Here is a 144,179-nt window from a genome sequence, read left to right as displayed (position 1 = left end):
TACATCATTGCACTTTTCATCCTTATTTCTCCAGATATTGAAAGTCGGGCACACTTCAGGGTCAGAACAAATAATCTTATGATGCAGATGATCAATATTAGGGCAGAAAAGGACATGTTTATTTACAACAGATCTATCCTCCAAGGGGACCAAACACACCCAGCAATTTCTCTGAAATGTGTAATTAGAACTGCCCTGCCTACCTAATCAGTGACTTTGCAAAGTGTAATTCAAGCCATTTTGACTGCCAACTCCAGACAGGAGAGAGCTCACTCTCACAGGTTAAGGTCTCCACCACCCCACTTGCTTGCTTGCTCTCTCTCTCTCTCTCTCTCTCTCTCTCTCTGCGCCCTAGTCTCCCTCTCCCCCTCAGTCTCTCTCTTCTCTCCCCCCTCCCCACCCCACCGCCAATCTCTCCCGACTTTTTTTTATCTCCCACAGAAGGTGGTAAAAACAGAGAGACAGACTATTATCTGAATGGTGACAGATTAGGAAAAGGGAAGGTGCAACGAGACCTGGGTGTCATGGTACATCAGTTATTGAAGGTTAGCATGCAGGTACAGCAGGCGGTTAAGAAAGCAAATGGCATGTTGGCCTTCATAGCGAGGGGATTTGAATACAGGGGCAGGGAGGTGTTGCTACAGTTGTACAGGGCCTTGGTGAGGCCACACGTGGAGTATTGTGTACAGTTTTGGTCTCCTAACTTGAGGAAGGACATTCTTGCTATTGAGGGAGTGCAGCGAAGATTCACCAGACTGATTCCCGGGATGGCGGGACTGACCTATCAAGAAAGACTGGATCAACTGGGCTTGTATTCACTGGAGTTCAGAAGAATGAGAGGGGACCTCATAGAAACGTTTAAAATTCTGACGGGTTTAGACAGGTTAGATGCAGGAAGAATGTTCCCAATGTTGGGGAAGTCCAGAACCAGGGGTCACAGTCTGAGGATAAGGGGTAAGCCATTTAGGACCGAGATGAGGAGAAACTTCTTCACCCAGAGAGTGGTGAACCTGTGGAATTCTCTACCACAGAAAGTTGTTGAGGCCAATTCACTAAATATATTCAAAAGGGAGTTAGATGAAGTCCTTACTACTCGGGGGATCAAGGGTTATGGCGAGAAAGCAGGAAGGGGGTACTGAAGTTTCATGTTCAGCCATGAACTCATTGAATGGCGGTGCAGGCTAGAAGGGCTGAATGGCCTGCTCCTGCACCTATTTTCTATGTTTCTATATGTTTCTAAGGCCACCAAAATGTTTGTGTAGATAATCACAGCAATATTTTAGGCAAACATCCTGGAGATAATCCAAAAGCCCCAGAAGCAGCTCCAGCTCCAGGCTTGAGCAGCAGTGAGCTCCATGCTGTCAGTAGTTTGGCTCCACTTCTGGCTTTCTCATAATGTCACACTGCGCATGCGCAACCGAATCGAGCGCGCATGCGCAAAAAGGGGGTGAAGTCCAAGGCACGCATGCGCAGAAGTCACAAAAAAATTGTTGCAAATAATTATTCTGGCAAGATAATACAGAAGGAAGCGGTGACCAATACAAGGAGGTATTAAAAGGAAGTAGAGAGAGTGTGTTCAGAAAGACCAAGAGGTTTTGAAAGAAGTCAGTCAATAAAAAGGGAACAGCAAAGGGTTTTATATAAGCATTTATCAGCAAAAGGACAATTAAAGAAGGGTTGGGGTCATTTAGAGATGGGGGTGGCAATCTTGCACTTTAGAGTGAGAGATTGACAGATATTCAAGAAATATTTTGCATCAGTTTTTAAATAGGAGGAAAGTGAAAATTTTAAGAGAGTATCTTAGAAGGACACAAACGATCCAGTGCTGGAGAAAAATATTAAAAAGTTAATGGGATTAAAATGAGAAAAGAATACCGAAGGAAACTGAAGAGGTGACAATGGAGAAATGAACCTTAATTTTCCAAAAATCTTTGGAAACAAGAATTGTGACAAAGGACTGGAGGTTGGTAAACATTGCACCCTTTTTCAAGGATAGCTCCTTCCATCCTCTACCCCCTAAACTTGAAATCTCAACCACCCATAATCCCATCCTGCTCACTCATTACCTCTGTCCTCATTGACTATTTGCCTCCCAATGCATTCAATTTAAAATAGTCATCCTCAAATCCTTCCATGATTTCCCCCAGCCCAGCCCGTCTCTGTAACCTCCTCCACTCCATCCCATCCCAAACTCATCGGTCCTCCAACTTTGAAGTTTTGTACATCCCTCTATTTTTTTTTAAAAACAGACCCTTCGGCTATCTCAGCCCTACTCTCTGGAGGTCTCTCTATAAACCCACCTCTCCACTGCTCACTCGCCACCTTTAAAAAACCTTCACAATATCCATCTTTCTGACCAAGGTTTCAGTCATCTCTCTATGGTTGGTTGTGCATCCAAGCAAACAAACATTTATTTCTCCCTGCTTCCTTCCCCCACCTCAAAGTAATTTGCTCTAAAAGCATTGCATGATACAGCATGGAAAGGATGCTATTTGACCCATCATACTTGTGCCAGCTCTTTGGAAGAGCTATCCACCTAATTTCACTCCCCTGCTCTTTCCACACAGTCCTGTATTTTTTTCCCCCTTCAAATATTTGTCCAATTGTCTTTTGAATGTTACTATTGAATCTGCTTCCACCACACTTTCAGGCAGTGCATTCCAGATCACAACAATTCGTGTAAAAAAAACAATGTTTGCACATGTCACCGCTGGTTCATTTGCCAATCACCTTAAATCTGTGTCCTCTGGTTACTGGCCTTTCAGCCAGCAAACTCCTTATTTACTCTGAATAATTCATGAGTTTGAACACCTCTATCAAATTTCCATGTAATCTTCTCTGCTAAGGAGAACCCCAGCTTCTTCAGTCTCTCATCCCTAGTACCATTCCAGTAAATCTCCTGTGCCCTCTCCAAAGCCTTGAAATCTTCCTAAAATGTAGTGCCAGAATTAAACACAATACTCCAGCTGAGGCCTAACCAGTATTTTATAACGGTTTAACATAACTTCCTTGCTTTTGTACTCTACCCTACATTAAAACAGTGACTACACCTACATTACAACAGTGACTACACTCCAAAAGTACTTAATTGGCTGTAAAGCGCTTGGAGATGTCTGGTGGTTGTGAAAAGCGCGATATAAAATCCAAGTCTTTCTTTATGTCTCTATTAATGAAGCTTTCTTAACAGCCTTCTCAACTTGTCCTGCTACAAATCAAACATTTTTGTACATACATCCCAGGTTGCTATGTTCCTGAACCCCCTTTAAAATTGTGCCATTTAGTTCATGTTGCCTTTTCTGATCGAAATTTATCACTTTACAATTCTTTGCATCAAATTTGATCTGCCATGTGTATACTTCCCTCCAGTCTGAAAAACTCTGTCCCTTAGCCAATTTTGTATCACGCTGCCGCTGCCACGGCCCTTAACCCATGGGCTTTAATTTTGCCAACAAGTCTATTATGTGGTACTTTGTCAAATGCCTTTTGAAAGCCCATATACACATCAACCGCGTTATCCTCATCAACCGCGTTATCCTCATCAACCCTCTCCGTTATTTCAAAGAACTTGATCAAGTTAGTCAAACACGATTTGGATTTAACAAATCCGTGTTGGTTTTCATTTATTAGCCCATACTTTTTCAAATGCCAATGAATTCTGTCCCGGATTATCTCAAAGTTTCCCACCAAAAATCAGCAAAGTGGAAAATTGGCCCCCTAGAATGCATTCCAACAGGCAAGGTGACTTTTCTACTTTGAGGACTGCCAACCTTTTTAGTACCTTCATTTTATTTGTTCATCCTATCCAATATTGCTACTACAGTATGACGTCCGAAATCCGGAAACATCCGGACCGAGGTCGTTCCAGATTCCATGTATTTCGGAACATTTTTGCCTGGACCGAGGTAACCGGGGGCAGAGTGGGTCGGGCCACCGAGGAGGTAAGGGGGTGAGGTTGGGCCAGGGCGAGGTCGGGCCGCTGAGGGCTGGGGCGAAGTCAGACTGCCAAAGTAAGGGGGCGAGGGCGAGCCAGGGAGAGGTCAGGCCGCCGAGGTGGGGGGAGTCCAGATTTCAGAACATTTTCCGGTTTCCAGCCAACCCGTGGCGGGGTCGGCCTGGTGTCCGGAACATTCCGAATTTTGGAATCCAGATTTTAGACACTCAACTTGTACCTCCTCCTTTACTGCTACATTGGAGAAAAGGATGCTGCCAGTGAGGACTGATGCAAAATACTCATTTAGTACCTCAGCCATGGCCCCTACCTGCACAAGAATATCTCCTTTTTGGCGCTTAATCATTCCCACTTTTCCTTTGACCAACTTTTTGCTTCATTGTTGTCGATTAGTATAGTGGACAAATAAGTGGCAGATGCAGTTGAATCCCAAGAAATATGTGCAGTAATGCATTGAGAAAATAGAATTTTACCCTAAAACAGCAAGACTCTTAACAGAATGTAGAATCCAAAAAGGTCCAGGGCTGCAGAGACACTGATCTTTGACAGTGAGAGTACATCTAGTAAAGTCCATTAAATAGACATGAGATCCTGGATTTTATACATAGGAGCTTTCTTTACCTCCAGCTCCAAATCATTTACAGAAACTATAAACAGCAATGGCCACAGCAGATTCCTTCTGCATTCTGCTCATAAAATACCCCTCGCCACATCTCTATTCACAACTATCCTTTGCTTTTGCTAGCTGAGCCCATTTTCAATCTAACTCAGAAGCTTGCCTATTTTTCTATGGCTTTCTATCTTGTTGATGAATGTTGCATTGGACAATAGTGAAAGCCATATTGAAATCACATCCACAGAATTTCCCTCTTCAATAAGACCAAGCACTAACTCAAAGAACCTCAGTAAAGTTGCACAGCAAAACCCACTTAACCTAAAACATTGCTGACTCCTCATACAAAGGGACATAACCTTAAAATCATAACTAGGCCATTCAGGTGATAAATTAGGAAACATTTATTCATAAAGGATGGAACTTTCACCCACAAAAGGCAGTTGATGCTACTTCAATAAATAATTTTATTTGAAATTGATAGAATTTTGCTAGTCAAGGGTATTAAGGGACATGGAGCTAAGACAGGTGGATGGAATTAGGATACAGATCATGAACGCATTGAATGGCCGACTCCTGTTCTTACGTTCCATACCATACCTATCTAAGCATTTAATTATCCTTTCAGTGCTCCTTCAGAATCTGTTAGAGCATGGAAAAGTGAAATTAAGAATCTGTTCATTTTAAATATTTGCCAGTTCTGACAAAGGGTCATCGACCCAAAACGTTAACTCTGTTTTTCTCTCCACAAATGCTGCCTGACCCACTGAGATTTCCAGCATTTTCTGTTTTTATTTCAGATTCCAGCATCCGTAGTATTTTGCTTTTGTATTTAATTATCTCCCCTTTCAGGTTGTCTTCCAATACCACAACAGACATTAAACTCACTGGCTTGTAGTTTCCAAAGTCGTCTCCATGACCATTTTGAAAGATGGGGGTTCTGTTAGCTATTTTCCAATCCTCAGTCTTTATACACATTTCTAATGATAAACGTCCATCCAGGCCTGCTGCCTTACTTTCCGCAGTTACTGACTGACCACCTTATCCAACATTTCTATTTCCATTAATTCGTCCTCTGGCCCATTCTTGTGAAAATCCAGCTTCTGTGATAGGGAGCCTGCCCATTGTAATGTATTTGCTTCATGGGTTCTTTGCTTAAGAATTCATAGCAACACATTACTATTAAGAATCGTGGATGACCTAGACCCAACTGACTGGGGTTTTATACTGAGTCCTGTGAACATCAAGTGACTGGCTAAGCCACTCTCAATGCTCTCCTTCGCAAACGCACACAATAATAATTGTTTCAGCATATAATGGAATCGCTGCTTCCAATTAATGATGCTGTATGTAGATTCTAAAAATCATTTAACAAATCAATCCTATACTTGGTTTAGAATGTACTCTGCTCTTCCTACAACCTCATCACTAATCTGTACTCATTTTCAGTATTTTAAACCTACTCTGATTTATACTAGCTTCCCTTATGCTATACTACTCTTGCTTAAAATCAGTATAGGCAAAATTGAAGACTTTGTAGGAAGAGCAGAGTATGCTCTTTGTGGAAATCCACACCAACTACTGTACCTGTACTAGTAATTCAATCATCCCCACACAACTTATTTAGTGCTCAGTTTACACCCTGCTTTTCATTTGCAACAACAATCCAATACATCACCATGCCAGCTAGGGAAATTCTACAATGTCTACCAATTGAAATTTGCCAGAAGACAGAACCCCTCCCCCTCCCCCTCTGAAATGTCTTAAATAATCAATATTGGAATTGATGTCACCAGGCAACAAAAGACAGCTGAAACACATTTCAAAACAATTACAAATCAAAAATGCATGAGAAATCTTCTTTATATTGCATACAGTTAGTCCAGCAAGAAAGGTTTCCCAGTAACAATTTAAGATGTATGAAGACAGACATGATGGATCAAACCAACTACAGGAAGGAAAACCAGGAAACCAAATTAAAAGGAAGTAATTAATGAATTTGAGAGACGGGGCATCAAGAGTCTCTAAGGTTTTAATCAAAGATCTACCTGTTAGCCATTTCAGTAGCCAAGTGCCAGACTTCAAACAGAAACCCAATAACACTTCAAAAAACTGATTCAATGCTGAGATATTTTCAGCGATTTATTTTCATCCGTCCAAGTCAGTTTTGTATTGGCAAGATTCATCCAGGTTCAGAGAATACATTTTCCAGTGCTACCAAATTAAAATCAAACCCAGACAAGTTGCACCAACTAAACCTACAACCTAGGGTGTGTCACCTAGCAGTTGCGCAAATTAAACTCAGAACCATTTTCTCTAACACTACAGAACCTTGTATAATTTTATTAAAATTCTCCTTTCTCTTTTCTGACTGAGCAACACCTCCACATCCAGAAGGGAGGAGGTCTAGTCGCATTGATCAGAGATAATCTGCCTGCTGTGGCAAGAGATATCAGCATATCAGCAGCAGTTGAAGCTGTTTGGATTCAATTAGTCCAAACCAATGGACTAAACTGAATACTGGGATACGGCTACACAGATACTGAGCAGCAAATTGTTTTGTTTTGTAGTTGTTTAATGCCTCATCACATCTCACAAAACTTGCCTCAGGTACACAAGTCTCAGCCTAGATTATGTGCTCAAGTTCAACAATGGCGTTTGCACTCAGAACCAGACGACTCAGGAAAGAGGGAAGGAGAGCGCGAGGAAGGAACTTGCATTTATATATCTCCTTTCATGACCACAGGATGTCCCAATGTACTTCACAGCCAATTAAGTACTTTTATTTGAACTGTAGTCACTGTTGGAAAATCTCAGCAGCCAATTTGTACACAACAAGGTCCCACAAATAGCAATGAAAGAAAGACTTGCATTCATATAGCACCTTTCACGACCACCAGATGTCTCAAAGCATTTTACAGCCAATTAAGTACTTTTGGAGTGTAGTCACTGTTGTAATGTAGGAAACGTGGCAGCCAATTTGCACAAAAGCAAGCTCCCACAAAAAATATTGGCCACGACATCAGGGATAACTCCCCTGCTCTTCTTCGAAATAGTGCCATGGGATCTTTTACATCTACTCGAGAGCAATCGGGGCCTCGGTTTAACGTCTCATCTGAAAGACAATGAGGGATAAATATTGGACAGGACACCTAAAAAACTCTCCTACTCTTATTACTGCCATGGGATCTTTTACATTCACCTCGGAGGACAGGGCCACAATTTGACGTTGCATCCTCTGACAATATAGTGCAAAGGGAATGCTGTACTTAGTATCAGTTTAGATTTTCTTTTCAAATCTCTGGAGGGGGATTGAACAGTCAACCTTCTGACTCAGAGGCAAGGTTGACAGTTACCTTGTCTAAATGGCTATTATGCATTATAATGATCTCAACAGTGAATGCTGGCAGACTATTCAACTTAAATGGGGGGGTGGGGGGGAATCCCAATCTCTGCCCTTACCTTATTGAGCCACTCACCAACACAAACTGTTCCAGCAGGAGTCACTGCTAGTGATCAGGAATGGGAACCCTATCGGATTTATCTCCTTCCTAGCCCAGGGGTACCGAGGTCAAGTGTAGCCCTAGCTAACTCAGCACCCACCAACAATTGAGCCTGGGATTTTCCTAGTATCTATGGTGCAGCTACTCACTGTATAAATTTGCTGCACTATCAGGAACCTCTTATGTACATTCTTTAATCCAAAAGCTATACGCAACATTTTCCATCAGTGCAACATACTTTTAATGTCACATCAAAGCAGGATTAACAGTTATAACTGCCACAGTTCCATTATATTTGCCAGTGTGGAGAAGAGTTGACAGAAAAAAGGTCAGTTATTTCCGAACAAACATTTTCCAGAATTGAAGACCAGTGAGCAGACCTCCACACATGCACTTACGTCAGCATGTGCAGACCTCTGCTTTTCTGCCTATTACAGGTTGGTGTAGGTTGCAGTAAAATTCCTCATCAACTCACCGCTTCAAGAATACTACCACTATCATGCAATTTCCAGCAATACAGCCATCACTGGGCGCAGGGGAGAGGAAGGGAGGCGGAAAATGTCGCCTTCAGCCAATATAGCCGAGGAAAAAAAATAACCATGCAATGAATTCAAAACCGGTGAGAAAGGCACAGTTGGGGATTTATCATCAACTGCGCTTAAGAACATAAGAATTAGGAACAGGAGTAGGCCATCTAGCCCCTCGAGCCTGCTCCGCCATTCAATAAGATTATGGCTGATCTGGCCGTACACTCAGCTCCACTTACCCGCCCTCTCCCCGTAACCCTTAATTCCCTTATTGGTTAAAAATCTATTTATCTTTGACTTGAAAACATTCAATGAGCTAGCCTCAACTGCTTCCTTGGGCAGAGAATTCCACAGATTCACAACCCTCTGGGAGAAGAAATTCCTTCTCAACTCGGTTTTAAATTGGCTCCTCCGTATTTTGAGGCTGTGCCCCCTAGTTCTAGTCTCCCCGACCAGTGGAAACAACCTCGCTGCCTCTATCTTGTCTATCCCTTTCATGATTTTAAATTTTTCTATAAGATCACCCCTCATCCTTCTGAACTCCAAGGAGTAAAGACCCAGTCTACTCAATCTATCATCATAAGTTAACCCCCTCATTTCTGGAATCAGCCTAGTGAATCGTCTCTGTACCCCTTCCAAAGCTAGTATATCCTTCCTTAAGTAAGGTGACCAAAACTGCACGCAGTAAACCAGGTGCGGCCTTACCAATACCTTATACAGTTGCAGCAAGACCTCCCTGCTTTTTGTACTCCATCCCTCTCGCAATGAAGGCCAACATTCCATTCGCCTTCCTGATTACCTGCTGCACCTGCAAACTAACCTTTTGGGATTTCATGCACAAGGACCCCCAGGTCCCTCTGCACCACAGCATGTTGTCATTTCTCCCCATTCAAATAATATTCCCATTTACTGTTTTTTTTTTCCCCAAAGTGGATGACCTCACACTTTCCGACATTGTATTCCATCTGCCAAACCTTAGCCCATTCGCTTAACCTATCTAAATCTCTTTGCAGCCTCTCTGTGTCCTCTACACAACCCGCTTTCCCACTAATCTTTGTGTCATCTGCAAATTTTGTTGCACTACACTCTGTGCCCTCTTCCAGGTCATCTATGTATATTGTAAACAGTTGTGGTCCCAGCACTGATCCCTGTGGCACACCACTAACCACTGATTTTCAACCAGAAAAGGACCCATTTATCCCGACTCTCTGCTTTCTGTTCGCCAGCCAATTCTCTATCCATGCTAATACATTTCCTCCGACGCCACGTACCTCTATCTTCTGCAGTAACCTTTTGTGTGGCACCTTATCGAATGCCTTTTGGAAATCTAAATACACCACATCCATCGGTACACCTCTATCCACCATGCTCGTTATATCCTCAAAGAATTCCAGTAAGTTAGTTAAACATGATTTCCCCTTCATGAATCCATGCTGCGTCTGCTCGATTGCACTATTCCTATCTAGATGTCCCGCTATTTCTTCCTTAATGATAGTTTCAAGCATTTTCCCCACTACAGATGTTAAACTAACCGGCCTATAGTTACCTGCCTTTTGCCTGCCCCCTTTTTTTTTTTTAAAACAGAGGCGTTACATTAGCTGCTTTCCAATCCGCTGGCACCTCCCCAGAGTCCAGAGAATTTTGGTAGATTATAACGAATGCATCTGCTATAACTTCCGCCACCTCTTTTAATACCCTGGGATGCATTTCATCAGGACTTGTCAACCTTCTGTCCCATTAGCCTGTCCAGCACTACCCCCCCCCTAGTGATAGCGATTGTCTCAAGGCCCTCCCTTCCCACATTCCTGTGGCCTGCAAATTTTGGCATGGTTTTTGTGTCTTCCACTGTGAAGACGGAAGCAAAATAATTGTTTACGGTCTCAGCCATTTCCACATTTCCCATTATTAAATCTCCCTTTTCATCTTCTAAGGGACCAACATTTACTTTAGTCACTCTTTTCCGTTTTATATATCTGTAAAAGCTTTTACTATCTGTTTTTACGTTTTGCGCAAGTTTACCTTCGTAATCTATCTTCCCCTTCTTTATTGCTTTTTTAGTCATTCTTTGCTGTTGCTTAAAATTTTCCCAATCCCTAGTCTAACCTTGGCCACCCTGGAATTAAGGGTTACGGGGAGAGGGCGGGTAAGTGGAGCTGAGTCCACGACCAGATCAGCCATGATCTTATTGAATGGCGGAGCAGGCTCGAGGGGCTAGATGGCCTACTCCTGTGCCTAATTCTTATGTTCTTATGTTCACCTTATACGCATTGGTCTTTGATTTGATACGTTCCTTTATTTCCTTGGTTATCCACGGCTGGTTATCCCTTCTCTTGCCGCCCTTCTTTTTCACTGGAATATATTTTTGTTGCGCACTATGAAAGAGCTCCTTAAAAGTCCTCCACTGTTCCTCAATTGTGCCACTGTTTAGTCCTTGTTTCCAGACTACTTTATCCAACTCTGCCCTCATACCACTGTAGTCCCCTTTGTTTAAGCATAGTACACTCATTTCTGAAACAACTTCCTCATCCTTAATCTGTATTACAAATTCAACCATATTGTGATCACTCATTCCGAGAGGATCTTTTACGAGGAGATCGTTTATTTTTCCTGTCTCATTACACAGGACCAGATCTACGATGGCTTGCTCCCTTATAGGTTCTGTTACATACTGTTCTAAGAAACAATCCCGTATGCATTCTATGAATTCCTCCTCCAGGCTACCCCGTGTGATTTGATTTGACCAATCGATATGTAGGTTAAAATCCCCCATGACTACTGCCGTTCCTTTTTCACATGCCTCCATTATTCCCTTGATTACTGTCCGCCCCACCGTGAAGTTATTATTTGGGGGCCTATAAACTATGCCGACCAGTGACTTTTTCCCCTTACTATCTCTAATCTCCACCCACAATGATTCAACATTTTGTTCATTGGAGCCAATATCATCCCTCACAACTGCCCTGATATCATCCTTTATTAACAGAGCTACCCCACCTCCTTTCCCTTCTTGCCTATCTTTCTGAATCGTCAGTTAACCCTGTATGTTTAATTCCCAGTCTTGGCCACCCTGCAACCATGTTTCTGTAATGGCCACCAAATCATACCCATTTGTAATGATTTGTGCCGTCAACTTATTTACTTTATTTCGAATGCTGCGTGCATTTAGGTAGAGTGTTTTCATCCTAGTTTTTAAACCATGATTTTTAGTTTTGACCCTTCCTGCAGCCCTTTTATATTCAGTGGCCCTTTTTGTTTCTTGCCTTTGGTTTCTCTGCCCTCCACTTTTACTCATCTCTTTTCTGTCTTTTGTTTTTGTCTCCTTTTTGTTTCCCTCTGTCTCCCTGTATTGGTTCCCATCCCCCTGCCATATTAGTTTAACTCCTCCCCAACAGCACTAGCAAACACTCCCCCTAGGACATTGGTTCCAGTCCTGCCTAAGTGCAGACCGTCCAGTTTGTACTGCTCCCACCTCCCCCAGAACCTGTTCCAATGCCCCACGAATTTGAATCCCTCTCTGCTGCACCACTGCTCAAGCCATGTATTCATCTGTGCTATCCTGCGATTCCTACTCTGACTAGCACGTGGCACTGGTAGCAATCCCGAGATTGAGGGAGTGCAGCAAAGGTTCACCAGACTGATTCCCGGGATGGCGGGACTGACCTATCAAGAAAGACTGGATCAACTGGGCTAATATTCACTGGAGTTCAGAAGAATGAGAGGGGACCTCATAGAAACATTTAAAATTCTGACGGGGTTAGACAGGTTAGATGCAGGAAGAATGTTCCCAATGTTGGGGAAGTCCAGAACCAGAGGTCACAGTCTAAGGATAAGGGGTAAGCCATTTAGGACCGAGATGCGGAGGAACTTCTTCACCCAGAGAGTGGTGAACCTGTGGAATTCTCTACCACAGAAAGTTGTTGAGGCCAATTCACTAAATATATTCAAAAAGGAGTAAGATGAGGTCCTTACTACTAGGGGGATCAAGGGGTATGGCGAGAAAGCAGGAATGGGGTACTGAAGTTGAATGTTCAGCTATGAACTCATTGAATGGCGGTGCAGGCTAGAAGGGCCGAATGGCCTACTCCTGCACCTATTTTCTATGTTACTATGTTTCTATGTTTCTATTACTACTTTTGAAGTCCTACTTTTTAATTTAGCTCCTAGCTCCTTAAATTCGTCTCGTAGGACCTCATCCCTTTTTTTACCTATGTCATTGGTACCAATGTGCACCACGACAACTGGCTGTTCTCCCTCCCTTTTTAGAATGTCCTGCACTCGCTCGGAGACATCCTTGACCCTTGCACCAGGGAGGCAACATACCATCCTGGAGTCTCGGTTGCGGCCGCAGAAACGCCGATCTATTCCCCTTATGATTGAATCCCCTATCACTATCACTCTCCCACTCTTTTTCCTGCCCTCCTGTGCAACAGAGCCAGCCACGGTGCCATGAACTTGGCTGCTGCTGCCCTCCCCTGATGAGTCATCCTCCTCAACAGCAGTCAAAGCAGTGTATCGGTTTTGCAGGGGGATGACCAGATGGGACCCCTGCACTACCTTCTTTGTACTACTCTTCCTGCTGGTCTTCCATTCCCTAGCTGGCTGTGGATCCTTCTCATGCGGTAAGACCAACTCACTACACGTGCCATATATGTCATTCTCAGCATCGTGGATGCTCCAGAGTGAATCCACCCTCGGCTCCAATTCCGCAACGTGGTCCATCAGGAGATGGAGGCGGATACACTTCTCACACACATAGTCGTCAGGGACACCGGAAGTGTCCCTGAGTTCCCACATGGTACAGGAGGAGCATAACACGTGACCGAACTCTCCTGCCATGCCTTAACCCTTAGATACCCTTAAATTGGTAACAACAATGTTACAGTTTACTTACTGATATAAAAAATAAAAAGAAAAGCTACTCACCAATCACCAGCCAAATCACTTGATATTTTAAGCAATGGATTTCAAGTGTTCGGGTAAATGTTTTTCAAGATCACTCAATCTCAGAATCTTTTTTGACTACATATTTATTTTCCTCTTCTAACCAGCATTTCTATGAATAGTGAATGTAATCAGCTTCACACTGTTTTATAGATTAAAAAAAAGTGTTGGTTCTTTCTGCAGCTTCTTCGCTTTCAATCAAAAGGATTCTATGTTTCTATTATATTCAAAAGGAGTTAGATGAGGTCCTTACTACTAGGGGGATCAAGGGGTATGGCGAGAAAGCAGGAATGGGGTACTGAAGTTGAATGTTCAGCCATGAACTCATTGAATGGCGGTGCAGGCTAGAAGGGCCGAATGGCCTACTCCTGCACCTATTTTCTATGTTTCTATGTTTCTATGATTGAAATTCTAGTTGACTTCCTCCAGGTCAACTGGTCAATAATTACTAAGCCGCAATTGAGGACTTTCCACAGCACTCAACAAGCAAGGGTCCATAACTATAAAAAGGATTACATTAAGTCCATAAATGTTATGTAATTACCAAATCATTTGCACAGTAAAAAAAATTTTGGTGGCCCATTAACTCATATTACTGTAATACAAAATGAATCAATACTCCAATTGTACAAGAACAATTTGATAGTTGCTCAATTTCTACTAAATTAGGTCACGAGAGTCAGTCACATTTTTTTTTAAAAAGGCCTCTCTCCCTTTAATAAAAAGGGAGTTTTACAAACCGCACAGATTCAGCATCACAATTACTCCCATCCCCAAAGCTCCAGTTGTGCCATTTTATACACGAATGGCATTTTAGGGTAGGAACCTTTCTCATCTCTACATATACACATGATACAAGCATTTACTACCTCTAAATTACTGGAATCACATCAAAGTTCTTTTTACTGCTGGTCATGTCAAATTGAGATTTTGCCATTCATTTGGAGTCTGTCGGTAGGTTTTTGAAGGCAAGAGCACAATTTTTAAAAACTTGTCCCAGGACTGAGGCTTCTACAAGACAATGTATAATGAGCATTCAGCCGTTAACAATACAGTACTCGTCATACAAGACCAATTCCACACTACCATACCCTATGGACCCATGACTTGAGGCATCCACGGCAAAATACAATTTAAAAACACTGCTTATGTGCTGCTCTGTTCTCAGCTAGCAGGGTGAATTCTATGTTTGCAAGTGCCACTATGTGGGTTAGCCTCAGCCAAAATGCATTGAGAGACAAATCAGCAAGGCATCGTGCACTATTCTAGATGGACGCATAGAATGATTACTGCCTCAAATTTTATGGCATGATAGACTTGCTTTGGACCTTGTCACCCAAACAAAAGGGAGAATGTCAGTGGCCCTGAATTTGCGGTTGGAGGCTTCCTGCAGGGAAATGCCTCCGATCCGCAAATAAAATGCCCACGTATCTGGTGGTCCCGGAGGTAGGGAGATACCCGGTCTCGAGCCTCTCCGGGTACGCACGCGTGGAGGCCAACGTATCTCAGGAAGTGCAGATGGTTCGGCAGTGCCCCCGGGATCAAGTGGGCCGGCCCAACGACTGAAAGAGAATCCCCAACTCCCCACCCGTGGATGCCCTTTTGCCGGAGATGTGTACACGTCCGTAGGGGCCGCAAATTACGGGGCAGTATCTTTCCCAGAGGTTCAACAGTCAGGGGCCAAAGATGCTAGATTTTATAATTATATGGAAAACAAAAACATGCACATCCTGCTAAAAGCATGTTCCAGTTACCTTTTCCAGTTTCTCCTCTTGCAAACGCTGGCTGTGGTGTACCACCAGACTTCCCATTCTTCATCTGCCTGGAGCATGTTAGCAAGCCATTTACCCATACAAGGAGTAAGGAACATAAGAACAAATTTTCATCTTGACTTCACTCATATGGGCACCTTTCAGCAAATCCCAAGGCACTTTTGCACTAGCACGTTTAGTTTAGACCGTGGGTGAACAGTGCCATATGCAATCTGTGGTGCTGCGTAGCCTTAGTTCCTCATTGGTGGACTCTTTTAGCTGCAAATGAGATAGCAGCAGAGAAAGCAGACTGTTCCGAACCACTAAATTCACAAAATCCAGACAGGTGAACTGAGCAGAATCTGAAGTACATTAGCAAATACAGAATAAATCGCTTAGACTTCATGGGGCCATTGCCCCAGCTTCAAGTATACTGAACCCAAAGCACAACAAATGTAACCGTCCTGCATAAGTATCATATCCAATCATTATCAATAAAAATGAAATATGCTTAGTTCCCATCTCTAGGTTTTGGAATACAATAAAAACATATGAATAATCAGTCACAGAATTCAGTGTCACCGGCCTGGATTTCACAATGCTGCCCTTGATGGATCCAGTAATCAGTAACGTTCCTGCTGAACACATGCCGTGTTTCTTAATTAGAAACAAGGTCATCCACACAGATAAACAAGATTCCCTTATGTCCATGTGCTGTAACTAGTACAGCCAGTATAAATTTGGATCAGATTCCTGGAGGCAAGTTACACTTGCCTTTTGCAAACCAAGACTCAAAAATAAGGCTGCAGTCAGATAAAAACTGTACTTGCAAAGTAACAAGTGCACTTAACTGTCTTATACACAAGTTTTGGGACAATACACAAAGAACAAAAGCAAACACCTGCACAAATATCCTCCAAAGCAAAATGTAGTGAGTACATGTTGATATGGGAATGTATTCACTGACAAATTACAGCAGTTGAATCCTCTGGCACAGTTGCTAAATGTACATCTCTCTCAGTCATGGAGCAATATTAATTTCAGTCCCTGCAAGAAATCCACCACAAGTTTTGACAGTTGCACAATCTACTAATCTTGATGTAAAAAATAAATAGCTCAGAATAGGGCAGGACAGTGCGAACAGCAACTTAGAAACAGAGACAAATATGCAAGGTCTTTATTGCTGTCAGTGAGGTGGTGGCCGTGTAACTCAACTGTGAGAGGGGGTAAAGAATGGGCGAAAATGTACATCTCCCAAGTGGATACAAATATTTTGTTACGAGCTGGGATCTTTGTCTGAAGTGTGTAATTATATATAATTAACTCTCTACCACAGGGGAGTAGTTGAGGCAAATAGTATAGGTGCATTTAAGGGGAAGCTAGTGTTAGAAATCCTGGATGCCTAAAAATGTATAAAACTGTTACGAATGCTGTGTTTAAATCGTCGTTTTGAACTGCAGACGGAAAGTCTATTCGAATCAGAGAAATGGATGGTATAGTTCTTTGTACTACATACAATCTCCCTGTTGCTAAGTGATTATCTGCTGTTTTTAAGTTAAGGCTTGAATATGTTTATGTACAATGCGAAGGATAGGGTTTAAAGTTACCTTAACAAAATTGCTGCCGAAGAGAATGAATTGAAGTTGTCGGTGTTAACGTAAACATGTTGCTACATTGTAAAAGAGCAGTTTTCTGGTTTGGCTTTATGGGATCAAAGGAAACGAGAGGGACGAGAGAGATTTCCACAGGAAGAAACCCTGGCTTAGTGTAAACAGAGTGACATGTGGCCAAAATCGTAAGACACCTTTAAGGCGGGTTCTTGAAACGAGAATGTGTTCGGTCGGGGCCCTGCCGAGGACGTGTTCAGCCAGGCCGGTGAGGAGGCCCCGAAATAAGGGCAGCAGTGGCGAGACCCCGAGGTGAGGGCAGCGTCGGTAGGGTGAGGCCAGGCAGTGACGGGCACCCCCCCCCCCCCCCCCCCGAGGTCGCAGCGTCCGGATTCCGGACGACCCTGCCACCGATCGTCCGAGTCCAGATCATTCCAGAACTCCAGATTTTCAACGCTGCACCTGTATAACTAATGTGTTATATTCTGTCTTAAACTCTGATTAAACACAACTTGTCCACCAGATTGGCTTACAGTCGATCCTGATTAAGGCTATCTCTATTCACTTTAATAAACTGGCATATTTCAAAAACACTAGATAAGCATGAGGGAGAAGAAAATAGGGTTATGCTGAGATTTAGATGAGGAAGGATGGGAGGAGGCGCGAGAGCAACATAAATACCGGCATGGAATGGTCGGGCCAAATCGGTAGCTTCTGTGTTGTATATTCTGTATAACCATCAATGCCCATCATTCACTGACTTAATAGTTTTTTTTAAACGATTAATTTTATAGTCCATTTTACAGTTTGAATTATGACCATACGAATGTCTCAAGAAAACCATTTACAATCGGCTTCAGCAAATTCAAAACAAAAAAAGTCAAGTTGATCAGAATCAGTCCTTCACGGTCAAATAGCCTGCCAACAAAAATAGTTCATAGTTGAAGAATGGCCACTTTGCAAAGTAGTTGCTTGTGCACCTCGTCATATTCATGCCATCCGAGGGTCCTTTTCTATTGAGGGAGGAATGTCTTGATCCTGAGATCTGTTATTTTGGCAGACTGCACAGGTTGAAGTGGCTTCTAAAGGGCCAGAGTGCCCGGCAGATCTCAGTAAAATCGGGGGGGGGGGGGAGGGGGGGGCATTAAAGTCCTGCAGACCTCTGTCTGGGACCCCCCCCCCTCCCTCCATGTCTCACAGTTGTTAATGTTTGAAGTGCTGGGGGTGAGTAAGAGGGTTGTTAGAAGTTGTACAGGTGGTGTAAGGTTGCCAACTCTGGTTGAAGGCATTCCTGGAGGTTTGATCACGTGATGGTCAGACCAAGTGATATCAGTGCACATGATTCCTATAAAGTAAATCCAATAATATTTATAACAGTTAGGCCCCCTGCAATGTTCCTTTAATTTTTTTTTGGCGCCACATGGCCCCTTTAAGGCGAGGTGTGGGCCATTCAAAATACTACACTGAAAAGTCAGCTGCGCGGGTTCCCTGGAGTGTGGCCATGCAGCTTCAAGGGGACATTTGTCCCCTATAGTTAAGAATTTTTATTGTGGTTTTGCGCCAGCAGCTGCTGCGTGAGAAATTCCAAGAACCAGGAGGCCACATGAAAGCAGGTGAAGGGGGAAACCGAGAGCGGGGGGAAAGGGGAATCCAGTCTCGCCATCTCTCTCCTCTCCTCTGCTGGATAAATACATCTCCATTACACAAAAGCCATTTTTTCCCCACCCACTGCCACTTCGCACTTACTTAACTGTGTGCCTGGTGTTTTAAGTTGTAAATGGACCAAGTGCACTGAAGGCTGTCTGTAGTTCATAATTTACACATGTCCATGGTTTCAAAGATGTAATTTATATCTATTACAATTCAAGTTATTTGGAACTGTCAGCAAGTGTCTTTTTTTTTTTGCAGGTGTTACTACAAAAATTCTCAGTACAATCGAGTTCATTATCCATTGCAGCAGAGAAACCATTCTATCCCTGGGATAGAGCCGTGCAAGCACTCAATCCCAGAGATAGAGTGCTTTCTTTGTCATTATACATGTTGGGTAAAGAGCTCCCCATTCCACAAAAGCCATTCACAAAACCTGCTGCTGCCTCATACAGACCAGCATTCACTGACCTCTTGGGGGCAGAAAGGAAGCAAATTGCAAGGGGAAGCACCAATGATCCCAACTCAGTGAAAGGTCCAGATACAGCAGCCTTGCAACAGGCTGTGTCCAGTGTTTTAAGCTGCAAAAAAAAGGGCTTGGTGCATTGAAGAGTGCCTGCCCCTGGTTTCAAAGTGCCTCATACATTTTACCATGAAAGTTATTTGGATCTCTCAGTAAGTGCATTATTTTTTTTTTAAAAACAAGTGTGTTTATACAGGTTTCACCATACCATGAAATGCACAACATATTATGTAACAAGGTTAATAATCATGCTTGGATAGCCTTTTCTTAATGGGTTTAAACAGACTGCCTTTCTTAAAACTTGCCAGTCATGGTGGAGCTGTTTTAAGGCTGCCACGTCAAATTAGATCAGAGCAGAAATCTAGTCTTCTACCCAATCAGCTTCTTAATACAAGAAAAGGTACAGCAAACAAGCACATCCTGAGGTCAATTATGAGCCAATTGCTGTAACTGGGAAGTTAAAAAATACATTTATAAAAGGATGTAATTTGTTTATTGGTGGGTCCTCTAGCTGATAAGACATTAATATCCAGATTTCAAGCAACACTTACATTTGCTAAATTAAGCAATGTTCCACACATAGAAGCAAATTTAAGATCAGAGATTTCATGCAGAAACAAAAATTATACAAAATAGTTCTCTTTGAAAATACTGTTGTTTTTGCTAAAAATGGTAAACAACAAAAAAAAATTCTGCAGGAAAATGTCAGGGTTCTTCAAAACGCCAAACAGGTCTTTCTTTATGGATTCAAAATAGCAGAGATCTCGTGAGTGCATAATATGGTCATAATCCCTAAAGATCGGCACAAATACGAATAATTTCAATTGTGGCTTGTGCTCTGTAGAGTACTTCTTACGGTAATGTTACAAGAAATACCACTGGGATCAGGAGACAAGCCTAATTTATTGTTAACTACCACCAAGCATTTATTGTTAATTGCCGCAAAGTGAATAGAGATAGACACTATAAGCCACTGAAGCTAAGCAACACACGATTTAAATGATAATCATTAAATACTGTTCACAAATACTTTCAAAAGTAGGTACGTGATCCACTAAGCATACTTTTCCAACCTTTAGATTTTAAACTGGATGCATTAGTTAGAGACTAATCCCAATAGATTTCTGTACAGGGTTTTAACCTTTGCAGTGTTTGTTTATAGTCCTGTTTCTATATGCAATTCTCATCTGCTTTTACTTCCTAGTGCCACATTTTTGTCACACAATGTCAATTTTTCCTCCATTATAAATTCCTATATTCTTATTTACAATGAATTTTGCCGTGATTATGCAATCTGGCCGCTGGGTTCGCTACTGCAATATGAACATTACATTTGTCATAAGCTTCCTTTTTCGGTTTAATTTCAATCTTTCCATCTTCAGTCATCCAGGAGCTCTAGATTTGGATGCCCTTCAGTACCTGAATCATCATCTCTTTGAAGGCCTTCATTGTTCAATTACTGTTTTGCCTACCAATTCACCTGCTTTCAACTCACTGAAATTAGCCCTCCTCCAGTTAAGTATTTTTATGCTTGATTGTTCCTTATCCATATCTATTCGAAACCTGATAGTATTATGATCACTGTTTCCCAAATACTATCCCACTGAAACATGCTCCACTCCATTCCCCAGAACTTGATCCAGCACTGCTTCCTTCCTTGTTGGGCTGGAAACACACTGATCAAGAAAGTTACCTTGTACACATTTCAGGAATTCCTCCCCCTCTTTGCCCTTTTCACTGGTACTATCCCAGTCTATATTAGGACAACTGAAGTCCCCCATTATCACTTCTCTGCAGTTCTTGCATATTTCTGCAATTTGCTACACTATCTCCTTTCCCATTATTTGGTGACCTTTCACACCTAGTAGCACACATAGTTCTATTGTTCCTTAATTCCAACTAAATTGATTACCTTTGACCCTTCAACTATATCACCCTCTCCAGTGCTATAATAGTTTCTTTAATCAATACTGCCAAACCCCTCCTTTTCTTTATTTTTCCTGAATACACTGTAGCCAGGAATATTAAGTCCCCTTCTTTGAGTCAAGTCTCTATTATTGCCACTATATCATAGTCCTGTGTGGTGACTTGTACTTGCAGCTCAACAACCTTATTTAATCGTACTGCATGCATCCAAACCCATCATAGACAGCCTTGCATTTGCTCCCTGTCTGGTCCCTCTTATTTCTGAACTATTCTTTGTGCTATTAGTATCTCCCACATTAGTTTCTTACATTACAATAGTGTCACCACTTCAAAAAGTACTTCGTTGGCTGTAAAGCACTTTGGGATGTCCGGTGGGCGTGAAGGTTAGGGTGAAACAAGTGACAGCGAAGCAATAGGGAGGGGAGGATATCGGGGTTGGGTAGGAAGCTCAAAGGGGAAATGGCTGGGATAGCAATGGGAGTGATGCAGTTGTAGAAAGGAGAGGGGGAAGTGAGAAGGTAAAAAGATAGCGAAGGGAAGGGAAGCACATTTTCCCTGCAAACTTCCTCAAATGCAGTCTGCAGCCCTAAGTCAGGCCTTTCTCTGCAATGTCCCTCACCACCTTCTACTCAAAAAGGAGACAAAAAGAGAACATTAGAACTTGGAGAAGATACCAAAAAGAGAGAAGCAGAAAAGGGAGAGATATGCAAAGAGAAATTGCAATAGAGACAGCAGAATCAAGTAAGAATCAGGTATTCTTGCCATTAGCAAAGTGCCATTCAGGACAAGTGCCATTAAGTCAGTGTAAATCAGGTGCAGCACAGGCAAAAAATAGACTTGCATTTATAGATGTGTTTATTTGTACGAGCTGAATTGCAGCCGTTTCTCCGATTGGCTCGCCATTATCGCATGACCCGATTGCTGATTGGTCCCCTTGGAGGGGAAGCCACACCCTGAAGTTTCTCTGGAATGTGTAAATGGAACCGCCAAGCCTAACTTTGTACATTGTAACATGATCCATTTAGACTTCAGAAGCCAGAAAGGACACATCCCTTCCCTCCCCCAGCTGAAGTCCCTCTTTATATAGTTGTGTATAGTTATCAGAATCTGGAAGTAGATAAAAAAAAAGTAACCTTGGCCAAGATAAATTGCTCAGTGTAATTATTAGAAAGATATGGTATAATAAATAGTGTAGACGGGAGCATAAAATTACAAAGAGACATTGATAGAAACAGTGAGGGCGAAACTGTGGCAGATGGATTTCAATGCAGGCAAGTGTGAGGTCATCCATTTCGGACCAATAAGCAGACAGATTATTTAAAATGGTGAAAAGCTAGGAACAGTGGATGTGCAAAGAGATTTAGGTGTCCATGTACACAGATCACCAATATGTAGTAATCAAGTACAAAAAAATCAAAAAGGCTAATGAAATGTTAGTCCTTACAATCAGGAGGGCTAGAATATAATAACTTTTATTTATATAGCACCTTTAACGTAGTAAAATATCCCAAGGCACTTCACAGCAGAATTACAAGTCAAAACGGATAAATTTGACACCGAGCCAAGAAAGAAGAAATTAAGGCAAATGACCAAAAGCCTGTTTAAAGAGGTAAGTTTTAACGAACGTCTTAAAGGAGGAAAGAGGTAGAGAGGCGGAGAGGTTTAGGGAGGGAGTTCCAGAGCTTAGGGCCCAAACAGCTGAAGGCACAGCCACTGATGGTTGAGCAGTTATAATGAGGGATGTTCAAGAGGCCAGAATTTGAGGAGCGCAGACAGCTTGTGGGGTTATGAGGCTGAAAAAGATTACTGAGATAGGGAGGGGCAAGGCCATGGAGTGATTTGTAAACAAGGATGAGAATTTTGAAATCGAGGCGTTGTTTAACTGGGAGCCAATGTAGGTCAGTGAGCACAGGGGGTGATTGTGACTTGGTGCGAGTTAGTACAGGGGCTGCTGAGTTTTGGATGACCTCAAGTTTACGTAGTGTACAATATGGGAGGCCAGCCAGGAGTGAGTTGGAGTAGTCAAGTCTAGAGGCAACAAATGCATGAATGAGGGTTTCAGCAGCAGAAGAGCTGAGGCGGGACGGAGGCAGGCAATGTTACGGAGGTGATTTGATTGAAGGTTTTAGAATTTTGAAAGGAATTGTCGGGTAGAGAGAAACTTTTACTGCTGGTGGAGGAATCTAGGACAAGGGAACATAATCTTAAAATCAGAGCCAGGCCGTTCAGGAGAGAAGTTAGAAAACACTTGTGTGGAGGTTGAAGTGTGGAACTCTATTCCACAAAAAGGCAGTAGATGCTTAGCTCAAATGTAAAACATCTTAAATCTGAGATCGGTAAGATTTTTGCTAGACAACGGTATAAAAGGATATGGAGTCAAGACAGGTAGATGCAGTTGATGCAGATCAGCCATGATCTCATTGAATGGCGGAACAGGCCCGAAGGACTGACTGACCTACTCCTATATTACATGTCATACCTGGTTCTGATTAACTCAATACTTAACACCATAATACTAAGTAGATCATAGAAATTTACAGTATGGAAGGAGGCCATTTCGGACCATCATGTCTGTGCCAGCCAACAAGAGGCTATCCAGCCAAATCCCACTTTCCAGCTCTAGGTCCGTAGTCCTGCAGGTTACAGCACTTCAAGTGCACATACAAGTACTTTTTAAATGTGGTGAGGGTTTCTGCCTCTACCATCTTTTCAGGCCGTGAGTTCCAGACCATCACATCCTTCCTGTAACGCGGTGACCAGAACGGCACGTAGTACTCCATCCGTGGCCCATGTGTTTTATACAGTTCAAGCATAACCTCCCTGCTCTTGTATTCTATGCCTCAGCTAATAATGCAAGCATTCTGTATGTCTTATTAACCACCTTATCTACCTGGCCTGCTACCTTCAGGGATCTGTGGACCTGCACTCCAAGGTTTTTTTGTTCCACTACACTTCTCAGTATCCTCCCATTTAATGTGTATTCCCTTTCCTTGTTAGCCCTCCCCAAATGCATTACCTCACACTTCTCCGGATTGAATTCCATTTGCCACTGTTCTGCCCACATGACCAGTACATTGATATCTTTCTGCAGTCTATAGCTTTCTTCTTCATTATCAACCACACAGCCGATTTTAGTATCATCTGCAAACTTAATCATACCCCCTACATTCAAGTCTAAATCAGCCTTCCGGTCACAAAAACACCCATCAACCATTGCCCTCTGTTTCCTGCCTTTGAGCCAATTTTGGATCCAACTTGCCCTGGATCCATGGGCTTTTACTTTCATGACCAGTCTGCAGTGTGGGACCTTATCAAAAGCCTCGCTTTAATCCATGTACACCACATCAATCGAACCTGCTTGTTACCTCCTCAAAAAATTCAATCAAGTCAGTCAGACAGGACCATCCCTTAACAAATCCGTGCTAACTGCCCTTAATTAATCCGTGTCTTTCTAAATGAAGGTTTATCCTGTCCTTCTTTCCAACTATTTTCCCATCGCCAAGGTTAGGCTGACTAACGTGTAATTACTTGGTCTATTCCTTTCTCCCTTCTTAAACAAAGGTACCACATTAGCAGTCCTCTGCACCACAGCTGAAGCCAGAGAGGATTGGAAAATGAGAGTCAGAGTTTCTGCTATTTCCTCTTTTGCTTCGCTTAACAGCCTGAGATACATTTCATCCAGGCCTGGGGACATATGCACTTTCAAAGCTGCTAAACCCTTTAATACGTCTTCTTTCACGATGCTTATTTCATCTAATATTTCATATTCCTCCTCCCAAATAGCAATGTCTGCATCACCCCTCTCATGAAAACAGATGCAAAGTATTCATTAGGATCTGGATGAAGCTGGTAACATTCACTATCAACAGAACAAAGGGCTGGATGGTAAAATTTAAAAAAAAATTGTATAAAAATATGGAAACAGTGAACATTTTTGTTTTTCCAGTTTATACTTCAAAGCAGGCATGTGTTTTTTTTTTATTAACTGTGTTGGGATGGAGAGGGAAAGCACGTGCTTTTCTATTGATTTTTGCTCAGAATTCAAAATAAATAATTCCTTACATAGATCTTTCTTACATCTACAATATCAGCACTTGCTGTTTTTACAGCCCATGCAGTAGAGTGAAAAACCCCAAAATATATGAACTAATTTGATTGGGGATGAAAACATTGTAAATTATAGATTTCAAGACTTTTATCTGAGGCAAACAATCTTTTCTGAAGTAAGTTTTATAAATGTAGGTGACCGACGAGACTGGCTTACAGAAGAGCATTCTTTTTACCTTAAATACAACAAATTATATTTATATAGCACCTTTAATGAAGTAAAACATTCCAAGGCACTTCAAATGAGTGTTATCAACCACAATTCAACACTAAGCCACAGAAGGAGATATTGGTCAGAGATAGATTTTAAGGAATGTCTTAAAGGAAAAAGAGGGGGCAGAGGCAGCGGGGTTTAGGGAGGGAATTCCAGAGCTTAGGATCTCGACAGCTAAAGGCACAGCCGTCAATGGTGAGGCAAAAGAATTTGGGGATGCACAAGAGGCCAGAATGGGAGGAACGCAGAGTTCTCTGAGAGTTGTAGGGCTGGAGGAGGTTACAGAGATAGAGAGGGGTGAGCCCATGGAGGAATTTGAATACAAGGAAGAGAATTTTAAATTCAAGGCGTTGCTGGACCTGGAGCCAATACAGATCAGCAAGCACCTTTTGTTTTGGTTGTATCAAACCATAAACAACATGTAAAACATGACTTTTTGATCACTTGGTTACTTTTAAAACAATACACATTGCTAGATATCTTTTAATTTCTACAATATTTCAATCATAGCATTTTGCTCTTTGCACAGCATTAACACCATACCATCTTCTGCTGACACCCCTCCTCCATCAACCAGCTCCAGGTGGCTGCCCTTGCGTGATTCGATTCCTACCTCTGCAAACGCAGCCAGTGCATCAGCAACAACTGGTTCTCTTCCCATCCACTTAGTCACCTGTCCATCTATCCTCGGACCCATCCTCTTCCATATGCTGCCCACCCCTTGGTAGTATTATCCATCTTCATCAAGACTTGCTTCGACTCAGTGAGTTCTTAGGTGACTGAACAGTCTAATATGGGAATTACAGCCTCTGTCACAGGTTGAAGGAAAGGGTGGGTGGGAAGACTGGTTTGCCGTACGCTCCTTCCACTGCCTGTGCTTGCTTTCGGCGATGAGACTCGAGGTGCTCTGTGCCCTCCTGGATGCTCTTCCTCCACTTAGGGCGGTCTTTGGCCAGGGTCTCCCAGGTGTCAGTGGGGATGATGCATTTTATCAAGGAGGCTTTGAGGATGTCCTTGAAATGTTTCCTCTGCCTATCTGGGGCTCGCTTGTCGTGTAAGAGTTCAGAGTAGAGCGTTCGCTTTGGGAGTCATGTGTCGGGCATATGAATAATGTGGGCCGCCCAACAGAACTGGTCAAGTGTGGTCAGTGCTTCGATGATGGGGATGTTGGCCTGATCGAGGACGCTAACGTTGGTGCGTCTGTCCTCCTAGGAGATTTGCAGGATCTTGCGGAGACATCGTTGGTGGTATTTCTCCAGCGATTTGAGGTGTCTACTGTACATGGTCCACGTCTCTGAGCCAGACAGGAGGGTGGGTATCACGACAGCCCTGTCGACCATGAGCTTGGTGCCAGATTTGAGGGCCTGATCTTCGAATACTCTCTTCCTCAGGCAGACGAAGGCTGCGCTGGCACACTGGAGGCGTTGTTGAGCCTCATCGTTGATGTCTGCCCTTGCTGATAATAGGTTCCCGAGATATGGAAAGTGGTCCAGATGATCCACGGCGCGGCCCTGGACATCGATGACTGCGGGGGGCAGTGCTGTGTGGCGGGGTCAGGTTGGTGGAGGACCTTTGTCATCCGGATGTTTAGTGTAAGCTCATGCTTTCGTATGCCTCAGTAAAGATGTTGACTATGACTTGGAATTCAGTCTCTGAATGTGCGCTCGACGACAGAGGATGGGACAGTCTTGGATCTGGCCTGAAGACGGCGAAGGTTGAACAGGTTCCCAATGGTTCTATAGTTTAGTTCCACTCCAGCGGGGAGCTTATTGAGTGAGAGGTGGAGCATTGCAGCGAGGAAGATCGAGAAGAGGGTTGGCGCGATGATGCAGCCCTGCTTGACCCCGGTCTGGATATGGATTGGGTCTGTGATGGATCCGTTGGTCAGGATCACAGTTTGCATGTCGTCGTGGAGCAGGCAGAGGATGGTGACAAACTTTTGGGGGCAGCCGAAACGGAGGACGACGCTCCATAGTCCCTCGTGATCGACAGTGTCAAAGGCCTTTGTAAGGTCAAAGGCGGCCATGTAGAGGGGTTGGCGCTGTTCCCTGCATTTTTCTTGCAGTCGTCGCACCGTAAAGATCATGTCCGCTGTATCCCATAGTGGAGCCGCAATCAACTGCAAGCTGAAGATACCCAGCTCTACCCCACCACTGCTTCTCTCGACCAGCTGACTGCCTGTGTGCTGTCAGAATATCCACCATCAAGGTCTGGATGAGACACAACTTCCTCCAGCTCAACATCAAGAAAGTCAGCCATTGATCTGAGCCTATAATTTATAAGCAATTTACTAATGTGGAATTCACCCAAGGAATTCACAAGCGCAATTATCTTGATTACCGCAGAAAGTGCTCGAGCAATAGTCTTAAAAGGAACACAGCAAGTCAGCATCTAAACATTCACAACTGTGCTCCAAGATCCCAGACTACCCATGACAAATATCAATGGAAATATGCTATTTCAGAAAAAAAACTCACAGATCTCCAATCTGTGTGTTTGACAGATACTTCACCAGATTATACAAAAAGAAATGCAAATTGCTATTTCACCTATCAAATCCTGAACTTATCTTTCTCATTTCACTTCCTGCGTTTAAAAGTCATGCCTCAGTTTTTCTGCAGGGATCCAGATAAATTAGCACTAGTTCAAGATAATCCTCTTGTTGGAACAAAAAGAATAAATAACATGCAAGCCAGAACAAAGTGATTTACCTTTTAGGGCTATTGCACATAAGAATTTAAAAAAGAATGAAAAAAAGTTGCTGATATAAAAATGAGAATGAATTCTGAAATACCAAAATGTCAAAGCTAAACTGCAATGTTACTCATTTATGGCCGTCACGTAAAATTGGCCAGAATTACATAAATCAATTCCGAGAAGACAGATAAAAGTCTGAGAAGCACATGACAAAAATGCAAATTGACTTATTCAGTCACCATAAATAATGGCTGCAGTGATACCAGGCTTGGCTCAGTGTTGGAACTCACCCAAGTCAAAAGGTTTTGGGTTCAAGACCCACTCCAGGACTTGAGCACATAATCTTTACTAACACTGAGGGAGTGCTGTATTGTCAGAAGTGCTGGGAGTCCTTGGCCTAAGACCGCCCTAAGTGGAGAAAGTGCATCTGAGAGGGCGCTGAGCACCTCGAGTCTCAACGCCGAGAGCATGCAGAAATCAAGCACAGACAGAGGAACGAGCGTGTGGCAAACCAGTCCCTCCCACCCACCCCTTCCCTCAATTACTATCTGTCCCACCTGTGACAAAGTATGTGGCTCAGCCATCAAAGAACTCACTTCAGGAGTGGAAGCAAGTCTTCCTCGATTCCAAGGGACTGCCTATGATGATGATTTTACATAAGAACATAAGAATTAGGAACAGGAGTAGGCCATCTAGCCCCTCGAGCCTGCTCTGCCATTCAATAAGATCATAGCTCATCTAGCCGTGGACTCAGCTCCACTTACCCGCCCTCTCCCCGTAACGCTTAATTCTCTTATTGGTTAAAAAGATATTAAACTAACGTCCTGTCTGTCTTCTCAGGTGGCCATAAAGATCCCACGGCATTATTTGAAGAGCAGCTGGGGAGTTGCCAACATCGTTTAAAAAAAATAGTATAATCAAATAATTTATTTATCTCACTGCTGTTTGTGGGACCGTGGATAAATTTGCTGCCAATTTCTCCTACATTACAATAGTGACTATACTTCCAAACTGTTACTGGTTGCGGAACATTTTGGGATAGCCTTTCTTTTCCATATGTTAGGGACTTCTTGGCTGGGTGACAATAGGTAGATCTCCCATGGTGCTGCTCCCAGTAGGTCAGTAGATATACTGCTTTCTAAAAAGAACAAGATTATATCATGCGACACTTTACGTATCATTATGCTGCTAAGTGTAAATCTCTGCAATAATGGTAGTAGCAGGTCCTTTTAAAGCCACAAGGCGTTTTACCCAGATTAATTAGAGATCAGATGGGAAGTGAGATACAGACATTTGCATTTGTGACGATAACCCCTGAACGGCAAGGACACAAATGCGTAAGACAGAATATTGTTATACTGGGAGATCTCCTATGGTGTCACTCACGATAACTCAAAAAGGACATGCTGTTTGATGACAGAAGTGTTAGACCATGAAATTTTAATATTAATTCGCAGCAAGTTTTAATGTGCATTGTTCTGCATCTCTCAAACTATCCAAGAGTGAAATACACTTACACCTGGTTACTCTTAACAGTTGCTTGTAGTGGCAACGCACTTGCCAGCAATTTAATCCAAACTAATTTTAAAACAATGCCAGTGAGCTGTGCACTTGACAATCATACAACCAGCTGTTATAACAATCGGCTGGAAACTTACTTCAAATGTTAGGTGGGCCGAGAGACACAGAGCACAGGCATTTTAAAAACATGGTGCTAACTAAAATTGGGTTTATCTCTTCCTCTCGCCATCCATGGGTCACCTTCTTACAATACAGAAACAGGCTATTCATCCCAGACCATGTTGGTATTTACCCCAACATGGAGCAGCAGTTCTAGTCCTATGTGCCTGCTCTGTTCCCATATTCCTTCATTCCCCTTTCCATCAACCACCTAACTAACCTATTCTTGCATGCTGACATGGCCTCTGCTTCAATCATTTACTCCTGTAGTGCATTCCACAGCCTCACAACCTTCTATGTAATATGATATGGTTTTATGAAAGGGAAATCGTGTTTGGAGAGTTTTTTGAAGATGTAACTAGTAGGATGGATAAGGGAGAACCTGTGGAAGCAGTGTATTTGGGTTTTCAAAAAGCATTCCACACAAGAGGTTACTACACAAAATTACGACTCATGGAATTGGGGGTAATATATTGGCATGGATTGAAAATTGGTTAACGGACATAAAACAGAGAGTAGGAATAAACAGGACCTTTTCAGGTTGGCAGACTGTAACTAGCAGGGTACAGCAAGGATCAGTGCTTGGGCCTCAGTTATTTACAATCAATATTAATGACTTAGATGAAGGGACTGAGTGTGACATATTCAAGTTTGCTGATACAAAGTTAGGTGGGAAAGTAAGCTGTGAGAAGAACACAGACTACAGACAGATATAGACAGGTTGACTGAATGGGCAAGAAAATAGCAAATGGAAGGGGAAATGTGAAGTTTGCTAGGAACAATATTTTTTGAATGGCAAGAGACTAGGAAATGTTTGCATTCAGAGGGATCTCGGTGTCCTTGTACATGAATCACAGAAAGTTAACATGCATATATAGCAAGCAATTAGGAAAGCAAATGGTATGTTAGCTTTTGTTGCAAAGGGACTAGAGTACAAGAGTAAAGAAGTCTTATTAAAATTATACAGAGCATAGGCGAGGCCACCCACACCTGGAGTGCTATGTATAATTCTGATCTTCTTTCCTCAGGAAAGAGATACCTGCCTCAGAGGGAGTGCAACGAAGATTCACTAGACTGGTTCCTTGGGATGAGGGGATTGCCCCATGAAAAGAGATCGAGTACACTAGGCCTATATTCCCTTGAGTTTAGAAGAATGAGAGGTGATTTAATTGAAACATATAAAATTCTTAAGGGGCTTGACAGGATTAATGCTGAGAAGATGTTTCCCATGGTTGGAGAAATCTAGAACACAGAGTCACAGTCTCAAAATAAGGGGTCAGCCATTTAGGACAGAGATGAGCAGAAATGTCTTGAAAACGTTCTGAATATTTGGAATTCTCTACTCCAGAGAGCTGTGGATGCTCAGTCATTGAGTATATTCAGTATAGATGTTGATAATTTTTGGGGAACGAAAGGATTTAAGGGACATGGTGATAGTGCGGGAAGGTGGAGTTGAGGTAGAAGATCAGCCATGATCTTGCTGAATGGCAGAACAGTCTCGAAGGGCCAAATGGCCAACTCCAGCTCCTATTTCTTATGTTCTTATGCAAGTTTCTCCTGTTCTCTGTCCTAAATCTCTTGCATTTAATCTTCTATGTTCTCAGGTGTAAGACCACTGAATCATTTGAAATAGTCCAAACCTCACCCCATAATCTCCCTTGTTCTAATGAAAACATTACCAATTTTTCAAGTCTGTTTCTTCTTTTTTGTTCTCTCTCACTCACGTGGAGCCCAAACCCACACATCATACTCCAAATATTGATTCACCAATAGATATGCTTTTATGTTCTATATCACTTGCCATTCAACCCAGTATTCCATTACCCTTAAAAAAAAATGGTGTTACCCACTTAAAATGCTGCTTTTAATGTTTTGTGAACCTGAACCCCAAATCTCTCTGCTCTGCTACATAACCAGTTTCTCCCCCAGTACAATTAATACTTTTCTTAAAAAAGTAAAAATGTCAACTTCATATTTATTGACAAAGCATACTGACACTTTTTCCAAAAGCAAAATACTGTGGATACTGGAAATCTGAAATAGAAACAGAAAATGCTGGAAATATTCAGCAGGTCAGGCAGCGAGATAAACAGAGTTAATGTTTCAGGTCGATGACCTTTTGTCAGAACTGGAAAAAGTTAGAGGTGTTACAGATGTTAAGCTGGTGCAGAGGCGGGGAAAGGGGGGAGGGGAGGAAAGACACTTTCTGCCCATCTTATCAATATTAAAAATTGTACATCTGAGCACACTTACTGTCAACCTTTTTTTTCAATTCGTTCACTGAATGTGGGTGTCGCCGGCAAGGCCAATATTTATTGCCCATCCCTAGTTTCCCTCAAGAAGCTGTGATCCGCCTTATATAACTGAGTGGCTCGCTAGGCTATTTCAAAGCGCAGTTAAGAGTCATAGAAACATAGGAAATAGGTGCAGGAGCAGGCCATTCAGCCCTTCTAGCCTGCACCGCCATTCAATGAGTTCATGGCTGAACATGCAACTTCAGTACCCCCTTCCTGCTTTCTCGCCATACCCCTTGATCTTCATCTAACTCCCTTTTGATAGAAACATAGAAAATAGGTGCAGGAGTCAACCACATTGCTGTGGATCTGGATTCACATATAGGCCAGACCAGGTAAGGATGGCAGATTTCCTTCCCTAAAAAGGACATTCGTGAAGCAGATGGGTTTTTACAATGATCCGGTAGTTTCATAATCCCCACAACTGATGCTAGTTTAATTCCAGATGTATTTAATAAACTGAATTTAAATTCCCCAGCTGCCGTGGCGAGATTTGAACTCATTTCTCCAGATTATTAATCCAGGCATCTGGATTACTAGTCCAGTGACATAACCACTATGCTACCGTACCCGTATCAATTCTTGTGCCCAGATTTATAAGAGAAATTGCCCATGTACACCCATTATACTGCCATTACACTTGCAGTGTCACCACTGGCAGATTAATTACGTGACAAGTTTACATAGGCATTTTCAACAGATACATAAATACAAGGACAAAAGGAATAACTTTAAAATTGGTATTAAATTACATCTATTTGCCCTGATCCAATTATTTACCACCCGCAAACATTTAGTCTTGACTCCCTTAAAATCTCATTCCAGATCACAATCCAAATCATGAAGGTCACCCATTAGAGCTTGTGACACTACTCAAACACAAACTGGAGTTTTAATTTATGGAGAGGTATTAACTTATGGAGCAGTATTCATTTAGGTGCAATACTAAAAAATAAGTTACACTAGTGTTTTTTTTATTCAACATTCACACAATCCAATTTCATGTACAGCTCTGTTACAAATTTTCAAACAACAGTACTTGTTCTGCTATAGATAAGTGAAGAGAAAAAGATTATCAAAGACTAATGTAGGTCCGTTGCAGTCAGAATCAGGTGAATTCATAATGGGGAACAAGGAAATGGCAAACCAATTGAACAAATACTTTGATTCTGTCTTCACTTAGGAAGACACGAATAACCTCACGAAAATAATAGGGGACTGAGGGTCTAGCAAGAAGGAACTGAAGGAAATTCTCATTAGTCAGGAAATGGTGTTAGGAAATTGATGGGATTGAAGGCCAATAAATCCCCAGTGCCTGATACTCTGCATCCCAGAGTACTTAAGGAAGTGGCCTTAGAAATAGTGGATGCATTGGTGGTCATTTTCCAACATTCTATAGACTCTGGATCAGTTTCTATGGATTGGAGGGTAGCTAATGTAACCCCACTTTTTAAAAAAAGGAGAGAAAACACGGAATTATAGACTGGGTAGCCTGACATCAGTAGTGGGGAAAATGTTGGAATCAATTATTAAAGATGTAATAGCAGCACATTTGGAAAGCAGTGACAGGATCGGTCCAAGTCAGCATGGATTTATGAAAGGGAAATCATGCTTGACAAATCTACTAGAATTTTTTGAGAATGTAACTAGTGGAGTGGACAAGGGAGAACCAGTGGATGTGGTGTATTTGGAATTTCAAAAGGCTTTTGATGAGGTCCCACACAAGAGATTAGTGTGCAAAATTAAAGCACATGGTATTGGGGGTAATGTATTGGCGAGGATAGAGAGCTGGTTGGTAGACAGGCAGCAAAGAGTAGGAATAAACCGGTCCTTTTCAGAATGGCAGGCGGTGACTAGTGCTAGGACCACAGCTATTTACAATATACATTAATGATTTAGATGAAGGAATTGAATGTAATATCTCCAGGTTTGCAGATGACACTAAGCTGGGTGGCAGTGTGAGCTGTGAGGAGGACGCTAAGAGGCTGCAGGGTGACTGGGACAGGTTAGGTGAGTGGGCAAATGCATGGCAGATGCAATATAATGTAGATAAATGTGAGGTTATCCACTTTGGTGGCAAAAACAGGAAGGCAGATTATCTGAATGGTGACAGATTAGGAAAAGTGGAGGTGCAATGAGACCTGGATGTCATGGTACGTCAGTCATTGAAAGTTGGCATGCAGGTACAGCAGGCAATGAAGGCGGCAAATGGCACATTGGCCTTCAGAGCGAGAGGAATTGAGTATAGGAACAGGGAGGTCTTACTGCAGTTTTCAGAGCCGTGGTGAGGCCACACCTTCAATATTGTGTACAGTTTTGGTCTCCTAATCTTACTATTGAGGGAGTGCAGCGAAGGTTCCCCAGACTGATTCCCAGGATGGCAGGACTGAAGTATGAAGAAAGACTGGATCGACTAGGCTTATATTCACTGGAATTTAGATGAGGGGGGATCTCATAGAAACATAAAATTCTGACTGGATTGGACAGGTTAGATGCAGGAAAAATGTTCCCGATGTTGGGGAAGTCCAGAACCAGGGGTCACAGTCTAAGGATAAGGGGTAAGCCATTTAGGACCGAGGTGAGGAGAAACTTCTTCACTCAGAGAATTGTGAACCTGTGGAATTCTCTACCACAGAAAGTTGTTGAGGCCTGTTCATTAGATATATTCAAAAGGGAGTTAGATGTGGCCCTTACAGCTAAAGGGATCAAGGGATATGGAGATAAAGCAGGAATGGGGTACTCAAGTTGCATGATCAGCCATGATCATATTGAATGGTGATGCAGGCTCGAAGGGCTGAATGGCCTGCTCCTGCACCTATTTTGTATGTTTCTATAAAAGAATTAGAATACACGGAATGAAAATCAGTGGGTTTTTTAAATCAGGAAGTGAGGCTACAATACATGATGCAACGAACATTGATTATTACAACATTATAAATCTAGTATTAACTCGAGAATTAAATATGGAAGATTATCGAAACTGACTGGACCTCTCACTACCTGTGTGTATAAATTTCATATCCACCTCTTTCCATTCAGCGCGAATTTCTTCATACAACCAAAATAACTGAAATTCGCCATCAAGTGGGCCGACAGGCATATTAACAGTCCAACCAAATCAAACTTCTTGCTCAAATTTAAAAAGGGTGTATTCCTCTTTTAAATACAGTATTAATTAACATCCTGCAGCCCCCTCAGCTAAGGCTGAGCGCGATACAGACTTTAAAATAAAAGTCAAAAGATACAGGACGTTGTGTCTGAACTTTCCCTCAAAACGAAATAGTTGCAGCAGCAGCAAGTCTCAAAACAAAAACCCAGTGACTCACTTTCAGGGGCTCAGAAAGAGGAGCGAGCGAAGGGCGGCGGGGACCGGCGACACCAGCCGGGCTCAGGCTCGCTGAGTGCGGCACCAGCAGCGGCTGCTCTTCACCTCGCTCCCCGCCCACCCGAGGTTCTCGCACCACAAACAAAACCGGAGCCGCGGCTGCAGCAAAAGGGCCCCGGCAGACCCGGCTCAAGGCCCAGGGCCCCGACAGACCCGGCTCAAGGCCCAGGGTCCCGACAGACCCGGCTCAAGGCCCGGAGAGACCCGGGGCCGCCATGCCCCTCCGTGCTCTCCGCCAGTTTAAGCCCCACTTCGGGCCCCGCAGCTTCTCGCCGCGCGAATCACCACAACTCGCAGGCCTCGACATTTCCTAAACAGCCAGGCTGGACACACGACCCAGGCGGCGGCGGCTCCCCGCCACCGCGGCCCGGCACTCAACACTCACCTTCAGCCCGACTGGCGCGCACAGCTCCTCGGACCCGCAGCGCGGGACAGACCGAGAGACACCAACACCGCGCCGGCCGCCGCCCCGCCAGGGACCGATCCTCAAGCCGCGCCGACTCACTGCATCCATGACATGGTGTTCACACCATGTGTGCAGTTAAACCAGTGTGTGCACTATGTATATACAGTGTACACTATGTACACATACAGTGTGTATACATTATACACACTACACAGTGTGTGCACTATATATACAATGTCCACTACAGTGTGTGCACTATATACACACTGCACTATATATAGTGTATAGTATATATAGTGTGTGCACACTATATACACAGTGTGTGCACTATATACACTGCACTATATATAGTGTATACGATATATACAGTGTGCACTATATACAGTATGTACACTATACAGTGTGCACTATATATAGTATGCATTATATATACTGCACTAAAACCAATGTGTTCACTATGTACACAATACATGCAAGATATATACACAGTGTGCACTATATACACAATATGCGCACTAAAACAGTGTTCACTATAAATAGTGTGTGCACTATATATACAATGTGTGCACTAAATATACAGTGCACACTCTTTTTCTTAGGCAGTCCCCCAGAGTCGAGGATGACTTGCTTCCACACTAAAATGAATTCTAAGGTGCCTGATGAGACCAATGCGGAATCTACACTCTCTGTCACAGGTGGGGCAGACGGTGGTTGGAGGGACGCGTGGATGGGGTGTTTGATTTGTTGTACGCTCCTTCCGATTTTTGCACTTGGCTTCCGCATGCTCCCGGCGAAGAGACTCGAAGGGTTCGGTGTCTTCTAGGATGCTCCTCCTCCACTTTGAGCAGTCTTGGGCCAAGGATTCCCAAGAGTCGGCGGGGATGTTGCAATTTTTCAAGGATGCTTTGAGGGTGTCCTTGAAGCGTTTTCTCTGCCCTCCTGGGGCTTGCCTGCCGTGATGTAGCTCAGCGTAGAATGCTTGTTTCAGGAGTCTAGCATCGGGCATGCGGACAATTTGGCCCACCCACTGGAGCTGGTCGAGGGTGGCCAATGCCTCGATGCTGGGGATGTTGGCCTGCATGAGAACGCTGAAGTCAGTGTACCTAAGCTGCCAATTAATTTGCAGGATTTTGCGGAGGCAGCATTGGTGGTACCTCTCCATTGCTTTGAGGTGTCTCCTGTACATAGTCCATGTATCTGAAGCATATAGGAGGGCGGGTATCACTACTGCTCTATAGACCATGAGCTTGGTGCCGGGTTTGAGATCCTGGTCTTTGAACACTCTTTTCCTCAGGCGGCTGAAAGCTGCACTGGCACACTGAAGGCGGTGTTGGATTTCGTCATCAATGTCTGTCCTTGCTGATAGTCGGCTCCCAAGGTATGGGAAGTGGTCCACATTGTCCAAGGTCTCATAGTGGAGCTTGATAACCGGGGAGCAGTACTGTGTGGCGGGGTCAGGTTGGTAGAGGACCTTTGACTTACTGATGTTTAATATGAGGCCCAGACTCTCGTACGCTTCAGTGAAGGTGTCAACAATGGTTTGGAGTTCAGACTCTGAGTGTGCACAAACGCAAGCGTCATCTACATATTGTAATTCAACGACAGAGGTTGGAACAACCTTGGATCAGGACTGGAGGCGTCAGAGGTTGAACAATTTCCCGCTTGTCCTGTAAATTAACTCCACTCCTGCGGGGAGCTTGTTACGGGTGGGATGAAGCATTGCAGTGAGGAAGATTGAGAAGTGCGTTGGTGCGATGACACAGCCTTGCTTGACCCCGATCTGCACTTGTATTGGGTCTGTGTTGGATCCGTTGGTAAGAATCACGGCTTGCATGTCATCGTGAAGCAGGCATAGGATGATGACGAATTTTTGAGGACAGCCGAATTTGAGAAGGACACTCCATAATCCTTTGCAGTTGAGAAGAGTTGAAGGCCTTTGTGAGGTCAAAGAAAGCCATGTACAGAGGTTGATGCTGCTCCCTACATTTTTCTTGGATTTATCACTTGGTGAAGATCATGTCCATTGTACATATACAATGTGTACACTATATATACAATGCCTGCGCTATCATCATAGGTAGTCCGTCAAAATCGAGAAAGACTTGCTTCCACTCTAAAAGTGAGTTCTCAGGTGACTGTACAGTCCAATACGGGAATTACAGTCTCTGTCACAGGTGGGACAGACAATGGTTAAAGGAAGGTGTGGGTGGGAAGCCTGGTTTGCCACATGCTCCTTCCGCTGCCTGCGCTTGTTTTCTGCATACTCTCGGCGACGGGACCCGAGGTGCTCAACACCTTCCCAGATGCTCTTCCTCCTCTTTGGGCGGTCTTGGGCCAGGGATTCCCAAGTGCCGGTGTAGATGTTGCACTTTATCAAGGAGACTTTGAGGGTGCCCTTGTAATGTTTCCTCTGCCCACCTGGTTCACGATTGCCGTGTAGGAGTTCTGAGTAGAGTACTAGCTTTGGAAGTCTCGTGTCAGATATGCGGATGGTGTGGCCTGCCCAACGTAGCTAGTCAAGTGTGGTCAGTTCTTCGATGCTGGGGATGCTGTTCAATCTTCGTCGCCTCCAGGCTAGATCCAAAGTCATCCCATCCTCTGTCATCGAGCTACAGTACGCGGACAACGCTTACGTCTGCGCACATTCAGAGGCCAAACTCTAAGCCATCATCTACATCTTCACTGAGATGTACGAAAGCATGGGCCTTACACTAAACATCCGTAAGACAAAGGCCCTCCACCAACCTGACCCCGCCACACAGCACTGCCCCCCGGTCATCAAAATCCATGGCACAGCCTTGGACAACGTGGACCATTTTACCATTTTCCACATCTCGGGAGCCTAATAGCAGCAAGGGCAGACATTGATGACGAGGTCCAGCACTGCCTCCAGTGTACCAGTGCAGCCTTCGGTCGCCTGAGGAAGAGAGTGTTTGAAAACCGGGACCTCAAATCTGGCACCAAGCTTATGGTCTACAGGGCAATAGTGATACCCGCCCTCCTATATGCTCAGAGACATGGGGCTGAATTTTCCATTATTTTTGCATGCATACCGCCCACTTAATGTCCATTTTAATGCTGAAATGAGGTGTAATGCCCATACATCACCCATTTAGCCACAAAATGGAAACTGACGCCCATTTCTCGGAGACTTATCGGCGAGCATTACTTTCGCCATGTATGTGATGCCAAGACAAAATAATATCGCCCACCCACTTTTTTGGGGCGGAGTTATAAGAATGGGCGAACTCAACGCCCATAATATCATCCAGCGTTACTTTCGGCACATAATTAACACCGAGATTCAATAATACCGACTGCCCATTTTTTTTTGTCGTAAAGATCACATTTGCCGAAACTTATGCCCAGTATATTGCCCAGCGTCACTTTCAGCACCTCGCACACATCTCGCCCACAATCTCGCTCGCCAAAAAAAACGCTGAACTGTTCTGAACTAATCACAGCAGTCTGGACGCCATTTTATAAATCGCAGGCCGCTTCATTGAGAAGGCTGCTTCAACTTCAGGGGAGTTTGGATTTACTCTGGAGTTCTTCTCAGGTGATGTGACCATCTGAACAGACATCTTATCATACTGTGGACGATTGGGTTTTACTGTAGGTGTCTTAGTGGGGAAATTTATTGCTCGTCAACAATCGGCATTATAATTTTACTGGAATTGGGCCAGCCATTTCTCAGCCTGCAGTGATTACAACGCAGATGCTGCAGAGTGCAAATGTCACAATGTTGAATCCACAGCATTATCTGCCTGATCTAAGACGTGCCAGACTGATGAGGCGGTCCAAACCATACATCCCCTGCACTTACATGGAGAAGCGATCTTACTTTGACTTATTCGAGAACACCTGCCTTCGGAGACTGCGCTTCCACAAAGCGGTTATCAGTGAGATATACCACCTCATCAGGGCAGATCTGCAGCCTGCCAGCATCTTCAGGCATTTACTGTCCATCTACGTGTCGGGTTCCTTTCAAGCCTCCGCGCTCGACATTTGCCCTATGTCTCGACATTGCTGCAATAGACAGGTCACTGAAGCCCTGTACGTGCGCAGGATGAACTTTATCAGCTTCCCTATGACCATGGAGGCTCAGACTGACAGGGCTGGAGCATTCTACCGAATTGCTAAGTTCCCAAGGTGCAGGGAGCAATACACTGTATGCACATGGCCATGCGGGCACCTTCTCAGGACCCAGAGCTTTTTTGTAACCGAAAAGGATTCCACTCCCTGAAGGTCCAACTAATTCTCGACCACAACCAGATAATTATGGCAGTGAATGCCAAATTTCTGGGCAGCATTGATGAGGCTCACATCCTGTGTGAGAGCACTGTATCTGACATGTTTACCAGTCAGCCACAAGATCAATGCTGGATGCTTGGTGACAAACGATATGGCCTAGCCACCTGGCTGATGACCCCGCTGCGTGACACCCACACCGAAGCCGAGAAGCGATACAACGAGAGCCACAGAGCCACACGCAATGTGGTCCAGAAAACCATTGGTGTGCTTAAGCAGCGCTTTAGATACTTGGAGCACTCAGGAGGGGAGCTACAACACAGCCCTGAGCAAGTAGCTCAATTCATGGTCGTGTGCTCCATGATGCACAACCTGGCTTTCAGGAGGGGACAAGAATTATCAGAAGGGACTGATGGTCCACCTCAGGAGAGAGAGGAAGAGGAGGACGAGGGGCTGACTATGCAATATGCCCACGCCCCCCTCCAGACTGCAGGAAAGGGCCCGTGGTGGCTACATAGCTGCAAGGCTCTTAGTCAGCAGCTCATAAATGAGCAATTTGCCTGAGAGAACGTTGCTGTTATTGACAAAGCTGACACACTGCTGTGTGTGTGCAGCTCATACATCAATGGTGGACATCACCTTGGTGCCAGTTAAAGTTTAAGTTGATTGAAGTTAAGTTTTATTTAATCCTTTCATGTTAAGAAATCACCAGTGTGTAATGGTCCAGCTATCTGAGACAATGCGCAACAAGGTTATGTTGAATAAAAAACATTTAATACAACCATTGGTCTAAAATCATAAGTATCACGGGCAAAAACACCCCACCCCACCCCACTTTTTAGAACATTGACATAAGTCAAATGGTTAACATGTCCAGCAACACAGAATACAAATGCAAACCAACAGGGTGGCCCCCTCCCCCCATACTTTACAACAAATTGCATACACCGAGATGGAGATATAACACAGCCATCACCTGCAGACATGCACCTCACTTTCCTTCCTCCCGCCCCTTCTTCTCCCCACCTCTACCCCTTCCCTTCCTCGCTCCACACCGCCTGGCCGAGGCGCTACTCAGGCGGTGCCTCATTGGGGGGGATGAAGGCAGAGCCGGTGGTTGCACGGATACGGGAATGGGGTTACCGAGGTGGCAACATTCTCGGATCCAGAAGCAGGATCTTGCTCCTGCCTTTCATGTGTCGTTGGCACCGAGGGTGTGAAGCCTAGGGGTGGAGTGGCGCGCTCCGGGACCACTGGGAGGCCTGTGCCACGAGTGTTCCTGGCTATTGCCTCCAGGGCCTCCGCCATTCGCGGAACGTACTCCATCATGGTGCCGGAGATGCTGGCCAGCTGTCGGGATATGCCCCCCAATGCCTGGAGGATCTGGTCACCTATGTCTACAGTCCTCCTGGACAACTCTATCATGTCGCCCCTCTCATCTGGCGCTCGTGGAACAGACCTGCCGCGTCCGAGAAACCTCCGCGGGGACACCTGGGGTGCCCTGTGGTGAGGTGCTTGGGCCCGGTACCTCCAGAGTGGAGGTGGGAATGGCCGGAGGAGCAGTAGATGGCTTTGGGGTGGAATGCCTTCTGGAGCCTGGCGATGCAGGCTGCTCAAAGTCGGCGCTCTCATCCGTTGAGAATGGACCCAGCAGATTGACGGGCGAGAATCGGAGCTCCTCAGCACCAGATGGAGGATCGTCCCACAAGTCCGGCCCCGCACCCCCACCTTCTGGCCTCTGTGGTCTTGCCTCGGGACGCGCTGCTGGCTGAGCTGCAAAATACAAACGAGGTTATTAGAGGAGAAGTGGGTGCCAGGGTCACAAGGTCAGTCCAGCGCTACACACAGCATATGCGCGACAAAAGCACCACCATTATCAAAATCATCACACACATCACATTTCATGCCCGTCAACACATTCTACATTGCAATGATTCTCATGAGGTCAGCATTAGTTATAGGACACTTTTAGAAATCATCTATCATACATTATTGTTCGGACATGAATGGGTCTGTCATCTATTGATTTTACATCACGCAATGGTGTATACTTTACTCACGTGGCATCACTTCAGGGTCTACAGCTGCTTGCATGGCCACCCGGGGGTGCCTCCCCACTAGTGTGAGCACCCACCCCTCCATGTCATTGAGGTCGATGATGACTGGTGGCCCGCCACCTGTTCGCCTCTGCTATTCCTCGACAGCATCTTCTGTAAAAGGTAACAGTATGGCATGGCACAAGATCATTGCGTGATATCATTGCTAGGTACTGTCACAGAGACTGATACAACATCATCATCATCATAGGCAGTCCCTCGGAATTGAGGAAGACTTGCTTCCACTCTTAAAGTAAATTATTTGATGGCTGAACAGTCCAATACGAGAGCCACAGACCCTGTTACAGGTGGGACAGACATTCGTCGAGGGAAGGGGTCGGTGGGGCTGGTTTGTCGCGTGCTCCTTCCGCTGCCTACACTTGACCTCTTCATGCTCTTTGCATTGAGACTCGAAGAGCTCAACGCCCTCCCGGATGTACTTTCTCCACCTCAAGGGTCTCCCAGGTGTCAGTGGTGATGTCGCACTTTACCAGGGAAACTTTGAGGGTGTCCTTAGAATGTTTCCGCTGTCCTCCTTTGGCTCGTTTACCATGAAGGAGCTCCGCACAAAACATTTGCTTAGGGAGTCTCGTATCTGGCATGCGAACTATGTGGCCTGCCCAGCGAAGCTGATCAGTGCTTCAATACTGGGGATATTAGCTTGGATGAGGACACTGATGTTGGTGCGCCTGTCCTCCCGGATGATTTGCAGGATCTTGCGGAGATATTGTTGGTGATATATCTCCAGCGACTTGAGGTGCCTTCTATACATTGTCCATGCCTCAGATCCATACAGGAGGGTGGGTATTACTACAGTCCTGTAGACCATGAGCTTGGTGGTAGATTTGAGGGCCTGGACTTCAAACACTCTTTTCCTCAGACGGCCGAAGGCTGCACTGGCGCACTGGAGGCGATGCTGAATCTCCGCATCAATGATACTACACATAACCGACAGATTTAATCATGATTATTATGAAAATTATCATTCTTGACCTAAAGGCGTGCACCGTGACCGCAGGCTTTGAGTACAACATTCCCGGTGAAAGTGAAAGACCTCACATCCGATTATAGTCGCTCATGACTCTTACAAATCAAATTATTTAAATATATAAGTACATGTAAATAAATGTAATACTTACTCTTACAGATCCGACAAGGTAGTTCAACTGCTCGAGCTCCGCGTTTTGGAGCTGGAACAGCGGGTGGAGTCAATACGATGCATCCGCGAGGCTGAGAGCTACGTAGATAGCACATTTCAGGAGATGGTCACCCCGCAGCTTAAAGGCGTGCAGGTAGAGGGGAAGTGGGTGACCACCAGACGCAGTAAGTGTGCTAGGCAGGTAACGCAGGAGTCCCCCCGTGAGTCCATCTCGCTTTCAAACCGATATTCACTTCTGAGTATCGGTAAGGACGATGGTGCCTCTGAGGAGTGCAGCCAGAGCCAATTCCAACGCACCACGGGTGGCTCAGCTGTACAGGGGGAAGGGACGAAGAACAAAAGAGCCCTAGTGATAGGGGATTCTATAGTTAGGGGAACAGAGAGGTGTGTCTGCAGCCATAGACGCGACTCCTGAATGGTTTTGTGCCTCCCTGGTGTCAGCGTCAAGGATGTCACAGAGCGGACGCAGGGCATCCTGGGGGGGGGAGGGTAAATAGCTGGAGGTCGTGGTCCATATTGGGACCAACGACATAGGTAAAATGAGGGATGAGGTTCTACAGGAAGAATTCAGGGAGCTAGGAAGAAAATTAAAGGGTAGGACCTCAAAGGTAGTAATCTTTGGGTTACTACCAGTGCTATATGCTAATGAGTATAAGAATAGAAGGATAGAGAGGATGAACACGTAGCTGGAAAGTTGGTGTAGGAGGGAGGGCTTTAAATTCTTGAGGCATTGAGACCGCTTCTGGGGGAGATGGGACCTGTACAAACCGGACGGGTTGTACCTCAACAGCACCGGCACCAATATCCTCACGGGGAGTTTTGCTCGTGCTGTTGGGGAGAGTTTAAACTAGCTTGGCAGGGGGATGGGAAGCTGAGAACGAATTCAAAAAGGAAGGAAGTAAAGCAGAAGTTGGATAACAAGAATCTAGAAAGCGAATCTGTAAGACAGAGGAAACAGTAAGCAAGGAGGTTTTCCTGTGCTGAATGGTAGATACTTTAATGCAAGGAGTATAGCGAATAAGGCGGATGAGCTAAGAGCACAGGTAGACACTTGGGAGTATGACATTATAGCCATTACAGAAACATGGCTGAAAGAGGGACAGGTTTGGCAGATCAATATTCCTGGCTGCAGGATTTTTAGACAAGATAGAGAGAGGGGGTAAAAAGGGTGTGGAGGGGGTGGGGGGGTGTTGTGGTACTGATTAAAGGAACTATTACAGCGATGAGGAGGGATGATATGTTAGAGGGATCATCAAAGGAGGCCATATGGGTCGAATTGAAAAATAAAAAAGGGGCGATCACACTGCTGGGTGTGTATTATAGACCCCCAAACAGCGGGAGGGAGATAGAGAAGCAAATATGTAGGCAAATTGCTGTGAAGTCCAAAAACTATAGGATAGTAATAGTAGGGGATTTTAACTATCCAACTATTGATTGGGACAAATTTAGTGTGAAGGGTATAGAGGGTGCAGAATTCTTGAGATGCATTCAAAAGAACTTTTTTAGTTAGTATGTAGCAAGCCCAACACAAGAGGGGGCGGTCTTGGATTTAGTTTTGGAGAATGAAGCTGGGCAGGTTGAAGGGGTATTAGTGTGGGAGCACTTGGGTGCCAGTGACCATAATTCAGTGAGCTTCAAGTTGGTTATGGATAAGGACAAGAATAGGGGAATAAAAGTTCTGAATTGGGGAAAAGCTAATTTTGCTAAGTTAATGAGGGATTTGGCCATAGTGGACTGGAAACAGCTACTTGTGGGTAAATCAGTGTCAGAACAGTGGGAGGCATTCAAGGAGCAGATCAGGCCAAACATGTGCCCTTAAAGAAAAAGGCTGGGAAAAACAATTGTAGAGTCCCCTGGATGTCTAGGGGAGGATTTTTTAAAAAAGGAACGCTTATGTCATATACCAACGGCTAACTACTTTAGAATCTTTAGAGGAATATAGAAAGTTAAAAGGCAAAACTAAAAAGGTTATTCGGAATGCTAAGAGAGAGCATGAGAAATTCTTGGCCAGTAAAATTAAAGAAAACCTTAAGATGTTCTATAAATATATTAAGAGTAAGAGGGTAACTAAAGAAAGGGTAGGGCCTATTAGATACCATGAGAGTAATCTTTGTGTGGAGGTGGAAAATGTTGGTAGGGTTCTTAATGAATACTTTGTGTTATGTATTTATGTAAACCTCAGCAATATGTAAGGCTTGCCACCAGGGAGCACACCTGTGGGAGACCTAAGGGTCACCTGTTCACCCTGGGCATGCTGGTATAAAAGGTAATCTACCATGCTGCTTCCTCACTCTGGAGTCTGAATAAAGAGACCAAGGTCACAACAGTTTGAGCTTACGATACAGTCTTGTGGAGTTATTTTGAACATAACACTTTGCATCTGTTTTCACAAAGGAAGGGGGTAATGCAGATACTGCTGTCGAGGAGGAGTGTGATATTCTGGATGAAATAAATATAGTGAGAGAGGAAGTATTAAGGGGGTTAGCAGTTTTGAAAGTAAATACGTCCCCAGACCCGAATGAAATGCATCCCAGGCTGTTGAGCGAAGTAAAGGAGGAAATAGCAGAGGCCTTGACCATCATTTTCCAGTCCTCTTTGGATCTGAGCATGGTGCCAGAGGATTGGAGGACTGCTAATGTAGTACCCTTGTTTGAGAAGGGAAAAAGGGATAGGTCGAGTAATTACAGGCCTGTCAGCCTAACCTCAGTGGTGGGAAAATTATTGAAAAAAATCCTGAAAGACAGAATAAATCTGCGTTTGGAAAGGCAAAGATTAATTAGGGACAGTCAGCACGGATTTGTTAAGGGAAGATTGTGTTTGACTAACCTGATTGAATTTTTTGAGGAGGTAACTGTTGTGTATGGGGAAAGAGTCAGACTGAACACTGTGAGCTCAGGATTGGACCTTGGTTCCAGGGCAGTTCCTTATTGGCTCTCCTCACTCATGTGTCTGCTGGAGGGCCCAGCCATCCCTGATTAGGTCAATGGCTTTCCAATACACACCTTTAAGCTCTGTCCAGCCAAAAGACAATATACACATAGAACATGCTGGAAGTCTGTGAGCTTTCATTTTAAATCTTTCAAAACTGTATTTTTGTATCATCTAATTTTTTAACATTTATACAGACACAGAATCAATTTTATTATTACTGAATACTTGTATTCTTACAAACTCCCCACCTTGAGGGGGAAATAGCCTTATTGATTACTCATATGGTTAATCTCCTCAGGGCTCACATATGATAAACATTGAGAGGGTTCTGATAGCTCTGCTGTTTATGTGTTTCAAACTTAGAGAGAGAGAGAAAAGCACATTGATGATTGATGATGTTCGTGAGTCATGCCGCAGTTCCCGCTTCTCCATCTTCCCCCGGCTTCGGTCGTGGCCAGTGTCGTCCTGACAATTGTGAGGATCTGTAACATGGTTTGTGGGAAACAAGATCAGTGCAGTATTTACTCTTTGGCAGTTTTTAACTGATTAATGTGAAACCACTTCTTGTACTTAACGCCCTTTTTCCCCGGTAACCGAATCAAATAATCCGCGGGGTTCAATCGGTCTATAATTTTATGTGGTCCCCACCACCTGGGCTCAAAGGCAGCTTCTTTTTCCCATAATTTGGAATCATTACTGGGTCTCCCACCTGATATTCAAAGGGACGTACTTTCTTGTCAAAGTACCTTTTAATTTGTCTTCTTCACTTCCCCAATTTGGTGGTCACGAATCAATTGATCTGATCGGTGTAATCTACCACTTGTTCCAGCCACTTGGAATGACATGTTTTCATTGTCAGGGGACTCATCCCTGTTAGTGTTAGCTGGCCTGGTGTTCTCATGAGCCTCCCCATCATGGCCTGATATGGGGAGACCTCTGTTGTTCTATGAGGTGTGGACCTCATTGTCATTAAGTATATTGGCTGCATGCCAGCCCATTGAGTGGGGTGGTCTGCGCACAATTTTTTAAATATTAACTTGAGGGTCCTGTTCCCCCTTTCGACCCCTCCGGATGACTGGGGGCGATAAGCAATATGTAATTTGAGTTTTATCCCCAACATTTCCTGCAGGTGGGTAAAAATTTTACCGGTAAAATGTGAACCTTGATCACTGTCCACTTGTACAAAACACATACAAAATACATGATTCGATAGTGTTTTGGCTGCTGTGATTGCGGTGTTGGAGTAGCAGGGGAATGCTTCGATCCATTTAGTGAATTGATCCACCACCACTGGGGCATGCTGAAAATTGCCTTGCACCTGTGGAAGTGGCCCAATGAAGTCTATCTGGAGGTGAGTCCATAGCCCTTGAGGTGGAAGTGTGCTTTGAAGCAAGGCTTGGTTAGCGCATGCAGTCGGATTGTGTTGCAAGCACGGTAGGCATCGTGCCACGTATTGGTCGATTGTTTCCCTCATGAAAGGCCACCAAGCTGTGGATTCTACCTTATAGAAGGTTATCAGGGCCGAATAGTGCCCTGCTGTGGGGTGGGAGTGAAAGAGGGAGAGCAGTTCCTGACCCACCTCTGGTGGAACACACACCACTGGGCAGGCGTTTGACTTTCTTTTGAACATCACAACTGCTCATCTGAGTCAGGGACAGTGGCTAGTATGGTATTGGGAGCCCAGGCTGTTGGTTGAGGAAGGAGGCTGCCTTCCTCGTGCCAGGCGTTTACAACAGCATATGACCAGTATTGCTGCTGCAGGGATTTTAAATCTAGGTGATCTGTTGGGAGGCCTTGCTAACAGCATTGCAGGGCTCAACAACTATATCCTCTATCTCCCCATCAATCGCAGCATCCTTGGCTGCTCCGTCTGCTCTGGAACTTCCCTCACTATGTGGACCCCCTTTTCTATGGGCTGCCACCTTTCCTATGAAGCAGGGCTGGGATCGCTGTTTAAGGTATGACCAGAGCAGGCGTAACCAGGGCCCATGGACCAAGGCCTTACCGTCTATCGTACAATAGTAATTTTTGTGGTATAGGGGCAGGGAGAGCATGGTGTTTATAGCATAGGCACTATCGAACCAAATATTCACAGTCTATCTGAGGTTTCCTTTACAGCAGTTAGGCGTGCGGCGATTTCTGCATATTGTGAAGACTGTCTGTTGCATCTTCGCTGGATGGTTCTTTCTGGCAATACCACAGCATACCCGGTGTGAGGGCATCCTTCAATGTGATATGAGGACCCATTGATGTAGACATCTGGAGCACCCTGTATGGGCTCTTTCTGCACAGGATGGATCTCAAAGTTAATCAGGGGTAGCGGACATTCATGTGGGTCCCCCTCATAGATCAGAAATTGTGGCAGCAATGTGGTGGGTTTGGAAATTGTATCAATGTCTCTTTCCATAAATTCCAATGTCCATTTACTGAGGCGCTGCGAGGAAACTAGTGAATCTCCAGGTTTCATCAGTAGTTTCAGAGGTGTGTGTCCGCTGTGCAGGATTGTAGCCTGTAACCCAGTAATAAAGGTAAAGTGATGTACCGACCAGAAGACTGCCAGTAGGTGGCGCTCGCATGCGGTATACGTCTTTTCTGCCCCCAGCAGAATTCGAGACGCATATGCAATGGGCTGTAGTCGATCAGCTCGCATTTGGTACAGATCTGCAGTGAGGCTTTGCTCTGTGGTCCTGACCTCCAAATGGAAGGGCTGTGTGGGATCAGGAGAGATCAGACATGTGGCCTGCATCACTGCAGTTTTTAATTTATCCACGGACTGGGTGTGAGCATCAGTCCATGCTGGGCGTATGTCATCACCCTGCAGTTTTATTAAATCATACAGAGGCTTTACAAACTCTGCAAAGCCTGGGATAAAGTTCCTTTGGTACCCCACCAAACCCAAGAATGACCCGAGGGCTGTTTTGGAAGTGGGTAATGGCAGTCGCTGTATTATCTCCACCTTGTGAGAGTTGGGGGATGATCCCGCTAGAGAAATGGACAATCCTAGAAAGGTGACCCGTTCTTTTACTAATTGAGCCTTACGGGGATTCACCTTTAGTCCCGTCTGAGCCAACAATGTCAAAAGTTCGTGCAAAAGGGATAGATGTTCCTCCATGCTGTTGTTTGCGTATTGTAGCAAGCAGGTAGGGCGGGAAAAGTCTTTTAAAATTGCAGCCATTCTTTTGTGGAATATCGTGGTGGGATTGTGGAACCCCTGAGGCAGGCATGTCCAGGTATAGCTCTGGTCCTCAAATGTGAACGCAAATTTGTACTCGTCTTCCCTCTTAACAGGGATACTCCAGAATCCATTGGCGATGTCGGGGGTCGAGAAGTACTTGGAACCAGCAGGAATTTGAGATAATATGGTGGCAGTTTCTCTTACTACTGGTGAGCAGGCTGGTGTTACAGAATTTAACTTTCTGTAATCAATTGTCAGTCACCAGCTGCTATCAGGCTTTTTATCCGGTCATGTAGATGAATTGGTCATGAAAGTGCCTGTCCTAAGAACACCGTGCTCGACTAGGGATTTTATGGTGTCTCGGATGTAAGGGTGACTCGCCCTTGGGATGGGATATTGTTTCGTGAATGAGTGGGGGGGGGTCCCTCAATACATTCCTCGCCTGCCATTTTTCCACAGTCATGGCAAACACCACGAGGTGTTCCTGAATTCGTTTTGTCACAGCTTCATTTTTGCTCCCTGGAGCGTCGTACTCAGATGGCTTTTTAATAGCAGAAACCGAGTGAGCATCTGAAATTTCTATCACACCTACCTTATCTCTCAATCCCATCCAAACACAGTCCTGATTATAATCTACCGCCACGCCATACTGATCCAACACATCAGTCCCTAAAATGCCCCTTCCGTCGGGGGTGGTCATCGGCATCGGCGCTGGGACCTTACAGGTGAGGCCTCCCAACTGAAGTTCACTGACCTTTCCTGTATACGTGGTGGTTGTATCACCATTAAACCCTTTAAGGGTCATATAACCTTTGCCCACCGCTGCATGGCATTCAGGGTATGGGGTGTGGATGATAGTAATGGCTGAGCCAGTATCGATAAGCATAATCTGCTGCCTGCCCCTTTTAAGACAACAAGGACCACTGGTCTCCCACTACCAGCACATTGGAACCCCACTTCCGACCAATCTTTGGGGGCCGAACCCTGTCATAGGGCCGATCCTTGAATGGGTCTCTCTAATGAGTGTGCATTGTTGATTGTGTGCACCGGTAAATGATTGTGCATCCTCCCTGCGGAAATTTGGGTTTGTATGAAGGTTATCAATTGATCCAATCGTTGATCTGTCCCAGAGGGCTTGGATTCGTCCCTCAGGAGGTATCTATGCATTACTTCATGGTTCGGTGCTGGTCTGGGTCTGCTGCAGTCTTTTGCTAGGTGGCCTACCTTCTTACAATTAAAGCACTGTCCCTTAAAGGGGTAGTTTCAAAATCCCTCCACCAGTGACACTGATTTATTTTCAGTGGGTGGTGACTTCACCTTTAACTGGTCTTTTACCATCTCCCAGGCTATTTGAGTGTTGGTCTCTATGTCTGTCCACTGATTGGTGGGCCTCATGGCTATGCCCAGGTTGGTTTTAACTAAAGGGTAGAGTTGTGTCAGGAACATCGATTTAAATTGTTACTGATTCTTTTCTACTGTAGCATTTGCGGTTCCTGGTTCAGTGTATGTTGATAGATATCGTACAGGCGATTATTGAAGGCTCTAGGGGTCTCTTCTGAGCGCTGCTTGGTCTGATTGAGCAGAGCCACTAAGTTCAAGTTTTGGATCCCTAAATGGTTTAGGATCTCGGTCATGAGTGCATCAGCCACTGTGCCAGGCTGGAGGACTGCATCTGGCAGTGGAACAGGCCAAGAGGAGGACTTGTGTTAATTCTCTCTCTTTCAACTCGGGGTGACCCCTCCTGAAATTTGCCCACCTCCTATTAACTTCCAGTGGGTCGTCCCCATCATTAATGAGCCCCAACTCGTGGCTACACGCCGTGGCGTCAGCACCAGATATGGGCCGTGAGTCGGTATGGTTACTGGTGATGTGACCGTGCGCATTACGTCGTAAAGAAGTGGTTACTACGGCTACGATTGGCTCTTGGGTGTCTCCAAGGTATCCCATCCTACACCATCCTCCTGGGGATTATACTGACTGCCTTCCTCTTCCCAATCTGTCTCCCCCCACCCCCGTCACCTTCTGCTGTCTCTGTTATGGCTCCCCGTGTTACTGCGGATATCAGAGCCTGTTGCTCCCCTAACTTACTTTTTAGCTTTGCTATTTCTAGTTGGCACTGGAAGTGATCTGCCTCCCTATGTGGCTTCTTAATTACTTCCCTTAATGCTTTCCTAGCATCTTCTATCTCTTGCTGGAGCCTCAGGTTTTCCAATTTGTAAAGTCCTGTCCCCTCAGTGCAGATTCACACGAGGCATGTAGTGAAGTCAAGGTCACTCTGGACCTGCACCTTTATTTCACAGTTCTGGAATGCTGCACTTGCCTGAGACCTGTCCTTATATACCTGTCTCTTGCAAGTGCACCCCTGATGGTAAGGTATGCTGGTGGTTACAGGTCATATCTTATTACAGTCATGTAAAGCATGTTAGGATACTGTTATATATAATAATGTAAGATACATGACACAATTTATATTTTTTTAACTCTAATATGTTTTCATTTGCTTCAACTACGGCTGCAGTGGCATTTAAATTTGAGAGGCTTTGTTGTTGTATCAATGAAACTGCCTGTTTGGTCCCTCTTTCTAATTGCTTAATACTGTGGCTTAATTGACCAATTTCTTGTCGTAAATGCTGTATTTCTCCCTCTTTTAACTGCTTCACGAGTTGGAGGCCTTCTTCCTTTTTTGTTTTCTACCTTCAATCTCTCTTTCATTTAGTTGAATCTCTTTTACTTGCAATTCTTTTAAATCTTTTATCACTTTGGCCTCTTGCCTCATTAATTTCTGCTCTCTCCGGGCACAATAACATGCGCTGAATGCCACAAGACCGTTTGCCCGTTTTGGCCTTAGTTCTCCTTTATCTACTTTCTCCTGGATAAATGCCACCAGCTCCCCGAAGGACGCAGGTTGGCCCTTGCGGAAGTGCCGTGCCTGTGCCTGTAACTATTCTATGTCTTGTATCGTACCTTTTTGGACAACTTCTCCTGATAAACTAGCTCAACATTGTTGGCTTTCTGTTCATGACCGATCCCTTCATCCTGCATCTTCTGAATATAACTACTGGCGGGTTCCCACTTAAACAGTTGCAACTATCGAGATGACTGCTCCTAAAACATAACTTCTCCCGATCCGTTTAATCGTTTATAAGTTATGCTTCGCAACATAGCTTAGAATCGCAACTCCCGAAATTTCCAATTGTTCAAAAGAATCATCAAAAAACTGTCTCGCCAGATGCCCACATTCTCCACCAATTTGTAAGATTTCTAAATCTCTGGCATTAAATTGACAGTGAGACTGATTCTTTTAAAACAATTTGGAATAGTTTATTAAACACACACATGCACATCTATCAGCAGTCGTCAGTTACCCTACAGATCTACTTAGTTACAATGTTACAATAATGATTTATAAAAGGTATACGTCACTTTCCTCTGGCTGGCTGGCTGAACACACAGCCTGCTGTTTCGGCTGGTCTTCAGCGGGCGGTTTGCCGTGTGCTCAGGAGAGAAGGAGAGATAGAGCAGTCTGTGCTTGGGTTTTTATATCCCTGAAGTCCATTGTTCCTCTGAAAGCCTCAGGATTGGACCTTGGTTCCAGGGCAGTTCCTTATTGGTTCTCCTCACTCATGTGTCTGCTGGAGGGCCCAGCCATCCCTGATTAGGTCAATGGCTTTCCATACACATCTTTAAGCTCTGTCCAGCCAGAAGACAATATACACACAGAACATACTAGAAATCTGTGAGCTTCCATTTTGAATCTTTCAAAACTGTCTTTTCGTATAATCTCATTTTTTAACATTTATACATAAACAGAATCAATTTTATCATTACTAAACACTTGTATTCTTATAGTGAGCCATAGAGGAGGGCAGGTATCACTACTGCCCTATAAACAGTGTGTGCACTATCTATACACAGTGTGTACACTACATACACAGTGTGTGCACTATATACTCACAGTGTATATACTATATACACACAGTGCATGCACTAAACACAGTTTGTACCCTATGAGGTAGAAATTTGGTCACGTCTCATTTGGGGTGGTAACCCAGGTGGAGCGGTAATTTTAGTGCCTTGAAAAAGTTCGTAAAACGTGCCCTCATCAAACAGAATTTGGATTCAAATCCAAAAAAACAACAGTTGTCATTGGACCAAAAATTGGCTAATTTTCTAATTATGTATCATAATACTCCTCATACAACTACAGGTAGAACACCAGCAGAGTTGTTTCTCAAACGACAGCCACGAACCAGATTCTCATTGTTAAAACCAAACTTGGCACCATTCGTAGAAGAAACACAATTCAGACAGAAAGAGAATCATGATAGAGGTAGAGTAAAAGAGAGAAGTGTGAAATTAAACCAGAAGGTGAGAGTGAAGAACCATCACCATAAATGGGTAAAGTGGTTACCTGGAAGAGTGGTGAAAATATGTGGTCCTTGCACATATTTGGTCAAGATGTTTGATCATGGACAGGTTAGGTTTCTTCACATTGATCATATTTTACAAACAGACGTGAAAGTAATTGAAGGTGGGAATGATTCGATTATTTCCGACTCATCAGATACTTTTGATACCAATAGCTTATCCTGCATCCAATGTACTGGAAACAAATCCAAGAGGAAGTTAAAATTTAACTCTGAGTCTGAGTCAGGCAGACAAACAGTCTGAAGTTAGAGAGAGTTCAGATGGAAATCAAGGGCATCCCTTGGAGGAAAACTTTCCTCAGGATTAGCCTCGAATGAGTCTAAGTTCACACCATGTTTGGAAGATTCTATTCAAGAGCAAAGGTATCCTCTTTGAAACAGAAAACAAGTGGTTAAGCTTGATTTGTAAACATGGCAAAGTAAGTCCATATCTTTTGTTATCTATAACCATACAAGTTATGTGTGATGATTAGTTTGTTATGATTACTTCTTTATTAAGGAGGGAGAAGTGTAATTTATATAGTTCCATCTGGTGGACTACTGTGGCACTGCAGCTGTTATATCTTCAGTAACTCACAAACACACACACAGCCTTAAGATGGCAGAACACACTGGAACTCAGTCAGGAGACCGGTTCCCTTCTTTATTATAAACATCACTGGCTGCAGTGCCACAGGAGTTCACAGATGGAGCTATATATATTACAGCAGCCAGTGCTGTTCACAACAATAAGGAGGAAACAGGTCACCTGACTGGGTTCTTGATGTTAGCAGCCATCTTACAGCTTGTGTGTGTTTGTGAGTTGTACTGAAAATATAACACTTTCCTACTTTGTCATTGTGCAATATTCAGTTGATAACATTTATATTGATTACACATTAAACTAATTGTCTATCATAACTATTCCCTTTCACGCTCTGCAGCGGCTCCCCTCACATCCCAGCATAACTTCCCTGGAACTACAGCAACCCACGTTTCAGCCAGCAAGGTGACCAGCAGGAGCCAAACAATATGGACTGGCTGCAAGCCACAACAACCAGAGTATGGACAGGTGTGAACCGCACATACAGGACCTTTTCTCACCAATAGCTGCAGCCGGGAGACCAATCGCCCATTTCCAGGAGATTTCCAAGCAAAGCCCCAGGGTTGCCCAAAGTATCAAATTCAAAATCGTTGTCATCATTTACACATCCTTCTGTAACCTCATTCCACCATGCCTCACAATTTGCTCCAGGCCAATATGTCCCAGCTATCCTTGGAGAGGGAGCATGCTTGAGGTCTTCGATGACTGGTGGGAACTGCAGGGTATTAAATATATTGCAGACGCCAATGACAATATTGCAGTTTAATTGGTGGTCTTTTTTTCTGATGCTTATCAAGCATATTTTTTAATTGGATTTTTTGTTTATTATATTAATGGTGCCTTACAAGGGCACTTGCCATATTGATTTTATATTTCTGTTGGTGATACTGGGGCAACTTGGAGTCAATCCTAAAGGAAATAATATGTCCTTACTATACAATACAAATGCACACGAGGCCCATACTAGAGAGAAGGTCACTCTGTAACCTTTATCAGCCAGCACTGAAGTGGAGAAGATGGGTGGAACTTCCCCTTTTATACCTGAAAGTCCAGGTTAGGAGTGTCTCCCACAAGTTCACCCCCTAGTGGTCAGTGTTCTCACAGTGTACAACTTAGGTCAGTTTATACATGGATTACAATGACAGTTGAATACATGACATCACCTTCCCCCCAAAGGCTTATTGGGATCACAGGTTAAGTCTCTCTGGTGGTTTACGCTCCCTTGTAGAGCGCCTGAGTTGGGGCTCCGGTTGTTGGACGCTGGCATGAGTGTCTGCTGTTTGCGGTGCCTCAGGCCTGTCTGGCTGCCCACAGTGACTGGGCTCTCCTCGACTTGGTTCTGGTGTTCGGTCACCTGTGGTGGAGTGAACTCTACATTGTGTTCTTCCTCTGCTTCTTCTATGGGGTTGCTGAACCTCTTTTTTGTTTGATCCACGTGTTTGCGGCAGATTTGTCCATTGGTAAGTTTAACTACAAGAATCCTATTCCCCTCTTTGGCAATCACAGTGCCTGCGAGCCATTTGGGCCCTGCAGCGTAATTAAGGACAAAAACAGGGTAATTGACATCAATACATCGCACCCTCACATTCCTGTCATGGTAGTCACATTGTGACTGACGTCTGCTCTCAACAATTTCTTTCATGGTGGGGTGTATGAGGGATAACCTGATTTTGAGCGTCCTTTTCATTAGCAGCTCTGAGGGTGGAACCCCTGTGAGCGAGTGTGGTCGGGATCTATTAGTCAATAGGAGGTGTGATAAGTGGCTTTGTAGGGAATCCCCTTGAATTCTGAACATCCCCTGTTTGATTATCTGCACTGCTCGTTCCGCCTGGCTGTTTGAGGCCGGCTTGAACGGTGCCGTTCTGACAGGGTTGATACCATTTCCTGCCATGAAGTCCTGGAACTCAATGCTTGTAAAGCACGGGCCATTGTCGCTGACCAAGACGTCCGGTAGACCATGGGCGGCGAACATTGCCCGTAGACTTTCTACCGTGGCAGAGGATGTGCTTGAATTGAGAATGTCACACTCGATCCATTTGGAGTAGGCGTCTACTACAACCAAAAACATTTTCCCCATGAAAGGACCTAGTCATAGAAACATAGAAAATAGGTGCAGGAGTAGGCCATTCGGCCCTTCGAGCCTGCACCGCCATTCAATGAGTTCCTGGCTGAACATGCAACTTCAGTACCCCATTCCTGCTTTCTCGCCATACCCCTTGATCCCCCTAGTAGTAAAGACTACATCTAACTCCTTTTTGAATATATTTAGTGAATTGGCCTCAACAACTTTCTGTGGTAGATAATTCCACAGGTTCACCACTCTGTGGGTGAAGAAGTTTCTCCTCATCTCGGTCCTAAATAGCTTACCCCTTATCCTTAGACTGTGACCCCTGGTTCTGGACTTCCCCAACATTGGGAACGTTCTTCCTGCATCTAACCTGTCTAAACCCGTCAGAATTTTAAACGTTTCTATGAGGTCCCCTCTCATTCTTCTGAACTCCAGTGAATACAAGCCCAGTTGATCCAGTCTTTCTTGATATGTCAGTCCCGCCATCCCGGGAATCAGTCTGGTGAACCTTCGCTGCATTCCCTCAATAGCAAGAATGTCCTTCCTCAAGTTAGGAGACCAAAACTGTCCACAATACTCCAGGTGTGGCCTCACCAGGGCCCTGTACAACAGTAGTAACACCTCCCTGCCCCTGTACTCAAATCCTGCGAACACCTGCGAACACGGAGAGTTCCAGGTGTGCATCTATCCCTGGCCACCAAACGTGTGACCTGGCAATTGCCTTCATCATGACAATGCCCGGGTGCTCATTGTGGCGTTCTCGGATGAACGCCTCTCTGCCCATCTGGGGCATAACTACTCGGTTTCCCCATAGTAGGCAATCGGCATGAATCGAGAGTTCATCCTTGCGCCTGTGAAATGGTTTAAATTCCTCAGGGCATGCCCCGTATGTGGCTGCCCAGTCCCCATTCAGGACACATTTCTTGACTAAAGAAAGTAGCGGGTCTCTATTTGTCCAGACTTTGATCTGACAGGCTGTCACGAGTGAGCCTTCACTTTCGAAGGCTTCAACAGCCATGACCATCTCAGCAGCATGCTCTGTTGCCCCCTCGGTGATGGCTAGTGGGAGCCTGCTGAGTGCATCGGCGCAGTTTTCAGTGCCCGGTCTATGCCGAATTGTATAGTCATAGGCGGCTAACGTGAGTGCCCACCTCTGTATGCGGGCCGACGCATTAGTATTTATGGCCTTGTTGTCGGCCAAAAGGTACGTTAGGGGTTTGTGATCTGTCTACAGCTCAAATTTCCTGCCAAACAGGTACTGGTGCATTTTTTTTTACTGCATATACACATGCAAGCGCTTCCTTTTCTACCATCCCGTAGCCCCTTTCTGCCTGGGACAGACTTCTGGAGGCATAAGCTACCGGCTGTAACTGACCCTTGGCATTAACATGCTGCAACACACACCCGACCCCATAGGACGACGCATCGCATGTTAAAACAAGTTTCTTACATGGGTCATATAGTGTTAACAGATTGTTGGAGCATAACAAATTGCGTGCTCTATCAAAAGCCCTTTCCTGGCTGTCCCCCCAGACCCATTCGCGACCTTTGCGTAGGTGCACGTGTAGTGGCTATAACAGCATGCTCAATTTGGGAAGAAAGTTACCAAAATAGTTCAGGAGCCCCAGGAACGAACGCAGCTCCATCGTGTTACGGGGTCTGGGGGCTCTCTGGATCGCTTCCGTTTTGGACGCAGTAGGTCTGATCCCGTCTGCTGCTACCCTCATCCCCAAGAATTCTACCTCTGGAGCTAGGAAGACACACTTCGCTTTTTTTAGTTGCAGACCTACCCGGTCCAGTCTGCGTCGCATCTCCTCCAGGTTGTGGAGGTGTTCTTCAGTATCGCAACCCATGATGAGGATGTCGTCTTGAAAAACCACCGTCCTTGGAATCGACTTGAGGAGACATTCCATGTTTCGTTGAAAGATCGCGGCGGCCGAGCGAATCCCGAACGGACATCTGTTGTACTCATACAACCCCTTATGTGTCGTGATGGTGGTCAGCTTCTTCGACTCACTCGCCAGCTCCTGGGTCATGTAAGCTGAGGTCAGGTCCAATTTTGAAAAAAGTTTGCCACCGGATAACAGCGCAAAGAGGTCCTCCGCTCTCGGTAGCGGGTACTGGTCTTGGAGTGACACGCTATTGATGGTGGCCTTGTAATCACCACGTATCCTGACCGACCAATCCGCCTTGAGCACTGGCACAATCGGACTCTCCCAGTCACTGAATTCGACTGACGAGATGATGCCTTCCCTCAGCAAACGGTCCAATTCGCCCTCTATCTTTTCCCGCATCACGTACGGCACCGCTCTGGCCTTGTGGTGTACTGGCCTGGCGTTGGGGTTTATGTGAATCACTACTTTGGCCCCCATGAAAGTTCCAATGCCGGGTTGAAATAGTGACTCAAATTTGTCCAGGACCTGTGAGCATGATACTCGCTCCACAGAAGAGATTGCATTGACATCGCCCCATTTCCAGTTCATGACAGCAAGCCAACTCCTCCCCAGCAGTGAGGGACCGTCCCTCGGGACAATCCAGAGTGGCAACCTGTTCTCCGAATCTTTTTGGGTCATGACTACCGTGGCACTGCCTAGACCGGAATGATCTCCTTTGTATATGTCCATAGCAGTAGGTCAATCGGCAATAATTTTGGCCTCCTGGCCTTGGACGCCCACATCTTGTCGAACTGTTTGCTGCTCATCAGGGACTGGCTGGCCCCCGTGTCTCGCTCCATTGATACTGGGATGCCATTGAGGAGCACTTTCATCATTATCGGTGGCGTCTTGGTGTATGAACTGTATATGTGCTCCACATGAACTCGCTGAACTTCAGCTTCCAGCGATTTCCCACACTGTCCATTTGGCCTCATAGGGCTTACAACGGGCCCGTCCTCCTCATACATCAACCTGGCTGCAGGCTTCCTGCACATACGCACCAAGTGACCGCTGACGTTACAATTTCTGCAGGTATATTGCTGATACCTGCAAGCTCTGGCTATGTGTTTGCCTCCACACCTCCAACATGAGCCGTTGTTGGAAACAAAAGGTCCATTACCAGTCCATCGTCTCTGACTGTCTCTGTAACTGTCCTTAAGCGCACCATTGACAGGTGTTGATGGCCCCATTACTGGCCGCATTGTCCATTGCGATGGCATGAATCACCATTCAGCTAGCCATTGTCTCTGTTGAATTCCCCCTTTGGGTTTGACTACATGTTCGGGCATGTCCGATTTCCCCTGCCTGCCTGGAGAACTCTGTGCGCGTTAACAATGTTGACTCCCTGTCCATTTGCTGCATTTAAACCAAGATTTTTGTCAAACATCATTCTGGTCTCTTCCTCCCCTGAGATAAATATCTGGGCCATCAAAGCCGCTGTTTCCAGAGTCAAGTCTTTGGTCTCAATCAGTTTCCTGAAAACCCCAGCGTGCCCGATGCCCTCAATAAAAAAGTCTTGCAGCATCTCCGCTCTGCATGCATCTGGGAACTTACATAGGCTCACCAGTCGCCGGAGATCTGCTACGAAGTCTGGAACACTTTTCCCTTCTCGCCGCTGGTGCGTGTCAAACCGGTGTCTTGCCATGTGCATGCTGCTCGGCGGTTTAAAGTGTTCCCCGATCAACTTACTGAGCTCTTCAGAAGTCTTGTCCGCCGGCTTCTCTGGCATTAGAAGGTCCTTCATCAGGGAGTACGTCCTAGATCCACAAACCGTCAGGAGATGAGCCCTGCGTTTGTCGGCCGAATCCTGTCCCAGCCATTCCTTAGTGACGAAACTTTGCTGTCGTCTCTCAATAAAATCGACCCAATCATCACCAACACAGTGCCTCTTGTCTGTGGTGCTAGTGGCCATGCTCGCGTGGTTTAAATCCCAGTTTCTCCTCGTCAATAATATGTCCTTACTATACAGTACAAATGCACACGAGGCCCATACTAGAGAGAAGGTCACTCTGTGGCCAGTAACCTTTATTTGCCAGCACTGAAGTGATGAAGGTGGGTGGAGCTTCCCCTTTTATACCTGAAAGTCCAGGTTAGGAGTGTCTCCCACAAGTTCACCACCTAGTGGTCAGTGTTCTCACAGTGTACAACTTAGGTCAGCTTATACATGGATTACAATGACACTCCAGGCCAATATGTCCCAGCTATCCTTGGAGAGGGAGCATACTTGAGGTCTTCGATGACTGGTGGGAACTGCAGGGTATTAAATGTATTGCAGACGCCAATGACAATATTGCAATTTAATTGGTGGTCTTTTTTTCTGATGCTTATCAAGCAGATTTTTTAATTGGATTTTTTATTTATTAATGGTGCCTTACAAGGGCACTTGCCATATTGATTTTATGTTTCTGTTGGTGACACTGGGGCAACTTGGAGTCACTCCTAAAGGTCAAACAAAAAAAGCCTATGTCCCAGCTGACACTGTTTGACATTCGGACTCTCGTGTTCTGTGTATCCCCTTCACTATTGGTGGCGGAATCTTTAGCTCTACTCTACTCTTTCAAACTTGCTCCCTTTACTCTACAGCGTACTACTTCTCTCCTTACCTTCAAAAGCCTCCTTAAAACCTATCTTTCTGAACATTGTCATCTCTCCTAACTAACTGCTCCCCACTGTCTGTTTCCCCTTTGTGATTTGGCTTTGTACATTTTCTATGTAAAAGTCGCTATATCAGTGGAAAATGTTGCTTTCTGTGGATCTGTGATGATGAGCAGATGTGTCATCTGGAATTATTTTTAAATTGAAAACATTGCTTTCCTTCATCATTTGTACATTCTTTAATTAATTCAACATTTATATTCTCCGACCACACTGAAAGTAACTCCTCCATATTTTTCATTTCACTGATAAACTCTAATAAATAGTCGGGTATCATTTGGGATAATAGAGCTGACGGGCAGCATGAAATATTCAGTGTCCACTGGAAATCACTCCCCTTCTTCAAATGTACTGGTTTGATCTGAAGGAGATGGGAACTGATGTTCGGGGGCTGCAGTGCACTGGGGGACACATACAGCAAACGGAACACTTGTGGATAACCAGCATGGCGGCGGGCAGGTTGTGCAGAGGTCAGTTAATGACGTAATTTAAACTCATTCTGCTTCGCTTTTAGGTCTTTATGACGTGTGTTGAACAATTCTAATATTTACATAAATCGCTTGAGACAGGGTGGCGTTACATCACTGCCGCAGCGCACAGTGGGCCCGTGATCTCCATCCACCCGGGGCGGGGCCTTCATCCACCCGGGGGGCGGGGCCTCCATCCACCCGGGGGGGGCGGGGCCTCCTCAGCATCAGGACTTAACCCTGGGGTTTGTCAGTGGATAACTAACAGAGTTTGGACCATTACCTTTCAGTGTTCGCCCTGGCGGCGCTTCCAGTCGGGGAATTTCCTGCCTGTGACTCCTGGATAGGAGCAACCACTTTTATTTATACTGCGCCTTATCGTAGTAAATCATCCCAAGGTGCTTCACAGGAGCGTTATCAAACAAAATTTGACACCAAGGCACGTAAGGATATATAAGGGCAACGTTTCCCCTAAGGCTGCTCACAAGCTGGAAGAAATACCGCACAGCAAATTTAAAGGGACCGCACACGTAAATAAATTAGAGGGCACGCTGTATTGGGGCAAACAAAAGCTTGGTCAAAGGGATAGGTTTTAAGGAGCGTCTTAAAGGAGGAGGTGACGTTTAGGGAAAGAATTCCAGAGCTTAGGGCCCATGCAGCTGAAGGCACGGTCACCAATGGTAGAACCATTAAAATCAGGGATGCTGAAGTGGGCAGAATTAGAGGAGCGCCGATATTGCGGGCGGGGGTTGTCGAGCTGGAGGGGATTACGGATATAGGAAGGGGCAAGCCCATGGAGAGATTTGAAAACAAGGATGAGAATTTAAAAATCCAGAGTTACACCAATATTAATTAAGTTCTCTCCAGAAAGGAAATTCAGCCTTGTTTACAAGAATGAAAGACTAACAGTCCATATAAAGACACTGTTACATGGTTTTTGCAACACTCCAGTACCCTTAGAACATAAGAATTAGGAGCAGAAGTAGGAGTAGGCCATATGGCCCCTCGAGCTTGCTCGCCATTCAGTAAGATCAATCTGATCTTTGACCTCAACTCCACTTTCCTGTCCTATCCCCAAATCCCTTAATTCTTGAGTACAAAAATCTATCTCAGCCTTGAATATACTCAATGACTCAGCATCCAAAGCCCTTCGGTGCAGAGAATTCTAAAGATTCACAACCCTCTGAATGAAGAAATTCCTCCTCATCTCACTCTTAAAAGGTGGGCCCCTTATCCTGAGATCATGGCCCCCGCGTTCTAAACTCTCCAGCCAGGGGAAAGAAGCTCTCAGCATCTTATTCAGGTAGTAAGATTGTTATTCACAGTGTTGATGGGAGTCTTTTCCATCTGAGGTTTCCGTGGTGCCGGTTCACTATTTTGTTGGATATTTGCCATTGTCTTTTGTGGCTGTGCTTGGTCTATTGTGGATTGGCTGGGTAGTTTCAACTGGATTGCAGTGCGTGTATCCAGGCTCCCGGGTCTCTCCACAAATTATCCTCTTTTCCATAAATGTGTGTTGATCCTAAACACCTCCCATCTGCAGCTCTTGCACTGTAGGATCTGATATCCACTTGCTGTTGCATTTCTGCCATTCAGTTCTCTTTTCCTGTTGACTGTATTCTGAGACTTGTCTTGACACAGTATTTACAATCTATTTCAAGAGCTTTACAAAATTTCTGGGCTTCCAATCTGAAGTCATTTTCTCCTTTCTATTCTAAAGAAATGTGGCAATTCTTCCTGGCTACTTCTTTCAGTTGCTTTGCGAGCAATTCACTAGTTTTACATATGTTGACATAACCTTTAATGTCAGTTTTGGTTTGTTTAAAACTGTTTCCAACCATTGTTCTGTATCCTAATAACAAATCTCTCTCTGATTTTTTTATAGATCTCATTGATCTCATTAATGTTCAGAAGAGATCCTACATACAGTTGTTTCATTACGATTTTGGTGTTGCTTTTGAATATATTGTGTTCATTGGTTTCATCAACAATTTGGTGTTGAAAGACTGAGTTGCTCAGAACAGACTCCATATCAGTATTGTCTTCTGTCTCAAACTGAGGCGGTCATGCATTTTTATGAATCTCTTTATTAATAACACACGTTGCAATCTCATAATTGTCCCAAATTCTCTCAAAAGTGTTTCCAATTGCTGGCCAGATTACCAGACTCGTCTAGTTTTACTGGAAATGATACATTTTGAATAAGAGATTTGCAGAACTGAGCATTAGCTACCTTCCTAATAGTTAACGTTTGAATTTTCAGTTTTAAATCACATTTCAGCTGATAGTCATACAGAGAACAGAACAATACAATCAAGCAAAAACAGTATTTAATCAGTTTGAAGTGCTGAGTTTCAAGATTTCAGATTATGCTGACACGTGGAAGCTTGGTGTAATACCATTGAGTAATTCTCAAGTTCCCAGGACAGATATAGGTTCCAGTTGAGGCATCTGGATTAGTGACTTGGAGACCGTGAAAGAAAGTTTAACATTCCAGGATTGTTCACGTTCGTGAATCCTGTGAGAATTAAACTCAGAAGGTCTTGCCTTGTTAGGCTGTGGATTCTGCTCTTGGGCGAGAGAGGGAATCTGAAAGCTGACACTGGAGTCAGGCTTTGTAAAATCCTTAAGGAAAGACTTGCATTTATATAGCGCTTTTCACGACCTCAGGATGTTCAAAAGAAGACATTACCAGGAAGCAGAGTATGAGAACACTGGCTTCTATATCCAAGGTTTGATCCTTACCAAGATTGAGTTGCCTAGAGGCAATGAGATGCTGCTGAATCTCCACAGCTCCAGCTAGTGGAATCACTATTTGCTAGAGCATGGTCTGGTCTGTATCCACATTGTGGTCAAAGAAATGGTGGCATTGCAGTCACACATAGTGAGTTGTGCTGTTCACTGTGTCACCTATGAAAAGCTGTTCTCTGTCTAGTGAGAACTGGAGTACTTACTTATCCATTGGTCTATTCTAGACTATCTTCATTGAGGTGGGAGAGGTAAGTGGTGTCTGTTTGGGCTCAAGGTGGCTCCAAGATGATGTGCTTGATAATTGAAGTTTGGAACCAGGTCAACCTTTTGTGACAGACTTTTTCTATCTGTCATTTGCTAGCTAGCCCGGCAGATCTACAGAGCAAAGTTAATGATGACCAACCAACATGGCTTACTAATGAAACATGGAAGGGTATCTCTGTTACGGGGGTGCTGAGTTTCATCCCACTTGGCTCCAGATGACCATGCAAGCCAGTGTCCTAGTAAGTAGGGTTGTCCTGACTCAACAAACAGCAGAAATCTTGCCAGTATTCTGTGATGGTAGGCTGTATGGTTATAGCCTGTTAAAACAAAGCAGAGGCATTAATTCGGGGCAAAATGAATTGGCATTTGGAAAAATATGGGTTAATAAATTAAAGCCAGCATGGATTTGTTAAGGGTAAATCATGTTTGACGAATTTGTTTGAGTTTTTTGATTAAATAACAGAGAGGGTGGATGAGGGTAGTGACGTTGATGTTGGTCAGTATGGACTTTCAAAAGGCGTTTGATACAAAATACCACATAATAGACCTGTAGCAAAATTGAAGCCCATGGAATTAAAGGGGCAGTGCCAGCATGTATACAACATTTATTAAGGGACAGAAAGCAGAGTAGTGGTAAATGGTTGCTTTTGAGACTGGAGGGAAGTGTGCAGTGGTGTCCCCCAGGGGTCGGTGTTGGGAACACTGCTTTTTTTGATATCTACAACAACAACTTGTATTTATATAGCACCTTTCACATTGTGAAACGTCCCAAGGCACTTCACAGGAGCGTTCTAAAACAGAATTTGACACTGAGCCACATACGGAGATCTAAGGGCAGATAAACAAAAGCTTGATCAAAAAGGTAGGATTTAAGGAGCGTCTTAAAGGAGGAAAGAGTGGTAGAGAGGTTTAAGGAGGAAGTTCCAGAGCTTTAGGGCCTTGGAATGAAGGTACGACCACCAATGATTGAGCGATTAAAATCAGGGATGCTCAAAAGGCCACAATTCGAGGAGTGTAGATTTGTAGGGCTCGAGAAGATTAGAGATAGGGAGGGGCGAGACTATGGAGGGATTTGAAAACAAGAATGAGAATTTTAAAATCGAGGCATTGCTTAGCCGGGAGTAGTGTAGGTCAGCGAGCACAGGGGTGATAGACGAACGGGACTTGGTGTAAATTGAACATGGGCAGTCGAGTTTTGGATGACCTCTACTGAGGGTAGAACATTTGAGGCCAGCTAGGAGTGTGTTGGAATAGTCAAGTCTAGAGGTGACAAAGTCATGGACGAAGGTTTCAGCAGCAGATAAGCTGAGGCAGGGGCAGAGCCGGGCGGTGTTCCGGAGGTAGAAATAGGTGGTCTTAGTGATGGTGTGCATATGTAGTCAGAAGCTAATTTCTGGGTCAAATATGACACCAAAGTTGCTAACAGTCTGGTTCAGTCTCAGACAGTTGCCAGGGAGAGGGATGGAGTTGGTGGCTGGGGATCCGAGTTTGTGGTGGGGTCGAAAGACAATGGCTTCGGTCTTCCCAATATTTAGTTGGAGGAAATTTCAGCTCATCCAGTACTAGATGTCGGACAAGTAGATACAGTGGAGGGGTTGAGGGAGATGGTGGTGAGGTAGAGCTGGGTGTCGTCAGCTGACATTTGGAAACTGACGCTGTGTTTTCGGATGATGTCGTCAAGGGGTAGCATGTAGATGAGAAATAGGAGGGGCCAAGGATCGATCCTTGGGGGACGCCAGAGATAACGGACCAGGAAGAGAAGCCATTGTAGGTGATTCTCTGGCTATGATTAGATAGATAAGAATGGAACCAGGCGAGTGCAGTCCCACCCAGCTGGAAGATGGTGGAGAGGCATTAGAGGAGGATGATGCAGTTAACCGTGTGTACAAACGGGTCGAGAAGGTGAGGAGGGATAGTTTACCTTTATCACAGTCAAGTAGGATGCCATTTGTGACTTTGATAAGAGCCATTTAAGTACAGGGATGGAATCCTGATTGGAGGGATTCAAACATGGAGTTCTGGGAAAGATGGGTATGGATTTGGGAGGTGACAAGTAAAGGGAGATTGGCAACGGGGCAGTAGTTTGCAAGGATAGAGGGGTCAAGGATTGGCTTTTTTAGAGGGGTGATGACAGTAGATTTGAAGGAGATGGGTCTGTAATGAAGGTTAAGGGATAGATAGGTTGCTGAGAGACTTGAGTAATTCAGGATTCTTTGTTCCTGCAGACACTGCAAGCACAAAAGCTAGCCATTTTTTTTGTACACATAGACACTTTTTTTCCCACGAGTGACTTGCTTCCAAATGTGTGGCGTTTCTCAAGCAGCATACTTTTACACTGTGACACTTAGCAAGTCTGAATACGCTGGACAGCAATTGGTATATTTGTTGAGAAAAATTATTTTGTTTACTGCAAAATAGAGATGATTTTACTTTCAAGACTTTATTTCTTCAAATATTCGTGAAGTCATTTAAAATGTTCCTGCTATTTTTTTGTTCAATTTAGCACTTAGAAAAGTTTTAATGTATGAGTATCTAACTGCGGTAATATTATGGATGATTTTTATATTTTCTCTTTGTTTCAGTGTTTACTGGATGTAATACACACATATTAACGGGGGGTCAGAGCAATACTGGCATATCCGCCTTATTGAAGAAACACCTTCCGGTCAGGCAATTTGCTGCTCTGAAGTATGATTTTTCAGATTTGTTGAAATATTTTATTTTGTGTGGGATGAACATGTACTGAATGGTTTTAGATGTATACATTGAATTACTACTCTACATGAGAGCTTCATTAATCATTAATAAGTGGCACTAGCTTAGCACACTGATGGTCCTCAGACAGATTTGCTGAAAGTCTCTTGTATCTTTCCTGTCGGTAACAATCCTATTGTGCAGTGAGTCAAGGCAGTCTCAACCCAGTTCCTTATTATATATCATAGGCTCCCTCAAAATCGAGGAAGACTTGCTTCCACTCTAAAAGTGACTGTACAGTCCAATACGCGAATTACAGGCCCTGAAATTCTGGCCTTCGGGTCCATACGGAGTTTCTACGGATCCGGGAAGGCATCGGAAAAGCCGTTTTTCAGCGCACAATATGCCTGCGAAAACCGGCTTTTCCGATCTGTCAAGCTAGATCCTCTGCATCACGGGAGCGAGGACTTTTGCATGGGCAAGATTGCGGTATTTATCCATATCTTGCCCAGAAAATGTCTTCAAAACGCTTATGCCTGATAAAAGCAGGTTCATAGCCTACTTTTACAGGCGTAAGAGTTTTTAAACGCACAAAAACATTGTAAAATAACATTTTAAAAACACATTTTATTGTTAAAAACCCTCCCCACTACAGTAAGTTTATTTTAAACCAGAATTAAAAAAACTTTTTCTAAAGTTGGAAAAATATATATTTTTTTTAAATCCATAAATAATTTAAATTTAAATTAATAAAAATATGTTGTGCATTTTTTCTATCTTTTACTATTAGTTATGTGTGTTTTGGGGGCTGTTTCTCATTCATAATAATGGGAACTCTTACAGAGTTCCCATTATTATGAATGAGAATATACTATACCTGATTATCTGCCCAGAGCCATGTGACTCCAGCTCGAGGCCTGCGCACGTCCTGACATGCATGCGCTGCGATGCGCAGTCAGGGGAGGCCTCAGGACCGGGATCTCATGCGGGTGCAGCAGCTTCAGGTGGTGTGCTTTTTTCTTGAATCCGGTCGAATGCCCGCGGGAAGAAGAAACCGCAATTTCAGGGCCATTGTCTCTGTCACAGGTGGGGCAGACAGTCATTGAAGGAAAGGGTGGGTGGGTGGGGAGTCTGGTTTGCTGCACGCTCCTTACGCCGCCTGCGCTTATTTTCGGCATGCTCTTGGCGATGAGGGTGCTCAGCGCCCTCCCGGATGCTCTTCCTCCACTTAGGGCTGTCTTTGGCCAGGGATTCCGAGGTGTTGGTGGGGATGTTGCACTTTATTAAGGAGGCTTTGAGGGTATCCTTGAAATGTTTCCTCTGCCCACCTGGGGATCGCCTGCCATGTAGAAGTTCCGAGTAGAGCGCTTGCTTTGGGAGTCTTGTGTCGGGTATGCGGATAATGTGGCCTGCCCAACGGAGCTGGTCGTGTGTGGTCAGTGCTTCGATGCTGGGGATGTTGGCCTGACCGAGAACACTGACGTTGGTGCGTCTATCCTCCCACGGGATTTGCAGGATCTTGTGGAGACATCGTTGGTGGTATTTCACCAGCGATTTTAGGTGTCTACTGTACATGGTCCATGTCTCTGAACCGTACAGGAGGGCGGGTATCACTACAGCCCTGTAGACCATAAACTTGGTGACAGATTTAAGGGCCTGATATTCGAACACTCTCTTCCTCAGGAGACCGAAGACTGCGCTAGCGCACTGGAGGCAGTGTTGCACCTCATTGCCGATGTCAGCCCTAACTGATAGTAGGCTCCCGAGGTATGGAAAGTGGTCCACGCTGTCCAAGGCCGTGCTGAGGACCGGGGGCAGTGCTGTGTGGCGGGGTCAGGTTGGTGGAGAACCTTTGTCTTACGGATGTTTAGTGTAAGGCCCATGCTTTCGTACGCCACGGTGAAGATGTTGATGATGGCTTGGAGTTCAGCCTCTGAATTTGCGCAGGCACAAGCGTCATCCGCGTACTGTAGTTCGACGACAGAGGATGGGACGGTCTTGGATCTAGCTTGGAGGCGACGAAGGTTGAACAGGTTCCCACTGGTTCTACAGTTTACTTCCTCTCCAGCGGGGAGCTTGTTGAGCATGAGATGGAGTATTGCAGCGCGGAAGATCGAGAAGAAGGTTGATGCGATGACGCAGCCCTGCTTGACCCCGTCAGGACGTGGATTGGGTCTGTGGTGGATCCGTTGGTCAGGATCGCGGCTTGCATGTCGTCGTGGAGCAGGCGGAGGATGGCGACAAACTTTTGGGAGCAACCGAAACGGAGGTGGACGCTCCATAGTCCCACACAGTTAACAGTGTCAAAGGCCTTTGTGAGATCAAAGAAGTTCCTTATAAACTTTAGCCCACAGCTCAATCGCAAGTACAACTTGGTAATCTCAGAAATCACAGGATGGTTATAGGAACAGGATTGTCTTTTGAGGTGGTTGGGGCACAGTGCACTATCATTTGCTGCACTGTGTTTGATTGGTGATATTCGTCGTGTGCTAAAAGTGGAAGAATGCTCCATTTCCGAGCACTGATATCACTCGCCTTGATGAGCATAAAAACCTTACTAGAAAGTAGAAATTCATATGGTTCAAAAAATTACTTTTATTAAAAAAGTTACAAATAGCCAGTGGAATGTAATATGGAGTGATTACCATGATTCCAAATGCAACTTGTTCCAGGTCTCTACTTTGCAGTCAGTGGAGATGTTGAGCATTTAGCAAGCCTGTCATTGTATGTTAGTACCACATGAAGTCATGAGATGCTCCTAATTAGATATTGCAATTTGAATCAAATACAATTTTGAAAGCTGCGTTCGTGGACAGTACTGAGTCATCTGGTCTCTTGGATGAGACGTTAAACGGAGGCCCCGTCTGCTCTCTCAGGCGTTCGAGCCCAGCGAGGGGTGGCGCAGCATTTAATATCAGCGGGGTTGTGGTCCGTAGAAACGTAGAAAATAGGTGCAGGAGTAGGTCATTCGGCCCTTCGAGCCTGCACCACTATTCAATATGATCATGGCTGATCATGCAACTTCAGTACCCCATTCCTGCTTTCTCTCCATACCCCTTGATCCCTTTAGCCGTAAGGGCCACATCTAACTCCCTTTCCAATATATCGAATGAACTGGCCTCAACAAGTTTCTGTGGTAGAGAATTCCACAGGTTCACAATTCTCTGAGTGAAGAAGTTTCTTCTCATCTCAGTTCTAAATGGCTTACCCCTTAGATTGTGATCCCTGGTTCTGGACTTCCCCAAAATCGGGAACACTCTTCCTGCATCTAACCTGTCCAAATCTGTCAGAATTTTATATGTTTCTATGAGATCCTCTCTCATTCTTCTAAATTCCAGTGAATATAAGCCGAGTCGATCCAGTCTTCATATGTCAATCCTGCCATTCCGGGAATCAGTCTGGTGAACCTTCGCTGCACTCCCTCAATAGCAAGAATGTCCTTCCTCAGATTAGGAGACCAAAACTGTACAAATATTCAAGGTGTGGCCTCACCAAGGCCCTGTACAACTGCAGTAAGACCTCCCTGCTCCTATACTCAAATCCTCTCGCTCTGAAGGCCAGCATGCCATTTGCCGCCTTCTCCGTCTGCTGTACCTGCATGCCAACTTTCACTGACTGATGTACCATGACATCCAGGTCTCGTTGCACCTCCCCTTTTACGAATCTGTCACCATTCAGATAATGCCCTCCACTTTTCTTTATCTCCTTTCTACCTTTTGCTTCTGCCCCCATTTTACTTCCCTCTGTCTCCCTGCATAGATTCCCATCCCTCTGCCATATTAGTTTAAACCCTCCCCAACAGCACTAGCAAACACTCCCCCTAGGACATTGGTTCCAGTCCTGCCCAGGTGCAGCCTGTTCGGTTTGAACTGGTTCCACCTCCCCCAGAACTGGTTCCAGTGTCCCTCTTGCACCATTCCTCAAGCCATGTATTCCTCTTCGCTATCCTGCTGTTTCTACTCTGACTAGCACGTGGCACTGGTTGCAATCCTGAGATTACTACCTTTTTGAGGTCCTACTTTTTAATTTAACTCCTAGCTCCCTAAATTCAGCTTGTAGGACCTCATCCTGTTTTTTTACCGATATCATTGGTACCTATATGCACCACGACAGCTGGCTGTTCACCCTCCCCCTCCAGAATGCCCTACAGCCGCTCAGAGACATCCTTGACCCTTGCACCAGGGAGGCAACATACCATCCTGGAATCTTGATTGCGGCCGCAGAAACACCTATCTATTCCTCTTACAATAGAATCCCCTACCACTATAGCTCTCCCACTCATTTTCCTGCCCTCCTGTGCAGCAGAGCCACCCATGGTGCCATGAACTTGGCTGCTGCTGCCTTCCCCTGATGAGCCATCTCCCCCAACAGTATCCAAAGCGGTATATCTGTTTTGGAGGGAGATGACCCCAGGGGACCCCTGCACTATCTTCCTACTCCAGGAGCGACGCAGCATGTGACATCGGTGGGGGGGGTCGTACTATCTTCCTACTCCAGGAGCGACGCAGCATGTGACATCGGGGGGGGGGTCGTGGCTCAGTCGCGGTGCAGCATTTAACAGCGGTGGGGCCGTGGCCCAGGAGCGGCGCAGCATTTAACAGCAGCATGGTCGGGGCTCAGGGAGGCACAACAGAGCTTGGTTCATCTTCGTCAATCCTCGCCACTGGACCAAGACCTAGCTCTGTCAAGTCTGTGTGGTGGCTGGTGTGCAACGGTAAGCACATGTTTAAAAAAAATCCACGCACAGGCATCTTTCACCCTTTAAGATGTAACTCATTGTAACACTGTGAGCCCATGTTTTTTTGGTGTGAAGCGCATTATCCTCGTCACGAGGGACTGCCTATACTGTTAAAAGATCCCATGGCACTATTTCAAAGACAAGCAGTGGAGTTGTCCTCTGTGTCCTGGCCAATATTTATCCCTCAATCAACATCACTAAAACACATTATCAGGTCATTATCACAGTGCTGTTTGTGGGAGCTTGCTGTGTGAAAATTGGCTACCGCATTTGATACATTATAACATTGACTACACTTAAAAAAGTACCTTATTGGCTGTAAAGTGCTGTGGGACATCCGCTGGTCTTGAAAAGTGCTATATAAATGCAAGTAATTTTTTTTCTTTTTAAAGGTGACCAGCACAGAGCTCTGCTCACTGGTATCGAGGGCCAATGAAATTACTGATGTTAGAAAAGAGCCAGTAGGACTGGAAATTCTTTTCTAACATTATAAACTTAAAGCAGTCCACAGATTATATTTTTTAAGCACTATAATTTAAGTTCAAAAAGTTAGCATCACAAATAACACCGAACAATGTAAAGTAAAAGCAGGATTAACTACCTCTTCTAATGATCTCATATCTGACACAAAATGCTAAATTGACACAGATTCAGCTGAAGTTATACTGCTTGCATAGGAACAGGGGTAGGCCATTTAGCCCCTCAAGCCTGTTCAGTGAGATTGTGGCTGATCTGTAACCGAACTCCATATACCCGCTTTTGCCCCATATCTTTTAAAACCTTTTGTTAACAGAAATCGATCAATCTCAGATTTAAAATTAACAATTGACCTAGCATCAATTGCCATTTGTGGAAGAGAGTTCCAAACATCTACCACCCTTTGCATGTAGAAGTGTTTCCTAATTTCACTCCTGAAAGGCCTGACTCTTAATTTTTAGGCTATGTCCCCTAGTCCTTAGCATACCATTATGATGCAGAAATTGATTAGCTGTAACTTGAAATGTGTAAAATCATCTGCATGTTTCACTGTCAGTGGCTGTCTCCCATATTCTACCTTGCCCATGTGTATCATTTTTAATATTCTATGATATTAGAGCTTCACCTCTGCATATCTTCTCCACTCAAACTTTAAAAAATACAGAAATTCATTTAAATTCCAAATAATTATTTTAACTGCTTCATTTATTTACAACTCAATGGTTTTAATCTAGTTGTACATTTTAATTTACATATCTAATAGTTTGAAAAAATCTAGTTGTCTGACTGGATCTTTTGATCAAAAGTAAAATCCTTTGTTGTCAGTTGGTTTGATGAGTCATTCCTTTGGATAAACAGCACACTGCATGAGAAACCCTCAGTAACTTTTGTGAGATTTCCTTTTACTGTATAATTCCTGATTGGATCACTCATGAGTTGTGAAGACAGCTTAACTTGTGGAATTTAATTAAAAACACAAACTGATCCCTGTACAGTGTTCTGTATTTGCAATGCAAAACTGTTGGATAATTTTCCACTTTTTTTTAAAATGATAGAGCTTCCAAAAAAGAACAGAAAGAAAACGTGAAACCTAAAAGTGAGAGAAAGACAGACTTAAACAGACATAAACCATATGGTCTGACAGCTTGGGAACCAATCGATGATGTCTACCGGATCCAGTATTACCCAAAGACAGTGCATGACATTGAGACAGCAATTGACTTGCTGAAGAAGTTTCAGCAGTTAGACTTTACTTACCCCAAGCAGCCTGTTTACATTGATCTGCGGCTTGACATGAAGCTGGAAAAGAAGGTGAAGTTTGCAAGCCTGTGCTTTACATTCTTGACTACAAGCTTGGTGTTATAGAAAGCTTTAGAGCATTAAAGAAATAGTCCAAATCACTTGTTTTTAAAATAGTTTTTCGATAAGGAATTAATTAAGTTTCTTCAAATGTTTCTTCTCAGTATTTTTGGGTGCACCAAGTGTAGATTAAGCCTACTGCCATTATGTATGTTTCGCTGGAGTGATTGTACTCAGAACAAGTACCTGTTGAAGAATCAGTTCCTTCTATTTCCCAGACCATTCTATTAGAAACAAATAATCTGAAAAGCTCTTGCTGTTTATGTAGCCGATGGTACATTTTCTGAGAATCAGTGGGCTGAATCTTAACTCTAAAAAATGGGTGGGTCAGATGTTAAAAAGCCAAAAAAATCTTGGTTGCTATTAGATCAGCAAAAAGGTTTAATGGAAAAAAAGGATTGTAGAGAACTGTGGCAGTAATGGGAAGAGCTTTTTTAGTTATGTGAAGAGTCAGAGAACTATCAAAGACTTTATTGGGCCGCTGAAGGGGTTTAAGGACCGGTTACAAAGGACTCACCTAAGCATAGCGGAAATATTAAATTAGTACTTTGCATCAGTCTTCACCCTTGAAGATCATGCTTGGATATTAGAATTTAATAATACTAGTTTTGTTAGTAACATTGTTTTAGAAAAAATTAAGCATCTGAAAATAGATAGAGCAGCCGGGCCGGATGATATCCACCCGATAGTCCTCCGGGAGATGGGATATGTGCTGTGCGAGCCCCTGGCCTGTATTTTTAATAGCTCACTGCACTATGGAATTGTTCCTACAGATTGGAAGGAGGCTAATGTAGTCCCCATTTTAAAAAAAGGTGACAAGATAAACCCGGGTAACTATAGGCCCATCAGTTTAACATCAGTAACAGGTAAGATGCTTGAAGGAATCATAAGGGATGCAATATATGAATACTTGGATAGGGAGGGACATATTGGGGATACCCAACATAGCTTCATAAAAAAGAGGTCATGTCTCACAAATCTTAATTGTATTTTTTGAAAAAGTTGCAAAATTGGTGTTTGAGTTAAACCCAGTAAACATTGTTTACTTCGATTTCCAAAAAGCTTTTGACAAGATATCGCATAAGAGGCTTCTCTATAAGATCGGAGCCTCTGGTATTAGTGGAAATATATCGAGTTGGATTCAGAACTGGTTGGCAGGATGCAGGCAAAGAGTAGTTATAGATGGATTTGGATCTGTTTGGATTTGGTGATGTCCTGCAGGGATCAGTGTTGGGACCGTTGCTTTTTACTATTTTTATTAATGATCTGGATTTTGGGGTTGGGGACACAATTTGCAAATTTTTACCAAGATCTGTGCGAGTGTTAGAACTGTAGAAGATGCCCGTCTGCTTCAGGTAGATCTTAATGTGTTGTAAGATTGGGCTCAAGACTGGAAAATGATGTATAACTTAGATAAGTGCAGTGTTATGCATGTGGGCAGGGTAAATGCTCAACATTCATACACCCTCCAGGGAAAGGCATTAAAGATGGTGGAGATAGAAAGGAATTTGGGCATTCTGGTGCATACATCCTTAAATGTACATGAGCAATGACGTGCAGCGATAGCTAGAGCAAATAGGATGTTTGGGAGTATCCATAGGGCAATTGGGTATAAGATGAGGCGTACTGTTTTGTCCTTGTACAAGACCTTAGTCAGGCCGCACTTGGAATACTGTGTCCAGTTTTGGGGAAGTGGGGGGCGAATTGCCCCCTTTAAGGCTCTAATGGGGCGGTAAAGCCTTTCCGCCCGGGAGCAGGCGGCGGGGCCGCCCCATCTGGAATTGCCCCTGGGCCGGGAACAGGTTTCCATCGCGCCCCGTGTTCCCGCCCGGCACGCCGGGCCCTTACCGTCTGGTGGCGACCCCTTGCCACCCGGTGGGGGAAATTCCCACAAGGCAGGGAGCTGCCAGTGGCTGGGGGGGTAGGGCGCCCAGTGGGCTTCACTTTGGCCTCGCAGCGTCCCTCCCCTTTAAGTAAAGGGGAGTGACGTCGTGCTGATGTCATCATTGCACGCTGATATTGTCAGTGCGACAGTGATGGACACTGCCCCGCTCCCTTGCACGCCTCCCTCTACACTGCCTCAAACAGTGCCCAAAACGCTGGGAGGCGGTGTCAGAGTTTAAGAGCCCAATTTTCCAGCTCTTCCCTCTGACTCCTGCTGGGCATTAATTCAAAGTGTCCTCCCCAATTTGGCCACTTGGTCTCCTCACATGGTGGGTGATATTGAGGCTCTGGAAAGCGTGCTGCAGAGTCTAAAGCATCTTGATTATCAAGATAGACTAAAAGAGTTGAAACATAGAAACATAGAAAATAGGTGCAGGAGTGGGCCATTCGGCCCTTCGAGCCTGCACCGCCATTCAATAAGATCATGGCTGATCATTCCCTCAGTACCCCTTTCGTACTTTCTCTCCATACCCCTTCATTCCTTTAGCCGTAAGGGCCATATCTAACTCCCTCTTGAATATATCCAATGAATTGGCATCACCAGCTCTCTGCGGTAGGGAATTCCACAGGTTAACAACTCTCTGTGTGAAGAGGTTTCGACTCCTCTCAGTCCTAAATGGCCTACCCCTTATCCTGAGACTATGTCCCCTGGTTTTGGACTTCCCCAACATCGGGAACATTCTTCCTGCATCTAACCTGTCCAGTCCCGTCAGAATCTTATACGTTTCTATGAGATCCCCTCTCATCCTTCTAAACTCCAGTGAATAAAGGCCCAATTGATCAAGTCTCTCCTCAAATGACAGTCCAGCCATCCCTGGAATCAGTCTGGTGAACCTTCGCTGCACTCCCTCAATAGCAAGAACGTCCTTCCTCAGATTAGGAGACCAAAACTGAACACAATATTCCAGGTGAGGCCTCACTAAGGCCCTGTACAACTGCAGTAAGACCTCCCTGCTCCTATACTCAAATCCCAGAGCTATGAAGGCCAACATAACATTTGCCTTCTTCACCGCCTGCTGTACCTGCATGCCAACTTTCAATGACTGATGAACCATGACACCTAGGTCTCGTTGCACCTCCCCTTTTCCTAATCTGCCGCCATTCAGATAATATTCTGCCTTCGTGTTTTTGCCCCTAAAATGGATAACCTCACATTTATCCACATTATACTGCATCTACCATGCATTTACCCACTCACCTAACCTGTCCAAGTCACCCTGCAGTCTCTTAGCGTCTTCCTCACAGCTGACACCGCCACCCAGTTTAGTGTCATCTGCAAACTTGGAGATATTACACTCAATTCCTTCACCTAAATCGTTAATGTATATTGTAAAGAGTTGGGGTCCCAGCACTGAACTCTGCGGCACTTCACTAGTCACTGCCTGCCATTCTGAAAAGGACTCGTTTATCCCGACTCTCTGCTTCCTGTCTGCCAACCAGTTCTCTATCCACGTCAGTACATTACCCCCAATACCATGCACTTTGATTTTGCACACCAATCTCTTGTGCGGGACCTTGTCAAAAGCCTTTTGAAAGTCCAAATACACCACATCCATTGGTTCTCCCTTGTCCACTCTGCTAGTTACATCCTCAAAAAATTCCAGATGATTCGTCAAGCATGATTTCATTTTCATAAATCCATGCTGCCTTGGACCGATCCTGTCACTGCTTTCCAAATGCGCTGCTATTTCATCCTTAATGATCGATTCCAACATTTTCCCCACTACTGATGTCAGGCTAACCGTTTTCTCTCTCCTTTTTTAAAAAGTGGTGTTACATTAACTACCCTCCAGTCCATAGGAACTGATCCAGAGTCGATAGACTGTTGGAAAATGATCACCAATGCATCAACTATTTCTAGGGCCACTTCCTTAAGTACTCTGGGATGCAGACTATCAGGCCCCGGGGATTTATCGGCCTTCAATCCCATCAATTTCCCGAACACAATTTCCCGCCTAATAAGTATATCCTTCAGATCCTCCTTCTCACTAGACCCACTGTCCCCGAGTACATTCATAAGGTTATTTGTGTCTTCCTTCGTGAAGACAGAACCAAAGGATTTGTTCAATTGGAACTATATGGGCTGGATTTTCAGCTCTATTGTGCCCTGGCAGGGCGGTAAATGCTGTTTTTAGGCGTTAAGCTAGGAGTTCAGGTTTTAGCACCCGGTGGGTAAATTCAGCTCATGGTTTGCGGCGGCACACAAACTTAACACCCTGCCCTCTAGTTTCACTGAGATCATGACATCCATCGTTGTGCAACGCTCCGCTTGCGCCCCGGATACAAAATTCAGCCCTAACGCCTCATTTATTGCCCGCCCCCGTAAACATCTAAAAAATCAGGCATTCCCAGGGTGCAACAGGCAGTATTGGCAGCATTTTTAAATGGAGGGATGAGGATCCTACATCACAGGTCACATTGACTGCAAAGGATGCGCACATCCCGCTGCATGAAGCTCCAACTTGCAAACGGCAGTTTTACCTTCCATTACAATGCCCTTACAAAGTGAATGAGAAAATTTAATGGGAGCATTACTAGTTCGCCGCGTATCATGCTCATGCTATTGCTAGGTGGCGTCAAGCTCGAAGAAGGGCTCTTGGCCATCTTGGCCCACGGATGAAGAGAGGCCGAAGACATCTGGGAAGGCCCTTCGAGCCTGCACCGCCATTCAATAAGATCATGGCTGATCATTCAACCTCAGTACCCCTTTCCTGCTTTTTCTCCATACCCCTTGATCCCTTTGGCCATAAGGGCCATATCTAACTCCCTTTTGAATATATCTAACGAACTGGCCTCAACAACTTTCTGCAGTAGAGAATTCCACAGGTTAACCACTCTCTGAGTGAAGAAGTTTCTCCTCATCTCGGTCCTAAGTGGCTTACCCCTTATTCTTAGACTGTGACCCCTGGTTCTGGAACTCCCCAGCAATGGGAACATTCTTCCTGCCTCTAACCTGTCCAATCCTGTCAGAATTTTATATGTTTCAATGAGATCCCCTCTCATTCTTCTAAACTCCAGTGGATACAAGCCCAGTTGATCCAGTCTCTCCTCATATGTCAATCCTGCCATCCCAGGAATCAATCTGGTGAACCTTCGCTGTACTCCCTCAATAGCAAGAACATCCTTCCTTAGATTAACCTAAATTAAAAGGGCCTTACAGTTAAATTCCGCTCGACATTCGGGGAACCTGTTCTTCTGGATTTCCCGACCTCACAACAGCCCCACACAGAACTCGCCTCCAAGCTAAAAACCAGGCCCATGTCTCTAGTTCAGTTCCCATGTCGATCCAAATTTGCAGCCCTGTTACACTGAATGGATGAAATCTGTTGGTGTTGGGTCTGTTTCCCCATTTACTGACTCTGCTATCCAACAGATGATCGTGAGCCACATGTCAAAAGATGCTGAATTAAAAAAATAACACAGTAAAATAGATTCCCCACCTCTCCCGCCCCCCCCCCCCCCCAACATTTGCCATTTTGTGCATGCGCCATCTCTTTGTTTACAAATACAGGAGGCTGTCAATTGACTATAGATGGTAGTTGTTTTTTATGCTGGCAAATCAAAAGTAATTTGGTTCGAGTTTGAAGTTAACAGGTTTTTGGACTTTTTAAAAAAAACTTAGAAAACTGAAGAGAGAATTTTTTTTTCTCCATTATTGTACATCGCATCATTCCCCAGTCAAGAGCGTAGAAAGAATAGCTGCTCCCATGGCTCTGTCAAAGCTGCTCATGAGTCAGCTGCAAGTAGGGCTGAGAATGGGCTGTGGGGACTTGTTTTCTTTTGTTGTTCTTCTCGGTTGGGATGCACTGTGCTTGTATTTGGCACCTGCTTACAACATAGGTGTGATATTAGAAACTTTGACTGGTGGGGTATGCTGAAGCCAAAAAAGCAACAGCATCCCACCACCAACCTCGTTAAGTAACTTGGATACAAATGAAAATTGCACGGTTTGTGACTTGTGCTTTTTCTTGTATCACAGAAAAAAGTGGATCCATTCGTCAGCATTGTACACCTGCCTTATGGTTTTACGACAACCATCAACAGAGTGGTGGTATTCACAGAGGTGAGTAAGAAATATATATGCATTTATTTTTCCTGCTAGCTTCAGTAGCGCCTCATAATTGAGGATGAAGCAAATTCTTCTACTATTTCCCATAGATTAATTATAAATTGGGGTCAGTTGATAGACTGCCTAACATTGCAAAGGATAGGGAGGATGAAAGTGGACCTTTATGAGAGGGGGCTCGGGCTGTAGAAATCTGGACTGACTATATTTTCTGATTGATGAAGAGAGGGAGGCTGCCACACCCACAGTGGAAAATTAAACACAGCAGCTCTGATTTATTTTGTTATGCCTGTGCATAACTTGAGAAATTTGTTTTTTCTGACTGCCAAAAAAGATGCGATTTGACCAACCATCCTGTGAAAAATGTACAACTTTAATTGTCATGTTAATTTGCTATTGATTTTGTCACTTGTGAAGTATGAGATTTCTTTCACTTATGGAATAACTTCAAAGACAGTATAGTATCCTCCAATTAACATACATAAAAATTCCCTCAGTGACAAATATCGTTCTCTTTGCAGAATCCAGAAGAAGTTGTTGCTGCTCAAACGCACGGAGCAGATTGTGTGGGTGGAGCAGAGCTCATTCAAAAAGTATGTATTTGTGACGAAAATGATTTTTTTTTAACTGTATAATTGGAAATCTGTGCATCACTAAAAGTGTTCTTCTAAATATTATCATACTGAATTATTAATGGAGTTCGTTAAATGCTGTGAGTTTGTTTTCAAAATGCAATTTCACGGAATGAGCAGAGCCATCGTACCCTTTTTATAGCTTAAAGCACGGAACGCAGCCTGCTGCAAAGCTGCTGTGTCTGGAATTTTCACTGTCGGGCTCACTGGCGCTTTCCCTCGCAATTTGCTTCCTTTCTGCCCCCAAATTCTCTTGGGAATGTCACTTTCGTGAAGTCAGTGCCGCACGAGGATGCAGCGGGTTTTAAGAAAAAAACGGCTTTTGTGGAATGGGGAGCTCTCTATCCAGTATACATAGCGGCAGGGAAACCACTCTATCTCTGGGAATAAATGCTTGCATGGTTCTATCCCATGGATGGAGTGGTATCTCTGCCGCTATGGATGCTGCGTAAAAGAATTCCCCATTCGACACAAGCCGTTTCTTTCATAAGCCACTGCCGCCTCGTGCTTATCTGCCTGCACTGACATCACCAACCTCCTGAATCAAGGAAAGCGCTTGCGAATAGCGAGAGGGGCAGTCCTTTCCTGCCTCAACGCCGCGGTCCATGCATTCTTTCAGCGGCTGCTGGCAGCTCTTCTCCCCCTGACCCTGCCTTCGTCTTCTTTCCCTGGGCTTGATGGTTGAGCCGCTTCCTTGAGAAGCTTTGGCTTTGGAAGTGAAGGAGGATGGCTGTCCTGGGTCTCTTTGCTTCTCTACAGATTGACTGACAGGCCTGTGAGTTCCAGCTATCAGTCAGTCTTCCTGCAGAACCACTACTCAACCCAAAAACTGCAGGTTCGCGACTACACATAATGTGACCTGTTGTGTTTCCCTCCCAAATCTTTCTCAATCCGTTCTAAGACTTGCCCTTGGAAGCTTCAATATACCGGCACAACCAGTCATCATATTTCCTCCCTTTTTTGTCCTGTGACTGCCCGAATGCTGGTAAGTGGAACTGAAAAACACTGCTCATTACAGAAGTTACACTCTGCTCCAAGTGAGAGTGGTTTGAAACGAAACAGGAATTTAGACTGAAAATTTTTATGTGAACAGAGCTAAACGCTGGTGTGTGGAAGGAGAATCTTGGCATTGTTGCAGCTGATTAGGTGCTGATCAAAATCTCGGTTCTTCAAGGCTGTCGGGAAAAGTTTAACTGCATACAATTACCATTTTGAAAATAAGGACAGCTGATGCCAGTCCCTAGGGTATCTATAATTTACAGGTTACAGTGTACACCATAAATGTTAAATGTACATTTTTAATTATTACTTGCATCATCCAAGTTCCAATAATTGGAGCAGCTGATCCTCTATTGTCGCTCGCCATGCAGTACCTTGTCATCCGGTGCCCAATGTTGAAAATGATGGTCCTGGTGGATTGCAGGTCTCTGCTTATTTATTTTAATGCAAATGTCGGCTGTTTCAAGAAATTTATATTTGATAAATTTGGCAGGTTGAATTGCAAAATCAGCTTTTCTGCTACTTCTGAAACATTGCTGCTCTCAAGTCCCAGAACTGTAAGATATTGGAAATGTTCGATCCCCTTAACCAAAAATGTTCTTTTTTTTACAACAAAGCATGTTGTAAGATCAAAGCTCCAGCATGTAGTGTACTGAGTATGTTTTCCTTATCTCAATTTACACAAATTGAGATGAGGAAACCCTACAACTGAGGAGCACAACACAAATCCAGTACATCATTTTTGCCGAGGGTTTGTTTTTTGTTTTGTTTTTCTTCTTCCCCCAAAGTTTCTTCCTTCTCTTTTTATACACATGAATACATAATACTAAAACACAGTTTTGGATTGGGATGAATGTGAGCATTAAGGTGCAAGTAATTTCTAAATTATGCATGAACATAGCACAAGGAACATCTAATGCTATTAAGAAATGTTGAGTCACTGTCAACCTGGCTCAATTAGTATCACTCTCACCTTTGATTCAGAACATTGTTGGTTCAAGCTCCACTCTAGAATTTCAGCATATAATCTAGGCTCACACTTTAGTTGATGGTGTTGCATTGTCAGTTATGCCATATTTTAGATAAGATGTTAAACCAAGCCCTTTTTACCTGTTCAGGTAAGTAAAAAAGGATTTGATGGCATTATTCAAAGAAGAGCAGGGAGTTCCCCGGTGTTTTGGTTAGCAAGTAAGGGTGCAAGTAATTATTTGTCCTGCAAACATCAAAAACAGATTAGCCATTCCACCTCCAAAAATTAACTGGTTATTTCACTTTGTTTGCTGTCCGTGAAACCTTCCTTTACACAATTTGCCTAAATAACAAACAGTGTATGCACTTCAAAATAATTAATTGGCTATGAAATACTTTGAGAAGTCCTGAGGAGGTTGGTAGTGACGAAAGCCTGACACTAAATCGGCTCCAGCATGTCTAAACAAACAGGACTCATAAAAGGTCGTTTGAACACCTGCAGACTTAACTTGGATACGTTGTGAATACATTATAAAAGACCACACAGCAACGGGTAGATCACCATAGCAACAAAAACGAGTCCAGGCTGGCTGGTGATAATTTTGAACACCTGCTTAAGGTGACCTCTAGCGTTTGTGATTTGACAAAGAATTGGAAAGATTGGCTACGGAAAAAAAACCCACAGAAAAAACAAGTGTGTCAATCAATCGTGGGTGGTATTTGTTGGAACCAATTCTTGACAAGCCACTGTCTCAGTTGTGGTCTCAGGTTAAAAAGGGCTTTTAAAAAGCTAGAATTTTCAGAAGAGACACAGCTCCACCGCGACTGCTCTTCCCTTGCCTTTCAATTCCTGGCAGCACCACCCCACCTAGCATCTTTGAATTTGGGCCATCATCCCCCATTTGTCTCTCCAATCTTTTGTCTTCCAACCTATCGCAGACCTTCCCTTTTGCTCTTTCTTCCCCTCCCCCTTTCAGTGCTTGTTAAGAATGTGTTCTTTTCGAACACTCTCCAGTTCTGACGGAGGGTCATTGACCTGAAACGTTAACTCTGCTTCCTCTCCACAGATGCTGCCTAACCTGCTGAGATTTCCAGCATTTTCTGTTTTTATTCCAGATTCCAGCATTCACAGTATTTTGCTTTTCCACCTAGTAGCTTCTTGACTGCTTGTTACCAATCTTCCCGACAAGCTTGAGCCAAGATCGAGTATATGACTTTCATTATGGGGTTAGTCTAGGACACACATTTAGGCCTGGCTATTAACGGGGGCGGGTTATGCAGGTGGGGGGACGGCATTTCGGATGGGAAATCCAGAAGTCCGAGTCTTCCCGCATGCTGTGGAGTTTTAACTTCACAGTGTGCGTCTTCTGACCTTGACAGGTTCCCGGCCCGGAAGTTAGCCTGATTGACAGGTTTGGCTTCCAGTCGGATGGGGAGGACTCTGGAGCCGGCCACAGGAGCGGGTAGGTCCGATCCCAGGGGGTGGGGGTATGGTCCCCAATCCCTGGGTGGGGATTCAATCCCGGGGGTAAGGGTGGTTGTTGAGATCAGTTTGAGATTTTTAACATTTTAACATCTGACCAGACCCCAACTCCCCCATTTTTGGGTGTTAAAATTCACCCCCTTAATTTCTAAAGGATATGCATTTTGGAGGTATTGTATTGTTAAAGCAATTCTACTTTGTGCATATTGTTCAAATGCTAATGAAAATTTTCGAATATGTTAATAAATAATTGTTTTCTTCATAATGCTATGGTTTGTGCCTGAGGATTCTCTCGGGAAAAAAAAACAGTAACTTGAAAATAAAATAAAAGTATGTGGAGATGAAAAGGAAATTCCCCAAATTAAAGTGCAAAATGACTTTACCCATTTTTGCTCCTACAAGGTGATACGTTGCTATATATTTTTTTGATTTGTTCTGGGATGTGGGCGTCGCTGGCAAGGCCAACATTTATTACCCATACTTAATTGCCCTTGAGAAGGTGGTGGTGAGCCGTCGCCTTGAACTGCTGCGGTCCTTATGGTGAAAATACTCCCACAGTGCAGTTAGGGAGGGAGTTCTAAGATTTTGACCCATAGACGATGAAGCAACAGTGATATATTTCCAAGTCAGGATGGTGTGTAACTTGGAGGAGAACTCGCAGGTGATTGTGTTCCTTCCAATGCGCCTGCTGCCCTTGTCTTTCCACGTGTGTTTGGGTGATGCTGCTGAAGAAGCCTTGGCAAGTTGCAGCAGTGCATCTTATAGATGGTACACACTGCAACAGTCATGGTGCACGTGTCGGTGGTGGAGGGAGTGAATGTTTAAGATGGTGAATGAGGTGCCAATCAAGTGGGCTGCTTTGATCATGTCGAGCTTCTTGAGTGTTGTTGGAGCTGCACTCATCCAGGCAAGTGGAGAGTATTCCATCACACTCCTGACTTGTGCTTTGTAAATGGTGCAAAGCCTTTGGGGAGTCAAGAGGTGAGACACTTGCCGTAAAATACCCAGCCTCTGACCCGCTCTTCTTGCCACAGTATTTATGTGGCTGGTCCAGTGAAGTTTCTGGTCAAGGGTGACCCCTCAGGATATTGATAGTGGGGGATTCAGCAATTGTAATGCCGTTGAATATCGGGGGAGGTGGTTAGATTTTCATTTGTTGGAGATGGTCATTGCCTCGCACTTGTGTGGTGTGAATGTTACTTGCCATTTATCTTGCCCAAGTCTGAATGTCGTCCAGGTCTTGCTGTATGCGGGCATGGACTGCTTCATTTTCTGAGGAGTTGCGAATGGAATTGAACACTGCAACCATTAGCGAACATCCCCACTTCTGGCCTTATGATGGATGAAGCAGCTGAAGATTGGTGGGCCAAGGACACTGCCCTGAGGAACTCCTGCGGCGATATCCTGGGGGACACTGCCCTGAGGAACTCCTGCGGCGATATCCTGGGGCTGGGATGATTGACCTCCAACAACCACAACCATCTTCCTTTGTGCTAGGTATGTATCCAGCCAGTGGAGAGTTATCCCCCTGATTCCCATTGACTTCAGTTTTACTCGGACTCTTTGATGCCACACTCGATCAAATGATGCCTTGATATCAAGGGCAGTCAGTCTTGCTTCACCTCTGGAATTCAGCTCTTTGTCCATGTTTGAACAAATGCTGTAATGAGGTCTAGAGCCGAGTGGTCCTGCAGAACCCAACTGAGCATCAGTGAGCAGGCTATTGGTGAGTAAGTGCTGCTTGAAAGCACTGTTGACGACACCTTTCATCTTTGCTGATGATTGGGAGTAGTCTGATGGGGTGGTAATTGGCCAGATTGGATTTGTCTTACTTTTTATGGACAGGACATACCTGGGCAATTTTCCACATTGATAGATGCCAGTGTTGTAGCTATACTAGAACAGCTTGGCTAGAGGCGTGGCTAGTTCTGGAGCACAAGTCTTCAGCACGACAGCCGGGATGTTAACGGGGCCCATAGCCTTTGCCGTATCCAGTGAGTTTAACCGTTTCTTGAGATCATGTGGAGTGAATCGAATTGGCTGAAGGCCCACTTCTGTGATGGTGGGGACCTCAGGAGCAGGCCGATATGAATCATCCACTCGGCATTTCTGGCTACAGATGGTTGCAAACGCTTCAGCCTTGTCTTTTGCGCTTGTGTGCTGGGCTTCGCCATTAATTGAGGATGGGGTTGTTCATGGAGTCTCCTCCTCCCGTTAGTTGTTTCATTGTCTACCACCATTCGCAACTGGAGGTGGCAGGACTGCAGAGCTTTGATCTGATCCGTTGATTGTGGGATTGCTTAGCTCTGTTTACATAAGAACAGAAGAAATAGGAGCAGGAGTAAGCCATATGGCCCCTCAAGCCTTCTCCGCCATTTAATATGATCATGACTGATCCGATCATGGACTCGGGTCCACTTCCCTGCCCACTCCCCATAACCCTTTATTCCCTTTTGGTTACGAAACTGTCTATCTCTGTCTTAAATTTATTCAATGACCCAGCTTCCACAGCTCTCTGAGGCAGCGAATTCCATAAGTTTACAACCCTCCGAGAAGAAATTCCTCCTCATCTCATTTTTAAATGGCCCCTTATTCTAAGATTATGCCCCCTATTCTAGTCTCTCCTATCAGTGGAAACATCCTCTCTGCATCCACCTTGTCAAGCCCCCTCATAATCATATACATTTCGATAAGATCACCTCTCATTCTGCTGAATTCCAATGAGTAGAGACCCAACCTACTTAACCTTTCCTCATAAGTCAACCCCCTCATCTCCGGAATCAACCTTTACTGAACTGCCTCCATGTTTATAGCATGCTGCTTCCGCTGTTTAGCATGCATGTCGTCCTGTGTTACAGTTTCCCAGGTTGGTGCCTCATTTTTAGGTACGCTTGGTGCTGCTCCTGGCATGCTCTTTTGCATTATTCATTAACCCAGGGTTGGTCCCCTGGCTTGAAGGTAATGATAGAATGACGGATATGCCAGGCCATGAGGTTACAGAGGTTACAGATTGTGGTGGAATGTAATTCTGTTGCTGCTGATGGCCGACAGCGCCTCATGGATACCGAAGTTTTGAGCTGCTAGATCTGTTCTAAATCAATCCCATTGGGCACAGTGGTCATGCCACACAATACGATGGGGATTGTCTTCAGTGTGAAGACGGGACTTCGTCTCCACAAAGACTGCGGTGATCACTGTTACCAATGCTGTCGTGGACAGATGCATCTGCGACAGGTAGATTGGTGAGAACAAGGTCAAGTACTTTTTTCCCTCATGTTACTTCTCTCACCACCTCCTGCAGCCCAGTCTGGCAGCTATGTCCTTCAGGAGCTCAGTCAGTAGTAGTGCTTCTGCGCCACCCTTTGGATACATTCTGTGTCCTTGCTACCCTTAGTGCTTCTTCCAAGTGGTGTTCAACATGATTCATCAACTGAGGGAGGGCGGCAGGTGGTAATCAGCTGGAGGTTTCTTTGCCCATGCTTGACCATGAGACTTCATGGGGTCCGGAGTCAATGTTGAGGACCCCCAGGGCTACTCCTTCCCGACTGTATACCACTGTGCCGCCACCTTGGGTGGGTCTGTCCTGCTGGTGGGACAGGACATACCCGGTGATGGTGATGGAGGCGTCTGGAATATTGGCACAAAGGTATGATTCTGTGAGTATGACTATGTCAGGCTGTTGCTTGACTAGAAACATAGAAAATAGGTGCAGGAGTAGGCCATTCGGCCCTTTGAGCCTGCACCACCATTCAAAAAGATCATGGCTGAACATTCACCTTTCCTTTCGCCGTAAGGGCCATATCTAACTCTCTCTTGAATATATCCAATGAACTGGCATTTACAACTCTCTGCGGTAGGGAATTCCACAGGTTAACAACTCTCTGAGTGAAGAAGTTTCTCCTCATCTCAATTCTAAATGGCTTACCCCTTATCCTTAGACTATGTCCTCTGGTTCTGGACTTCCCCAACATCGGGAACATTCTTCCTGCATCTAACCTGTCCAGTCCCATCAGAATTTTATATGTTTCTGAGATCCCCTTTCATTCTTTTAAACTCCAGTGAATACAGGTCCAGTCGATCCAGTCTCTCCTCATATGTCAGTCCTGCCATCCCGGGAATCAGTCTGGTGAACCTTCGCTGTACTCCCTCAATAGCAAGAACGTCCTTCCTCAGATTAGGAGACCAAAACTGAACACAATATTCCAGGTGAGGCCTCACCAAGGCTCTGTACAACTGCAGTAAGACCTCCCTGCTTCTATACTCAAATCCCCTAGCTATGAAGGCCAACATACCATTTGCCTTCTTCACCGCCTACTGAACCTGCATGCCAGCTTTCAATGACTGATGTACTATGACACCCAGGTCTCGCTGCACATCCCCTTTTCCTAATGTGCCGCCATTCAGATAATATTCTGCCTTCCTGTTTTTGCCACCAAAGTGGATAACCTCACATTTATTCACATTATACTGCATCTACCATGCGTTTGCCCACTCACCTAACCAGTCCAAGTCACCCTGCAGCCTTTTAGCGTCCTCCTCACAGCTCACACTGCCACCCAGCTTAGTGTCATCTGCAAACTTGGAAATATTACACTCAATTCCCTCATCCAAATCATTAATGTACATTGTAAATAGCTGGGGTCCCAGCACTGAGCTCTGCGGTATCCCACTAGTCACTGCCTGCCATTCTGAAAAGGACCCGTTTATCCTGACTCTCTGCTTTCTGTCTGCCAACCAGTTCTCTATCCACGTCAGTATATTACCCCCAATACCATGTGCTTTAATTTTGCACACCAATCTCTTGTGTGGGATCTTGTCAAAAGCCTTTTGAAAGTCCAAATACACCACATCCACTGGTTCTCCCTTATCCACTCTACCAGTTACATCCTCAAAAAATTCTAGAAGATTTGTCAAGCATGATTTCCCTTTCATAAATCCATGCTGACTTGGACCGATCCCGTCACTGCTTTCCAAATGTGCTGCTATTTCATCTTTAATAATTGATTCCAACATTTTCCCCACTACTGATGTCAGGCTAACTGGTCTATAATTACCTGTTTTCTCTCTCCCTCCTTTCTTAAAAAGTGGTGCTACATTAGCTACCCTCCAATCCATAGGAACCGATCCAGAGTCAATAGATTGTTGGAAAATGATCACCAATGCATTCACTATTTCTAGGGCTACTTCCTTAAGTACTCTGGGATGCAGAGTATCAGGCCTCGGGGATTTATCGGCCTTCAATCCCATCAACTTCCCGCCTAATAAGGATTTCCTTCAGTTCCTCCTTCTCACTAGACCCTCGGTTCCCTAGTATTTCCGAAAGGTTATTTGTGTCTTCCTTTGTGAAGACAGAACCAAAGTATTTGTTTAACTGGTCCGCCATTTCTTTGTTCCCCATTATAAATTCACCTGAATCTGACTGCAAGGGACCTATGTTTGTTTTCACTAATCTTTTTCTCTTCACATATCTCTAGAAGCTTTTGCAGTCAGTTTTTATGTTCCCAATAAGCTTCCTCTCATACTCTATTTTCCCCCTCCTAATTAAACCATTTGCCCTCCTCTGCTGTATTACAAAATTCTCCCGGTCCTCAGGTTTGCTGCTTTTTCTGGCCAATTTATATGCCTCTTCCTTGGATTTAACACTATCCTTAATTTCCCTTGTTAGCCACGGTTGAGCCACCTGCCCCGTTTTCTTTTTACTCCAGACAGGGATGTACAATTGTTGAAGTTCATCCATGTGATCTTTAAATGTTTGCCATTGCCTATCCACCGTCACCCTTTTAAGTATCACTCACCAGTCTATTCTAGCCAATTCACGTCTCATACCATTGAAGTTACTTTTCCTTAAGTTCAGAACCCTAGTCTCTGAGTTAACTGTGTCACCCTCCATCTTAATAAAGAATTATGGTCACTCTTCCCCAAGGGGCCTCGCACAACAAGATTGCTAATTAGTCCTTTCTCATTACACGTCACCCAGTCTAGGATGGCCAGCCCTCTAGTTGGTTCCTCGACATATTGGTCTAAAAAACCATCCCTAATACACTCGAGGAAATCCTCCGCCACCGCATTGCTACCAGTTTGGTTAGCCCAATCAATATGTTGATTGTCTGTGGAAAAGCTCTCCCAATTTTGGCATAATCCCCAGATGATAGTGAGGAGGACTTTGCAGACTGGGCTGGGTGTGTCACTGTCGTATCCGAAGCTGGTGCCGAGGTCAATGCCAGGTGGTACGCCGGTTTTATTCTTACTATTGTTTCTTGTAGCGGTTTGTTACAACTGAGTGGCTTGCTAGGCCATTTCAGAGGGCAGTTAAGAGTCAACCACACAGCTATGGAGTCACATATAAGCCAGACTAAGTAAGGACTGCAGATTTCATTCCCGAAAGGACATTAGTGAACCAGATGGGTTTTTAACGACAATCCGGTCGTTTCACCATTACTGACATTTGCCTTTTATTCCAGATTTATTTAATTAACTGAATTTAAATTCCCCAGCTGCCATGGTAGGATTTGTACTCACATCTCCAGATTATTAGTCCAGGATTCTGGATCACTGGCCCCGCAATGTAACCACTATACTACCTTCCCCCTATATAATGCATGCTATATAATGCATGTTCTTTCTTTTGTATAAGGTGATCATGTTGCAGAATGAAATTGAAGAGACAGTAGAATTTAATACTATTCATTCTCTGATATATATATGCAAAAGTGAGCTGTACAAGGACATCAAACTAACTGTGTTTTGCACCAGAGAAAGTGTAATCTGGGTTTTTTTGCAACAGCGTATATCTACATTAAAAATTATGTTTTATAAAGAAGTTATAACAGTGTGGAGAGGGAAAGCAAGTACAAAAGTTTAAAGGGCCAGCTTTCTCTGGACGTGCATTCTGGGATATGAACAAGAAATAGGAGCAGGAGTAGGCCAACTGGCCCCTCGAGCCTGCTCCGCCATTTATTACGATCATGGCTGATCAGATCTTGGCCTCAACTCCACTTCCCTGCCCTCTCCCAATAACCTTTGACTCCCTTATCCTTCAAAAATCTGTCTATCTCCACCTCAAATATATTCAGTGACCCAGCCACCACAGCCCTCTGGGGTAGAGAATTCCAAAGATTCACGACCCTCTGAGAGAAGAAATTCTTCCTCATTTCCGTTTTAAATAGGCGACCCCTTATTCTGAGACTATGCCCCCTAGTTCTAGATTACCCCACGTGAGGAATCATCCTCTCTGCATCTACCCTGTCAAGCCCCCTCAGAATCTTAAATGTTTCAATAAGATCACCTCTCATTCTTCTAAACTCCAATGAGTATGGGCCAAACCTACTCAACCTTTCTTCATATGACAACCCCTTCATCTCCAGAATCAACCTAGTGAACCTTCTCTGAACTGGCTTCAATGCAAGTATATCCCTCCTTAGATACACTGTTTTGAGTGCTGTTGAGGGAGATGACTCATTAGGGGAGAGCAACAGCAGCCAAGTTCATGGCACCGTGGCTGGCTCTGTTGTACAGGAGGGCATAAAAAAGAGTGGGAGAGCGATAGTGATAGGGGATTCAATCATAAGGGGAATAGATAGGCGTTTCTGCGGCCGCAATCGAGAGTCCAGGATGGTATGTTGCCTCCCTGGTGCAAGGGTCAAGGATGTCTCCGAGCGAGTGCAGGACATTCTGAAAAGGGAGGGAGAACAGCCAGTTGTCGTGGTGCACATTGGTACCAACGGCATAGGTAAAAAAAGGGATAAGGTCCTACGAGACGAATTTAAGGAGCTAGGAGTTAAATTAAACAGTAGGACCTCAAAAGTAGTAATCTCGGGATTACTACCAGTGCCACGTGCTAGTCAGAGTAGGAATCGCAGGATAGCACAGATGAATACGTGGCTTGAGCAGTGGTGCAGCAGGGAGGGATTCAAATTCGTGGGGCATTGGAACAGGTTCTGGGGGAGGTGGGACCAGTACAAACCGGACGGTCTGCACTTGGGCAGGAACGGAACCAATGTCCTAGGGGGAGTGTTTGCTAATGCTGTTGGTGAGGAGTTAAACTAATATGGCAGGGGGATGGGAACCAATAAAGGGAGACAGAGGGAAACAAAAAGGAGACAAAAACAAAAGACAGAAAAGAGATGAGTAAAAGTGGAGGGCAGAGAAACCAAAGGCAAGAAACAAAAAGGACCACTGAATATAAAAGGGCTGCAGGAGGGGTCAAAACTAAAAATCATGGTTTAAAAACTAGGATGAAAACACTCTACCTAAATGCTCGCAGCATTAGAAATAAAGTAAATGAGTTGACGACACAAATCATTACAAATGGGTATGATTTGGTGGCCATTACAGAGACATGGTTGCAAGGTGGCCAGGACTGGGAATTAAACGTACAGGGGTATCTGACGATTCGGAAAGATAGGCAGGAAGGGAAGGGAGGTGGGGTAGCTCTGTTAATAAGGGATGATATCAGGGCAGTTGTGAGGGATGATATTGGCGCCAATGAACAAAATGTTGAATCATTGTGTGTGGAGATTAGAGATAGTAAGGGGAAAAAGTCACTGGTCGGCATAGTTTATAGGCCCCCAAATAATAACTTCATGGTGGGGCGGGCAATAATCAAGGGAATAATGGAGGCATGTGAAAAAGGAACGGCAGTCATTCTGGGGGATTTTAACCTACATATCGATTGGTCAATCAAATCGCAGGGGGTAGCCTGGAGGAGGAATTCATAGAATGCATACGGGATTGTTTCTTAGAACAGTATGTAACAGAGCCTACAAGGGAGCAAGCCATTTTGGATCTGGTCCTGTGTAACGAGACAGGAAAAATAAACGATCTCCTCGTAAAAGATCCTCTCGGAATGAGTGATCACAATATGGTTGAATTTGTAATACAGATTGAAGATGAGGAAGTTGTGTCAGAAACGAGAGTACTATGCTTAAACAAAGGGGACTACAGTGGGATGAGGGCAGAGTTGGCTAAAGTAGACTGGAAACAAGGACTAAACGGTGGCACAATTGAGGAACAGTGGAGGACTTTTAAGGAGCTCTTTCATAATGCGCAACAAACATATATTCCAGTGAAAAAGAAGGGCGGCAAGCAAAGAGATAACCAGCCGTGGATAACCAAGGAAATAAAGGAAAGTATCAAATCAAAGACCAATGCGTATAAGGTGGCCAAGGTTAGTGGGAAACTAGAGGATTGGGAAGATTTTAAGCAACAGCAAAGAATGACTAAAAAAGCAATAAAGAAAGGGAAGATAGATTCTGAAGGTAAACTTGCGCAAAACATAAAAACAGATAGTAAAAGCTTTTACAGATATATAAAACGGAAAAGAGTGACTAAAGTAAATGTTGGTCCCTTAGAAGATGAAAAGGGGGATTTAATAATGGGAAATGTGGAAATGGCTGAGACCTTAAACAATTATTTTGCTTCCGTCTTCACAGTGGAAGACACAAAAACCATGCCAGAAATTGCTGGTCATAGGAATGTGGGAAGGGAGGACCTTGAGATGATCAATATCACTAGGGAGGTAGTGCTGGACTGACTAATGGGATTGAAGGTAGACAAGTCCCCTGGTCCTGATGAAATGCATCCCAGGGTATTAAAAGAGATGGCGGAAGTTATAGCAGATGCATTCGTTATAATCTACCAAAATTCTCTGGACTCTGGGGAGGTACCAGCGGATTGGAGAGCAGCTAATGTAACGCCTCTGTTTAAAAAAGGGGGCAGGCAAAAGGCAGGTAACTATAGGCCGGTTAGTTTAACATCTGTAGTGGGTAAAATGCTTGAAACTATCATTAAGGAAGAAATAGCGGGACATCTGGATAGGAATAGTGCAATCAAGCAGACGCAGCATGGATTCATGAAAGGGAAATCATGTTTAACTAACTTACTGGAATTCTTTGAGGATATAACGAGCATGGTGGATAGAGGTGTACCGATGGATGTGGATTTAGATTTCCAAAACGCATTCGATAAGGTGCCACACAAAAGATTACTGCAGAAGATAAAGGTACGCAGAGTCAGAGGAAATGTATTAGCATGGATAGAGAATTGGCTGGCGAACAGAAAGCAGAGAGTCGGGATAAATGGGTTCTTTTCCGGTTGGAAGTTAGTGGTTAGTGGTGTGCCACAGGAATCAATGCTTGGGCCACAACTGTTTACAATATACATAGATGACCTAGAGGAGGGGACAGAGTGTAGTGCAACAAAATTTGCAGATGACACTAAGATTAGTGGGAAAGCAGGTTGTGTAGAGGACTCAGAGAGGCTACAAGGAGATTTGGATAGGTTAAGCGAATGGGCTAAGGTTTGGCAGATGGAATACAATGTCGGAAAGTATGAGGTCATCCACCTTGGAGAAAAAAAACAGTAAAAGGGAATATTATTTGAATGGGGAGAAATTACAATATGCTGTGGTGCAGAGGGACCTGGGGGTCCTTGTGCATGAATCTCAAAAGGTTAGTTTACAGGTGCAGCAGGTAATCAGGAAGGCAAATGGAATGTTGGCCTTCATTGCGAAAGGGATGGAGTACAAAAGCAGGGAGGTGTTGCTGCAACTGTAGAAGGTATTGGTAAGGCCGCACTTGGAGTACTGCGTGCAGTTTTGGTCACCTTACTTAAGGAAGGATATACTAGCTTTGGAGGGGGTACAGAGACGATTCACTCGGCTGATTCCGGAGATGAGGGGGTTACCTTATGATGATAGATTGAGTAGACTGGGTCTTTACTCATTGGAGTTCAGAAGGATGAGGGGTGATCTTATAGAAACATTTAAAATAATGAAAGGGATAGACAAGATAGAGACAGAGAGGTTGTTTCCACTGGTGGGGGAGACTAGAACTAGGGGGCACAGCCTCAAAATACGGAGGAGCCAATTTAAAACCGAGTTGAGAAAGAATTTCTTCTCCCAGAGGGTTGTGAATCTGTGGAATTCTCTGCCCAAGGTAGCAGTTGAGGCTGGCTCTTTGAATGTTTTCAAGTCAAAGATAGATAGATTTTTAAGCAATAAGGGAATTAAGGGTTACGGGGAGAGGGCGGGTAAGTGGAGCTGAGTCCACGACCAGATCAGCCATGATCTTATTGAATGGCAGAGCAGGCTCGAGGGGCTAGATGGCCTACTCCTGTTCCTAATTCTTATGTTCTTAAATAAGGAGACTAATACTGTATGCAGTACTCCAGGTGCGGTCTTACCAACTCCCTGTACAGTTGTAGCAGGACTTCCTTACTTTTATATTCCATCCCCCTTGCAATGAAGGCCAATATTCCATTTGATTTCCTAATTACTTGCTGAGAGAAGCAATCTGTCAATAGTGTGATGAGGTGAGACTGGGTGGTGACTTTGCTGGAAACACTTGCAGCCTCTGGAAAGTTAAATGTTTGCTGGGAATGCAGTCAGCAACCGCTTCTGCCTGAGGAAAGTGATCAACTGTGAGGTGGGAGCTTTTATAGTACATTTCATGCTGTCAATCGGATCACTGGGCACCCAACTTGCACTTCAAGCTGACAAATGTGGTCCCTGAGCTGCGTGAATCCTGTGGTCATGCAGGGAAAATTGAATGGTAAACCTAAAAATGGAGTGATTATGTGCACGAACATTTTTGTGTACTTCTGTGCATGCCGGCGTGGACTCCGACCTTGCGCATGCGCGCTCGCTCCACTCGCACATGCGCAATACGATATGAGGAAGCCGGAGGTGGGGCCTGCAGAACCACGTTACCGAGCTTGGAGCTTAGTCTAAGCCTGCTGCTGGGCCTTTGCGTTATCTATCGAAACTCAATAACTGTACTGAAGATACCTCCAGAGCTTTTGCCTGTAATATAGCTGTGATTATCTGGAGGAACATTTTTGCGACCTTCTGAGAGAGAGAGAGGGGAAATCGGAGGTGGGAGAGAGAGTGGTGGGGGCAGGGAAGAGACCGGGTCCGAGAGCGGGATCGGGAGACCGGGTCCGAGAGCGGGATCGGGAGACCGGGTCCGAGAGCGGGATCGGGAGACCGGGTCCGAGAGCGAGAGCGGGAGACCGGATCCAAGAGCGGGAGACCGGGTCCGAGAGCGGGATCGGGAGACCGGGTCCGAGAGCGGGATCGGGAGACCGGGTCCGAGAGCGGGATCGGGAGACCGGGTCCGAGAGCGGGAGACCAGGTCTGAGAGCGGGATCGGGAGTCCGGGAGCGGGATCGGGAAACCGGGTCCGAGAGCGGGAGCGGGAGACCGGGTCCGAGAGCGGAATCGGGAGACCGGGTCCGAGAGCGGGGTCGGGACACCGGGTCCGAGACCGGGTCCGAGAGCGGGATCGGGAGATTGGGTCCGAGAGCGGGAGAGCGGGAGACCGGGTCCGAGAGCGGGAGAGCGGGAGACCGGGTCCGAGAGCGGGATCGGGAGACCGGGTCCGAGAGCGGGATCGAGAGACCGGGTCCGAGAGCGGGATCGGGAGACCGGGTCCGAGAGCGGGATCGGGAGATGGGCAGAGAGGAGAGCGAGAGTGCGGGGGGAGAGAGACTGGAGCAGAGCGAGATCAACAGAGATAGACTGGGGGAGGGAGAAGCTGGGAGAAGGTGGAGAGAGGGGATCGGAGTGGAGAGAGAGGGAACTTGGGGAGAGGAGGTCAGTTCAGGAACTCGTGGGGAGGGGTGTAGAGAACACAGTGGGGATGGGGGAAGAATGTGATCCAGGTCTAGAGGTGGGGGCGGGGTGGGGCGGGCGGGCGGGGGGAGAGTTGAGAGCGAGAACGTGATCCAGATGGTAAGATGGATCATGTTTTTCCAAACCCACCCCCTTTACACCGCACCATGATCTCCCTCTCCCCCTACACTTGGTTGATTTCTCGGAAAGTTCGGCATGGCATTTGTGGCAAGTGACATCATTGTACTGGACGAAATCCGGAATTCACGACACTGTCACTATTCACCTTGTAACCAATAAACCTGTTAACAATCAGCGGTGCACACACACTGCCCCATCTAAGGCGGGAAGGGGGGTGGGGTAACGTCAGGAACTTGTTGGCGGGGGGGAAGATCATGAATCCATGGGCGGGGCGGGGGGAGACTTGGGCAGGGGGAGGTGATCAGGAACTAGGACGGGGGAGAAGGACAGGAACTAGATTGGGGAGAGGAGGTCTGGAATTTGAGTCGGGTGGGGGAGAAGGAGGATGTCAGAAACCTGTGGGGGTGGGAAGGGGGGGCGGTGCGGGGGAGTAGGTCAGGAACTTGGGCTTGGAGGGAAAGTCAGGCTTTTGGGCAGTGGGAGAGTGGCGCAGGAACTTGTTTGGGGGTTGGGAGAAGGTCTTAACCCGTGAGAGTGAGTCCTGTCTGTTCCAAGTGAGCTCTGTTCTGTCTGGAGTCGGTAGTCAGAATGGCTCGAATTACACTTTGCAAAGTCACTGATTACACAGGCAGGGCGATTCAAATTACACAATCCAGAGAAACTGCTGGGTGTGTCTTCTCCTCCAAGGGGACCAATCAGAGCTTTAGGTGTTGCAAACTAATGCTTTCACTAAGAAAGGAGCTTAAAGGTCTGTCAACAAGATGATAATGATTTGAATTTGGTTGTCCGCCTCTACCATTCGGGTCATTGCTATACCAGTAAACGCGTCCGAGGGAAGAACGGGTGGGGGCGGAATGACGGTGGGTTTCCGACCAGCTCCAACTTATTTCAAATTTCCCACACGACCAGCCGCTGATCACGTCTCTACGGACCCCAGAAAATTCCAGTCGATGCATTTAAGGGGCAGCAAGATCAGCATATGAGGGGAAAGGGAATAAAGGGTTATGCTAATAGAGTTACGTAAGGAAGGATGGGAAGAGGCTCAAATGGAGCATAAACATGGACTAGTTGGGCCGAATGTTTCTGTGCCAAATATTCCATGTAATTCTCCCATCGGAATGGATCTAAAGGTCAAGCAATTTACATAAGGAAGCTGAAAAGTGGATCAGTGCATTTTTAACTAAATCCCTGGATATAAGACCATCTTCAGTCTTGACTTTGAGGATGAAGATAAAGTTTGATGTGCCTAATTATGTTTTATTGAGAGTTTGAAGGACAGCCAAAAGTCCTTTATTATAGTTACATGTTATTAAACTAAACGTCCGTTAAATTAAAATGTTTCAAACGCTGCCACGTTACAATGTGTATATACTGTGTTGCTATTTTTATATAGTGAGTGACTAATGAGTTGGTTTATGTCAGATTGAAGTGTTAATTTTCACTAGATCGGTTTCATCAGTTGACAGTATTATTCCATGCATACAATATGTTTTATTCTCAGTTTTCAAGTTGAGTTTTTGAATATTATTTTGCTAAACTCATTTTGAAGATTTGAGATTTATTTTTTCCTTTTTTGGCAGAGTAAACACTGATTTATGAAAGGGAAATTGTCTTTGGCAAATCTGTTAAGAGTTTTTGAGGTTGTAACTAGCAGGGTAGATAAGGGGGAACCAGTGGATGTCGTGTATTTGGATTTTCAAAAAGGATTTGATAAGGTGCCACACAAGGGCTCATAGGATTGGGGGTAATATATTAGCATGGATTGAGGATTGGTTAATGGACAGAAAAGAGAGAGTAGGCAAGCTGTAACTAGCAAGGTACCACAGGATTAGTGCTTGGGCCTCAACTATTTACAATCTATATCAATGACTTAGATGAGGGGTCTGAGTGAAATGTATCCAAGTTTGCTGACGATACAAAGTTAGGTGGGAAAGTAAGTTGTGAGGAGGACACAAAGAGCCTGCAAAGGAATATAGACAGGTTAAACAAGTGGGCAAGAATGTGGCAAATGGAATATAATGTGGGGAAATGTGAAATTATTCACTTTGGTAGGAAAAATAGAAAAGCAGAATATTTTTTAAATGGTGAGAGATTGGGAAATGTTGGCATTCCGAAAGACCTGGGTGTCCTTGTACATGAATCACTAAAAATTAACATGCAGGTACAGCAAGCAATTAGGAAAGCAAATGGTATGTTCGGCTTTATTACAAAAGGAGTATAAGGGTAAAGAAGTCTTACTGCAATTGTACAGGGCTTTGGTGACACCACACTTGGCGGACTGTGCACAGTTTTGGTCTCCTTACCTAAAGAAGGATATACTTTTTTCGTTCACGGGATGCGGGCATCGCTGGCAAGGCCAGCATTTAGTGCCTAACCCTAACTGCTCTTGAGAACCACCTTCTTGAACCATTTGCCTTAGAGGGAGTGCAACAAAGGTTCTCTAGAGTAATTCCTGGGAAGAGAGGATTATCCTATGAGGAGAGATTAAGTAGACTCGGCCTATATGTACTAGAGTTTAGAAGAATGAGAGGTGATCTTATTGAAACATATAAAATTCTTAAGGGGCTTGACAGGGTAGAGGAGAAACTTCTTCACTCGGTGGGTTGTGAATCTGTGGAATTCTCTACCCCAGAGGGCTGTGCATGCTCAGTCATTGAGTATATTCAAGACAGAGATCGATAGATTTTTTTGGATATTGAGAGAAGCAAGGGCTATGGGGATAGTGCGAGAAGGTGGAGTTGAAGTAGAAGATCAGCCATGATCTTGTTGAATGGCGGAGCAGGTTCGAAGGGCCGAATGGCCTACTCCTGCTCCTATTTCTGATGTTCTAAGTAATTTATTGTGCATCATTGAAAGCTTACAAACACTTTGTTTAATTTTCAGATCTTGGATGATGAAATTCAGGCAGATTTCTATGTGTCTGTTCCTGACATGGTATCAAAACTGGTGCCTCTTAAGAACAAGCTAAGGAAAAAGTTTCCTAAAAGCAAACGGGGTAAGGAAATAATGGCCAGAGTTATATACTCATGTTTGAGGAGTAAGAAGTGAGAAAATGTAAACTCTCCAGTGGAATTATAATATGGATCTATCCATTATTAGTGTTTCCCTGCAGAAACCATAAAATACCAAGTAGATTACTGAATGATGCTTGAAGAGACAAATTAGGCTGCTTATTGCAACTAAGACCTAGTTTCAGCTTTCTTTCAGGTTTATAGTGTGAACATGCTCACCAAGCTGAGGGAATCCCTCATTTAAAATGCCTTAGGCGTGTTAGTAACTTTCATTGGCATTAACATGTTATTTAACATCAGGACTTTTAACATTCAAAATGCAATTACGTTGTGTGGCTACTGGTTTCAAGGTGCTGTATTTATTGTGATTTGTAATTAATAAGGTCGATCAGCTACCTTGATATTTTTCATATTCAAACATTTTTCAAAATATTTCTATTTAATTGTATACGAATTATTTTCTATATTTTTATAATGGCTGTTAAGGTTGAAACAAAATAACACACTTAATTCACGTTATAGAAACATAGAAAATAGGTGCAGGAGTAGGCCATTCGGCCCTTCTAGCCTGCACCGCCATTCAATGAGTTCATGGCTGAACATGCAACTTCAGTACCCCATTCCTGCTTTCTCACCATACCCCTTGATTCCCCTAGTAGTAAGGACTTCATCTAACTCCTTTTTGAATATATTTAGTGAATTGGCCTCAACAACTTTCTGTGGTAGAGAATTCCACAGGTTCACCACTCTCTGGGTGAAGAAATTCCTCCTCATCTCAGTCCTAAATGGCTTCCCCTTATCCTTAAACTGTGTCCCCTGGTTCTGGACTTCCCCAACATTGGGAAAATTCTTCCTGCATCTAACCTGTCTAACCCCGTCAGAATTTTAAACGTTTCTATGAGGTCCCCTCTCATTCTTCTGAACTCCAGTGAATACAAGCCCAGTTGATCCAGTCTTTCTTGATAGGTCAGTCCCGCCATCCCGGGAATCAGTCTGATGAACCTTCGCTGCACTCCCTCAATAGCAAGAATGTCCTTCCTCAAGTCAGGAGACCAAAACTGTACACAATACTCCAGGTGTGGCCTCACCAAGGCCCTGTACAATTGTAGCAACACCTCCCTGCTCCTGTACTCAAATCCCCTCACTATGAAGGCCAACATGCCATTTGCTTTCTTAACCGCCTGCTGTACCTGCATGCCAACCTTCAATGACTGATGTACCATGATACCCAGGTCTCTTTGCACCTCCCCTTTTCCTAATCTGTCACCATTCAGATAATAGTCTGTCTCTCTGTTTTTGCCACCAAAGTGGATAACCTCACATTTATCCACATTATACTTCATCTGCCATGCATTTGCCCACTCACCTAACCTATCCAAGTCGCTCTGCAGCCTCATAGCATCCTCCTCGCAGCTCACACTGCCACCCAACTTAGTGTCATCCGCAAATTTGGAGATACTACATTTAATCCCCTCGTCTAAATCATTAATGTACAGTGTAAACAGCTGGGGCCCCAGCACAGAACCTTGCGGTACCCAACTAGTCACTGCCTGCCATTCTGAAAAGTCCCCATTTACTCCTACTCTTTGCTTCCTGTCTGACAACCAGTTCTCAATCCATGTCAGCACACTACCCCCAATCCCATGTGCTTTAACTTTGCACATTAATCTCTTGTGTGGGACCTTGTCGAAAGCCTTCTGAAAGTCCAAATATACCACATCAACTGGTTCTCCCTTGTCCACTCTACTGGAAACATCCTCAAAAAATTCCAGAAGATTTGTCAAGCATGATTCCCCGTTCACAAATCCATGCTGACTTGAACCTATCATATTACCTCTTTCCAAATGCACTGCTATGACATCCTTAATAATTGATTCCATCATTTTACCCACTACCGATGTCAGGCTGACCGGTCTATAATCCCCTGTTTTCTCTCTCCCTCCTTTTTTAAAAAGTGGGGTTACATTGGCTACCCTCCACTCCATAGGAACTGATTCAGAGTCAATGGAATGTTGGAAAATGACTGTCAATGCATCCACTATTTCCAAGGTCACCTCCTTAAGTACTCTGGGATGCAGTCCATCAGGCCCTGGGGATTTATCGGCCTTCAATCCCATCAATTTCCCCAACACAATTTCCCGACTAATAAGGATTTCCCTCAGTTCCTCCTCCTTACTAGACCCTCCGACCACTTTTATATCCGGAAGGTTGTTTGTGTCCTCCTCAGTGAATACCGAACCAAAGTACTTGTTCAATTGGTCCGCCATTTCTTTGTTCCCCGTTATGACTTCCCCTGATTCTGACTGCAGGGGACCTACGTTTGTCTTTACTAACCTTTTTCTCTTTACATATCTATAGAAACTTTTGCAATCCGTCTTAATGTTCCCTGCAAGCTTCTTCTCTGTTAGAAAGTACAGTGGTGCAGTCATGCTGTTTTTAGGTAGCAAAATTATCAGGCTTGCACTAAATGTTTTAGACCCTGAATAGATCTGTGTTGGCAAAACAAACAAAACATATTTCCCCAATTTTCTACCATCTCCTGAAGGTGCCGACTCATAGAATTATGGCCTCACAAGTGCCATCCAACACCCCCCCCGCGCCCCACCAATATCTTCCTCAGATGCCATTTTTCATACATGAGCCTAGTCCATGAGCGTGGGTAGGCATTTTAACTCTTGGGGCCAAATCTGCCCTTTGCCAACATGGAGATGTGCACACTTTCCAGCAGGAACCGATGAATGACAATCATAATCAACAATACAACTTGCATTTGTATAGCACCTTTTTTTTAACATAGAGAATCGTCCCAAGGTGTTTCACAGTGGCGTAATAAATGAACGCTGACCAAAGAAGCAGCTATTAGGAGGGCTGACCAAAAGCTTGATCAAAGAGGTGGTTTTTAAGGAGGGCCTTAAAGGAGCAGAGGTTGGTAGAAGGGCTTAGACAGGGAATTGCAGAGTGAGGGTCGAGGCTGCTGAATACACAACTGCCAAGGATAGGGGGGAGGATGCACAAAGTCCAGTCAGCAGAGTGGAGAGTTCTGGAGGGGCTAGAGGATGTTGTAGAATTCGGGGAAGGCAATGTCATGAAGAAGTTTAAATGCTAGGTTGGGAGTTTTAAATTGGAGGTGTTGGGATCCGGAAGCCAATATAGGTCAGCAAGCACAGGAGTGATGTATGAGCAAGACTTAGTGCAGGATAGCATACGGGCAGCAGGGATTTGGATGAGCTGAAGTTTACAAAGGGTGGTGGATGGAAGGCTAGCTAGGAGATTGAATTATTGTAAAAATAGGAGTTTAGTACTCATTCACATTGTAGAAAATAGTTGAATTCTTTATCCCACATAACTATAGTCAAAGGAGCAATTCTGCCCATCGTGCTGTGCCACTCTGACAGAGCTGTCCCATTCCCTAGTTCTTTCCCTACAATCTATTCATTTTTCTCTTTTAAATATTTATTCAACTTATCTTTTAAAATGTATTATGGATTCTGCTTCCCCAACTATTTCTGGTAGGAAAATCCATGTCTGAATAAAACTTTGCATAAAAAGACTTCTTAACTTCTCCCTTGATTCTTTTGGTGCTGATCTAAAATTTATAGCCTCTAGTTATTGACCCACTAATCAGTGGAAATAGTCTTTCCCAGTTTACATAGAAACATATAAAATAGGTGCAGGAGTAGGCCATTTGGCCCTTCGAGCCTGCACCACCATTCAATAAGATCATGGCTGATCATTCCCTCAGTACCCCTTTCCAGCTTTCTCTCCATACCCCTTGATCCCTTTAGCCGTAAGGGCCATATCTAACTCCCTCTTGAATATATCCAATGAACTGGCATCAACAACTCTCTGCGGCAGGGAATTCCACAGGTTAACAACTCTCTGAGTGAAGAAGTTTCTCCTCATCTTGGTCCTAAATGGCCTACCCCTTATCCTAAGACTGTGTTGCCTGGTTCTGGACTTCCCCAACATTGGGAACATTCTAACCTGTCCCGTCCCATCAGAATCTTATATGTTTCGATGAGATCCCCTCTCATCCTTCTGAATTCCAATGTATAAAGGCCCAGTCAATCCAGTCTCTCCTCATATGTCAGTCCAGCCATCCCGGGAATCAGTCTGGTGAACCTTCGTTGCACTCTCTCAATAGCAAGAACGTCCTTCCTCAGATTAGGAGACCAAAACTGAACATAATATTCCAGGTGAGGCCTCACCAAGGCCCTGTACAACTGCAGTAAGACATCCCTGCTCCTATACTCAAATCCCCCAGCTATGAAGGCCAACATACCATTTGCCTTCTTCACTGCCTGCTGTACCTGCATGCCAACTTTCAATGACTGATGAACCATGACACCCAGGTCTCGTTGTACCTCCCCTGTTCCTAATCTGCCACCATAATTACTTTATCAAAATTTTGAACACCTTTATTAGATCTCCTCTTAACCATTTTTGTTCCAATTAAAAGAGCACTAGTTTTTCTTGTGTCTCCTCAATTAAAACTTCTTCACTCCAGGTGTCATCTTACAGAATCCTTTCTGTATCCTTCCTAAAGTAAGTTGCTCATAGGTGGACACAATATTCTAACTAGTCTAATCAATATAGATTTAGCATTAACTCTTTGTTCCTGTAATCTGTATGCCTGTTTATAAAACCTAGGATTCAAAATGCTTTTTTTACAGCTTAATAAACTTGTTCTCCCACTTTTAAAGATTTGTCTATATGAACTCCTAAGTCTCTGCTCCTCTACTCCTTTTCAAGTTTTACCATTTAATGTAAGTTCTCTGTATTGTTTATTTCAAAACATTAAATTTCAACTGACATCAATCTGCCCAATCTCCTAACTTGTCTGTATCCTCCTGGAGTCACTTACAGTCCTCTTCACAGTTAACCACGCTCACCATTTTTGTGTCATCTGAAATTTTTGATGCTTTGCCCTGATAGACAAGTTCAGATCATTTATTTATGTATATGGACATGTAATGGTTCCAATACTGACCCCTCAGGGACACCACTCTATACATCCCTCCAGTCCAAAAATTATCCATTCAGTACTACTTTGTTTTCTGCCCTTTAACCAACTTCTTAACCATGCTGCCACATTCCCTTTAATACCTTGACTTTATAAACAAGCCTCCTATGCAGCACCTTATTAAACACCTTTTTATGCTTTATGTCCAGGGGTACAGATGAAAATGTACCCCAATCTTTTGATAGGCGCCAACAATAGAAATCCTGGACGGTATATTACATTCTGTTGCTGTTGTACCTGATCTTTACCACTTGGTGGCGCTATAGCAAACTTTTATATTGAAATCAAATCTGACATGTATAAATTGGAGCAATGTTCCCTGTTAACTGATGTCCTTATGATTGTGATTTGTTATAATGATGTCAAATGCTCCTTTAGAGCTGTAAGTGGGAATTTGGTGGTGGTTATGGTAGTAATGGAAACAGATTAGATAGCCACCAGCCAGAACTCAGAGTGTGAGAATACATTACAGCATTCTAACTCTTAAATATTGTTTGCGTTTTATTAGATACAAGCTTTGCAATTTCTTCCCTAAATCTCTCCGCCTCTCTATCTCTTTGTCCACTTTTAAGACATTCCTTAAAACCTACCTCTTTGACCAAGCTTTTGGTCACCTGTTCTTTATCTAGCTCACTGTTATATTTTGTTTGATGAATTGGAAAAGCTCCAAAAAAGATGACAACACTAAGTTCGGTACACATATAACAACTTGCATGTATATAGCACCTTTAACATTGTAAAAGTCCCAAGGTGCTTCACATGAGCGATTATCAAACAAAATATGACAGTGAGCTAGATAAAGAACAGGTGACCAAAAGCTTGGTCAAAGAGGTAGGTTTTAAGGAATGTCTTAAAAGTGGACAAAGAGGTAGAGAGGCGGAGAGATTTAGGGAAGAAATTGCAAAGCTTGTATCTAATAAAACGCAAGCAATATTTAAGAGTTAGAATGCTGTAATGTATTCTCACACTCTGAGTTCTGGCTGGTGGCTATCTAATCTGTTTTAGTGTTGTTGATAGTATTCAGCTTGACATCCAAATTCTCCAGTGTGTTAAAGAGATGTTCGTTTTCAGTCCTGTACAGGATTTCATCCATTTTTGCTATGTTGCGTAACATTCATGTTTCAGCATAGTACCACCAAGTGGCTCAAATCAACTACAAGAGTATATTACTTTTTAATCAAAATTAGGTACAGCATCATCCATTGGCAAGAATCAAATGCTACATGATTGTAGGCAAACAGGAACATTTTCAATTGTTGGAAGGTTTTTTTTGTATGAAAAAGGACATTGAAAATAATATCTTAATTAGGTGCACTTTGAGACTGCAGAAAATCTGTAGCTTTTAGTGCAATTTGGTCCCAGACCAACAGCTTGACTCAGCTGTTCCTTTCTAAATCTAATTGTTTTTTGCTGTCTTTCAGTGCTTTTATTTATTTTGTTTAAAGAAATCCTACAGTAGTCCTTTCAAGTTAATGATGCAAATGATAGATTAAATTGAATAAACAAAACAATGTATTTTATTGCTGTGCTATTTGGCGTGATGTCTGCTTAAGCCAGTCGCCATGAAATTGTTTTCTTAAACAAAGTCCCTTAGTGGAACTCATTCTGAATCAGCAATTCAATTTGTGTAATTTTAAATGTTGAAATTTCCTGTAACATCACTACAGTTTAAAAAACTGTTTTCGCTGGGCGTATACATGGATCATTTGAAGCACATGTACTATTCCAGGAGTGAAAAAAAAGTCTCTATATCAGAAGTAATGCACTGACATTCAGTCCATAGTAGTACTGTGTGGTATAATAAGTTTCTCCCATTGCAGCAAGTTTGACCTGTTTGCAATTTAGTTATTTTTTTTACCCACCCGTGTTGATCAAATGTAATTGTGCCACTGATTCTCTGAATTCTTATTCTGTGTATTTTATAATTTTGCTTCCCAGGTTCTGTTGGGCCTAATATTCCAGAAATGATAAAATTATTTAAAACTGGCCATGAATACCTGGTGGAGCGTGACTGTTATGTTCTATCTAAAGTCGGGACGGTAAGTTCAATTAGAACACAAGGACTGTTTTTACACATGGCATTTAAAATTGCTGACTGCAAAACCAATTATTTTAGTTTGTGAAGAAAATGATAATGACAAATGTAAAGCCTTACATGGCCATCAAGCTTGAGTTAATCTGAACAGAACCAGTTGCACCATTTACAACTTGTATAGATGCTACTGTACAGTGTTGCTTTTTAAAATTTTGTACAAATATAGTCAACACTAGATACGTGCAGAATCTGATGAACAATCATCTTGGTCCAATATTGTCACATTGCATAGATTGTGTGATATAAATTAGATTTCGATTCCTCGATCTCGAGGGACTGCCTATGATGATGATTATGAAAATTGTAACTGCATTTTGCCAGAAAATAAATAAAGTGTGACAGATTCCAGCTAACCTGATTCAGCATTAGCCACAAGTATCTATTTTTGGATCACAACTTACTGTATCTTAGGTGTTTTGATTTACTGTACATTTTAGTTTCGCAGTTTATACCTGCAGGATTGTGGAACAGGAATAGTTGAACCAAATAATATACCAAATTTTGGACTTGCATGCAGACAAAAGTTGCACTTTCAGTTTACTGATCTAAAATTCATCTCTAGTAAATTAATGTTTGCTTATTTAACCTTTAGCAAATGCAATTAGATACATGCGCATATGTGATATGTGAAATTGCATCAGCCAAAGGTTAAATCTCCATGCTCTCAACACACACATTTTAGACCTAACTATTCTGACAGTTGACTTTAAAAAAAAATTATGTCCTGTTTCTTTGCATTCATGTGAAATAAGTAGTATCTCAAAGATTGACCATCTATTGTTTAATATGTGTAAAAAGCTCATATAGAGGGAAATAATCTTGTAACTGTAGTTAAAAGCAGATCTTGAGCACTAGTAATTATACAGAGAAATGTTATAGTATCTGAAAACTACGAGATTTATGTATTGAAGGAGCTGCTGTATGGTATGGGTAACTTTATAAATTATGCCTCTCAGTGTATAATTGGAAGAAAATGTAATCAAATACAGATACTTGGATAGGAGCAACACGTTTATTAAAAAGTTTCGCGCCCCATTTCCCTAAATTCTTTCATCATCTTTGCTTTCAAAAGTAGCTTAAAATTCCTTCTCTTCAATCATGGTTCCTCCCCCCTTAAATATTCTATTTTACCTTTTGCCCTCCTGTTGTTAGTCCACCTCCCTGTAATCATGCTTTGAGGCATATTTCTGTATGCGAGGAGTGCTGTAGAAATGCAACATGTTGACTGCAGTATTTTATATTATTGGCAGCAATTCGTCACATTGTTACATTAATGAATTTCAGCCTCCATGGTGATGGTAATTATACGTGTGCAATAGCACTGTAGCCTTCATGCAGTAAGACATTTTGGCAGAAATTTATAAAACTTAGTGCACTAATGAGTGAATTGGATACTATTTTATCATACTACTGTCAATTAGTGAACAGCAGACCTGGCTTATTGGATCCATTCAGTAAAGTTGATAATGTAGAATGCTGTAATTTAAGAGGTGGACTGCAGACCCTTTGGATGCGTCACAATGTGGGGTCCAAGTTTTCTCTAAAGGTTCTGATTGTGCTGCTGTTTGTTGTTTCTGTAGGACACTAGCAGTTGTACTGACTGCCGTTGTTTTTTTGCTGAAAAGAGAGAGTGAGGGCAAATGAAAAGGAAGAGGATTCCTGCTGTGCAATTGAATGTTGGGACATTGGTTCAGCTGATGTGGATATTTAGCTACCGCCCAGTATAATGATTTGGAATGCTTGGCTCCAGCAGTTGCCAGCCTGTTTCTGCTCGGTGACCAAAGTCTGTTGGCAGGAATAAACCTAAGTGACTGTTACCAATCTTTCAGCGTCAGCAATGGCTCAGACTCCATTTAAAGATCAGAGTATCTAGACATAATTCTAATTTTCTTCCAACAGACAAACGGTGTTGTCCACAGCACCACCCACTTAGTAATTGAGAACATCGTGGCCATAAACCAAACAAAATTTGAGGTCAATAAATTACAAGTGCCCTTACACATTAGAAACTTTATTTAAAGAAAGACCTGGGGCTTCACTGGGGGAAAATGAATTAAATAAAGATTGTGACTGCTCTAGAGAAAATTAAATGATGATCGGTGGGCAGGGGGAAGAAGCAGCACCGACAACTGGCTTTTCCTTCTGGTTACCATAGGACTATGGAGAATGGCAGCAGCAAGAAACAGGTTCACGGTACTGTATGACCAACCAAGCCAGCCGGCTGGCTGGTGAGCAGCCAGCAGCAGCAGGCAAACTGACCCACCAGCCAGGGCAGCCATTTAACAAATGCTGGGGGTAGAGTGGCACAGCACTGGTGGTGATACTGCCCTTAAACTGAAGGGGCTGGCAAGTGGAGCCAGTCACAGGAACAGAACTCGTGTTGCTTGGCAAAAACAGGAGCAAGGGAAGCATGAAAACTGAAGATTTTTGTGGTGAGAATTGGGGCAGGTATAATGGGAAGGACTTTTGCACTGCTATGGCGCCACCCTGTGGTGAATGTTCAGTGCTGCACCAAGAATTGACCAAACGGGTTTGAGTTCAGTTGATCGATGGTCATAGGTGGCAAAACATTATGCTCACAACTCCATGAACATGGTAATCCCATTAGATTGTTGCGACCACTCACTGTGTGCAATATATAATAGATGGAATCCTCTGATTTTATTGAGTCAGAAAATGCTTTTAAAGAAAGACTTGCACTTTTATAGCACCTTTCATGACTACTGGATGTCTCATAAGAATCATAAGAAATAGGAGCAGGAGTAGGCCATTTGACTCCTCGAGCCTGCTCCGCCATTCAATAAGATCATGGCTGATCTGATCATGGACTCAGCTCCACTTCCCTGCCCTTTATTACCTTCTCAAGTCTCAAAGCGTTTTACAGCCAATGAAGTACTTTTGGAGAGTAGTCACTGTTGTAATGTTATATAACAGTTTTAGAAGAAGTTTTAGTCTAATTCAGTATCATTGTGCAATATTCAGGTAACATTTTTATCTATTTCAATTTGTAGAAGAGCTGCAATTTAACTAATAATCCTTAAGTCATTAGGATATAGATTAGTTACTCAGTAGGTTTCACTCCAATGATAGAATAATGTGATTGTAAGATTTACCTACAGGCTTTTAACCTATTGTTTCAGAAATTATAATTTCTTTTGGATGTCTCACAATGTGAATATATATTTAAAAATCAACTGAACTCTGAACCACTTGCTAAGACTTGTGACAGCTGCTTCCTCTTGCAGTAACTGTAGCAACTGCAGCATTCGAATGGCAGGAAGTCCTGTCTGGTTACAGCAATGGGAAATGTGCTTTGAATGATCCAGTTATATGCAATCAGTTTCTTGCCTTGGTTCCATTTAAATGGAAGTCCCAGAAGCTTGACACAATGGAAAGGGGACTGATTTGTTTTGTTATATTTGGGACTGTAGTTTGGCTGATTGTGGGGTTGTACGTTGTCGTGTGCCTTTTACTCCTGTATTCAATTTGCTGCAATGCACAAAATGAGGATCGCCATATGGAAAACCAGCCTCTGCCACCTGAGGAGCTTTCAGAAAGTGTGTGATATGGACCATGGACAGATTATATGGAGCCCATGTTTTGAAATGTTCATTGGAAAAAGAGAGGCACAGTGAGCACTGTACTCCTTCAGTAGCATACTGAAGAAATACGTTTGAGCACTACTGCACCGTGTTTTCTATTCTGAATTGAAAAGATGAGCTTGAAAAGACTTACTCAATGTGGGATTGTTATAACTCCATATAACAAGGACGTCACTCATGAGCCCTAGACTTAGGAATGATTTGTATGATGAGCTGGGAATATATTTGGATATCGCTTGTGAACTTTTGGTGCCTGGAAAAGATTACATTAACTTTATGCAAGTTTATCTGGTAGATTTTCTGGTTACATTGTTGGATATTGATTTCTAAGTGTATTTTATTTTACAGTGAATTCAAATTCAATATAAGTATCTTGTATATTTAATTCTGAAATCTATAAACATATTTGGGAAGTGTGCAATAATTTACATAGTTACATTTTTAATTTTTTCACAAAAAGAAAAATCTTTCCTTCCTACCTTTCTGAGAATATGTCCAATGTGAGAATATGTCCAATGTGAGAATATGTCCAATGTAACAATAATGAGCAATTCGACAATTTTAAGCATCACAAAAAAAGGTTGGAAATCTGTTCAAGATTAAAATTGACAGTTACTAATTCATTTTCATGGTTAACTTTAATGGGTAACTTTAATTTTCTCAGTAAATAAGTTGGAGATTACATTATTTCCCTCTTTTATTTTTGGTCATGCACTTGTATGTTAAATGTTTATGTTTGACCTCCACAATATAGAATGAACTGAATTAATAGTCCAAATACAGAACTGATGAAATGATCTGTATCATTCCATATATTTAGATATGCAAGATACAGCCACATTTTTGAGAGCTGATTTATTTTTTTTTAAAGTGTACTTTTGGGATCTTAGTAAAATATAGCAATGAATTTAAATATTTCATTTATATTCAATATAGATTTGTCTTTATAAAGCTAAATGGTAGGGTGCATCAGCTTTAATTTATTTAATTTTAATTGTGGAATAAAAACATTGTGGCATGACTAAGCCACTGTGAAATAATGTAACCGAAGCATACTGTCATGAATTGAATCATTTAGGTGTATGACAGACATTGTATTGAAATGCGGTTACTTTGCATTGACCAGGTGCATTAAATGCTTGCTAAGAAAAGCCAACAAGAAATGTTTGTTGCAAAGTGTGAGGTGCAGTACATGTATATCTACCTGGTAAAACTGCTAGTTTCTTTGCAAAGTATAAACCCCATTGATTTTATCGATGCACTGGTTCGTGCTGCTCTTTGATTTTAACTTTTGTTTTGTCTTTCAATGAACATTGTCTTCATTGAATGTGTATTGAGATTTACTTTAAAGTGTGAAGCCTGGTAATCCTTACAGAAATTCAGTAAATTAGTTTAATTCGCATAAAAAGGAAGCTGCAAATACTGGAGACTGAAGTAAAAATAGCATTTGCTGGAAATACATGGCAGAAACGTTCCCATTAAGCTGCATGGCCGCGCAGCGATCTGGAAGTTCTGCGCAGGCCGCTCACCAGCTTTTATATGGGAGAAAACACGCATGCGCGAAAATTTGAATGGGCTGCGTAGCCAGTTAAAGTACCCGGGCAACAAAAAAATAAGAGGGAACATTGCACAGCAGGTCCATCGACATCTGTAAAGAGAGAAGACTGATGAACATTTTGGGTGTTAACCCTTTGTCATAAATGATGAAGGGACAAATGTTAATCCATCTTTTCTCTTTACGGGTCCTGATTGACTTACTGTGTTTACATAATTTTCTGTTTTTCCTTAGGTTAATTAGTATACTTTTCAGAAAGAAGGTAGAAAAAATGGTTAGCAGGGTTTGTGTAATGTTGCATTTTCGATAATATTAATAGTGAAAATCTCAGTGAGCTCACTACTAAATTGTTTCAGTCTACTTGCATATTTCTGTAATAGTCATGAATAACATTATGAATTGGTTTTGAAAATGTACTTCTCTGCAGATAATACAGAATAAAAGTCTGGTATTTATTTTGCTCGCTTTCAATCATTGCTATTGTGCTTAAAGTGACCATAATATATGCTTTAAGATGATAATTGAGAAGGACATAAGTATGATGAAAACCAGGGTAATTGATTGGAGAAAAGCAGATTTTGAGGGTCTGAGATTAAAACTTGGGAAAATAAAATGGGCAACAATATTGGCAAACAGCGATGTAGAACAGCCATGGGAAACATTTAAAATGGTGTTCAATAGAGTGCAGGAAAAATATATTCCGCTAAAAGGAAAGAACAAACTAAATACTAATGAGACTCCATGGATGAATAAAGCCATAAGGGAACAATTGAGGGTAAGGAAAGAGGCATACATTAAGTACATGGGCCCAAATTTCCCCAGCCGCTTAGAGCAGCGTATTTTGATGTGGTGCGCCGACTTCCTGGGGGAAAAAAGCAGCAAAAATCTACCTTTGAATTTGGCCGCTCCCTCGTCATGCGGATCCATCGACGTCGCGCAGCAGAGCCTGGGGGGCGGAGCTTCGGCTGCACTTGCTCAGTGCAGCCGGCAGCGGGGCATTGCTTGGGCCCAGCGTGTTGTGTAGTGCCGGCATGCACCGTTTGAGCATGCACAATGGGCGGTTCAGTTTGCGCGCATGCGCAGTGTAACAGGAAGCTTGGCAATTGGCCAATTAAAGGAGAGCATCCCCAGGATAATTGGTTATGGAGCATATATAAAGGTGAGGTCTGAATATTGATTTTTGTGTGGTTGAGGGAGTGGAAAGGAGTGCTGGATAGGTGTAAGAGAGGTGTGAATGTGATCTTTGAACATTACCTGCGTTTGAGTCCAATAGACAAATGGCGCAAGAGCGTGCAAGACAAACCAAGAATTTCCTTCATGAGGAGGTGAAGAAATTAGTGACTGTAATTGAGGAGAAATGGCTGGAGCTGGCTATTAGCAAGAGTGGTTCGTCAAAGGTCTCACCCAAGGAAATGAGAAAAAGATGGAACCTCGTTGCAGAAGAATTCTCCGCTGGGGTCAACACCTCAAGATCTAGAAGCCAGTGCAAGAAGAAATGGCAGGACGTTGGTTAAGTAGTAAGTGCAAGTAATATCTTCATCTTTAAATTGAATTGCAGTTGGAAAATGTGAGCATCTGTATGTGACCCACCCATCAGAAGCACACCATGTCTGACAATTAATATTTTCATCTTTGCAGAAGAAATTGGCCCACAACAAGAGGGAGAGAACTAGAACAAGAGGAGGTCCGCCAAATCTGCACCAACTGATACCCCTGGAACAGAGGGTTGCTTCCTTGCTGACTCGCACCAGCAGAAAAAGAATCAGCTCTGCACAAGCTGGATCCACACGTGAGGGTGAGTCATTAAAATGCATAGTTGCCCTTCATATCAACCTGCTGACTGGCCTGCTACGCGTCAGACTACTCATGCCACCCATCCTGCCCCCTCCTGTGCTGCTAACCATTTGACTGTTGTGTTGTCTTTTGCAGAAGAAGACGACACTCCTCAAGATCCAGAGGATCCAGATAGAAACATAGAAAATAGGTGCAGGAGTAGGCCATTCGGCCCTTCGAGCCTGCACCACCATTTGATAAGATCATGGCTAATCATTCCCTCAGTACCCCTTTCCTGCTTTCTCTCCATACCCCTTGATCCCCTTAGCCTTAAGGGCCATATCTAACTCCCTCTTGAATATATCCAATGAACTGGCATCAACAACTCTCTGCGACAGGGAATTCCACAGGTTAACAACTCTCTGAGTGAAGAAGTTTCTCCTCATCTCAGTCCTAAATGGCCTACCCCTTATCCTAAGACTGTGTCCCCTGGTTCTGGACTTCCCCAACATCGGGAACAATCTACCCGCATTTAACCTGTCCCATCCCATCAGAATCTTGTATGTTTCTATGAGATCCCCTCTCATCCTTCTAAACTCCAATGTATAAAGGCCCAGTTGATCCAGTCTCTCCTCATATGTCAGTCCAGCCATCCCGGGAATCAGTCTGGTGAACCTTCGCTGCACTCCCTCAATAGCAAGAATGTCCTTCCTCAGATTAGGAGACCAAAACTGAACACAATATTCCAGGTGAGGCCTCACCAAGGCCCTGTACAACTGCAGTAAGACCTCCATGCTCCGATACTCAAATCCCCTAGCTATGAAGGCCAACATACCATTTGCCTTCTTTACCGCCTGCTGTACCTGTATGCCAACTTTCAATGACTGATGAACCATGACACCCAGGTCTCGTTGCACCTCCCCTTTTCCTAATCTGCCACCATTCAGATAATATTCTGTCTTCGTGTTTTTGCTCCCAAAGTGGGTAATCTCACATTTATCCACATTATACTGCATCTGCCATGCATTTGCCCACTCACCCAACCTGTCTAAGTCACCCTGCAGCCTCTTCGCGTCCTCCTCACAGCTCACACCGCCATCCAGTTTAGTGTCATCTACAAACTTGGAGATATTACACTCAATTCCTTCATCCAAATCATTGATGTATATTGTAAAGAGCTGGGGTCCCAGCACTGAGTCCTGCGGCACTCCACTAGTCACTGCCTGCCATTCCAAAAAGGACCCGTTTATCCGGACTCTCTGCTTCATGTCTGCCAACCAGTTCTCTATCCATGTCAGTATATTACCCCCAATACCATGCGCTTTGATTTTACACGCCAATCTCTTGTGTGGGACCTTGTCAAAAGCCTTTTGAAAGTCCAAATACACCACATCCACTGGTTCTCTCATGTTCACTCTACTAGTTACATCCTCAAAAAAATTCCAGAAGATTTGTCGAGCATGATTTCCCCTTCATTAATCCATGCTGACTTGGACCGATCCTGTCACTGCTTTCCATATGCGCTGCTATTTCATCCTTAATAATTGATTCCAACATTTTCCCCACCACTGATGTCAGGCTAACCGGTCTATAATTACCCGCTTTCTCTCTCCCTCCCTTTTTAAAAAGTGGTGTTACATTAGCTACCCTCCAGTCCATAGGAACTGATCCATCGATAGATGTTGGAAAATGATCACCAATACATCCACTACTTCTAGGGCCACTTCCTTAAGTACTCTGGGATGCAGACTATCAGGCCCCAGGGATTTATCGGCCTTCAATCCCATCAATTTCCCACCTAATAAAGATATCCTTCAGTTCCTCCTTCTCACTCGACCCTTGGTCCCCTAGTACTTCCGGAAGATTATTTGTATCTTCCTTCGTGAAGACAGAACCAAAGTAATTGTTCAATTGGTCTGTCATTTCTTTGTTCCCCATTATAAATTCACCTGAATCCTACTGCAAGGGACCTATGTTTGTCTTCACTAATCTTTTTCTCTTCACATATGTATAGAAGCTTTTGCAGTCAGTTTTTATGTTCCCAGCAAGCTTCTTCTTGTACTCTATTTTCCCCCTCTTAATTAAACCCTTTGTCCTCCTCTGCTGAATTCTAAATTTCTCCCAGTCCTCAGGTTTGCTGCTGTTTCTGGCCAATTTATATGCCTCTTCCTTGGATTTAACACTATCTTTATTTTCCATTGTTAGCCACGGTTGAGCCACCTTCCCAGTTTTATTTTTACTCCAGACAGGGATGTACAATTGCTGAATTTCATCCATGAGATCTTTAAATGTTTGCCATTGCCTATCCACCGTCAACCCTTTAAGTATCATTTGTCAGCCTATTCTAACCAATTCACGCCTCATACCATCGAAGTTACCGTTCCTTAAGGTCAGGACTCTAGTTACTGAATTAACTGTGTCACTCTCCATCCTAATAAAGAATTCTATCATGTTATGGTCACTCTTCCCCAAGCGGTCTCGCACAACAAGATTGCTAATTAGTCCTTTCTCATTACACATCACCCAGTCTAGGATGGCCTGCTCCCTGGTTGGTTCCTCGACATATTGTTCTAGAAAACCATCCCTAATACACTCCAGAAAATCCTCTTCCACCGCATTGCTACCAGTTTGGTTAGCCCAATCAATATGTAGATTAAAGTCACCCATGATAACTGCTGTACCTTTATTGCATGCGTGAGCACCAGACCAAGGCGGGTGAGGGGAGTAGGGGTCCATGGAAATGTGTGCTCAGGAAAATGCTCACTGTGATATGGATCAGGACATATCACAGGGCATCACACTGCCAGACCCCTCCATTAACTCCTCGGCAGCCTTCCATGGGTTCACACCTTCCGAGGTCGCAGGCCCGAGTGACGGTCAGGAAATGCATCTTGGGACACGCAGTTCCCCACCGTCCCAGCTTGCGCCTCACACTGGAGGGGTGCCACTAGGCAGACGCATGGCGAGGGGAAGGAGAAGCCGACCAGTCTCTCCTGAGAGGCAGCCCTCAGCAGAGGTTAATCAGATTGTTTCATTGGGTGAGGAGACCAATGCCCTCACAAGATCACTCGTGGCGGCCGTCAGTGGGGTGCGTGATGAGGTCGCGACACTGTCAGGTGAAATCTCTGCATTAAGACGGGAAGTCAGGGTGGGCATTCTAGAGGGTGTGCAGATGATGGCAGATGCCATGAGGGAGCTGGCTTCTGCAATAAGGGCACAAAGGCCGGAGACTCAAATGCCACTCCCACTTCCCTCCACGCACCAGCCACCGGTCAGACCCAAGCCGGCCCCCCAACCCCACCCCACCACCATCACCGACCCTATGAGGAAGTGCACTTTTCCCGAGATGTGGGTGAGGGATGGGTGCAGACTTTCTTTGCTATTGTTGTTGTTGTTGTTATCGTTGAAGTGCACTGTAAAATTTACAATAAAAGATCTTTTGCATCAAAAGTGAATCATCCTCCATTATGACCATGCAACATTTAGGGTCAACTGTAAATAGTAAAAATCCCTCACCCCTAAAGTCATGGGTGCCTGCTGCTCCTAGCCCTGGCAGGAGGGCTAGCCGGTGTGTTATGCTGTCGGCAAGGTAGGACTGCTCTATTTTCTGTAGCTGATTTATCTTTCATTTATTTGTGATGATGTTGTGCAGGTCTTTGGAATCCTCTAACTCACCTTCCCCGCCCCTATCTCTGGCTACCTGCGCTGATTTCTTGAATGTCGGTAAGGATTTTCTGTGCCTACAAAAGTGGCCACATACACTGGCCTAAATTAGTTTGGAGTAACTTTCAGCTGGCCAAATTTGCTTCTTTGGCCAGAAGAGGTGTAAGTGGCTTGTCACGCCCCCTTTTGGAGAGAACAAACTAAACTGGAAAAAAACCGAACTGACTTACATTGGAGCAAGTTAAATGGGGAAATTTGCAATTTTTAAGTTACTCCAAAAAAAGCTACTCACTCCAAAAATAAACGGGGCAACTCTTGGGGAAATTTGGGCCCATAGAGAGCTTGATGAGAGAGAATACAAAATTAGGAGAGAAGCCAAAAAAGCAATTAAACAATTAGGAAAGCAAAGAGGAACTATGAAATTAAATTATCAAGAAACATAAAACAAAATAATATATTTTACAGGCACATCAATAAAAAAGGAAGGTTGGGATGGGAATAGGATCATTAAGGGATAGACAGGATAATAACCACAGATAACGATAGAGATGGCAGAAATATTAAATCATTATTTTGCTTCGGTATTTACCAGGGAGATAGAACAAGTGGACATGACATTGGGGATTGAGATTAGTAATGAGATAAGTGCATTTAAAATAAAAAAGGGGATATATTAAATAAACTAATCAAACTCGGGGGAGGATAAAACCCCTGGTCTGGATGGATTGCATCCACGTATTTTAAAAGAATCTAGTAGATAGCAGAGGCATTACTACACATATTTAACAATTCATTAGAAAAAGGTGTTGAGCCAGATGTCTGGCGGATAGCTAACGTAATATCCATATTTAAGAAGGCGAATAGAACATGCCCAGGTAATTATAGACCAGTCAGCTTAACATCGGTGGTAGGAAAAATAATGGAATCCCTACTAAAGAAGAAAATAGAATAACATCTAGAAACCAAAAATATAATAATGAATAGTCAGCATGGATTTCAAAAGGGAAAGTCTTGCTTGACCAACCTTATTAAATAGTTTGAAGAGGTAACAGAGAAAGTAGACAGCAATAATGCAGTAGATGGAATTTATCTAGATTTTCAAAAGGCCGTCAATAAGGTACCCCATAATAGACTGATGAACAAGGTCAGAGAATGTGGAGTCAGGGGACAAGTAGACTGGATAGTTAGCTGGCTTCAAGACAAAAAGCAGAGAGTAGGAGTAAAGGGTAGCTAGTCACAGTGGCAAAAGGTGGTGTCCCACAAGGATCAGTGCTGAGACCACTGCTGTTCAAAATTTACATTCACGATTTAGACTTTGAAATCAAAAACACAATTTCTAAATTTACAGGTGACACCAAATTTGAGGGGGGGAGAGGGGAATTAGTTGATACCGAGGAGGATTGCAACAAATTACAGGAGGATATTAATAAACTTGCAGAATGGGCATATAATTGGTAGATAAAGTTCAACACAGATAAATGTGAGGTGTTACATTTTGGTAGGAAGAATAATGAGGTCACTTATTACTTGGAGGGTGAGAGTCTAGGTGGGTTAGAGGAAAAAAGGAATCTTGGGAGTGCAAATACACAAATCACTAAAAGTTGAGACACAGGTTAGCAACGCCATAAAAAAGCAAACCAAGCACTAGGGTTTATTTCTATAGGTATAGAATTGAAAAGTAGGGAATTATGCTTATCGTAGCTTATTTAGACCACACTTGGAGTACGGTGTACAGTTCTGGTCGCCATATTGTAGGATTTCTAAATCTCTGGCATTAAATTGACAGCAAGACCAATTCTTTTAAAACAATTTTGAATAAGTTTATTAAACATACACACATGCACGTAACCTATCAGACAAACAGCAGTCAAAGAATATCCTACTGATCTACTTAGTTACAACAGATATAATTATGTTACAATAATGAGTTACAGATTTATAAAGACGTATACAGTACTTTCCTCTGGCAAAGCACACGGCGTTGTTCATTGCTTCTGGTTCTGTGGAGGGAGGTTTCCTGCTTTGCCATGTGCTGAGAAGAAAAAAGAGAACTAGCAAGCTTTTGGCTTGACTTTTTATTCTCATATGGTTCATTGTCTTTTAGAAAGCCCCAGGATTGGGTCTTGGTTCTTAGGGCAGTTCCTTATTGGCTTTCCTCACACATGTGTATGTCTGGAGGACCGGTGCCATTCCTTGATTAGGTTAATTGCTATTAATTTCGATGGGTTTCAAAGCCATGCTTCCTTTGTCCCTTAAGCTCTGCCCAGCCAGAGAAGACATAAACTTGGGAGGTGTCCATTTTGTCACTTAAAACTGCAGCCTTTCCATATAATCTAGTCTTTCAATATTTATATATACACTGAATCAATTTTATCATTAATAAAGACTTTTATTCTTACAATATTATAAAAAGGATATGGGGGCACTGGAGAGGGTGCAGAGAAGATTTACAAGGATGATACCAGAAATGCGAGGGTATACATATCGGGAAAGGGTCAACAGGTTGGATCTCTTTTCTCTTGAAAAAAGAAGGCTGAGAGGGTGACCTAATAGAGGTCTTTAAAATTATGAAAGTTTTTGATAGAGTGGATACAGAGAGAATGTTTCCAGTTGTGGGGAAGAGCATAAATAGAGACCATCAATATAAGATAGTCACCAAGAAATCCAATAGGGAATTCAGGAGAAACTTCTTTACCCAAAGAATGGTGAGAATATGGAACTCGCTCCAACAGGGAGTGGTTGAAGCAAATCATATCAATGCATTTAGGGGAGGCTAGAAAGCATATGTGGGAGAAGGGAATGGAGAATTATGCTGATAGGTTTCGATGAGGAAAGACGGGATGAAGCTCAAGTGGAGCATAAATGTCGGCATGGACTGTTTCTGTGCCATACATCCAATGTAATCCTATGTAGAAACATAGAAAATAGGTGTAGGAGTAGGCCATTCACCCTTCGAGCCCGCACCACCATTCAATAAGACCATGGCTGATCTTTCCCTCAGTACCCATGTAAAGTGACAAACAACAGTTTACAAATACGTGAAATTGTACAGCTCTCCTGTGTAACGCCAGTTATTGTTCTGCTGCATTTTTATTAATAAATAGTACAAGGTGCTGCAACAGTTGATCAGGTTAAAACTGGAAGAAAATGTCATCCACACAAGGATCTAAATTTAGAAAATGGAAAAAAATACAACACTAGAGGTGCTTTTATTTAATCAGTTATCAGTTTTAGCAGTGTCCATTATAACAGTTGATAAATCAATGGAACAGGGCCTGTTCCTCTCACAGTATTGGCAGATAGCAGGTGTATAGTGGTGATATAACATGGTAAGTAAAATATAAGTCATTCACCAAATGCAGCAGTAGCTGCACTGTATAGGGGAGAGCAACTATTATGGGACACCCCATAATTAGTAGGAGATTACTCCATATTCAGAGTAAATAACTCTGAAATTCACTGTAAATTTTCAAATCCGTATTGCAATTCTGTCCTACTAAAACAACTATTCTGCATTATTGTAGAAACCCTTTTAAAAAGTACGATGGTGATGGGCCACAATTTTATGAATCATTCTATCCAAATGTTAACATTTAACTGGTTTTCTCCACATAACCCAACTCTCCTATTCTGAAGGCAGTAACTTATTCTGGGGTACGGTTCCAAAAGGGCTGTTTATTCTCAAATGTTACATTTGTGAAGTGTGAGCCTCTAGAGTGAATGTTGACAGATTATTCATCACTGGGAGGCATCACCACTGAGCTCATTCTTGTTTTCACATGATATCCTCACACATGCATTTCCAATAGGTGTTGCTGGATAGCGGAATGTTTTTGTGAATTATTTTGGGAGGGGGGGGGGTTTCCCTCCCAATGCCTCTCTCGGAACGCTCCCAGCCCCGCAAGTTAATTGGCGAGGTTCCTTTTTTTGCGCCACGAATGTCGTACACTGCCTCCCTTTGCGGGCCCAAATGACAAAACTTACTCCATTAAGCGCGAACGTTAATCGGGCGGTAAATTTCCCGTCCCGCCTCCGTTTTCGCCCCGAAAACGGCAAAGTAGAAAATCCAGCCCAATGTGTGTGAATAAGAGATTAGAATGAGCAAATATTGTAACATTTAAGATTCAATTGAGTGTGGTCCATCCATGCAGACCTTGAGAGAGAGAACTGCAAATCTGTCCTACCCTTTCCTGCTGTTTTGAGCTTCTTTCAAAGGTTAAATTTAAGTATGGGGACAATACTGACAATGTCATACCTTGTGCAAGCCTTCTGCATCATGGTGCTGCGTAGGAGACAATTGATTTGACTTCATCACATCAGGCCTTGTCCACCTCCGGTATATCTAGACAGGTGTTCGTACCTCCACCTGAGTGATGCAGACTGTGTCAGAAGGCTGCGTTTCCGCAAAGAAGTTGTAAGTGAGATCTGTGAGTTGGTCAAAGCAGACCTGCAACCTAGAAGCATCAGGAAGACTGCTTTGTCAGTTGATGTGAAGGTTACAGCTGCACTTTCATTCTATGCCTCCGGCTCGTTTCAAGCTACAACTGGGGATGTGTGCGCCATCTCTCAACATGCAACACATGTCTCCATTCGCCAGGTCACGGCTGCACTGTACACGCGTAGGAATGACTTCATAAAGTTCCCCATGACCGCCCAAGCAACCCATAGTAGGGCAGTGGGGTTCTCCAGGATTGCTGGCTTCCCAAAGGTACATCATCATCATAGGTGGTTCCTCGAACGCGGATGACTTGCTTCTGCAAGAGTTCACAGATGTTTCAATGAAGGACCCGATGTTCCAGTCCTGAACTCCAATTGAGGGGGTGGAAGATGCCTGTGCGTGGATTTTTTTTACCATCCATGTGGTGATCGTTGCACGTCAGCCACCACATGGGTCAGTTCACTGTTGCATTACATGCTGCATAACTTAGCCATCATGAGGCAGCAGCACCTTTATCCAGTGGCAAAGGTTGAACCAGGACGATTGGAGACCTCTGCTGCACATACCTAGTGCGCACATAAATCGCAGTGTGGGCAGGCCCGTGCTGCCCCTGGGCCCTCGGCTCTTCTGGGCCCTGTACCCTCATTCGCCGCATCTTCGCCTACAATGTTCCAGGGTCTGGCACTCCAGCTCTATTTATAGCTCCGACCTGCGATGGTGTTCTCACACAGGTCGGGGCTGCCCATCAAAGGTACAGGGCTGTATTGATTGTACCCACATCGCCTTGCGAGCACCTCTGGAGGATTTTGAGATGTACAGGAACAGAAAAGGCTTCCACTCCATTAATGTACAGCTCATGAGTGACGATATACATCATATCATGTCAATCGATGCAAGATACCCTGGGAGCACCCATGATGCATTCATCCTATGCGACAGTGTTATATCTGCCATGTTTCAACAGCAGCAGCCAGAAGGGCAGAGCTGGCTACTGGGAGACAAAGGGTACGGCCTCGCCACCTGGCTCATGACGCCCCTACACGTAACCTGGACGGAAGCTGACCGTGAATACATGTCGCACATTGCGACGCACAGCATCATAGAGAGGACCATTGGCATCTTTAAACAGCGTTTCCGATGCCTGGACCATTCCGCAGGCTACTTGCTGTACTCCCCTGAGATTGTCGGTCAGTTCACTGTTGTGTGTTGCATGCTACATAACTTAGCCATCGTGACGCAGCAGCACCTGGTAGTGGAAGACCCACCTGTGGTGAGAGTGGCTGATAATGAAGTGGAAGATGCAGATTACGAGCAGAAGAAGGAGGATGAAGAAGCCATGCAAGTGCCTGAGGCCAGAGCACGATGGCGGAGGAGGGTGGGCCATCGTTCCCCTTTAACGATTGCTCGAGCCTTGCGCCAGCAGCTCAACCATGAACGCTTTACTGATACCTGATGGCTCAGCGACAACTATTCCACATGCACCATGTTCTGTAATGTTGTGTTGTGTTAATGGAACATGATTCAGTTTTAATGTAAAATATATTTTATTCAAAAGTTTAACAGTTCTTTTGTACTTAACTTAAATAAAATTATTCTTGTAGCAAACATTACTTTACGATCACTCTCAGATCACTTACAAACTTTAAACTTGGAAATTTACATAACTTACAAAAAACTTTTAATTTGAGAACAGTTACAACAGCAAGGAAAGGCTGCACCCACCCATCTCTCCTTCACCTTTTTCCAAGACCGCCCACAGCACTTGGTCTTGGACATTCCACCACCCCTGCCCGCAGGCGGTGGCGCAGTGTTTCTGGGCTTGGTACCAAGCTTATTCTTTCTAACATCTCGGGTACTTGCACCTCTTGAGGGTGGGGGAGCATCAGCGGCAGTTGGCAAGTTGGAGGGCCCGGCTTTGGGCTTTTCAGAGGCTGGTGTTGGGATTGGAGTGGGAGTGACAGTTGATTCTGTCAATGGGCGCAGGGTCTGGGCGTGTTCCCTTATTGCAGCTGCGAACTCCAACATGCCGTCCCTCATGCGCCCTGACAGTGTCTCAACGACCTGCAACATTCCCTCCCTTATGTTGAGCAGAACTGTCTGAATTACCTGCAACATTCCCTCCTTCATGGTCAGTGACGTGGTTTGCACTACCCCTGACATTCCCTCCCTCATGGCCACCATTGCCTCACTGATGATCCCGGATATTGTTCCCATTTCTCGTGTCATTGCTGTTGCTTCTCCCGACAGTTCCGCTACCTCATCGCTCACCCCAGTGATGGCATCCAGGAGTGATCGGGTAAGGTCAATACTCTCCGCACTCGATGACATCATCTGAACCACATCTGTTAGATCCTGCACCTCAGGAGAGCACGGTTGAACTCTCCTTCCCCTCCTCCCCACGGGTGTGCCTTGCTGCACGCTACCACTAGGACCCGCAACCTCGAAAGGTGGGGCCCTGGGTGTGCCTTGCTGCACACTACCACTAGGACCCGCAACCTCGGAAGGTGGGGCCCTGGGTGTGCCTCGCTACACCACACTACTGGGACCCGCAACCTCAGAAGGTGGGGCCCTGGGTGTGCCTCGCTGCATCCCACCACTGGGACCGCAACCACGGAAGGTGTGAAACCATGGAATGTCCCACCAGCACTCAAACCACTAGTCACGGAAGGGGCTGTCACCTCCTCCAAAGTCAGTACAACAGTGAGAGCTTCATCCAACTCCATCCCCTCCCCCTCACCCCCATGTTCTTGGTCTGGAGGATTGGATTGGAAGATGTTCTCATCTTCAGGCTCATCCACGTCTGAATTTTCTTCTGCATCGTCAGGGTTGGCTTCCAGTTCAGCAAAATATAACAACAGTCAAATGGTTAGCAGCAGAGGAGGGGGCAGGATGGGTGGCATGAGTAGGCTCACACATCGCAGGCCAGGCAGCAGGCTGATTTGAAGGACCACAATGAATTTGCAGGACTTACCCTCTCCCTCGAGTGTGGGCCCAATTGTGCAGTCCAGGCAGGACCCATCAAAGCAGCGACCCTCTCTTCCAAGGGTGTCAGTGGATGCAGATTTGCCGGGTCTCCTCCTGTTCAAGTTCTTTCCCCTTTATTGTGTGCCACCTTCCTCTGCAAAGATGAAAACCTAACTTTTTAAAGAGAATGTCTTTCTGCTGGGTGGGACATATATAGCTGGTCACATTTACAATTGCAATTCTATTGAGTAAATGAAAATATTGCTTACACTAACTACTTAACCAAGGTCTTGTCACTTTTTACACTGGCCTCCAGATCTCATGGTGGTCACCGTTGCACAGTAATCTTCTGCAACTTGGTTCCAGTATTTCTTCATTTCTTTGGGTGAAACTTTTATGTAACCTCTGCTGGTGTCCAGCTCCTGCCATCTGTTCTCACTCACAGTAACTGGTGTCTCCACTTCTTCCTGTAAGAAATTCTTGGTCCTTGCACCGTGTTGTACTGCTGCAGCTCCGATTTTTCCAATGCTCTAACACAGCATTCAAAGTTCTCATACGCACAACTGGCTCTTTAAAAATGGCTGATTGCTAACTCGGAGCTGTACTGCACATGCACGTCCATTGCAACAACGTCAGAAACATAACTTTTTTTTCTCGCGCGTGCGCAGAAGGTGTGGTATCATTTTTCGGCGCAGACAGCAGGCTCCACCCCCCCCAAAGGCGACTGGATACGCTGCACGGCGCCAAATTCAAATTATACATCTGGGAAACTTTGGCAAATTATTTCTGCCACATTTCTGGCCTATAAAAACGGCCGTAACTCTGGCAATACACCAGAAAACGGGCTTGGGGAAAATTGAGCCCAATAAATGTGTTACAAAAAAAATATATTTTTATGATTTTTAAAAAAGTTTTATAATTATGGTTTAAAATAAACTTACCTTAGTGGGCAGGGTCTTTAACATAAAAATGTGCTTTTTTAATTTTATTTTTATATGCTTTAAAACTCTTACACTGGTAAAAGTAGGCTATGCACCTGCTTTTACCAGGCGCAAGAGTTTTAAGGACATTCGCTGGGCAAGAGATGGGCAAATAGCGCAATCTTGCCCATGCGAATGTCCTTGCTGCCGAGATGCATTGGATCTATCAAGCCAGAACTTGACAGATCGGAAAAGCCGATTTTCGGTGCATGCGCATTGCGCGCTGAAAACCGGCTTTTGCGATGCCTTCTGGGTACAGATCCAGGGAGGCCAGAATTTCAGTCCCATTATTAAGGATGTGGTAACAGGGCACTTGGAGAATAATAATAGGACTGGGCAGAGTCAACACAGATTTATGAAAGAGAAAATGTTTCCTCTGGCTGGGGAATCTAGAACACGGGGTCACTGTCTCCGAATAAGGCGTTGGCCATTTAGGACTGAGATGAGGAGAAATTTCTTCACTCAAATGGTTGTGAATCTTTTGGAATTCTCTGCCCCAGAGGGCTGTGGTTGCTCAGTCGTTGAATATATTCTAGACAGAGGTCGATAAATTTGGGTGAATCAAGGGATATGGGGATAGTATGGGAAGGTGGAGTTGAAATAGAAGATCAGCCATGTTGAATGGCAGAGCAGGCTCGAAGTGCCAAATGGCCTACTCCAGCTCTTATTTCTTGGCCCTGAAATTCCGGTCGGAGGCTTCTTTCGAACGAACGCCTCTGACCGGAGAATTTTTACGAATTTACCTGGTGGTCCCAGAGGGGCCTGGGATTCCAGTGGGGAGGCCTTCTCTTCCCGTGCTGTGGAGCACTCCTGTCCTCCAGCTTCCAACGCAGATGGTGCAGTCACATGTGACTGCACAACCAAACAGGTACAGTATTCCTCAGCATTCTCATTAATAGCAATGAGAACTCCGTATCTACGAGTTTTCATTGCTATTAATGAGAAAAAAAACACACTAAACATCATAATAAAAAATAAAAAACACACCTCACTTAATTAAAATGAATTGAAATTAAAGTTAATAAATGTCTTAGAAAAATATATATTCCAATTTTTAAAAAAGTTTTGTAATTCGGGTTAAAAATAAACTTATCTTTGTGGGCAGGGTTTTTAACATTAAAATATGTTTTTTAAATTTTATTTTTATATGTTTTAAAACTCTTACGCTGGTAAAAGTAGGCTATGCGCCTGCTTTTACCAGGCGCAAGAGTTTTAAGGACAAGAACTGGATAAATAACGCAATCTTGCCCATGCGAATGTCCTGGCTGTGGAGATATGGAGGATAAGTCAAGCCAGAGCTTGACAGATCGGAAAACCGGCTTTTACGATGCCTTCCCGGGGCCGTACACACTCCGTCCAGACCCAGGGAGGCCGGGATTTCTCCCCCCTTATGTTATTATGTTCTTTTTGCATGTTAGGACTTCAGTGTAATATAACATTTATTATATACTGTATTTTATGAAAATGGAGTGCAGAGCAAAAATGAAGGCAAGGGGGATCACTGAGCAGCAACATCAACAACTTATATAGCACCTCTTAATGTCGAAAATACCTCAAGACTCTTTACAGAGTGGGTACAAAAAATATCGATAAATGTACAGATGCCGAGCCATGATGGGAGAGATGACCAAATATTTGGTCGAGAGATGGGTTTTAAGGACTTTAAAGAGAAGTAGAGAGGTAGAGGGGTTGAGGAAGGGAGTCCCTACAGAGTAGGGCCAAGATGTTTGAAAGCTCCGCCACCGATGTAGGCTGTAGGGAGATTGTCGTGTACAAAAAGCCAGTGTCGGAAAACCAAAGAATGTGGCAGGGGATATAAGTTGCAAAGATTGGGTGGAACATGGCTGTGGAGGCGATTTGAAGACTAGGATGAAGTAGGCAGAATGATCGGAAGAAGCACTGAAGAAAATTAACGGTTGACTAGAATTGGCTGGAAAAGAAGGAAATGGACTGGGAAAAAGTTGATCAGCAGGTTCAGCAGTCAGGGGATGTGGGGCAGTAAATTCAGTAAGTTGCAGATGATTTCTGATTGTGTGTATTGTGATGTTCTCCTCAACTAGATAGATTCTTGTCAGCGACTCTATTATTTTTCAGCTGGATATGCCAAGGGAACACATTGCTGCTAATGTTGCCACAATCATCACGGATGTTTGTACACAAAGACCACTGAGTTTTGGTGAGTAATACTGTTACTCTGTTTAGAGTTTGTATATTATTTTTGTGTACATATCTGGAATCTTTTGGAGAAGTAAACTAAATATCCTCCACATTATGTATTTAGTCAAAATTATAGATTGTGGGAAGACTAATAAAATTCTGTACTTTTCATTCTTGGGGCTGTAGTTGGAATCTAGCCAGATTAAATGAGTTCAGGGAATCTCAGTCCAGTTCTTATTAAGTGCGGGGTTCACACCACAAATTGATAATTTACAGCCTATCTTCCTGAGTGAAACTACCAGGATGACAGATGTGGGGAAATGCATTCGGGTAATTTTCTGTGGTTGTACTGAAGATGCATCAAAGCAGATTAGGAAGAAATTTATCGTGCACTTTTAACATTTAACACATGTGACATGGGAGCACTCAATGCAGACTTTTGATTCCAAAGGTAGGAAACTGATCCATTCCCCAATTATGACATCCTCTCCTTGATGAGAGCATAAATTTAAAATATGTTTGTTGTATGTGTGTAATTTAAAAAAAATCAAATCAAGGCTCCTCCATTTAAGGCAGTTAAGAGACAGGAAGGACCCCGTTTGTGGTGAATTAGCTGGAGTGGCAATAGAAATGATACAATTGACATCAATGCTGGATTAGGGAGGGGAAAATTGACTTGAGTTTTCACTCCAGATTGCCAACTGGCAATCCTTGCTGAACAGACATGTCTGGGTGTTGCACACAGACAGGATCAGTTGCTTGCCACCAAGTGGTAGTGACTCTGGTGGGGTGGGGGGGTGGGGAGGTGGAAGGGGGGGGGGAGGTGGAAGGAGAAGAGTCTGTATTTAAAACCGTGACAAGTTTATATAGGCAATTTCCATTGTAAACTTGGACATAGGAATTTATTATGGGCAAATGCACAAAGCTGTAAGATCATAAAATTGTTACAGCACAGAAGAAGGCCATTTGGCCCATCGAACCCATGCCGGCTCTCTGCAAGAGCTCTTCAGCTACTCCCTTTCTCCATAGCGCTGCTTATCCAATTCCCTTTTAAAAGCCACGATTAAATCTGCCTCCACCACCCTTTCAGGCAGTGCATTCCAGATCCTAACCACTCGCTGCGTAAAAAAGTTTTTTCCTCATGTCGCCTTTGGACCTCCTGCCAATCACTTTAAATCTGTGTCCTCTGGTTCCTGACCCTTCCACCAATGGGAGCAGTTTCTCTCTACTTTGTCTAGACCCCTCATGATTTTGAACACCGCTATCAAATCTCCTTTCAATCTTCTCTGCTCTAAGGAGAACCACCCCACTTTCTCCAGTCTATCCACATAACTGAAGTCCCTCATCCCAGATCATTCCCGTAAATCTTTTCTGTGCCCTCTCTAAGGCTTTCACATCCTTCCTAAAGTACGGTGCTGAGAATTGGACGTAATACTCCATTTGTGGCCAAATCAGTATTTTCATAAAGGTTCATCATAACCTCCTTGCTTTTGTACTCTATGCCTCTGTTTATAAAGCCCAGGATCCCGTATGCTTTTTTAACCGATTTCTCAACCTGCCCTGCCACCTTCAACGATTTGTGCACACATACCCCCAGGTCTCTGTGTTCCTGCACCCACTTTAGAATTGTATCCCTTAGTTTATATTGCCTCTCCTCATTCTTCCTACCAAAATGCATCAATTTGCACTTTTCTGTGATAAACTTCATCTGCCACGTGTCCACCCATTCCACCAACCTGTCTATGTCCTCTTGAAGCCGATCCCTATCATCCTCGGTGTTCACTATACTTCCAGTCACCTGAAAACTTTGAAATAGTGCCCTGTACAAACACCTAAGTCCAAATCATGAATATATATCAAGAAAAGCAGTGGTCCTAGTACCGACCCCTGGGAAACACCGCTGTGTCCTCCAGTCCGAAAAACAACCATTCAGCACTACTCTCTGTTTCCTGTTACTTAGGCAACTTCGTATCCATGCTGCCACTGTCCCTTTTATTCCATGGGCTTCAACTTTGTTGGCAAGCCTGTTAGAAACATAGAAAATAGGTGCAGGAGTAGGCCATTCGGCCCTTCTAGCCTGCACCGCCATTCAATGAGTTCATGGCTGAACATTCAACTTCAGTACCCCATTCCTGCTTTCTCGCCATACCCCTTGATCCCCCTAGTAGTAAGGACCTCATCTAACTCCTTTTTGAATATATTTAGTGAATTGGCCTCAACAACTTTCTGTGGTAGAGAATTCCACAGGTTCACCACTCTCTGGGTGAAGAAGTTCCTCCGCATCTCGGTCCTAAATGGCTTACCCCTTATCCTTAGACTGTGACCTCTGGTTCTGGACTTCCCCAACATTGGGAACATTCTTCCTGCATCTAAACTGTCTAACCCCGTCAGAATTTTAAATGTTTCTATGAGGTCCCCTCTCATTCTTCTGAACTCCAGTGAATACAAGCGCAGTTGATCCAGTCTTTCTTGATAGGTCAGTCCCGCCATCCCGGGAATCAGTCTGGTGAACCTTCGCTGCACTCCCTCAATAGCAAGAATGTCCTTCCTCAGGTTAGGAGACCAAAACTGTACACAATATTCCAGGTGTGGCCTCACCAATGCCCTGTACAACTGTAGCAACACCTCCCTGCCCCTGTACTCAAATCCCCTTGCTATGAAGGCCAACATGCCATTTGCTTTCTTAACCGCCTGCTGCACCTGCATGCCAACCTTCAATGACTGATGTACCATGACACCCAGGTCTCTTTGCACCTCCCCTTTTCCTAATCTGTCACCATTCAGATAATAGTCTGTCTCTCTGTTTTTACCACCAAAGTGGATAACCTCACATTTATCCACATTATACTTCATCTGCCATGCATTTGCCCACTCACCTAACCTATCCAAGGCACTTTATCAAATGCCTTTTGGAAGTCCATGTACACCACATCAACCGCATTGCCCTCAACAACACTCTCTGTTGCCTCATCAAAAATTCAATCAAATTGGTTAAACACTATTTGCCTTTAACAAATCTGTGCTGACTTCCCTTAATTAATCCATACTTGTCCAAGTGACTCCCCATCACCAAAGTTAAGCTGACTGGCCTGTAGTTGCTGGGTTTATCCTTGCACCCTTTTTTGAACAAGGGTGTAATATTTGCAGTTCTCCAGTCCTCTGGCACCAGCCCATATCCAAGGATTGGAAGATTATGGCCAGTACTTCCACCTTTACTTCCCTCAGCATCCTAGGATGCATCCCATCTGGTCCTAGTGACTTATCTACTTTAAGTACAGCTTTCTAGTAACTTCTCTTTATCAATTTTTTTCTCATCCAATATCTCAGCTACCTCCTCTGGATGTTTAATATAATATTGGGGAGAAGAGTGGTAAGCTTACAGGCCAGAAGAAAGGGAATCCACATAATTCAAGACAAAACATGCTTTACAGGAATACACCTCCATAATTCCACTTTGTTTTTTTGATTACCAGTGATCAAATAACTCAATTTGAACAACAAGGCCTACTACAAAGCAGGATATTAAATCTGACAACTTTCAGATTATTCTTTCTACGCTAAGCCCTTTGAATTGCACAATTTAGAAAATATAATCATTTGAAATATGTAATTTTCTCTTTCTATATATCCTAGGTTTAGTTTTGTATTTCATGAAATCATTGATTTTTGTGTTGATTTTTAACACAACCAGTTTAAACTAGCAGATATTTTCTACTTTATTTTTTTCAGGGCCGTTTGTTGAACGAGCCATTATTTGCAGTGCAACTAGCGAGTCTTTGCTATTCAAAGTAGAACCTTTCCTTCCTCAAATAACAGAAGACAATGAAGAAGAGAATCAAAATGTCAATAATTAACTATTGTGCTATTAGGTACAGATGTACTGCTGACTGCTGTTTTGTGTCCATATGGCATATTGTGATGCAATAAACCTTGATTCATGTGAGATAAATATACAAGTTGAGTTTATCAGCACTGCTTAAACAGGGGTTGTGTTGACTGAAATCTAATCAAGTAAAAAACCAATGTGCATCCTGTTAATGTTCGTTTAAAAGGAATATTTGATGTTGCACAAATATAATCCTGCTCAGTGTTTAATCAGTCGGAACGATTGGATAAGATTTTTCTCAACATAGATTGTTACTATAAGCTTCTACAAGATTAACTTTTCACATGGTGTCTGCGAGAATGTGGATGTCTTCAATGTCCCATATAAACTCAATTTACTCCTTTGAAATACTATCATAATTAACAACTTTAAAAAAAAATTAAAGGCTGCCATTTTTGATCACTGCAAAGTAATTTCTCTTGGGGTTGAGTCCATGTGCTGTATAACTCTAGTATAGTGTCAAGGCAGGTTTAAAAGTGCTCATACCTGCTGGGCACTTTCAAAACTGAAGCAGAGTTTTTGGAGTGTGGATACTTCAGTTTACATTCTCAAAACATTTCAAATTGACCTGCTGAGAATGGAGCTCTGTGCAACCATGTTCCCACATATGTAGAAAACTCTTAGTAGCAGTGACATGGGCTAGATTTTCCATTATTTTTCCATGCATACCGCCCACTTAACGTCCATTTTAACGCTGAAGTGAGGTGTAACGCCCATATAATCGCCCATTTAGGCACAAAATGGAAACTGACGCCCATTTCTCGGTCACTTATCACCGAGCGTTACTTTCGGCATGTGCGTAATGCCGAGAAAAAATAATACCGCCCGCCCACTTTTTTGGGGCGGTATCATCAAAATGGGCGAACCCGACGCCCATAATATCGGCCAGCATTACTTTCAGCACGTAATTAACGTCGAGATTTAATAATACCGACTGCCCACTGTTTTTTGTCGTAAAGATCACATTTGCTGAAACTAACGCCCAGTATATCGCCCATCCTTACTTTGGGCATCTCGCCATCAATATCGCTCACAGAAAAAACCGCTGTGAAAAAGTTGAACTGACCGGAACTACTCACAGCGGTATTGACGCCATGTTCTAAATCGCAGGTCGCATCATTTAAAAGCTTTGCTTCAACCTCGGAGAAGTTTGGATGTACTCTGGAGGTGTTTTGAGGTGATGTAAACATCTGAACAAACATCTTATCATACTGTGGACAACTGGAATTTACTCGGTGTTTTAGTGGGGATATTCATTCTTTGTGAACAATCGGTGTAAAACAGATAGCTATTGGAATGGGGCCTTACCCTCTCTTGATGATGACCATGCACATGCTGCAGACTAGAGATGGCAGAAGGTACATTCGACGGCATCATATGCCCAATGTAAGACGTGCCAGACTGATGAGGAGGACCAGACGTTACACCCCCTGCAATGACAGGGAGAAGCAGTCTTACCTCAACTTGTGCGACACCACCTGCCTTCGGAGACGGCACTTCCATAAAGAGGTTATCAGTGAGATATGTCAGCTCATCAGGGGAGATCTGCAGCCTGCCAGCACCATCAGGACTGCACTCTCCATCGAGGTCAAGGTCACCGCGGCACTGTCATTCTACGTGTCGGGTTCCTTTCAGGCCTCAGCTGGCGACATTTGCGGTATATCTCAGCATGCCACACATTGCGGCATTAGACAGGTGACTGAAGCCCTGGATGCACGCAGGATGGACTTTATCAGCTTCTCTATGACCAGGTTGGCACAGAGTGAGAGGGCTCTAGGTTTCTCGAGAATAGCAAACTTCTCCAAGGTGCAGAGAGCAATAGACTGCACGCACATCGCCATGCGAGCACCTTTTCAGGATGCAGAGGTTTTTCGGAACCTAAAGGGATTCCACTCCCTGAATGCGCAGCTCGTTGTCGACCACAAGGAAATAATCATGGCAGTCAATGCAAAATTTCCAGGCAGCATCCATGATGTATCTGACCTGTTTGAGAATCAGCCACAAGTACACGGTTGGATGCTGGGGGAAAAAGGATATGGCCTTACCAGCTGGCTGATGACATCCCTGCATAAGCCCCAGACAGAAGCCGCGAAGTGATGCAACGAAAGCCACAGAGCCACACGCAACATCGTCGAAAAGACAATTGGAGTGTTTAAGCAGCGCTTCAGATGCCTGGACCACTCAGGAGGCGAATTACAATACCACCCTGAGTAGGTCGCTCAGTTCATTATGGTGTGCTGCATGCTGCATAACTTGGCTATTAGGAGGGGACAAGAATTGCCAGATGGGACTGCTGGTCCACCCCAGGAGAGAGGAGAAGCGGAAGAGGAGGTGGACAATGACCTCAGGGAAGACAATCAGGCTGATGTTGAAACCATGCCTCCACCCGCTCTAGACCGCAGGACAGGGCCGTGGTGGCTACGCAGCTGCAAGACTGCTGCGTCAGCACCTCACCAATGAACGGTTTGCTTGAAATAATGTCGGTGGTAGTTACGCAGCTGCAAGACTGATGCGTCAGCAGCTCATAAATGAATGGTTGCATTACATTGGTGACAGTTACAGTTGATTTACGTTACGCTTAATGTTTACCTTTCATGGTATGGACTCGCCAGTGTTTAACGTTACAACTATTCAGAAAAAACCATAACACAACACAACAGTACCCCACTCCCCCACCCCCAAACCAAACTTTGAACATTTTAACATTTTAACAACACAGTAAATAACAACAAATACAACAACGATTTTAACAAAAAACACATGCACTCCCCCTCCCCCAAACCATTCCAAAAGTGAAAAGTTTAAAAACAACAAACAATTTAAACAACTAACCTAATAACCCACACACCAACAATTTAAAAAAAAATTATACGTATAACTAATAAAAAAGAAAACACTCCCTCCCTCCACCCCTACCTGCGGCCACACCCCTCCTTTCCTTCCCCCCCCGTACCCCACCTCTTCCCCTTCCCCGACCAACTCCAAGCCACTTTGCCGCAGTGCTCCTCAAGTGCTGCTTCGGTAGGGGGGTGACGGCAGATCCATTGTTTGGGCCAATGATGGAGAGGATGTTTCCGAGGAAACGTCCTCCCGAGCCAGAAGCAAGAGCTTCCTCCTGGCTCGCATGTGTTTTGGGCAAGGGGGGTGCAGCACCTTGGGATAAAGTGCCGTATTCCGGGGCCACTGATAGCCCTCTGGCACCAGTGTTCCTGGCTATTATCTCCTGAGCCACTGCTATCCGTGTCATCTTCTCATTGATGTTTGCAGATAGAGTGGCAACCTGTCCAGATAAACCTCCCATTTCCTGGGGGAGCTCCTGACCAATTTCAACGTTCCTCCTGGACAAATTGACCATGCCCACGCTCAAATCTACCGATTTTGGAGCAGTCCTACTGTGCCGAACCAACCTCCGCGGGGCCGTCGCCAGCATGGAATCACTCGGGGTACCCTGCAGCAAAGCGCTTGGCCCCGCTACCTCCTCGATTGAGGAGGACGTGGCCGCAGAAACACTGGAAGCTTCACTGTCCTCATTGGAGAGGAGGATCTGCAGTAGGACAGGTGAGATACGGGGCTCCTTGCCCCCAGAAAGAAGTACAACCGCCGCTGGGTCCATAGTTTGCTGCGGTTCCTATTGGAGGCCCTGCGCTCTTGGCTGAGCTAGAAAACATAAATGAGGTAATTAGAGGAGAAGGGGCTGCTAGGGTCACATAGGAATCCAAACGCTACACAGGCATATGCACGAGAGCAACACTAATACAATAAAAATAATTACAGACATCACATTTAATGAACATCATGATAGTACAAAATCTGCATTACTTTGATTTTCATGATCCCAACATTAATTATGCAACATTACATAACATTGCAGCAATAAATACATCATATCATATCAATCATCAATCATATATAACACGGATATGTGGCATTAATTTACTTTACATCACCCAATGGTTTATACTTTACTCACGTGGCATGAGGACAGGTTCCGACGCAGCACGGGTGCCCGACCAGTTGTGGATCCCCACAAGTGCCAGCGCCCGCTTCTCCAGATCAGTGAGGCCGCATAGTCTGCTGGGCCACCACCCGTGCGCCGCTGCTCGGCCCTATTCTTCGAAAGCTTTTTCTGCAAAAGGTGACAACAGCATAGCATAGCATAAGATCATTGTTAGGTACTTTTACAGATACAGATACAACAGATAACAGATTACTGACAGATATGTTATTATTAATATTACATAGAAACATAGAAAATAGGTGCAGGAGTAGGCCATTCGGCCCTTCTAGCCTGCACCGCCATTCAATGAGTTCATGGCTGAACATTCAACTTCAGTACCCCATTCCTGCTTTCTCGCCATACCCCTTGATCCCCCTAGCAGTAAGGACCTCATCTAACTCCTTTTTGAATATATTTAGTGAATTGGCCTCAACAACTTTCTGTGGTAGAGAATTCCACAGGTTCACCACTCTCTGGGTGAAGAAGTTCCTCCGCATCTCGGTCCTAAATGGCTTACCCCTTATCCTTAGACTGTGACCCCTGGTTCTGGACTTCCCCAACATTGGGAACATTCTTCCTGCATCTAACCTGTCTAACCCCGTCAGAATTTTATATGTTTCTATGAGGTCCCCTCTCATTCTTCTGAACTCCAGTGAATACAAGCCCAGTTGATCCAGTCTTTCTTGATAGGTCAGTCCCGCCATCCCGGGAATCAGTCTGGTGAACCTTCGCTGCACTCCCTCAATAGCAAGAATGTCCTTCCTCAGGTTAGGAGACCAAAACTGTACACAATACTCCAGGTGTGGCCTCACCAATGCCCTGTACAACTGTAGCAACACCTCCCTGCCCCTGTACTCAAATCCCCTTGCTATGAAAGCCAACATGCCATTTGCTTTCTTAACCGCCTGCTGCACCTGCATGCCAACCTTCAATGACTGATGTACCATGACACCCAGGTCTCTTTGCACCTCCCCTTTTCCTAATCTGTCACCATTCAGATAATAGTCTGTCTCTCTGTTTTTACCACCAAAGTGGATAACCTCACATTTATCCACATTATACTTCATCTGCCATGCATTTGCCCACTCACCTAACCTATCCAAGTCGCTCTGCAGCCTCACAGCATCCTCCTCGCAGCTCACAGTGCCACCCAACTTAGTGTCATCCGCAAATTTGGAGATACTACATTTAATCCCCTCATCTAAATCATTAATGTACAGTGTAAACAGCTGGGGCCCCAGCACAGAACCTTGCGGTACCCCACTAGTCACTGCCTGCCATTCTGAAAAGTACCCATTTACTCCTACTCTTTGCTTCCTGTCTGACAACCAGTTCTCAATCCATGTCAGTACACTACCCCCAATCCCATGTGCTCTAACTTTGCACATCAATCTCTTGTGTGGGACCTTGTCGAACGCCTTCTGAAAGTCCAAATATACCACATCAACTGGTTCTCCCTTATCCACTCTACTGGAAACATCCTCAAAAAATTCCAGAAGATTTGTCAAGCATGATTTCCCTTTCACAAATCCATGCTGACTTGGACCTATCATGTCACCTCTTTCCAAATGCACTGCTATGACATCCTTAATAATTGATTCCATCATTTTACCCACTACCGATGTCAGGCTGACCGGTCTATAATTCCCTGTTTTCTCTCTCCCTCCTTTTTTAAAAAGTGGGGTTACATTGGCTACCCTCCACTCCATAGGAACTGATCCAGAGTCAATGGAATGTTGGAAAATGACTGTCAACGCATCCACTATTTCCAAGGCCACCTCCTTAAGTACTCTGGGATGCAGTCCATCAGGCCCTGGGGATTTATCGGCCTTCAATCCCATCAATTTCCCCAACACAATTTCCCGGCTAATAAGGATTTCCCTCAGTTCCTCCTCCTTACTAGACCCCCCGACCCCTTTTATAACCGGAAGGTTGTTCGTGTCCTCCTTCGTGAATACCGAACCAAAGTACTTGTTCAATTGGTCCGCCATTTCTTTGTTCCCCGTTATGACTTCCCCTGATTCTGACTGCAGAGGACCTACGTTTGTCTTTACTAACCTTTTTCTCTTTACATATCTATAGAAACTTTTGCAATCCGTCTTAATGTTCCCTGCAAGCTTCTTCTCATACTCCATTTTCCCTGCCCTAATCAAACCCTTTGTCCTCCTCTGCTGAGTTCTAAATTTCTCCCAGTCCCCAGGTTCGCTGCTATTTCTGGCCAATTTGTATGCCACTTCCTTGGCTTTAATACTATCCCTGATTTCCCTTGATAGCCACGGTTGAGCCACCTTCCCTTTTTTATTTCTATGCTAGACAGGAATGTACAATTGTTGTAGTTCATCCATGCGGTCTCTAAATGTCTGCCATTGCCCATCCACAGTCAACCCCTTAAGTATCATTCGCCAATCCATCTCAGCCAATTCACGCCTCATACCTTCAAAGTTAGCCTTCTTTAAGTTCTGGACCATGGTCTCTGAATTAACTGTTTCATTCTCCATCCTAATGCAGAATTCCACCATATTATGGTCACTCTTCCCCAAGGGGCCTCGCACAACGAGATTGCTAATTAATCCTTTCTCATTACATAACACCCAGTCTAAGATGGCCTCCCCCCTAGTTGGTTCCTCGACATACTGGTCTAAAAAACCATCCCTTATGCACTCCAGAAAATCCTCCTCCACCGTATTGCTTCCAGTTTGGTTAGCCCAATCTATGTGCATATTAAAGTCACCCATTATAACTGCTGCACCTTTATTGCACGCACCCCTAATTTCCTGTTTGATGCCCTCCCCAACATCACTACTACTGTTTGGAGGTCTGTACACAACTCCCACTAACGTTTTTTGCCCTTTGGTGTTCTGCAGCTCTACCCATATAGATTCCACATCATCCAAGCTAATGTCCTTCCTAACTATTGCCTTAATCTCCTCCTTAACCAGCAATGCCACCCCACCTCCTTTTCCTTTTATTCTATCCTTCCTGAATGTTGAATACCCCTGGATGTTGAGTTCCCAGCCCTGCTCATCCTGGAGCCACGTCTCCGTAATCCCAATCACATCATATTTGTTAACATATATTTGCACAGTTAATTCATCCACCTTATTGCGGATACTCCTTGCATTAAGACACAAAGCCTTTAGGCTTGTTTTTTTAACACCCTCTGTCCTTTTAGAATTTTGCTGTACAATGGCCCTTTTTGTTCTTTGCCTTGGGTTTCTCTGCCCTCCACTTTTCCTCATCTCCTTTCTGTCTTTTGTTTTTGCCTCCTTTTTGTTTCCCTCTATCTCCCTGCATTGGTTCCCATCCCCCTGCCATATTAGTTTAACTCCTCCCCAACAGCACTACAACACACATGCTAGTCCACCGTAAACGTTATACATATCGCATGCATGGTTATATCTACTGTTTGCAAATAACTTGTTTAAGATCGAGGTTTGGATTAAATGATTGCTGATCGAACTACAATGCATCAGATCCGCATTTAAATTAATCATTGCATCATTACGATTACAATTTATTACATAAATAAATATAAATAAATTTAATACTCTGCCTGATCCCACAAGGTCATTCAAGCGCTTGCGGCACTGGTTCAGCTCACGGACCTCATGCAGCTCGCAGATATAACCTCGGCTATCTCTGCCCATATCCTTTGGTAAACCCGGGAGGGGGGGGGTTTCCCATGCCCGCCCCGGTCAATTGTGCCCACCTAAGTTCCACTTCTGTCACTAAGGCAGCATTGGCCTCCTCACTAAAGCATTTTGCACCCCTATGCCCTCCCATTTCTCCCGCCTCAGCCACTCCTCCTTCCTCCTCCTCACTCATCCTTCTTTCAATTGATTCCATCTTAAATAATCACAAGAAAAACTCAGAATTTACTACAGGCTCTTCAAAACAGTACAATCTCTCCACCAGCTTTCTCCTCTCTTTCTCTCCCTCTCCTCTGTGCATGTGCAGATGACTCCTAACCTCTTGAAATGTGAGAAAAGACCGTTGCTACATATACCGGCCTTGCACGATTGAAAAAAAACGGCAACGCCCATTTCACATCGCTACGGCTAATGCCCAAATTATAAAGTAGAAACTAGCGGGTTTGAAAATGGGCGATATTCCGGCGATCATAAAAAACAATATAAACACTAATCCTGGAAATATCGACCACTTTTGGGCAATCTGGACACGAATGCAAAGTCTAGCCCTATAGAAATTTACAGCACGGAAGAAGTCCATTTCGGTCCATTGTGTCCGCGCCGGCCGACCAAGAGCTACCCAGCCTAATCCCACGTTCCAGCTCTTGGTCCGTAGCCCTGTTGGTTATGGCAATTTAAGTGCACATCCAAGTTTTTTTAAAATGTGGTGAGCGTTTTTTCCTCTACCACCCCTTCAGGCAATGAGTTCCAGACCCCCATCAACCTCTGGATGAAGAAATTTCCCCTCGTATCTCCTCTAAATCTCTTCCCCAATTACTTTAAATCTATGCCCCTGGTTGTTGAACCCTCTGCCAAGGGAAACAGGTCCTTCCTATCTATTCTATCCAGGTCCCTCATAATTTTATACACCTCAATCAGGTCTCCCCTTAGCCTCCTCTGTTCCAAAGAAAACAGACCTAGCATCTCCAATCTTTCCTCATAGCCAAAATTCTCCAGTCCAGGCAACATTCTTGTTAATCTCCTCTGCACTCTTTCCAGTGCAATCATATTCTTCCTGTAATATGGTGACCAGAACTGCACACACTACTTCAGCTGCGGTCTAACCAGTCTTTTATAATCTCCTTACTCTTGTATTCCATGCCTTGACTAGTAAAGACAAGTATTCCATATGCTTTCTTAACCACCTTATCTACCTGGCCTGCTACCTTCAGGGATCTGTGGATCTGCACTCCAAGGTCCCTTTGTTCCTTACACTTTTCAGAGTTGCACCATTTAATGTGTATTCCCTTGCCTTGTTAGACCTCCCCAGATGCATTACCTCACATTAATCCGGATTGAATTTCATTTGCCACTGTTCTGTCCACCTGACCAGATTTACCATTATTTTTGCTTGCATAACGCTCACTTAATGCCCATTTTACCGACGAAAAAATGAGGTATAATGCCAAGATAACGCCCTTTTAGCCACAAAATGGAAACTGACGCCCATTTTTTGGACACTTATCGGCAAGCATTACTTTCGCCATGTATGTAACACCGGGAAAAAATAATACCGCCCGCCTACTTTTTTGGGGCGAAATCATCAGAATGGGCAAAACCTAAGCCCATAATATCGCCCAGCGTTGCTTTCTGCATGTAATTAACACTGAGATTCAATAATACTGACCGCCCACTTTATTTTGTCGTAAAGATCACATTTGCCGAAACTAAGGCCCAGGAGATCGCGCAGCGTCACTCTCACCATCTCACCCACAATATCGCTCACCCAAAACACCGCTGTGAAAAAGTGGAACTGTTCTGAATGAATCACAGCAGTGTGGCTGCCATTTTTCGAATCGCAGGTCGCTTCATTCAAAAGGCTGCTTCAACTTCGGGGGAGTTTGGATTGACTCTGGAGTTCTTCTCAGGTGAAGTGACCATCTCAACAGACATCTTTTCAGATTCTCGACGATTGGGGTTTACTGTCAGTGTCTTTTAGTGTGGAAATTATTGCTTCTGATCAATTGCTATTGTACTTTCTTTGGAATGGGGCCAGCCATTTCTCAGCCTGCATCGATTAATATGTAGATGCTGCAGAGTGCAAATGGCACAATGTCTAATGCACATCATTATGTGCCCAATCTAAGACATGCAAGAATGAGGAGGAGGTCCAGACCATACACACCCCGCACTTAGAGGGAGAAGAGGTCTTACCTCGACGTATTTGGAGACTGCGCTTCCACAAGGTGGTGATCACTGAAATATGTGAGCTCATCAGGCCAGATATGCAGCGTCCGGTTCCTTTTGGGCCTCCGCGATTGAGATTTCCCCTCTATCTCACCATGCCACACATCGCTGCATTAGACAGGTCACGGAGGCGCTGTACGCGCGTACGATGGACTTTTATCAGCTTCCCCATGACCATGGAGGCTCAGACTGACAGGGCTGAATGAAGCATTCTACCGCATTGCTAAGTTCCCCAGGGTGCAGGGAGCAATACAGTGCCATGCAGGCACCTTCTCAGGACCCAGAGTTTTTTCATCACAGAAAAGGATTTCACTCCCCGAAGGTCCAACTAGTTGTCGACCACAACCAGATCATAATGGCAGTGAATGCCAAATGACCGGGCAGCTTTGATGAGGCTCATATCCTGCATGAGAGCGCTGTCTCTGACATGTTTAAGAGTCAGCCACGAGGACAATGCTGGATGCTTGATGACATCCGATTTGGCCTAGACACCTAGTTGATGCCCACACCAAGGCCGAGAAGCCATACAACTAGACCCACAGCCCTGAACAAGTAACTAAATTCGTGGTTGTGTGCTCCATGCTGCACAACCTGGCTATAAGGAGGGGACAATAATTGCCAGAAGGGACTGATGGTCCACCTCGAGAGAGAGGAAGCGGAGGACAAGGGATTGGATTAACTGGCTCGGGCCAGACAATCAGGCTGCCTATGCAACCATGCCCACGACCCCCTCCAGACTGCAGGAAAGGGCCCGTGGTGGTTACATAGCTGCAAGACTCTTACATCAGGAGCTCATAACTGAACGATTTGCCTGAAAGAACATTGCTGTGATTGACAACGCTGACACACTGCTGTGTGTGTGCAGCTCAGACATCAATGGTGGGCATCACCTTGATGCCAATTAAAATTTAAGTTGATTCAAGTTAAGTTTTATTTAACCCTTTCATGTTAAGGAATCATCTGTGTGTAACGATCCAGCTATCTGAGACAATGCGCAACAAGGTTATGTTGAATAAAAAACTTTTTATACGACCATTGGTCTGAAATCATAAATATCACAGGCAAAAACACCCACCCCCACCGCACTTTATCAACCTTTGACATCAATTAAATAGTCAACATGTCCAGCAACACAAAATACAAATGCAAAGCAGGAGGGTGGTCCCCTCCCCCCATACATTACAACAAATTGCATACACCAAGATGCAGATATAACATCACCTGTGGATATGCACCTCACTTTCCTTCCCCCCGCCTCTTCTTCTCCCCACCTCTACCTCTTCTCCTCAGGCAGTGCCTCATAGCGGGGGATGAAGGCAGAGGCAGTGATTGCACGGGTACGGGAGCGGGGCGTGCCGAGGTGGGAACATTCTCGGACCCAGAAGCAGGATCTTGGTCCTGCCTCTCGTGTCATTGGCGTTGGTGGTGCGGAACCTAGGGGTGGGGTGCCATGCTCCGGGACCACTTGGAGGCCTGTGCTAGCAGTGTTCCTGGCTATCGCCTCCAGGGCCTCCATATCTGCGGAATGTACTCAGTCATGATAGCCACCCGCGATCACCCACTCCTCTATGTGAGTGATGTCGTTGGTGACTGGTGGCCCCCACCCTTTGCCTCTGCACGGACCTCATTGTCGATAGCTTCTTCGGTAAAAGGTAACAGGACAACATGGCATGAGATCATTGCTAGGTACTATCACAGAGACTGATACAACACATAACCGGCAGATGTAATCTTGATCATTATGATAATTATCATTCTTTACCTAAAGACGTGCACCGTGACCGCAGACTTTGAGTACAACATTCCCCGTAAAAGTGACAGACCTCACATCTAATTATAGTCACTCATGACTCACACAAATCAAATTATATAAATACATAAGTTCATGTAAATAAATGTAATACTTACTCTTGCGGATCCGACAAGGTAGTTCCATCGTTTGCAGCATTGGTTGCCCTCACGCTCCTCGTTGGTCGCCGACGAGACCACCTCGGTCCATATCTTCTGGTAGGCCTTTGGAATGGGCACCCCACGCCCTCCCTGGGTCAAATCATCCCAGCATAACTCGACCTCCTGCAGGAGGGAGGCATTTGCCTCGTCCAAGAACCTCCTCGCTCTTTTGCGCCCTCACTGCTCTCGCCAGCGTTGGTCTCCACAGCGTGCTGTATCGCCTCCTCCTCTCCCTCCATTATCGGCACCAAATTCGGGCAAATATCTGGCTGGTAACAGCTAATCTTTTTTCCCAATTTGCTATAAAGCTCGAAACTCTCCATCCTTCCTCCCAAAGCAGCCACACCACACCAACACACGCCTTCACTCCCTCTCAGCTCCCTCTCTCTCCGTCTCCTCTTATGCACATGACATGATGACTCTTGACCTCCTGAATCGCGGGAATCAAGTGTTGCCATGCCGTTGCTAAAGATGGCGACACTTTACGGCAGGAGGTCAGAGATTTAACGCTAACGCCTATTTCAGATCGCTCACGGTAACGCCCAATTTCAAAAATGGAGACTGGG

General features: G+C 44.2%; 2 protein-coding genes across 8 annotated transcripts in view; one reads left to right on the top strand and one right to left on the bottom strand.

Moving 5' to 3' along the window:
* The window catches only part of cnot6l (CCR4-NOT transcription complex, subunit 6-like), a 122,692-nt gene extending 86,763 nt beyond the window's left edge, over positions 1–35,929 (bottom strand). For 3 of the 5 annotated variants that reach the window (XR_011589900.1, XR_011589901.1, XM_070871095.1), the window contains exon 1: positions 34,980–35,057. Coding sequence is in view for 1 of the 5 variants with exons in the window: in XM_070871095.1 (XP_070727196.1) it covers positions 34,980–34,998 (19 nt within the window). In the remaining 4 variants the exon portion in view is untranslated. Of the gene's footprint in view, positions 1–7,636; positions 7,678–34,979; positions 35,058–35,749 lie in introns of those variants that run through there. The other 2 variants (XM_070871097.1, XM_070871096.1) reach the window with 2 other exon arrangements.
* An 18,824-nt stretch (positions 35,930–54,753) lies between these two features.
* mrpl1 (mitochondrial ribosomal protein L1) lies at positions 54,754–131,942 on the top strand. Of its 3 annotated transcripts, none has more exons than XM_070871099.1 (9): positions 61,464–61,519; positions 67,114–67,219; positions 73,496–73,751; positions 79,723–79,806; positions 80,331–80,402; positions 99,527–99,638; positions 106,616–106,716; positions 127,842–127,923; positions 131,634–131,942. In XM_070871099.1, the coding sequence occupies exons 1-9, from the start codon at positions 61,495–61,497 to the stop codon at positions 131,756–131,758; spliced, it is 963 nt and encodes a 320-aa protein (XP_070727200.1). In that variant the 5' UTR covers positions 61,464–61,494; the 3' UTR covers positions 131,759–131,942. The 3 variants fall into 3 exon arrangements, with proteins under 3 accessions (XP_070727206.1, XP_070727200.1, XP_070727201.1); XM_070871100.1 differs by lacking the exon at positions 61,464–61,519 and adding an exon at positions 64,590–64,770; XM_070871105.1 differs by lacking the exons at positions 61,464–61,519; positions 67,114–67,219 and adding an exon at positions 54,754–54,860.
* The last annotated feature ends 12,237 nt before the right edge of the window (positions 131,943–144,179 follow it).

This window comes from Pristiophorus japonicus, chromosome 2 (genome assembly GCF_044704955.1).
Source record: "Pristiophorus japonicus isolate sPriJap1 chromosome 2, sPriJap1.hap1, whole genome shotgun sequence".
Taxonomy (NCBI): domain Eukaryota; kingdom Metazoa; phylum Chordata; class Chondrichthyes; family Pristiophoridae; genus Pristiophorus; species Pristiophorus japonicus.
This window is presented reverse-complemented; position numbering and strand designations above follow the sequence as displayed.

Coding starts and splice junctions, on each gene's coding strand:
- mrpl1 (XM_070871099.1), top strand. CDS start 61,495: ATGGCGGCGGGCAGGTTGTGCAGAG. Junction 79,807..80,330: donor GAGTGGTGGTATTCACAGAG/GTGAGTAAGAAA, acceptor TTCTCTTTGCAG/AATCCAGAAGAAGTTGTTGC. Junction 127,924..131,633: donor ACAAAGACCACTGAGTTTTG/GTGAGTAATACT, acceptor TATTTTTTTCAG/GGCCGTTTGTTGAACGAGCC.